Below are 144,179 nucleotides of genomic sequence, written 5' to 3' on the forward strand. Positions count from 1 at the left end.
CTTTTCAGTGGCCAGAATGTATCGTTTTCTGGGTACCCTAGAAACCAAGAAATCTGAAGGAGGGACTAAGGGTTGCCTGGTGAGCGTGATATCAAAACAAATGGCAGTAGGCCATTTGAGGAGTGCTTCCCTCAGTCCAGAGAAAGGTCTGGTGAACTATTCCTACCCCACAAAAGAGAAATTAATAATGTTAATGTAAAGAGATGAAGTGAAGCATGTGCCCCTTTCCACAAGAATCAGAGGAAAGCAATTTGGTGTGAGGAATGCTTGATGACGAAACTTAGGGAAGAGGTCAAGAAGAAGAGATAATAAGGCCATAAAAAAAGAATGCAGTACAACTTATGTTAATAGGAGTAAGAGGAATTTCCAATGGAAACTGATAGGCTTACGTATTTAAAAGAATTTTTTGTGTGTGGTATTGAAATGTTTTTAGATTTTGGATCCTTGGGGAGAAACAGCTGCAGCTTCTCCCCTCAGTGGATACTGAGCTAGATATCCCTTACTTTCTGTAGAGTTTTACTAACTCAACAAGGCAACAAAAGCCACTGCCATTCAAAGCCTGAAGAGGTAGAAGTGGAAGACTGAAGAAGGGACAGAAGGACAGTGACGCAGGCAGAAGAGGCAGATTCTGGGAAAAGGAGGGATGGGGTGCATACTCCCAGCAATAGCATTGGGAGGTGGGTGGGTGGGAGGTTGTGGGAAGTAAAGAAGCAAGAGGAGAAATAGAGAATGAGGATGGCACAAATGGAATGACTTTGAACGATTTGGAGAGCATCTATGTTGGATGGAAAACAGCCCTGGAAGTCTAGATGGACCAGCCCTGGAGGTCTGCCCTGGTTGGTGTTGAGAGGAGCAAAGTAGATGACCAGAGGCAAACACTCGATGTCCCTCTACCTCTACTCTTGCCACCCCCACTTAATTTTGTATGACTTTGTAACTGTCACTGAAAGTCTTTCCTTTAAGAACCATTTAAGCTTTCATCCAAGTCTGGACCATGTTAGCTGTGGGGAAAATTTGATAATAGTGTAATTAAAGAGATAGAAGAACAATTTTTCAGCCTCAACTGCCAGAAGCTCCATTTCAAATTCAAACAGGCTTAAATAAAAAGGAAATTTATTGATTTATGTAACACAAATATCCATTCGCCTCAGAGTGATTTTAGAGGGCCAAAAGCTCTCCCCAGGACCCAGCCTCCTGCCCTCTTTTGGTGGTTCTTCCATCTGCTTTGTCTGATCAGGGGGCCCCTTATAGGTCCAAGTTCACATTCACTCTATTTCAAGTCAAGTGGAAAAAATGTACCACTTCCTGATAGCCGCACAGCAGATTCTGGGATTCTGTCTATGGGGCCATTCCCGGTCACCGTGCTAACCCCTAAACAATCATGGAGGTAGGGAGACTTTGCTCTTGGACCGGGCTTGCTTCACTGGGAACAAATGGGTTGAGTGTGGGAAGGGTGGTTTCCTGAGGGCAAGTCAGTTACTGAAGAATGAGGAGTGGAAGCAGGGCAGGAGGAAGCATCAATACCCATTGTACTCTTCTCCATAGACGTGGAAGCTTAGCAGCCTTGCCTTAGTGTGGATCACCTGGCTCAAGACTCATCTAGCTGCAGAACAGACAGAACTGGAGAGTCAGTAAAGTCCAGCTCCCCAGCTTCTCCCTCCCCACAGATTGCTGGGAACAAACTCTGTGGAGCAGGAAGAAAGTAGATGGCAAAGTTTACATAATAACCTTAGTTATTAGTTGAGCAACTACTTTGTGCCAACATCTTATATTATCTAATTTAATTCTTCAAATAACGTTATGTTTTAGGGATTGTTATAATACTCATTTTAGAGATAAGAAAATTGAAGATGAGAGGCTCAAAATATCTAAGATAATACAGCTGGGAAATACAGATTTGTTTTTCTAGTGCACACTGTGCACTAATCTGTATTTATTTGCTTTTGTGCTGTCACCTTCGCTAGAATGTAAGCTCCATGAGGGCAAGGACCTTGTCTATCTTCTTCACCATTGAGTTCCCAGTGCCCAGAAAAGTGTCTGCAAAATAGCAGGTGCTTTGAAAACAATCCTTACATACTTGGCAAAATAGTGAGTTCTATGCTATCCAAAAACCTCACGGAATAAGCGAAAACCAAATACCTTAGATATTTGTAAATTTTATTGCTCATTTCATCAGTTTCAAAACATTCTTGAGCTTTACATTCTCCTTGACATCTATCCCAATTCTACACACCAACATGTATTTCTGCTACCCCACAGTGCAGGCTCCCAGCTCAAGTCAAGCAGACTGGCTAGCTTGCTATCTGACATGCTCATATGTGTCTCTGCCTGTCCATGACGCACCTGGAAACTTCTGCCCACTTCTGTTATCTACAATTACCTGATTGTACCCCGATAAAGAAGCAGACATTGATAAATCCTTTAATATTGAAATAAAATCCTGATTTCTCTAAAAAATTCCCGAGACTGTCAAAGCTGGGCAATCCTTTGAAAAGCTCAAGTAATTACGCTTTCTCTATGCTGGTAACAGCAAAACTTTGAAGAATTCCTACCCAGTCTTCTTGGCGTTTTGGTGGGGCGGGTAATTGTTATCAGATATTTAAAAAGCAGAAATGAAGGCGAGGAATTAGATATTTGTGTGGCTCCAAAGAGCAGAACTAGAACAGAGATGAAAGCTATTGGGAGGCAGATTTGAGATCAATATACAATGTAACTTTCAAATAATTAGAACTTCGCAGATGGAACAGGCTTCGAGAAGGGTGAATTTACCACCATGGGAGGAATTTGAGCATGTTATGGGGAGAGATTCAAGGAAGTGGAGAGAGGTTGAACTGCTTTACCACATATTCATAACCTCTAGGTTTATAGCTCCTCACTGGGACAGGCCATTCGGGGTTGTGGAGACTTCGGAAAGGGCTGAAATGTGTTACACTATGCGTAAATGTGACATCAACTTTATTCAATGTTAAAGTTGAGAAGCTAGGGTTAAGAATAAGTTTGCTTTTGAGAGAGCATAAACAAGCAAGAATGAGAAAGGGAGCATGGGAGGGGGCATGGGGAGGGTGTGGAGAGAAAGAGGGAGAAAGAGAGAGGGGGAGAGAGAGAGAGATGTGGTCTGTATGCAAGAAACAGAAGAACACTCACTTTGGCATTTTGTTCTTCATTCATAAAGGATGTACTCTCTTTGTATCCACTTTGACACCATTATCACATCTATTGTGGGAAGATACAATTTCCCCTAAATATGGGAAATAAGCCTGATTTCTAGGCTTTTTCTTTTGCGATCAATAACACCTGGGAGAGTGACATGATTTGTGACAGGAGCAGTATGGAGCCCGTGTCAGCTGTGTAGGCCAGACTCTAGCTTGTGCTGTATCTTGTAATATTTAATACTTAGCTCTGGTGCACTTTATAATCATTACCCGATCTTCGCAGCATCCCTGACAGGTAAGCGGTGCCATTCCCAATTTAAAGATGAAACAATGGAAGTGATTTAAGACTCCAAGAGTGAGTTTCAGGGCCACAAACAGAAGCTTAAATGCCTCAGCTGTCAGTTTAATGCTTAAGTTCCTTGATTAACTCTTTTCAACCAGTGATTCTTGGACTGGTGCTGGTCCACAGATGTGCTTTCTGCCAGCTTGGGCGTAGCTGGCATTACGTTGGAATTGCTGCTGCTGCTGTCCTGGCAGCTGGAGCGCTCCCAAATAGCCTTGAAGGTCACGAGGGCTGCCATCTCTCTTTGTCCAAATGTCGGTTCCCTGTTCAGAATGTTAATCCTGTGGTCTCTGGTCCATGATTCTTTTCCTTAGAATTCTAGTCTCTAAGCCCGAGTATATTTATGTGCGTGTGTGTGTTTGTGGGGTGGTATGAATGTGTGTGTGTGTATCTATGTGCATATATCTGTATGAGTATGTATGTGTATATTTGTGTAAGTATGTCTGTGTATGTGTGTCAGTGTCTGTGTATGTGTGCATAAGTTTGTGTATGTCTGTATATATTTGTATGAATATGTGTGTGTGTGTGTGTGTGTGTGTGTGTGTATCTTGGTGGGTGTATGTGTGTGTGTATTATCCTGCTATCCTTACTTTACCTCAACTTGTGCCTTATTTCTTACTACTTTCAAAGACAGACTGAATGAACTTTTATCATTGTATCATTCTGCCAACAACCTTCTGAATACTAATAAGAGAAAATTATTTTTCCTGGGAAAAATATTGCTGTGCATCCTGACATTTTTGGCAAGTCGTTTTCTACTCATAATGGGAAGTTTTGATAAAGTGAATTATCTTTTGTGTGGAGTTTCTTTCCTTTGTATTTCTCTGTGCCCACCATTCTCTCAGTTTTCTATTAAATTACTATTTTCTCTGTATTACTTTACAAGTTGTAATTGCTTTGTTATCAGAAAGAGAGAGGTAGGTTCATTTTATCCTTTTATCACCTAGCGTCTTGGTGAATGAATTGTAGCACTCCTCATTACCATACCTTTGTTCTGCTCGGTTTTTAACGATAATTGCCCGTGTCATTTCTTGTAATATAAGCTATAGAAATCTTCTGGTTATAGAAGAGAGCGATTAACAAGTCAGAATATATTTTCAAAATGAATTGATAAGGAAATTTCATGTTTTATTTAAAAGCATTAATTAGATGACAAGGAACTCATGAAATGAAATAAACAAAAGATGGACAAATGACATTGTCACAGCAAGTCCAGGAAAGAAGTACATGAACGTGTGTTTAATTGAGACAGAACACTATCTGGGTGGATCTGGCCAGTCATTCTACCACACCCAAATCTATAACCCTTTTGAATTTTTTTTCTTTTTCCCGTGGGTGCTCCCCATCTTTCTCTTCTTTAAATGCCAGACTGCTTTCTGATTTTGTATTTCTTGATGAGAGAACACATTTATATCTTTATATTCAGAGTTGTTACACTGAGCATAACAGGGGACTGAACTTGTGCAAGCCAAAGGCTCCACACTGCTCTCTTCTGTCAGCTGGCGGTATTGCCTGTCCAACCAATCACGTGAAGTCAGGTGAAACCTGTGAGTACTTGGTGAAGCATCCAACTGTTACATACCTGTGGATGGAGTTACTCTGTGGAATGGAGAAGGAGATCAAGGAGCAGTAGAGCAAGGAATTTCTTGCTCAAGATAATCATAGGGTGAATTCCGAAGGAAGTCGTATGCTTTGGAAGCAGAGTCCTACTTCTTCCTCGTTGATTTAAATCTTCTGTCAACCTCAGCTTTGTCACTATTGCCAGATTCTGAGCTACTCCAATTCCAGGACCTTACTTTGGAGAAAAGGGAAGGATCCTTGTCCTATGCTCCTTTTGCTATTTTGATAAAGGTGAGGACAGTTCAGCTCAACCAAAATAAAGTTGTAGTTTTCCAAAAAAATTTTTTTTCTCTCAAAACAAAGAGAAAGCATGCTAGAATTTACAAGAGCATAGAGTTGAGTACGTGTGTAATTTTCTGGTCCATATTCCACTCTGTCTAGTGGCAGGTGAGATTTGGTAATCCTACTACTAACCTGAAGTGGATCTGTGTTTTAACTGCTTCCACGTTCTAAATCCTGTCCAGGGTCTCTTGCCAGGACCAGTGGAAGTTGTTTTCTACTCATAATGGGAAGTTTTGATAAAATGAGTTATCTTTTGTAAAGTTGTATTCCTTTGTATTTCTCTGTGCCCACCAGTCTCTCAGTTTTCTATTAAACTATTATTTTCTCTGTATTACTTTACAAGTTGCAATTGCTTTGTTAGTAATTGCTTTCTACGAGAAACTGCTTCCTGGTTTTCCCTAAGGTGTGGGTGAAATAGATCAGCTCCTTCTGATTCAGGAAGATGTTTTTATGTGGGAACATAATGATCCTTCTCCTGAATCCCAGTTGGTGCTTCTCACCTGTAGGGAAAGTCCTCTTGAATTCAAAACTGTGCTTATACTGTTCTGAGCGTTAGTGCTGTTGTGGTCAATACCATTCATTCTTCCATCTCTACCACCTAGCATGGAGTCTAATGCATCTTAGGGCCTCAATAAATATTTTTTGCATAAATGAATGGAAGATATACTTTCTATTCTCAAGATATTTGGAGTTAGACGCAAGAGCTTCCAGTTTAGTGCTGTGGGCCCCTGGAATTCCTGTCCTCATACTTGACCTTTTCCCTTAAACTTGCCTCACTAGATGGTTCAGCCTTGTTTAACTTTTTGATGATGCTCAGCAGTTCTTGCTAACATCTGGAGAGAGTTCATGGCAGGGGACATATGGACCAAGTCAACACGGACTTTCCCATAGGCCGACTGTAATAAATTGCTTCCTTGCCGTAACAAGAGGCAGACTTGCTCTCCAGCCTGTGTCTGCTTACGTGTTTCTCTTTCTGTTTGAGGAATCCCTCTAGCTTCGCTCGTCTACACAGCAGGGGTGGCTGTTTTGTCCCAAGCCCACTGGTTGAATGAAACATTGAGTTTTGCTCTCCCAGCTCTGCTTTCTCGCCCACATCCTCTCCACTGTTCAGGTACCTTGTGGGAAGCATGAGCCCAAATCACATTCCTAGAGTTTTACATCTTCAAAGCTACTTTTTTTTTCTCTCCACCAATGAATATGCTCTTACAGTTAATGTTTGAAATTAGAATTTAGATTTTCTGATTCCTAAACTAGTGCCATTTTTGTGTTATAATACTTTTAAAGATTTAATGTCTTTTGGAAATATGGGGTTGACTTAATGATACTTACTATGGTACTAATTGTTAATCATCGTGACACTTAATTGTATTCTAAATCAATTTTCTCTCTTTTCCTCGATGGCTTAGCAACCTTGTAAGAATTGTCTTATATATATATTTTTGCCATTCCGTCATTGACCACTTCTTCCAGACTTTTGCAGTCTGGCTTTTATATCTGTCACCTTTTCTCAGACTGTAATTGTCCTAGAAATTGATAAGCTCAGTGGTTTTATTGAGTGCCCTCTTCCTGTATTTTTCTGTGGTGCTGGAGGCTGACGCTCAATTTTCCCTTCTCTTAGCATCAAAGACATGGCACTCTCCAGATGCTACTGTTCTATCGCATGTAATTCCCTTTTGAAAATCTTTTTAACTATGAAAAATTTCAAACATATACAGAAGTAGAAAAAATAGTATAATGAATCCCTCTTTACCTCTCAGCCAGTTTCAATAATGGTCAACTCTTTGCTCTTCTGATTTTCTCTATCTCCTCGTACTTTATTTTGCAGGGGATTAAAGCAAATCTCAGACTGCATATAATTTGAACTATAAATAATTCAGTATGTATCTCTCAAGACTTAAGAAAATAACCCTGATGGCATTAGCACACCTGAGCATTAATGATAATTCCTTAGAATCATTCAGGAATCAGTCTGCATTCAATTCCCCTGTTCATGCCTTCTATTTTGGAATATGAATCATTTGTCAGAATTTTCCTCACGCTGGATCTGGCTGATTGAATCTTGGGGTGTCTTCAATATGTCTTTCTCTCCTCCAAATTTTTTGTAAAGTGGTAGTTAGATCTAAAGCAGCACTGTCCAATAGAAATATAATGCAAGCCACTTATGTAATTGAAAATATTCTAGATAGCGCTAAATTGCCCTCCACAGCAGCTGCACTATTTTGCACTCCCACCAACAGTGTATGAAAGCGCTCATTTTCTTAGAGCCTTGCAAACAGTACTCTGAACCGTCAAGCATAAGGGTATTTGTCAATCTGATTTGTGAGAAATAGTATCTCATCATGGTTTTAACCTACATTTCTCTTATCAAGAACCAGGTTAAGCATCTTTTCAGATGATTAAAGCCTATTTCTTTTTCCTAGTCCTATCTTTTGCCCATTTTCTATTGGATTGTTGATCTTTTTACTCTCATTCTTTACAAGTTCTTGGTATATGAGGTGTGTTAGATCTTTGAGTTTGATATAAATATAAATTGCAAATATTTTTTTCACATGTCCTTCCTTCTTAACCTTTTCCTCTGGCTTTTCCGTCTTCTCCATTCCCATCTGTAGCACTGTTCCGTGGTTCTGCCACCGTACCTCTTAACATTGCTCTTTCCATTTCTTTTTCATGAGCTTATCCATGTCAAGAACTCAACACAGTTATATCCAAACTGTGAGCTCTTCAAGGGAGGGATTTCTGTTATATTAATCTTTGTATTTCCAGGACCTGACGCAGTGGCTCACTCATGTGAAATGTTTGATACAGTGACTATTTGAACCTCTGTGTTGTGATATTTAAAACTTATAAGTTTTAACCTCTAGTTGTGTATCTTTGTTCATGTTGTTCTTACCTTCTGGAATTGCCTTCTTTTTTTCTACATCTGAACTGATTCAAATTTTACCTTTCTTTCCAGGCTCCTCTGTGCGTCTTCGTCTGTGAAATCTTTCCTGATGTCCTCAATGGGATCTTTCCTTTCTTCGAAATCTTTTATGCTTTGTAACTCTCTTTTGGTTCTTACCATGCGACCCCTTCCCCTTACTTGTACCCTTCACAGAGCCTCGTACACAGGCTGCAAAGAAAAGAAGAGTTAAGTTAAACTAAATATAAATGATGTGTTCTTTATCCATTTTTGTATTTGTCTTATCTTTCCTATCTAAGTTACCATCATAAGTTTCTTGAAGACACATCAGCTCAGACTCAAACACTGGAAGTATTTCAAGCACTCGATATCTTATTAAATAAAATTAACTTGGTTTAAAAGTAGACTAAGAATTTTAGTGTTAGTTACAGGACTGAGGGTGTTATTAGATAAGAATCCATACGGTGCAGCTGGAAGAGGAACATTTCTGGCCTAAACTCAGCCATAATTAGCAGATAAGGAACTTAACCTAGAGACGTCAGTCACCTGGTTAAATTACTTCAACAGTCTGAAGATGTTTTCTTTTTTCTTTCTTTGGGGAGTGGGTGCAGAATTCATTTGCAAAATATCGAGTTACTCATAATTCTTAGAATATAAAACATTATTTTCCTTGGGCTGTTCAAGGTTCCTTTCTTGTTTCAATTATTCATTTTTCATCTCAGAACCCCACCCCTGTTCCTTCTACCCTGTCAATACTCACTTGAATGTGTTTGATACATGTCTTCAGATATGCATCTTTATAAAATATATAGTGTTGTTTTGTGTGACGTTGGGTTTGGCCACGTCGATGTTTTAATCAATAAAATGAGGGAGAAGTGACAATGCACCAGATTCAAGTCTATGCCTTAAAAAGGACTTGAATGTTTTCATTTGCTTTCTTATGCTTTTGCTGTCACCAAGAGAATATCCTGGTGGTCTTGGGAGGAGGTGACTACTGTTTTCAGATACTTGATTATGAAACTCTTATTTCTGAAGATATTTTGCTTGCTGTGGTGATGTTGGACTTCAGTAAACAAAATAGGACCTGGAAGCAACATCACGTGGGATTGTGTGGGAATACCATCGTTAAAATCGTTTAGGGAAGCTACTAAAAGTACAGATCTTTTGGTTCATCCAGAGATTCTGAATCAGAAATTCACTGGTGGGGCCGAGGAGCATGTATTTTAAAAGGTGTAGCAACTGATGCAGATATGAGTAGTTCTGGGGTCACATTTTGAGAAACACTGGTTTGTTCTCTTCTCTATAATATCATGTGGTAAATATAAAGGTATATGAAATTTATCTATCATCTGTTCATGGCCAATCTCTTTATCTCGTTCATATATCTCAGACATATTAACTTTTAAATGTTCAATTAATATGTTTAGAAAGCAGGAACATACTGCCTCATGGAGATTTAAAAATGAACTTTAAACTGACACTTTTTAAGAGATGGCCTGCTTAAAGATGCCATTCACCAGTGATCTCACCACTCTCTCTACACATTGAGTTTCTCTGCTTTTAGATTTTTCTCTCTCATGGAGAAATCTTTTCTCTGACCTGAAGTTATGAACTTTTAAGTCACTAAACAAAGTCCACATTTCCTGATTCACCCATCAAATGGACATTGCTGTTCTATGTGTAGGTAAAATAGAAAACTGACTAGGTGAGATATTCCACAGATGCTTAAGGCCCCTTTGACCTGAACTATTTTTCTCATCTACTCAGTCATAGGACCCAGAATTCCCATCAGCCCACAGCATTGAAGGTTCCTGATAAAATGAACTTGTTATTTGAGAAGGGCTAACACAGTCTCCTTTAATGGTCACAGATACTGTTGGTAGAAATAGTTTCTCAGATTTTCAGCTAGTCACCTATTTAGGACTTAGATAATGGGCAATTTTAATAACAAGATAGGGGACAAGAAATATCAGAAATATGGATCATTTTACAGGACAGGCCTAGCAGAATATGTACCTGGACAAACTGGGCAAAGGCAGGTCTGACAGGAAAGGGCACTGGATAGTCCTTTAGACTTATTTCCACTTGCAATTTTTTCTTAGGGAAAGAGGACTTTGTTTATAATGGTTTCCTATTTCTTTCCTATTTCTTATAATGAATGTTTATGTTCAGCTAAATGCTGCTCATACAGTTTTTAATGCTGAAAGCTTTTGGGCTAAGAAGTAGTCTTTAGGTGCCAATTATTATTTTAATGCTAAAGTTAAATAAGGAACCAAGAATTTTGCAGAGAAGCATGCCTCATTTGCATCTTGATTAAAAAATATCTGTGAAGGGGCTGGCCCCATGGCCGAGTGGTTAAGTTCACGTGCTCCGCTTCTGTGGCCCAGGGTGTCGCTGGTTCGGATCCTGGGCATGGACCTAGCACTGCTCATCAAGTAGTGCTGAAGCGGCACCCCACACAGAGGAACCAGAAGAACCTACAACTAGGATATACAACTACATACTGGGGGGCTTGGGAGAGAAGAAGAAGAAGAAGAAAAAAAGATTGGCAACAGATGTTAGCTCAGGAGCCAATCTCTAAAAAAAGAAAAAAAAAATGTGTGAAGATTGGGGCAGGAATTGAACAAATAAGCTTTGTATATGGATCATATATTTTTTTTCTGGTTAGAATTGGGAAATATTCTTTCCATAGGAGCGATTTGAAGTGGCTGGAGGTAGAATCGATCATTTATAAAGATCTCCTTAGTGAATTTCAAATAGCTTTCCTGGTTGTGTTTGTGTGCATGCTCGTGTGTACCCAGGTGTGTATTTAGTGGGTAGGTGCATGAGTTTGTTTCTCTCCTTAAAGCTGCAAAAACCAACCAAACAAAACAGAACACCCTTCCCCCAAACCTGTCTTTTAATGTTGTAAAACATTCATTTTGGTTAGAATTAAATTCTTTGTACCTGTGCCAGGGGTTATTATTGTCAACCTCCTTCCATCTTGGATATACTGTGATTTGTAAGGTTTGGATTTTTTCCTTTTGCACTTGGGCATTATAACCATGTAGTATCTGACACAAACTGCCCGTCAGTCCTAAAAATTTCTTTGTGTGGTTGGAAGATATCCTTTATTATTCTTTTCTTGGTCATGTATCAAATGCTTTACCTTGTCACTTGTGATTTTTCATCCTTTTTTGGTCATGTTGTCAATGCTATCTAAAATTTTATTTAGGACCATATTTTGCTCACAGCTATCACAAATATAATTAAGATTTTGATATGGAAGCTGATTTTATTTTTGAATCTTGCTTTTTATCCACACTGCCAATTCACTAAAAAAAAAAATCTTAGTACCGTGTTCACTCAGGTCCCAGGAGCGCCAAGTTGCTTAATAAATATGATTTGATAGTGGTTAAAGTGACATTTTTCAGCCATCCATGTCCTTGCCAAGTGTTAATCTTTGTGTTTATACAATTTTGCTTATTTGAAGCAATAAACATCCTTTATGAGCCATCTCCTAAAGCTAGGGGTCAGTGTCAACTGCTGTGGGAAGAGTGCCACAAGTTTGCTCCTTGACATTATGTTCAAAATGTAACAAAAGAATATATACTTGAAGCTATTGGGGATCTCATTTTGGTGGAGAAATAGGAGATCAAATATGTTAGCTATATAAAAGGGGCCCTTACCAGGGATAGTTAACCTTATCATGGTTTTTATTTTATTGTTGTCTGTATGGTGGGAAGGAAAGAGGAATGGAATGGGTATACTTTAGTCTTATTTGACCAGACCTTATTCAAAAGCCATTTAAATATCAGGATTACATATAGCAGTAATGGATGGGATGGTATTTGATATTATAATATTAGCACGAGTGATTTAAGTTATGGACTATGGGCTATCTTTTTAATAACTGGAAAACGTCTTAATGTCCTGATCCTTTAGTGCAGGGGTGGCAAACTACAGCCTGTGGGCCAAATACTACCCACAGCCTGTTCTGTAAATAAGTTTTATTGGAATACGGCCTCACCTATTCATTCCCATATTGTCTGTGGTAACTTTCATGCTACAGTGGCAGAGTTGAGTATGATCTGCAAAGTCTAAAATATTTACTACCTGGCCCTTTACAGAAAAAGTTTGTCAACCCACATTTTGGTTGAATCAAATGTCCTACGTGTAGGCTTGTTGGGATATTTGTCTATTTTGGTAATTATATTTGGGAAAGCTGATAAAAAGATGTTTGCCGCTTGTTCCACATTTTGTGTCTTTGAATACACAATTTATTTCTAGAATGAATTAATTTTCATCCAAGGATTTATTATTTGAATCTGTGAAGGAGTCATTACTTTGTCTGTGTTGTGTGCCAGTATCTGATTGTCCTCAACAGACTGCAGGGGGACAATCACATGTGCCAATTCTGTGGGGGTTGTTTGTGTGTGAGAGAGAGAGGAAAAAGGTGTTTCTTTTGATTGAGTTCCTATGCATTTCTTTTGAGTTATTTACATTGGCTGTTTTACTCTTCAGTCCATTTCTTGCTAGATTAAAACCTATTGTCCACGCCTGGCTGTAGTCTTGACTTCAGTCAGCATTTGGAAAATGGAAGCAGTTGGCATTTGCTTAATATTTAACTTTTGATGAGTTCATTCTTATTTATTTGTTTTTGTCCAAGTAATATAGGCCCAAAGTAAGAAATCAGAACACAGAAGAGCTTAGGATGAGAAGCGAAACTCTCCTGCCCTAACTCTCACACTCACAGGCTTATTTCCACCAGCATCTCTTCTCACGTTAAAAAAAACATCTAGCAGTTATCTGAATCGAACTTGTCAACCACTATGTCTTGATTTAATGACCTTGCACCATTTCCACCTACTCCCTACTATGAAAGATGTGGATTTGACTCACTCATCCTCCATGCTCATCTCCTTCTCCTAAACTTGGTTCTTTTCATAACTTTAGAAAGTATATCAATAATTCTATTTCTTGTTCCCCTTATTTTAGTCGATTGACTTGATTTTGCTCTAAGATGAAATCATTAGTGCCTTTATCATTCCCTCTGCCTCTCCTTTACATTTTTCTCTTCCCACCTTTGTTCAATTTAATTTCTGCTTTTATATTGGCAAGGTTGATAACATTTACATTCTGTCCTGCAATTACTACCATATTTTCTGTGCTCTCTGCCTGTACTTGTTGCCTTTGAGGCTAAAAATAATCAATCTTTATATTACTGTAAGTATGTAATTATTTTTTATTGCTGAGACATGTCGTGTGCTAGGATTCCATTTCTTTTCTTCTGGATTCTAATACATGCCCGCAGGCCACTCATCAGGGTTAAATGGAATCCTTTCTTTTGTACCTCTGTTTTCCTTTTATAGGATTTCTGTTAATCATATGCTGGCCAACCTTGGTTGATTTTATATGTCTCATCTTCTGCACTATTTTCAATTTCTTTGTCCTTACTGCTCTATATTCTGAAAGATGTTTCAACTTTATTTTCTACCCATTTTGTTGCATTTTGAAATTTTGGCAGTTGGCCCTCCTGCTCTTTTTACTTGCACTTTCCAGAGAATTCCATGATTAACTTCCTGCTTTAGCTCTCCCTTCTGATCATGGTTTGAGTGGTGCCTCCCTCTGCTTTCGTGTATGCATAGTACCATCCTATTCCCTACTCTGTCGTCCAGAAATCTGCAAAAATATCTGGTCCATTGGTGTCCCATATGTTCTTAGTGCTTTTATGAATTTACTTCCTTGTGTCTTTTTTAACTGCTGTTTTAATGAGTTTCAAAGGAGAAGAGGCAAGGGCTACGCAGAGTCTCCCATCTTGAACTTTATTACTTTACATTCATATCTCACTGTGATTTTTCTTCCTTTAAGAAGCCCAGACTATTTCACAGTTTATAACAAATAATCAACACATTTGTCTAGTAAATTTAAATTTTCTTTTATTCTTTCAAGCAAACCAACAAATTTTCCTCAAATATTTGATTACAACTCAGGTTCTTATAAATGCAATAAACGCATATTTTTTCACTGTCTATAATTTCTCTTTCTTCAATTTTATTTTGAACTTTTGTACATTCTTATATATTCTTTAAACTCAAAGTTTTAAAGTTTAAGATCCTACATAATTTTTAACTTGGCATTTATATTTAAATTTATTTCCCACCGTAAATCAACCTTACACTCCACATGCATTCACTTGGTTATATAGTTTCTTATGAAGACAATGGATTCCAGCTCACTTTTTCTTTTTCCTCTTTCCCTCACTTGTCATTTGCTTTTCTAATGAATTTGCCTTCTTTCTCATTTTTGTACTTACATATCATTTAGCAATTCTTTTCCTCACAGAAGCTTTGCGCACAAAATCATACACATTTTTATCTCTTACTTCTTTAAGATATTTTATGTGTGGGTAGAGATTGCCTACTATTTTTTCTCATTAGATGCTTTCCCCAATTCTTTTTTTTTTTTTAATGAAACTGCTGTAGGCTGAATTATTTCCTCCCAGAATTCATATGTTGAAGCCCTGACCCCCAATGTGACTGTTTGTGGAGACAGGGCCCTTAGAGAAGCAATTATGGTTAAATGAGGTCATAAGGGTAGGGCCCTGATATGATAGGATTAGTGTCTGTATAAGAAGACACACCAGAGAGCTCGCTCTCTCTCTCCACCGGGTAAGGAAACAGTGAGAAAGTGGCCATTTGCCAGCCAGGAAGTGAGCCTTCACCAGTGACCAAATTGACCAGCACCTTGATCTTGGACGGCCCAGCCTCCAGAACTGTGAGAAATAAATTTCTATTGTTTAAGGCACCCAGTCTACAGTATTTTGTTATGGCAGCCCATGCTGGCAAATACAGATACCTACAAAGATTTTGAATTCTTTCCCACTTCTTTTCTGTACCCTTCTATAGCGTAGATGCTGACTTCACTTGTGTAATTGATTTATTGAATGGGCTGAATGGATTCAATCAGGAATGGCTCTTTTTTTTTTTTTATCTTATCACACTGTGCTTTTTGGATTTCTCTTTCTGGACTCTATCTTGGAAGAGTCTATAGCTTTCTGATCTTTTTCAGCAATAAAAATAGTCTAATTTTAAAGTGTTTTTTAAAAGCCAGCTTAGTTCAATCTCAACCTCAACTTCCCATTCGATTAAAAGATTCTGACCTCTGCTGCTACTCAGGCTGAAGGTATAGCTACAGGACCCAGAAGGGAATGGGATTTGGTCTCTTTCTTTGCATTCTTTGTTCTCCAATCCTCCCCTATTTGCTGTGCTCTTGGCACCCCCAAGGTCAGTGGTGTGGGAGGGTGGATTTAGAGAAAGGGGACAAAGACTGATGTGATTGATGCTGCTATAATCTGGCCATTGATTCCCACTGCTATAACAAATATTCTAACAGTGCCTCCCTCTCCCCTCTTCCACCCTCAAATGGGTTAATGCACATTTTGGCCCTTATTCATCTATGCCAGACTCCACAGTATATCCATAGATTCTTCCTGCTGTGGGGCACTTTCCTGGCAGTCAGCTTTCTTAGGTGAGGCCCTTTAAGGCATTTCATGCCTTGATACTCTCTAAGGTGAGAGTTGGCCACAGAAACTTCAAACATATTTCCAATGAAGCTTGAGCAAATGCTGTCCCTCCCTTCTTGCCCTGTAATTATTGTTTCTGTCATTGTCATTTGCCTTAGATGGCCTATCTTTATGCTTTACAGGGACGAGGCTGCCACTAGTCTTTGCTTACTGAATTTCCACCAAATCCAGGGATTTGTGTTAATTTCTCCCAAGAACTTTCTGACACTCCCCTTCAGTTGCAGCGTAAGGCTGACCTCTGATGTACTCATCAAGGAGCCATCTGCTAGTGAGAAGCCATGTCCCTTCCTACAGAAACTCCCAGTATCTCTGATTGCTTCTCTTGAGGGCCTTCCTTACTTGGCTTGAAAGCAGAGCACCTATAGGAGGCAGAGGGGAGACGATGGCACCGCCTGATCTACTCGTGTAAATTCCCTTTAAATAAACTCCTTCATGAATCTCTACCTTTCTCTTATGTGGGCTGGAGGTGGGAGATGGTCACTGAAAGACTAGTTTTGCCATCTTTAATAAGTCTTACAAGAATGCTCTAACATCTTGCCTTAGAAAGAGGAGTTTCTCATCATCTATTGTCCTCAGTTTTGGTGGTGCAACTGAAATGCCCCAATTGCAGGAAAAGTCCCATTTACCTTCCTGTTACACTGATTTGGTGCTCAACAGTTGTTCTCACCAATGCTAGTTCTTCTTTCACATCAGATAGAATTATTGAATTGGATGGAAGAGCAAAAGAGAGCATCCTTTTTATAGAAATTCTAACTCAAAGTGAGTTAATCCATCTGTGTTGAGAGAAAATGAGTGTTTTCCTGGAGTCCTTGGTGTTCTTCTCTGAACAATGCTCTTGTAGTTGAACAATCTGTTTATGTGTTTCTTCTCTGCCAGACAGAACCCATGTTTTACTCACACCAATGTCTCCAGCACACAGCAAAGTACGTAAATTATAACTGGAACTCTACAAATGTTGATTGAAGGGTTGACTATGAGCTGATTGGTTCATTGTGGAAGGAAGATAGATATGAAATGGCCTTTTGAATCACAATTCCTAAAGATCTGAAGTGAAGATGAAGTTGTGCACAGAACAAAGTTGTATTGAATTCAAGTACTGTGAAGAGGAAGGCCACGTCTATACGGACAGAGAGGGATTGAAAAGGATAATCAGTCTCTTCCTACCTCAGTTAGCTTCCTCAAATATTCTAAATTTAGAGTAATTCTAAGGTCTCTTGAAGGACTGTGCTAATCCTGAAAGAAGCAGTTTATAAATTGGCAAGGAGTGAGGGTCAGAAAAATGCTTTTACTTACCTACTGAGATACTTTGGAGAATCACTTAACATCCTATTAAAGGCCCAAATCCATGTATATTCCATGCTTAAAAGACCTGAAATCATGTTCTTTGGATGGGAAAACTTTTCTGTTTAGGGCTATGCGCATTCTGCTGATGCAAAAACGACAAGGTTGGCAGCCTCTTTTGATGAATGTGTGGCAGAATGTTATTTTCCATGGTAACAGATTTTTATAGTGCCAGTATGGGATTGACTTTGCAGTAGGTTCAAGCAGAAGTACATGCTGACTCTCAGGAAATAAGCTGTTATCTAAATTCAACTATTTGGAGCAGATACAAACCTGACAGAGAAAATTGCATTCTATATATGACATTGGTGTATTCAGTTTGCTCCAGCTTAAAAAGTCTCTTTGTGGTGGCTGGCCCAGTGGTATAGTGGTTAAGTTCGTATGCTCTGCTTTGGTGGCCTGGGATTCAGAGGTTCAGATCCTGGGCACAGACCTGGCACTGCTCATCAAGCCATGCTGTGGCAGCATCCCACATAAAATAGAGGAAGATTAGCTCAGGGACAGATGTTAGCTCAAAGCCAATCTTCCTCAAGCAAAACAAAACAAAAAACGAGGAAGATTGGCAACAGATGTTAGCTTTTTGTTAGCTCAGGGCCAATCTTCCTCACAAAAAAAAAAAAAAAGAAAAAGAAAAGTCTTGTGGAAAAACCAAATTCAAACAATCTGGTGAGAGAATGAGAGACAGAATAAGTGACAGAGGGAGAGAGACTGAGAGGGCCTCTGCCAGTAGTATTTATGGGGGTGGAAATAGATGGAAGTGCCTCTACTTAAGAATGTTGAAGAAAACTGACACTATCTGGCAATTCCACTCGTACCCCTCCCCTGAATCAAAAGGACAGCAGCATAGCAATCTGCTGTTTACGTAAATAAAAAAGTGTCAGTTGAAGAAAGACGTATACTCAGCATGCTCTTAAAACATCTGTTCTAGTAAAACACTTGAAAATAATCATGCACTAACAGGAGGAAAACAGCTGTGCGTGAACCAATAGGTCCGCCATACGCATGCTTGGAATATATGCACCATAAAATCCTCAGAATGGGCCCGAGGGGTATTTGGCTCAGTGGACAGACTCTTGATTATGTGTAATTTTACTGTGAGCTGTTGTTGTTTAGCTGTATGGCATATACCGTGCCTGGTGTCCAAGGGAAAGCTTCTACTTGCGGATGTGTTACTTAAAGCCTTTTACACCAACTCTTTCAAAGCAATATGTAAGCAAAAATTACCCTCGGGGGAAGTTTTTTTTTAAAGATTTTATTTTTTCCTTTTTTTCCCCAAAGCCCCCTGGTACATAGTTGTACATTTTTAGTTGTGGGTCCTTCTAGTTGTGGCATGTGGGATGCCGCCTCGGCATGGCTTGATGAGTGGTGCCATGTCTGCACCCAGGGTTTGAACTGGCGAAACCCTAGGCTGCCGAAGTGGAGCGCTCAAACTTAACCAGTTGGCCATGGGGCCAGCCCACTCAGGAGAATTTTTTGAAGTGACAAGAGGTGATTTGTCTGCAACTAAGTAGAATCATGGAGGTGAGGTTGCAACCAAATGTTTCCTCCTCTTTGCACTAAATGGTATTGCAAGGTTTCATCCTGTTCTCATCCCTTTCTTTTGTCAACTCTCTCCCATATGATGGGATTTTCTTATTTGTAGAGGTGGAGTGGTTTCCTGGGCTCCGAAGGCACAGCCCACATGGATCTCAGTACTACCCCTCTTTTCTCATCCTGTGCCAGGAAAGTTGTTGGAGTAAAGCAAATGGAACTTTTCTTTCCTTAGGCAGTAGAAAATGGGATATAAAGAAAGAGTAAACTCCATCTGTTCTTTCCTCACTGTGTCTTCCAAAATTTTGTTTCTGAGAAAGCTTATTATTAAAATTAATTTGTTTCTAAATTAGTAACCTATTGCTTATATACTATGATTGCAGTTAACACTTCAAAAAATCATCTGAAGTTAAGAAATATGTGGGTCAGCTCTCATCCTCCAGATGGTGATTACTGGGAGGGTATGGGAAATGCCTTTTAGCTTTTCCCTCTTCATGTCCAATGGTGAAAAGCATTGATTTCTAGGGTTCTCTTATAAGGTGCAAAGTGCTGTAGTACAGTATTCCATCTAGATGCTATTTTTCTTGTGTTGAAAGAGCATTCCAAAATTTATCAGCCTTTACTGGATTCAATCAGGCAGCCACTCAGAGCTGCTCAAGGCAGAGTTGTGCTTTTCACCACTGACATGTGAAAAAGCAATCAGACACTGAATTATATGGCTGGCTTTCTTTGTCTTCATCTGTTTAAAGTACTCACCGAGCCCCAAAGAAATAACAGTGCTGTGTGTACAAGCCCTTGGAAAACCTCATTCATCATGAAGTTGGTAGGGAAACCTGAACAAATAGCTGAAGGGCCGACTTCACAAAAGACAAGAACAGACAATGTTTTGATGTTTTCAGGGATCCTGCTGTGAACATGATTTTGCTGCCCTCTGCCCCCACTCCTACCTTCCAGACTTTAAACGTTTGGACCCTTAGACTTCAGTCAAAAGCAGACAGAAAGTGAACTACTCATAGAGGGTTAGTGTTGCAGCTCTTAAAATAATAGCATTTCCAGACCTTGATTGCCTACTTTGAGGGTCTGAAATATATCATTAAAAACAGTTTATGTGTCTGTATGTATCAAGGACAATGCCACCAGCAAGGCCAGCTAAGATCATCTAAGTCGAGGTTGAAGGGACGGACCCGCTGGACAATCTAGGGGATGGAACAAATGCTGGCTTAAAGCTGACCTCTCCTGTAGGGATTAACTGCTCTGTAGGTTATTGTTAGTGGTTTAAACTTTCAGTTTGGCTTCCTCTGGGGCTCAGCATGATTCTAGCTTATACTCAAGTCTCTTCATTTGGTGTTCAGGCTTAGGGCATGTAAAGAAATGTTAATATTTGCTGAAGCCAAATATAATTAATGCTGTAATGTGGTTTCAGAAAGATAATGCATCGTAAAACCAAGGATCTGTCATTTTTAGATTGTTTATAGTTTGGATAACCCACACAATGGATCCTCTGTAGTGGAGGTAATTTGAAGTCATTTTAAAGTGTGATAGAAATAAACTGTCAGTTCAGCCCCGTTTTGGGAGAGAAGGGAAGTCATTAAAATTGGATTTCTTAAGGAGATACGACTAAATACCTTCTGCTTAGGGAAAAGATAGAGTTTCAAGAGAGTCTGGGGATAAAGGATGTGGCAATCCAATAGGCTCCGTGTTCTGGCTTTGAAAGCCACTTGATACTGGATGTGAACTGGGAATTGTGTGCGTGCATGTGCATGTGTGCGTGCATGTGCATGTGTGCATGCACACACCTGTGCACACTATCCTGGGGGGAGCATTTCATGAATTCCACATTTTTGCACACTGGTGAATTTGATTTCGACTTGGATCTTAACCAATAAGGTAGGCTACTTGTCAAAGAATGATTAATATGAAAGATTTTTCGTTTCTATATCATGCCAGAAAATGAAGAATCAAAAATTTAAAGTATGGGTTAGTTAAAGGACCAAATGCTCAGATTAGTGAAACCATTCTAGAGAAGATTGGGAATATATTAGTGCCAGGCATTCTGCAGAACATATTGGAGAGAAGCAAATTTCTCGAGAAATCCATTAGAATATCAGCATCCTATGAAGAATTTCAGTAATTATTGGGTTTAGAGAAGGACAGGTTTTTTTTACAAAAAAATTATGATTCTGATCTATGAGGGCAACATGAAGTCAAGGTAGCATGGAGGACAGATACATTCACATACAGATGACCATCAGTAACACTTGGACGATTCAAGAAGAAAAGGATTTCAATCTGATTCAAAATAGAGGCTAAACTATAAGCTTCTTGCAAAGCCTGCAGGAATCAGAAGTCGATGCTTGAATGTGATGAGGAAAACTTTGTTTGGTCTATATTATTGCGGTTAATTGTTTAATATGTAGATAGTTCTCATGCTATACTGTGAGTTCAATTCTCTTCAGCGAATCGTTTTGTTTTCTTCCCGGAGTCCATGGTTGAAGAAATATTCTAACAGTTATACAAACATATTTGTGAACTGGGTTCCATTAAAATTCTGGGGTACGGAGCAGCAGAAGCAGCTAAGCAGCGCCACTCAAAAGGATGTGGCTTTGATTAAGAGCATTTTCCTCAGGGAATCTTATAGCGTAAACTCACTTGCCGTATCGTCACTCACTAGGCCTTTCTAACTCTTAGTCTTAGTTAACTCCACCTTTTCCCAAATTCCTCATCTTGGTCACTCTATCTCAGTGCTAATAAATTACCAGATAACCAAATATAATCCTAGAATGATCTTTCTTAAAACAAAACAAGACGAAACAAAATAAAACGAAAACCAAAAGGAATCTGTAGCAAAAATAACACCCCAAACAATCAAGGTACTGTCAGCAGGTGTGGTGGAAAGGGCATTGAACTGAAAATCTTTCTAGTCCCCACTGTGCGCTATCAGATGGTTGACCCTTAGTGATCTGCTTAATCCTTCTGGGTATTGGTTTCCTCCCCTGTAAAAGAATGCGGTTGAATAAGATGATTGCTTCCCTCTACCTAGTTGTAAAATTATAAGAATTTGACAGAAATCTGTTATACTAGAGTAGGGAATTTCATATATATATATAAAATTTCATATACATGTTTCATATTTATATTTCATATATATTATGTATTGTAATTGGGTTTTATAATTGGTATTATAAAACCAAGACTGTGCCATTTTTGATTATTTACAGTTTGGATAAAGCATTTATATTTATATATATGAAATTATATACTCCATCAATCTGGCTGATTTATGCAGAAAAGGAATTTAATAAAATAATATTGGGTAGGCCACAGAATCAATAGGAGAGCTTGAAGACCAGTTTGGGGCCCTGTAGCAAGAAAAAAATTGCCCAAGATGGTGTCGTAGAACAGGCCTGGTGACGAAACTGCTGAAGAAAACTGAGGGTGCAAATTTCTGAATTAGATCTGCCGTTTGTCTCACGTTCACTGTTGCCTGAGGAGCCAATCTTGTTCCCTCAACCCATCCAGCAGTAGGCATCCTCCCCAGTCCTGCATCTTTGCACACTGCCTTCCAATTTAAAGGCTGGGGCAGGAGCATCCAGTGGCTGGGGACCAGTGCATGTGCCCAAACCCTACCTACTGAAGGAGCCCCAGCAGTGAGTTTTTGGAACTTTCAGCATCTGTCTGGAATTCAGTCCTGTCTCTCACTGGGACTTAGGATGTGGGGAATTCCCCAAATGTAAACAAGGCTTCTGAACAATGACAACTGTCCGCTATGTCATTTTTATCCAATTTAGTAGACAAATACTCTGTTCTGTGATGGAGAATTTCTCTATTGAAGTGCTTGAATTCAGCCTGTGCCAGTGAAAGCTCTCACAGAAATCTGTGTGTCTCATCCTTGTCGATAATGCCTTCCCCATTCCCAGGTGATTAAAGCCGTTCTTCCTTGCTTACTTCCACTTTCTACCAAAACAATCTCTCCTTTTTCCTTCCCTTCCTCCATTTTTTCTTCTCTCGTCTTCATTATTCTTTGGAAGAAACAAGTCAGAAAGTTATTTCTCTTTGGTTAACTATCAAATGACTTGTAACAGGTAGGCCTTTATTAAAAAAAGTTCCTTCTAAATCATTTGCATAAGAGTGTACTCAGGGGGCCAGCCCAGTTGCATAGTGGTTAAGTTCGCACGCTCCACTTCAGTGGCCCTGGAGTTTGCAGGTTTGGATCCTGGGTGTGGACCTGGCACTGCTTGTTGAGCCATGCTGTGGCAGCATCCCACATAAAATAGTGGAAGATTGGCACAGATATTAGCTCAACGACAATCTTCCTCAAGCAAAAAGAGGAGGATTGGCAAAGGATGTTAGCTCAGGGCCGATCTTCCTCACTAAAAAAAAAGGAATGTAGTCAGACATCTGCAGTGATTTAGGAAACATTTATTGCTTCTTTTATTACAAAGACATCTTGGACAAGATTGGAGGCGGTAATGGAATGCTTAGACAAGGGAATATTGAAAAAAATTGCCCAGTTGTACAGTGGGTAGGGTTTGAACATTTGATTGACGTGGGGACTAAGAGGTATCTTTGGACAGCCCCTTGAGGATGAAGATTCAATTCTGTTCCTTCAGACTCTGAGAATATTGCTGTTTTGTCCAGTAATTGATTGAGAAGACGATCCTCCAGTGTGATGTTGAGTTTTTTAATGGGTGGAATCCATGAGAAGCTATTGTTACACTTTGTGTGAAAAATTACAGTGCTTACATAAAAAGTGCTGCTCTCTCACTCAAATTGGAAAATGCCATGAAGACACAATGAAACAAAACATCAGCCACCCCACTATAAGCCTGAAGAGCAGTAATAAGTGAAAATGACCGCTAATAGCATATTGTCAGTGATATAATGTTGCTGCCCTTTGGATGTCAGAACTGGACCTTTTCTGAATTTATTATAAGACTCACAGGGGGAAATGCATGTTCATTACTAGTGCTTAGAGCGTCTGGTAAGGTAACCTCTAATTCTGCTTAAATGGAAATCGACAAAGCAGATATATGTTATCCTGGTTCTTGAGAATTAGTCCCCTAGGATGGCTCTTCTGATTCAGCATTCCTGAATTATGCGCCATCCTCAGAACAAGGCTGGAACATCAAATGACACTCAATGGTTCAGTCTGTGTAAATAAATCTAAGCCATAGGAATCGGACACAAATTACTTCATTCAATGAATTGAGTGATTGCAAACAACTGCCATGGCTTGAACGTTGCTTTAAATATTGACTTTATAGATCTAAATCCCCTGCCTATACAGGAGGTGAAAGTTAGTGGTAATCAGACGTCCGCATACATTTTGAATAGATAATGCCATCTGGTTGGACTATAGATCTCGAGAGAACATGACGGCTAAAGCAGGAAAGAGTTCCTTCCTTCAAATCAATAGTTATTATACAGGCGTAAGGTCTTGCGTTTTAGCATCCATGGGAAGAGGGGTTATTTTGTAGGGAATATTTTGTATGTACAACAGCTAGACTCTGTTGTCAAAATTGTCTTTCTCCACCAGCCAAGACATCAGGGAAATTTCATAAAATAAACTATTTTACTTCTTTGTATCATATTTCCTTCATCTACAGTAATTTCTGTATGATGCTGAAGGCATAACCTTGAGGTAGACTCAGTGTTGTTGAAACTTATTCAAATAGCTGATAGCAGCCCAGCTGTGTTTAGGAGCTAAATTTTTAAAATAATTTAGATGGAGGTGAGTCCAGGTACTTTGTGAAATTATCTGTCATTGTATAAACTCTGGAGGAATATCTCAGTTGTTACTGACAAAAGTTACCAGGTGGATTGGGAGGAGAGGAAGTGGAATGAAAGAAGGAATGAAAATTGTTTTATGCAAATAACATGGTAACGAAGAAGGGACGAGTAAAGAAAAGGCAAGTGGCAGTGGCTAAGTGGAGTTACTGAGGGTTGAGACGCAATGTCACAAGCAATCTCATGTGCAAGAAACACAGGAATTTCTGACTTTTAGGATTTTTGTGGTAAAGAAAGTAGGAGTGTGGTGCAGACAGGTTGGCTGGTCTTCCTGGTGGCTTTTTGTGCATCGGAGGGTTCAGATGCTGTTTCAATCTACTTCTGCTGCCATTATCGCTACTCTCCCCAGCTCTTATTTGTGGAGCATTTAGTCTTGTCAGGTACCATGCTAAAGCATTGGTGTATACCATCTCATTTACCAGTTCCAAAGATTTCTTCAAAATGTAATGGAATGTGCAGTCACATAGCCTGGGGACCAGGAGAGCTACCACCTACTATAATATTGTGATCAGCCATCAACCAGGGGCAACTCATACAACTTTCTAAGTGTAAGATGGAAATAAGACTTAGTTCATGGGTTTGTTGTTAGGAATAAATGAAATAACTCCAGTACAGTGACTTGCCCCATGTCAGGCAGATGGCACACTATCATGTCAAATTTCTTTTCTCCCGTTTTAGTTAAACTAGTTTCTTTGTCTATGATAATTAAATTTTAAAAATTCCTTTCAGTGGGAATATTCAATATAAATTTTTCCCTTATCCTGAATTATATATTTTTTTGCAGTTCCTCAACAGAAGTTGTGTTTGATTTATGACTATATCTTTGTTATGTATTATTTACAGTGTTTAGTGTAATACCTTGCACATAGTGAATACTCAGAACTTTTATTGAATTAATGGTGGGAATACCAAGACACAACCAACCTCACTGGAAATAAGTCTTTTCAGATTGGAAAACTTTCAATGAAGCAAAATATTATAGGTAACAAAAACATTATGAATGGAACATTTTGAAGCCATAGTTTCTCAGGGCGACAAAGGGGTCCAGGCAATATAGCTAAAGGCAGCATTGCCAGATGTGTTCTCAAGTCTGATAAGAAGTTTCTTTTCTGGAGCACAAATGATCAATTTGGTTTTTCCTCAGACCATCAAGATCTCAGTGGGAATCGATGGGCAATACTTACTCTGAAAGAATTTGACTTATCCAGAGCAAATAAACACTCAACTTGTGTTTCACCTTTCCAAGGTGATCTGAAACACAGAAGGACTGAAATGAGCAAGCTCCTTTTTCCCTCCCTAAAGTAACACTTAGAAATAATGTTTTCAAATAATTCACAGCAGAATCTTTCTCATCACTTTTTATATCTGGGTTCGGTAGGCATGTAAATTTTCTGAAGAATAAAATGAAATCTGTTAGGAGATGTAAAAGGGACAGATTTTTGTATCTTCTTGTCTTTAATCCTTTTTGCACTTTTGGGAGGAGGTCTTAAATCACTATTTCATTCCAGTGGGCACTGCTGGTAATTGAAAGCTAAGCTAGAGGCGGATAATTTGGAATACCACTGACCACTTCATCAAATTTGTCAGTTATTATAAAAATTGGCTGCCATCATAGTTCTAGATCATATGTGTACTATAAGAAAGGAAGAAAATTATAGAAAAAAACAAGAAAACCTAGTACACTGTAAACAGACTCCTACAGTTTAGATCCGGTTTCTGTATTCACTATACATGGTCTTGTGCGAATTACTTCAACTGTTTCCTCATCAATAAAATAAGGAAAATAATAGGAACTATCTTGTTGGATTTTGTGAGGATTAAATGAATTGGTATATGTAAAGCACCTGGAAGAGGGTCAGGATAGCTGACGGTGTTAATGGCTGATATTTCTGTCTGCTGGTGGTAAGTTTGGCTTTTAAATTTCCAATCTTGTAATTTTTTCTTCTTCAGAATAATATCAGGACATAGGTCCGAAAATTGTGGAATTTATGAGTATATCTGCATGTGCGTGTGTGTACGATTTTTTTCTTTTAGGTGAGTGAGCAGGTTTTATTTCCGAAAGTTGAAGTCATTAACTTTGAAACATCCTTCAGTAATCCAATTTGAAGAAGAGCCAAACAATAAAGAGCCATATTCTTCATCGAATGGGAAAATGTGCAGTGGGTATGTGTAATAAATGAACACATTATGGAGTGAAGGTATAAAATTAAATGTGTGTAGGTGGATAAGACAGTTCACCCAAAAGAATAATGATTTGGGAGTTCTAGAACTTTATAGAAGAGGTTTTGTATGTCATTGAACACAGTGTGGTAGCATTTTTCCTGCTGAGGTCTTCTTAGATCTACATATACTCCTGCTCAAAATCGGAATGTTCCAAGTGCAGTTTTCAAAGCCACAGTGGAACACTGGACAGAATAAAGGAATAAAATAAAATTCTTAAATTTGATTTCTAGCGACAGAATGGTGAGGAACGTAACAAGTGGCTCTTCATCAACGGTTTGACAATCTAGAAAAAGACAATATGTCCCTAATTAGATTGGTAGAATTTAGATGCAATCAGGGCATAAAAATACTCTTCAAAGAGGTATGGTTTTTTTAAAGCTTGTCTCCCTGAGGCAAATCAAGCTTATTTTTCTATGTAAAAATTGGCAGTGTGTTAGAATGATTCAATTCAATATTTGGTAATTTATTTTTTTCTTACTTATGAAATAACAGGTGCTTCTTTCATGAAGACCTGGCTTTGAGTCATAACTCTACCACTTACTGATAGTAGGGCTGTGGGCAAGTAGCTTGACCTTTCTGAACCCCATTTTTGGTATCTGTTAAATGGTAACAAAATACCAACTGCATGGAGGAGGGCTGTGTTAAAAGGGACCAATGCCTCGGAAGTATTTAACAAATATTAGCCATTGTTGTTGTAGGTCTGACCACACCTCCCCAACAGTCTTTCAGTATTTCTCTTATTTCTACCTATTTTACACTTCAAAGTATACAAAAATTAAGCTCATTGAAAAATAGGCAGCTAAGGATTTCAGCAAACAGTCTTAATTTCTGATTATCCATATCACTGTAAGGAACTGTAAGAGTATGAAAAAGAGAAAAATCCATTTCTTTTTGAAATTTTCATACCTCCATCCCTCTATATATTCTTACGTGTTTTTGACAATAATAATCACCTGAAAGGTAAACAAATAGCAGGGAGGGGAGAGCACTCCTTGGTACTTAGAAGATGGATATTTAGCAACAGATGGTTGTTTCTCTTTATATATATTCATATTTTACATCAGTTTCTTGATAACTGTGTGCAGTTTTTTTTAAAAAGGAATATTTTAATCTTCTACAGATGTTTCATGAAAACCATTATTAGAGTAAAGAGAAAATGCATTTGGAAGCAATTGTACAAAGGTTTAATTTTTATTTCTAAGGAAAAATGTGTGCATGCAGTAAAAGTAATAAAGGAAAGCTAAATTTCCCTTGAGGTATACTAGGCTGAATAAAATCTGCTACATTATCCTTCAATCAGCCACTTAAAAATTTTAATTGTGTAGACTCTTAATCACAAGGAAAGTAACCTTTGCGTGAGCTTTCCTTTGTGCAGGGGAATGGGGGAGGGCTACCGTGCTCTTTCAGCTCCTTCGGAAGAATTTTCTCTTATTTCAACATTTCTGTGCCGCTCCTGTGCTCCTCCAGGCTCCCAGCATCGATTTTCAGGCTCATTATGCTGTATTGCATAGGAAAAATAGCAAGCAGTAACGAACAGGCCTTGAACAAGCAGGTACTTGGTTACTGTAAAATGCCTCCAAGCTAACCCTACTCCAGATCCCTGTAGTGTATATAGACGAGGCCCAAAACTCTTGCTGTTCAACAGCCTCTGACTCAGCAAACCTAACACTGTGCACCTTTCTCACTGTGGCTCATTCTTCCTGCTCTTTCTTTAAGTGTCAGATGACACAGCATATGCCATTTTGGAAATGCACTTCAAATTGGTACGAGATGTAGATCTTCGGATTTTCTTTTTACACATTCAGTGGCAATCAAGGAAGCTATATAGTGTGATCACGTTAGAAGATGGTGATTTTATGACTTTAAATTTTCACTTCCCATGTATCTCATGAAGGAACTTACACTTAATTGAGATTCATAAGGTTTTTTGGGTTTGGGATGAATTGGGAAAAAGAAGATGATGAGAATCAACGAAGGCACACTTCTACTATCCAAAGGAAGCAAAGGGCAAAGCAAATTAACCAGCAAAGCCTCTTGGAACAATTTGGTTTAGCATTAGTACTGTTACTCTAAGCCATTAGTCTCTTCCTATAGCTTTGCGGGGTGAAGTTTGATACTGAGGTACCGGGCCTTTCGTGTTTCTGCCAACATCTCTTGGAGAGTCATTATGTGCCAGCCACATTAGAGCAGGCTCTACCATATGATCCAGCAATCCCACTTCTGGGTATATCTCCAAAGGAAACAAAACCATTAACTCAAAGAGATATCAGTATTCCCATGTTCATTGCAGTATTATTCATAATAGCCAAGGTGTGGAAACAACCTAAGTATCTATCAATGTATTAATGGATCAAGAAAATGTGATATATTTATATATATAATGGAATACTACTCAGCCTTTAAAAAGGAGGAAATCCTGACATTTGTGACACATGGATGAACCTGGAGGGCATTATGCTAAGTGAAATTATCCACAAAGAGAAAGACAAATACTACATGGTCTCACTTATGTGTGGAATCTATAAGACAAAAAGAGTCAAACTCACAGAAACAGACAGCAGAAAAGTGGTGGCCAGGGGCTATGGGCTGGTGGGTGGGGGAAATAAGGAGAGGTTGGTAAGAAAGTACAAAATTCTAGTTATAAGATGAATAAAGTCTGAAGATCTAATGTATAACATGGTAACTATAGTTGATGCCACTGTACTGTATAATTGAAATTTGTTGAGAGTAGAACTTAAACGTTTTCACCGAAAAAACCCAAAAAGGTAAATATGTGAGTTGATGGATGTGTTAATGAACTTGACAGGGGGAATCCTTTCACAATGTTTATCAGTATCAAATCATCACACTGAACACTTTAAATATCTTACAATTTAGTTTGTCAATTATACCTCAATAAAGCTGGAAGAAAATAAAATTAATTAAGAACAAGAATAAAAGAACTTGTCAAAGGATCATTTTTACACTGAGGCCTTATGCAGTGTTATAATCCCACTCAACACAACAGCTCAGACAGCTGCTGCCTTTCTCTTGGTGGTGGCTTCTGAGATAAAAATCTATTTGCTGTTCTGCCCCAAATGCAGGGTTTAGTCCTATTAAATTTGCAACTTCTTTATTTGTGGGAGCTGATGGAATTGTGGACTTATTCACTCAACACTCATTTGGTAGTTGCTTCCTACATGTCAGGCTCACGTAAACTGGTGGGGATAGAATAATGGACACGATGCATTCCCAGCTTCCGAGTCCCATAGGTCCCAGGGGGATATGCACAATTTCTGTGGGGATTGGCTTGTCCATGTATTCATGATCAGGTTAAGATAAGCATTGCAGCGATGATGAAATAGTCTACTCTTCTAAATGTTGACATGGAGTAACACGAAGTGCTGGTTACTAGGCACAGCAAACCACTTTCCGTGATTTCTTAAAGAAGTGAGTTTTTTTCCTTTATGATCACTTTGAACTCTATACTGGTGGCGTATATTGAGTAAAACCAAAGGTGGTCAATCCACTATTTTCTATCCTGCTACTTTCCTTTTTCCCCTCCCACTTTACTTTCCTGCTTCCTCCAAAACAAAATAGGTACACACTGCGGATATCTGTGTCTCCTCCTTGCTCTTTTCCTGTTTTCGTAAAATGGGGAAAATAATTGTACCTATATCACAAGACTGCTGTGAGGACTGAGGGGGATACTGTGTAATCAGGTGCTTAGTAAAGTGCCTGGTTTCATAATTGTCAGTTTTTTTAACATTATTATCATCATTGTTGTTTTCTTGTAACATTTGCTTAGAGTTTTTCTCCATTTGCCTTTGGCTTCCACTTTCCCTGCACCAAGTAGAGCCTCTTGAATCACATAACGCACTGAGGCTGAAATGTATGACTCAGAGACGTCATGAGAGCTTGTGAACACTCACAGTGAAAATGGATATTGTCTTAAAAATGGGCAAGAAATTATCGGCAAAATAATCCCCAAAGCCTGAATCCAGCAATTAATTTCATTGGCTATGAAAAATGTTAGAATTATTTGGTCCTTGGTTTCAACAAAAGTGAAGCACTTGTTGATAAATTGAAAGAGAACATCAACTGCCTTGCCAAGAAAGGCCCAGCTGTGTGTCGACAGGAGCCTTGGCAAGGAGTGCCGTGATGGCTTGGGATGGCGTGTCTTTCATTTATAGTTTCTCCACAGCTGGTGGCCAGTCCTGTTGTAAACTTTACTGACAGGCAGTAATCTAATCTGGTATCCAATTTATTCTGTTTTTCTCTTCTCACCAAAACTCCAGCTTCCTTTTGGTTCAGGATTTTGGCATTTGTAATCAGTATGTCACATTCCATCTTGTTGACCTTTTTGGCTTTGGAATAATTAAGACTGTGAATGTTCACAGTGAGTTTGACTATGTATATTTGCCTATCCAATCATCATCTCAGTTAATAAGCATTTAGTGGCTCCTCCTCCCTGTGGTCCGTAGATGATATTAGCCTTTTGCATACATGCCAGGGTAACTGACACTTCAGTATATATGATAGCATTTGCAAGTTCAAAGGCCTTATTTGAAAGGGACATTATATGCCAAACTTCCTAATGTTTTCTTGGCATCAAGTCCTTGTCTAATTCCTGAGAAAGAGAAAATATTCTGAACAAATGCCCAGAGGGCTTTTTTCATAAAAATATTCTCCTTTTGACATACTATTTGTTTAGTCTTTGTCTTCCCTCCCTAGAGGGTAAACTCCATGAAGGCAGTGATTCTGGCCTTTTCATTTACTGCTGTATTCCCAGTGCTTGGAACGCTTCCTTCAAAGACCTCAATAAATATTTGTTGAATGAATAAACCAAATCACTCAGTAAATTTTTTGAGCATTGATTAAGAACTTGTGCTTGGATCTAGAAATATTGATTAACTCTAAAGACTAGTTCATTGTCCTGAGGGAGCACATATTCTAGTTGGAGAGTGAGACACAGTAAATGAAAAATAATTACAGATTGGGATTATAGATTATGATTAACTGATATGAAAGGATATATGATTAAATAATGAAAGATTGACTGGATGGGATGGGCAAAGCCAATCTGGGGAGATCTAAATGATGAGAACGAACTAGCCACGTGACGGGGTGGAGGAAGATCATTCCAGATAGTACAAAACTGCAGAGAGGGAAAGGGCTTGCTATATCTGAAGAACAGAGAGGAGAATGATGTGGCTGAAAGTGAGCCGAGAGCGAATGAGATGAAATTGGAGAGGTGTAGATGAATTAGTTCATGAGACCCTGTAGACCATGGGAAGATAAAGTGCAATGGTAATCCACTGGAGGATTTTGAGCGGGAGAGTGCATCTGATTTATGGTTTCAAAAGATCACTCTAAAATCTCCATGCAAATTGTATTGGAAAAGACTGAATAGAAGCTGAGGAACCACTTAGAATTTTCAGGAATCCGGTAACTTGGCCAAAGTGGTGACATTGGAAATGGAGAGAAGTGGATTGATTTTAAATACACCAGAAGGAAGCGTGGTGATAAATTCAATGCATAGGAGGGGGTCAGTAGAGATTGAATGAAGAATGATTTCTAGATTTCTGCAGGTACACTTGGGTAAATGGTAGGGCCATTCAGTGGCTAAGTGGTGGTACCATTCACCGAGATGGGGTTGCCTTCAGGTTATCCAGAGAAACAGAGAGAGAGATTTATTAGAAGAAATTGGTTCATCTTGGTCTATTGGTTCATAGACGCTGAGAAATGCTGAGTTCTGCAGTCAGCAAGTTGGAGACACAGGAGAGCCACCGATGGTGTAAATTCCATCCGAGTCTGAAGGCCTAAGAACCAGGAGAGCTGAAGGTGTAAGTTCCAGTCTGAAGCAGGAAAAGACTGCTGTTCCAACTCGAGCATCCAGCAGGAGTTCCTTCTTACTCAGCCTTTTTATTCTATGGAGATCTTCAATTGATTGGATGAGCCCCACTCACATGAGAGAGGGCAATCTGCTTTATTCAGTCTGCCAATTCAAATATTCATCTCATGTAAAAATAACCTCAGAGACACGCCCAAATGAATGTTTGACCACAAAGCTGGGCACCCTGTGGCCCAGTCACGTTGACACATAAAATTAACCATCATAGAGGGACAGATTGTGTGTGGAGATCACTAGCTTTGTTTTATACATATTCAGGTTGAGGTGTCTATAACCCTTAGGTATGGAGAATTTAAATAACAAGTTTGAAAAATGAGTCAAGAAATCAGAGGGGAGGTCTGAGCTGGAGACATAAATGTGAGAGTGTGGCGGAAGTGGCTAGTTTGCCTACCTAATACAAATCATTCCTTCTGCCTTTATGAATATGATTCTTTTTTTTAATTGAGGTCATAAAAGTTTATAACATTGTGAAATTTCAGTTGTACATTCTTATTTGTCAATCACCATATAAATGTGTCCCTTCACCCCTTTTGCCCACCCCTCAACCCCCTTCCCTTCTGGTAATGACTAAACTGTTCTCTTTGTCCGTGTTTTAGTTTATCTTCCACATATGTGTGAAATCATACGGTGTTTGTCTTTCTCTGTCTGGCTTATTTCGCTTAACATAATACCATCAAGGTCCATCCAGCTTGTTGCGAATGGGATGATTTTGTCTTTTGTTATGGCTGGGTAGTATATTCCATTGTATATATGTACCACATCTTCTTTATGCAGTCCTCAGTTGATGGGCACTGGATTGCTTCCACTTCTTGGCTATAGTGAATAATCCTGCAATGAACATAGGGGTGCATATATCTCTTTGAATTGTTGATTTCAAGTTTTTTGGATAAATACCCAGTAGTGGGATAGCTGGGTCATATAGTGTTTGTTTTTAGCTTTTTGAGAAATCTCCATGCTGTTTTCCGTAATGGCTGCACCAGTTTGCATTCCTACCAGCAGTATATGAAGGTTCCCTTTTCTCCACATCCTCTGCAACATTTGTTATTCTTTGTCTTGGTGATTGTAGCCATTCTGATGGGTGTAAGGTGATAGTGTAGTTTTGATTTGCATTTCCCTGATGATTAGTGATATTGAACATCTTTTCATGTGCCTATTGGCCATCTGTATATCTTCTTTAGAAAAATTTCTGTGCATATCCTCTGCCCATTTTTTGATTGGGTTGTTTGTTTTTTTGTTGTTGAGTTGTGTGAGTTCTTTATATATTTTGGAGATTAACCCCTTCCCGGAAATATGATTTGCAAATATTTTTTCCCAGTTGGTGGGTTGTCTTTTCATTTTGTTTTCTTCCTGGTTTCCTCTGCCTTGCAGAAGCTCTTTAGTCTGATGAAGTCCCACTTGTTTACTTTTTCCTTTGTTTCCCTTGTCCGAGTAGACATGGTATTTGAAAAGATCCTTTTAAGACCAATGTCAAAGAGTGTATTGCTTATATTTTCTTCTAGGAGTTTTATGGCTTCAGGTTTTACCTTCAAGTCTTTGATCCATTTTGAGTTAATTTTTGTGTATGGCAAAAGATAATGGTCTACTTTCATTCCTTTACATGTGGCTGTCCAGTTTTCCCAACACTGTTTATTGAAGAGACTTTCTTTCTCCGTTGTATGTTCTTATCTCCTTTGTTGAAGATTAGTTGTCCATAGATATGTGGGGTCTTTTTCTAGCATTTCAGTTCTGTTCCATTGATCTGTGTGTCTGTTTTTCTACCAGTACCATGCTGTTTTGATTACTGTGGCTTTGTAGTATGTTTTGAAGTCAGGGATTGTGATAACTCCGACTTTGTTCTTTTTCCTCAGGATTGCTTTAGTTATTCAGAGTCCTTTGTTGCCCCATATGACTTTTAGGATTCTTTGTTCTATTTCCATGAAGAATGTCATTGGGATTCTGATTGGGATTGCATTGAACCTGTAGATTGCTTTAGGTAGTATGGACATTTTAAGTATATTTATTCTTCCAATCCATGTGCATGGAATATCTTTCCATTTCCTTGTGTCTTCTTCAATTTCTAGATGTAGCTTCTCATTGTATTAAGGCTAAAATACTGTTATTATCTACCTTCAACATATTTAGTATAAAGTAGTGGAGAAAGGACAGGATAAGAACAACGAAAATTCTATTTGGAAAAAGGAAGTAGCACACATGGTTCAATGGTATATAGCATAAACCATAGCCTGCTGGCTGGAAATAGTGAGAGCTTTCTGACCTGGTAGTGCAGTGACTTCTTGTGTTACATATAGCAGCATCTACTTCTGCTCTCTGGAATAAACTTCCTTGTCAGTCCTCCTCTATCACCCCATGTCCTGCCTCCTGGGAAGATCACTCTTCTCCATTGTCTTTCATATGAGATAGACATTGGGTATGATGCCATTTCCAGGGCTACACAGCTTAGCAGATCACTCCTGGTAAGTGTGTGTCCAAGAGATTTAAGATTTAAGTTGTAGCTCTTTGTGGTCAAGTGGAATCCATATGTATTTGTCATTTTCAGTGCTATACCATAGCAGGAGATTTTAGTGTGGTCATGGTTTATGAGTTTGGGACTTTGGTCTCTTAGCAAGAAGTCTCTGTTTCCTTGAATCTTAGTTTAAGATTATCTACATTTGGCCTGTTCCTGGGAGAGATTTGAAGCAATAGCTTTGGGTTGGTGGACATGAATAGCTTACATCCATTTTCAGGCAGAGTATACTTAATAGGAGTTTTTTGAGTTTCATGTTTTTCTTGTTCCTCAATCTTATATCCTTCCAAATCACCTACCTCCCAATCTGTATCAACATTAATATGGTCATGCCTCACTTAATCATGGGGATATGCTCTGAGAAATGCATTGTTAGGCGATTTTGTCATTGTACAAACATCATAGAGTGTACTTACGCAAACCTAGATGGTATAGCCTACTACACACTAGGCTGTATGGTACTAACCTTAAGGGGCCACCTTCAACTATGCGGTCCGTTATTGAATGAAATGTTATGCAACTCATAACTGTATTTGTTAAGATAGATAATTCAACTTTTCTAACCTACAAAATTCCATGTATTTTGGATTATAGAAATGGTGCTTCCTATTGAAGCTATTTTTTCTTCCCTCTGTGTTTATAGTGGGCCCCATTCAGCCTGTTTGTCTCTTTCTTATAAGACTTCACTGATGGTCTCAAGAAGTGTTAAAAACACTCTAAACATGTTTCTCGCTGAGTCTTAATTGCTATACCCTTGGTAGGCACATTGACCGAGTTTCAGCATAAAAGAGGCCATAGTTTAACTGACACCTTCAATATGGCATAATAAGATTGCCAGAAAGAAATAGTAGAGGAAATATTAGGGTCATCTCTGTTCTGTATCCTTCACCTTCCTTTAAACCAGTATGTTTTCCACAGTACCTCATTTCCTTGTATCAAAATCTGTATTAGTTAAAATGTACTCAGCTGAAAATAACAGAAATTTTGCAGTAGGGGTGCAAGCCACAATTTAATCAGGGCTGAGTATGAACCTCAGGCCACAGTGATTCAGGGTTGTATGTGGCAGCCAAAATAGTCCAGTCAGAGATAATCCTGGGAGATTATGATCCTGGAGCTGTCAGGGACCATTATGTAAACCTGGAGAAAGAAGCCAACTGAGTGGAAGACAGAGCCAAGAGCTGGAGAGGAACCAAATTGTGATGACATCATTGGACCTCTGAATCCAACCGTGTATGGAGCCAGCTTTATTTCTGGCCTTCTCAATTAAGTGAATCAATAAATTGTTTTTTCTTCTTACATTTGTTTGAATTGGAGTTTCTGTCCAATTCAGCACTTTAGGCTTCTGGGTTGATCTTAATAATTGGACTATGAGAACTCATTCAAACTCATCTTAATTAAATCATTTTAGAAATGAAAGGGAGATTTAAGATTATTTAATCCAATTGCTTCGTTTTTATGATGTGAACTCACACAGTCTGGCCGTCTATAGCTGCAAATGGGTTGCAACTCTCATTTCTGTCTGGCTATATTTTTGGGGCCTCCAACCTGATGCTTGCCAAGCTAAGTTCTCAGGACACAAAATGAGACAAACAACAAGGGAATAGCTATCCCTGGGAGAGAATGGATCAATAACCAATGGGTCTGGATTTGGAAAAGAAGAACAATGTGAAATTTTACCTTCCTCTCTTGACTGGGCACTGGAGACAGTGATCTGGGAGGGCTGACTCTGGTAAGAATCCTCACCCTTCACTGGCTTCTGCCAGTTTTCCCAGGATCCCATCTGCAGGATCCTGAGCAAGTGGGGTTTAAAGTAGAGTGAAGCTTCAGTATCTACCACAATGTGCCAAGCTTTTTCATTAATTTTAATTTTAGCTTCTCCTTGGCTGTTTAAGGAAATAACTGGTAGCAGTTTACCAGAGTAAACTGGGAGTCCTGTCAACCCTGTGAAGGGCCCAGATGGGGGTCCTCCTTCAAGGGTAGATATGGGGGTGGCTTCAAGGCCACTAAGTTGGTGGACTTTTATTTATGGTCTTGTGGTCTCTTCAGAGTGGAAAGACAATTCAGATATAGGATTGGTAGACTCTGAGTATGCAGGTAAAGGAGGATAGTGGGGATCAGTAGGAGTCATGTTAGTCTTACAGTCTTTTGTTTTAGGAACCCCTTGTATCTTTAATTTTTCATTAACCATTTGCAATGAATCTTTCAAAGAAGCCATTTTGGAATCTCAAAGCTTTTGGAAGCTTGTGCATACCAATTAAAATAGGTATCTCATTCTGTTTGTTTGATTTCGGAACTCTTACTTTCAAGAGCTCTTCTTAAATGAACGATCTTGTCTAGTTGGAACGTTCCTCATAGTGGCCACTGTAATTCTAAGTTGTCTTAGTAAGATTTTGCCATTTCTGTAGATTTCTACAGTTCCTAGGACCTATAGTTCTTGGACATAAAATAAGATATGCCAGAAGGTAGTGTGCTCAATTCTTTGAAACTTGAGGATCTCATTTCTTTAGGTAAGCCTTGAGTCTCTCAGAGCCAAATTAATACCTAGGAGGGTGGTGCCACTGAGTTTGGGATTTTGTGGTGTCTTACAGTGTACCTTGTTGCATGGAAATTTTCTCGAGGTTAGCAGGTGACCTAGTGTCAATTTAACATGTTCTGTGACCAACTTATCCTAACACGGGAGTCTTATAGTTAGGTTGTAAGCACTTTAACAACTTTTAAGTGCACCACCCGTGCCCACCAATTTTGTGGCTCTGGCTTTCCAGATTCACATAAGCAGCAGATCTGTGATCCCTCTCATGAGATTTCTTTGTAGTGGTGGATACTCTAATGGCTTTTAGTAGTCTGATTTGGAGCCCACTTGTATTTTGATGTGCTTTTGGCCAAAAAAACCCAAGTTTCTTATCTTTATTTATTTCCCCAAGCCCCCCAGTGGTTTATGCTGTGGACTTACCTTGAGGCTTTATGAGTCTCCTAATGGCTGCTATCTTACTTTCTTAGATTGAGGTGAACCCATTACTTTCCCTTGTTGAAGTAATCCTCCCTAATTCAACCAGACTTAACTGTTTCCAGCTGCCTGTGCACAGTTCCTGAGACCTGTCAGGACTTCCTGAAGTGTTCACCCTGTAGATGAGGTCAGTCACAAACCCAAATGCTGTGGCCCACTGTCTCACCGTGAAAATCTGGAGTGTCTCACACCCCAATTTTCCCCTTGGAAAGATTAGGACAAGCAAACTCGAAGAGCTCAGAATGCAAAATAAGCAGAGCTGATTTGAGAGAAGCTTACCAGAAATCTGGGAGAGCAGCAGAAGAGGCAGCCAATCAAAAGGGCTCTGTGGGTACCTTCACCCGCATCTAGGAGCCATCCCAGGAATCTTCAGCAGCTGTCTTCAGGCCCTATCTGGGCTGTCAAAACTGTCAAATGAGGAAACTAAAACACTTTAGTAATGAGTTTGATGTCCTTTATTCAAAGGAAAACAGTCTATGGATTGGGGGAGGACAGTGCCTCAGAAGCAGTGGTGTGCTCTTCCTGAGGGATTTTGGGTAAGAGCAAATTTTATAGAAAGTTAGAAGGAGTAATGCAAGACCAGGGCATGCCTGGCTAGGAGGTCGAGGATTTCCCTATCAGGCCTCCAGGTCCTGTTTTCTAGGGTAAGGCAAGCTAGCTAAAGCTGAGTTGGAGGATTGTGATTGGTGTATGTTAGGTCTCCCTGACGGATGTTTCCTGTAAATGCAGGCTGATTTAGGTGTAGCTATGTGGCTGCCTGGGCCACTGGGTTGACCTCCATTTTGTGAGTCTGGAAATGTGAATTATGCTTTATCACTCCCTACCTTGTCTGTTTGCTCTTAGATTTGTTTGTTTGTTTTATTGGGTTTATGATAGTTTACAACATTGTGAAATTTCAGTTGTACATTATTATTTGTCAGTCATCTTATAGGTGCACTCCTTTACCCTTTGTGTCAACCCCAATCCCTCTTCCCCCTAGTAACCACTAAATAGTTCTCTTTGTCCATGGGTTTGCTTTTCTTCCACATATGAGTGAAATCATACAGTGTTTGTCTTTCTCTATCTGGCTTATTTTGCTTAAAATAATACCCTCAAGCTTCATCCATGTTGTTGTGGATGTGAATGGGGCAATTTTGTCATTTTTTTATGGATGAATAGTATTCCATTGTATATATATATACCATATCTTCTTTATCCAGTCATCAGTCAATGGGCACTTAGGTTGCTTCCACATTTTGGCTGTTGTGAATAATGCTGCAATGAACATACGGGTGCACAAATCTCTTTGAACTGTTGATTTCAAGTTCTTTGGATAGATACTGAGTAGTGGGATGGCTGGGTCATACGCTATTTCTATTTTTGTTTTTTTGAGAAATCTCCATACTGTTTTCCATAGTGGCTGAACCAGTTTGCATTCCCACCAGCAGTGTCTGAGGGTTCCCTTTTCTCCACAACCTCTCCAACACTTGCTATTTTTTGTCTTGGTTATTATAGCCATTCTAATGGGTGTAAGGTGATATCTTAGTGTAGTTTTGATTTGCATTTCCCTGATGATCAGTGATCTTGAGCATGTTTTCATGTGCCTATTGACCATCTGTACATCTTCTTTGGAAAAATGTCCGTTCATATCCTCTGCTCATTTTTGGATCAGGCTGTTTATTTTTTTGTTGTTGAGTTGTGTGAGTTCTTTATATATTATAGAGATTAACTTTTTGTCATAAATATATGATTTGCAAATATTTTTTCCCAGTTGGTGGGTTGTCTTTTGTTTCAATCCTGTTTTCCCTTGCCTTGTAGAAGCTCTTTAGTCTGATAAAGTCCCACTTGTTTATTCTTTCTTTTGTTTCCCTTGTCCAACAAGACATGGTGTCCGAAAAGATCCTTTTAAGATGGATGTCCAAGAGAATAAAGCTTATATTTTCTTCTAGAAGTTTTATGGTTTCAGGTCTTAGCTTCAAGTCTTTGATCCATTTTGAGTTTATTTTTGTGAATGGTGTAAGAGAATGGTCTACTTTCTTTGTTTTACATGTGGCTGTCCAGTTTTCCCAACACCGTTTGTTGAAGAGACTTTCCTTTCTCCATTGTAGGTTCTTACCTCCTTTGTCAAAGATTAGCTGTCTGTAGATGTGTGGTTTTATTCCTGGGCTTTCAATTCTGTTCCATTGATTTGTGTGCCTGTTTTTGTACTGGTACCATGCTGTTTTGATTACCATAGCTTTGTAGTATATTTTGAAGTCAGGGATTGTGATGTCTCTAGCTTTGCTCTTTTTTCTCAGGATTGCTTTAGTAATTTGGTGTCTTTTGTTGCCCCATATGAATTTTAGGATTCTTTGTTCTATTTCCATGAAGAATGTCATTGGGATTCTGATTGGGATTGCATTGAATCTGTAGATTGCTTTAGGTAGTATGGACATTTTAACTATATTTATTCTTCCAATCCATGTGCATAGAATGTCTTTCCGTTTCTTTACGTCATCATCAATTTCTTTCAGAAAGACTTGTAGTTTTTATTGTAGAGGTCTTTGCCTTCCTTGTTTAAATTTATTCCAAGATATTTTATTCTTTTTGTTGTGATTGTGAATGGAATTGTGTTCTTGAGTTCTCTTTCTGTTAGTTCATTATTAGAGTATAGAAATGCAACTTATTTATGTAAGTTGATTTTGTACCCTGCAACTTTGCTGTAATTGTTGATTATTTCTAGTAGCTTTCCAATGGGTTTTTTAGGGTTTTCTATATATAAAATCATGTCATCTGCAAACAGCGAGAGTTTCACTTCTTCATTGCCTATCTGGATTCCTTTTATTTCTTTTTCTTGCCTAACTGCTCTGGCCAAAACCTCCAGTACTATGTTGAATAAGTGTGGTGAGAGTGGGCAACCTTGTCTTGTTCCTGTTCTCGGAGGGATGGCTTTCAGTTTTTCCCCATCAAGTATGATGTTGACTGTGGATTTGTCGTATATGCCCTTTATTATGTTGAGGTACTTTCTTCTGTATCCATTTTATTGAGTGTTTTTATCATTAATGGATGTTGGATCTTGTCAGATGCTTTCTCTGCATCTATTGAGATGATTGTGTGGTTTTTTTCCCCCTCATTTTGTTAATGTGCTGTATCACATTGATTGGCTTTCGGATGTTGAACCATCCCTGTGTCCCTGGTATAATTCCCACTTGATCATGGTGTATGACCTTTTTAATGTATTGCTGTATTCAGTTTGCCAATATTTTGTTAATGATTTCTGCATCTATCTTCATCAGTGATATTGGCCTGTAATTTACCTTTTTTGTCTGGCTTTGGTATCAGGGTGATGTTGGCCTCATAGAATGTGTTAGGAAGTTTTCCATCATCCTCAATTTTCTGGAATAGTTTGAGAAGGATAGGTATTAAATCTTCTTTGAATGTTTGGTAGAATTCTCCAGAGAAGCCATCTGGTCCTGGACTTTTAATTTTGGGGAGATTTTTGATTACTGTTTCAATCTCTTTACTTGTGATTGGTCTATTCAGATTCTCTATTTCTTCTTGATTCAATTTTGGGAGGTTGTAAGAGTCTAAGAATTGATCCATTTCTTCTATGTTATCCAATTTGTTGGCATATAGTTTTCATAGTATTCTCTTATAATCTTTTGCATTTCTGTGGTATCCATTGTATTTTCCTCCTTTCATTTCTAATGTTATTGATTTGAGTCTTCTCTCTTTTTTTCTCAGTTGTTTGTTGTTTTGTTTACTTTCATGAAGGAGGTTCCTTCAAATGTGTAGTGATCTTTTGTTTTCCATGAATTCTTAATCTTCATAGACTAAAAGCCCCATGGGTTAGTTGGATGTGTCTCACTGTAGGTGATGTGGTGGCCAGCTGTTTTTGTTGAGGACACTAAAAAGTATTTTTCTGTAGATCTTTTCTCCAGTAGGATTGACTTCAGTAGGATTTCTTTAGATAAGAATCCTTCAATATCCAATCTTCTCGTTAGGCTTTTTATTTTCTTCTGTAGAACAATCACGTTTAAAAAAAAGAGATATTAAAGTTTTGGTCAGGTGTCACACAAACCTCAAAGTCAGAGAGGCCTCAAGTGACTGAAGAGTTATATGTAAATTATTTTTTAAATGTAATATTCTTTTGAAAATGTCTTATAAAATAAAAAAATCCTGTAACAAAGATGCTGAATTGGGCCTTTAGAGATTTAAAAAGATAAATACTCCTTCTGATATGATAAAACTCTCATACAATGAGCATAATAGTAAGTTCATCAAGTGGGCAATAGTGAAATCAGGAAAATGCTTCTCTTGTCATATATTAATAGCAAACCCGAAAGAATCTTACTATTTTTTCCTAGCTTTTATCTAAATATAAGAGAAGAAAAATAGTATGAAACCAAAATAAAAATGTTGACTAAAGCTTAAAGGTGATTATGTTAGTCTGTGTGTAATTGTCTTTGAATAACTCCTATGAGGTGGGAGGTTGATGTTCCCTGGTGCGGGCTTGTTTCCTTTACCTTAGCTAACACAGCCCTAAATTGATTTATTACGTGACATCACTTGTTTGTTTTTTGTATACCTGCCTGGGTCTGGCACAGTACAGCATGAAATAATACTACAATTTTTACCTCTCTTTCTTTTTGTACACTCTCATATTGGATGGAAAATCAAAATGTTGAATCCATCACCTAGGTTATTCAAGTAAAGTCCAGACAGGTAAATAGAGAATTATACCGATTGTATATTTTTGTTGATGTTTTAATGCCCCTTTAGTACTGAACTCAGCTATTATTTCATTTGTGCATCATGCAAGGTAAGGAGGCACTAAATGCTCCATCTGTTTCATCATTAGGATAGCTGTTTGTTTCTTTGCGAACTGATATTTTGAATTGGGGAAAATAAAAGCTTGTGCAAGAAGACAATTGCCTTTACTTAGCATACAAATGTTTATATTACTTGGGATTACTTGTGGATTTCTTTGAATTTCAATGACTTGAAAAAGGTTGGAACTGTAATTCAACTGCTTGCAGATTCAATGGAACAGTAAGTAAACAATTTAGAGATATGTAAAAGAATTCTTCCTAATTAATTAGTGGACTTCATTATTACATATGTTATTGAGAATTCCAAACTGATTATTACATGTTCCAGAAATTTAAGCTTGAGTATTTGGATTGACAACTTTCTGTGAAAGTTGGGGTCTGGAATATGTAAGTGAATTTAAATCCACTGTTGCATGGTAGCAGGGGTTGGAAAGCACTATGCAAAATTTTCATAAAGTAAAATGGAAGTCAAGAAGATCCAGTAGGCTGCTTATTTCACCTACTATGGGCCCACACATAAAGTAATTGCACAACTTGAAAAGATTTTCTACTTTTTTCACACCTCCAGTTTAAAAATCCCTGATGACCTTAATGTGATTCTTCAGTCTGAACTTGTAATACTTAATTTTTAAAAAAATCTAAATATTAATTTAAAACTTTGCATTAGGCTACTAAGTTCAACTCTAGGCACGAAGTGAATGCTTGGTGAAAGAATGAGTATTACAGCATCAATCAAACAAGAAGCAGGACCATTTAACCCTTGGTGTGACAAAATGAGGTAGTTCTCTCAGGAACTATGCTATGGTTCTTGCTTCTTCCTCATCTTCTGGCTATGCGCAATGATAACAAAGAGGCACCTGGTTGGGCAGAAGGCAGTAGCTCTGCCAGCCAGTGAAAAAATAAGGAAAAGGAGAACAATACGCCGTCATTCTCTCTCTATGGTGATCGCTCTCTATCTCTCTCTCTTATACAGATACCAATAAATTCTCCTTTTTTCTCACCAAATCACACCACCCAAAGTGAAGGAGTTAGGTCCATTTTCCCCCATTGTCGTTCAGGTTGCTCTGAAGTTCATTTTAATCTATTTGATAATGTTGATCATAATAAGAGAGGAAGTGGAGATTGCTATTTACCCTAGCCTCTACACACGCTCTAGTTCAATAGTTTTTAATATGTTGTTGATGGAGCCCCTATATCACAAATAGTGGGAATTTTGGTAAAAATGCAGATTTTTTACATCACATCTCTAAATTACTGAATCAAGACTTCTGGAGGTGGCTCCTAGATATCTGCATTTTAAATAAGCTTCCAAGGTGATTGTGAAGTACCCTGGAGTCTGAGAATCACTGCTCTATGTATGACATTGTTTTCAGATACTTATTAACTTCTGTCATGTGTGGAACATAATTTATGGCCCTCATCCCCTATAAATTTATGATCTAGTAGAGACACACTAATGAATAGGGAAAAAAATAGTAATCTGTTAGAAGTATGAGGAGGGGTATGATAAATGAATGAAAAGCAATAGTATATATTGAAGTATAAGGGGAAGCCATTTGGTTTAAAACTAATTCAGCCTGACCTTGTTTTTCCAAAAGGGCCTGACATGGCCTGTTGAGCATACATTGTATATCTGCTTTAGATATTTACCATGTCCCAAAGACAAGAGCGATACCGCTAAAGACAGGATGTAACTTCCCCCAATATTGGCATTTCTTTAAGGGTAAGCATCTCTTCCCGGGAACTAAAGATTAATTACAGACCTGCTGTGCCCACCTTGTGACCACTGACCTGCTGTGTTTACTGATCTGCTGTGCTAGCAAAGCATCTCGTGACAATTGTAAAAGGGACATTCCTGTCATACGTGATGTACGCTCCTTGATCTAAGATGGTGTATAACCACTCTGTACACCCACTTCTTTGGTGCCCTTCCTTCCTGGGGGAAGGAAAGCCCTGGGCTAATCCTCAGATCTGACTCGTAATAAACTCATCCCAATTTTGACTTATAGATTGATTATGGATTATTTGTGTCAACACGTATAATGTAATGGAGAAACTGAGCCTTGTATACATTCACTCACTCATTCATTTATTTATTCTGCAAATTATGTACCAGAAATTGTTGGCTGCCTTGTGAATATTTGGTGGCTACTTGGTCCTTCTCCTCCTTCATATATAGACTCTCCCTACTTTATCTATTTCTAGTATGTTTCACATAGTATTTGCTTCTGTATTTAGTTTCATTTATCTTCCTTATTTGTTTGTCTTATTTTACATACCAGAATTGAATATTTCTAAATAATACAACAAACACACATGGCAATATAAGAAGCATTCCTAAATAACGTTAGCATAGAAAAAGGATGAGTAATCAATAATCTCAATGCGTATGGGATTAGATGCCTTTCTGGGGATCTATGACTTTTATTAGAGTCTCTGGAAAACTTTAGAACTAATAGTCTGCATGCCATAAACGTAGCACCTACTATAGCCAGGCAAGTAGAATAAATGTTTGAAATGGTACTCCCGGTAAGAGGCTTTAGATGTGGGTCTGGTGGATAGAGATTGCACGCCTCACCTGAAGGGAGCAGCTCCCTCCGCCTCGAGAACTTTGTTGCCCTGTAAGAATTCAGGCTCTGGCGGCCAGCTATTCTCATATTTCAAGTGAAGCCAAATATATAATTTTTATGTGTATGTGAAACTCCCTGTATGTTTTCACTGGATGTAGGACTCTGGTTGATAATTCTTTTATTTCAGCCCTTGAAAAATGTTGGGCCACTCATTCCTAGCTTCTGTTGTCTCTGATTAGAAATACTTTGGGATTCAATTGTTGCTCTCTTATAGGTAATATGTTGTTTCTCTCTGGCTGCTGTCAAAATTTTTTTATTTTTTTAGTTTTCAGAACCTTGATTGATATCAGGACATGTATGTCTTTGGGTTTATCCAATTGAGGATTGTTCATCTTTTTTGGATAGATTTTTGTCCTTTGTCAAATTTGGTAATATTTCAGCAACTATTTTTTCAGCCCCAGCCTCTTTCTCCTTTTCTTTTGGGACTTCAGCGACACAAATGATAGATCTTTTGTTATTGCCCCACATGTTCCTGAGGCTCTGTACTTTATTTTTCATCTATATTCTCTTTGTTGTTCAGATTGGATAATTTCTCTTGATTCATCTTTTCTGATATTTTTCCATCTGTTATAATCATTCTGCTACGGAGCACATCTAGGGAGTTTTTCAATTTTAATTACTGTATTTTTAGTTCTAAAATTTTTGTTCGATACTGTTTTATATCTTCCATTTCTTTGCTGGGACTTTCTATTTTTCCATTTGTTTCAAAAGTGTTTGTAATTTCTTCTTGGAACATTTGGAACTTTTTTTTTTTGAGGATGATTAGCTCTGAGCTAACATCTGCTGCCAATCCTCCTCTTTTTTGCAGAGGAAGACTGGCCCTGTGCTAACATCCATGCCCATCTTCCTCTACTTTATACATGGGATGCCTGCCACAGCATGGCTTGCCAAACAGTGCCATGTCCGCACCTGGGATCCAAACCAGTGAACCCCAGGCTGCCAAAGCGGAACGTGCAATCTTAACCGCTGAGCCACCAGGCTGGCCCCATTGGAACATTTTTGTGATAACTGCTTTAAAATTCTTGTCAGTTAAGGGGTCTGCCCCATGGCTGAGTGGTTAAGTTTGCAGGCTCTGCTTTGGCAGCCTGGGGTTTTGTTGGTTCAGATCCTGGGTGTAGACATGGCACCGCTGCTCAGGCCATGCTGAGGTAGTGTCCCACATGCCACAACTGGAAGGACCCACAACTGAAATATACAACTATGTACTGGGGGACTGTGGGGAGAAAAAGCAGAAAGAAAAAAAAAGATTGGCAACTGTTGTTAGCTCTGGTGCCAGTCTTTAACAGCAACAAAAAATTCTTGTCAGATAATTTCAACATTTGGATCATCTCAATGTTGGCATCTGTTGATTGTCTTTTCTCATTTGAATCGAGAGTTTCTTGGTTCTTGGTGTGACAGGTATTTTTGTATTGCATTCTGGACTTTTTAAGTATTGTCTTATGAGACTCTGGTTACTATTTAAATCTATTTTACCAGGCATTGGACCTGTTTACACTCAAAAAGCATAACCTGGTTGCAGGCTGTTCTAGTGCCAAGGTCAGGATGTATAGGAAACAAAACCAAATCAAACCAGGGAAGTCACTAGCACCCTGTTCCTTGAATCTGGAGGTCCCTGACTGGTCTGCTTTTTTCTCTACCTCTCATAGTCTTCCGAGAGTGGCTCTATATGTTTTATCTAGGATGTTTAGTTGTTACTAATGAGACAAGCAGGGTGGAACGTGCTTACTCCATCTTTCTAGAAGCCTTAGTTCCTTTCCTGAGGCAAAGTATATGAAACTTTTGTAAAAGAGTGAGTAGGATGTGAGGTCCTAACCTAACCACGTTCAGACTCTTGATGAATTTTTGATTCATCACCATAAATAGAAGTGAGCTATAACTTCAAACACTTAGCAAAATAAACTGAATGTTAATATGATGTTACACGTGCTGTTAATTTACGGATAGAGTTTAAATCATCTCACTCTACTGCGTTTGCTTCTCAAGTTTTTAATGCAATATTTTGGACACCCAGAAAGATATAGAAAGCGGAAATTTGTGGGGTTTTTTTGAGGAATTACCTCTTTCTGCTCTGAGGACTGCCTATAGTGCTTTACCCTTCCCATACAAAGGGTGGGCATGGAACCCAATCTTGGCCAATTGCATGCTCTCTCCCCTGGGAATCATGAATGGAGGAATGATGATGACTGAATAGATTTGAATTCATCCCCTCTGGCAGCCACAGAGCCCTGTAGATATCTTTTGTTTTAGTTTAGATTTCCTCAAAAGAGTAGAGCCTAGCACAAGGGCTTGTGGGCAGGAAGTGTGTTTTGGGGAGTGATTCCAAGTAACAAGGTGGAGGATGGGGATCGTAAAACAGGGAAGGACAGAGAGTCCCGTCAGAGCTGCATCTTCAAGCTGATCACTCCTCTAAACACTTGGGATTTAATCTTGCTGGGGGCCAAATGCAGAACTGTGTACAAAGCAGCTCAAAATTATCTGGGTGGGGGATGGAAGAGGGTCATATTTTTGCAGCAGCTTGTGTCCCATTGGGTGCCACATGTGTTGCTACCTCTTTCACATCTCTATATTTTGTGCATGTGCCAGAAAGGCTGAGTGCAATCCCGCAAGCATCCTATATGGCAGAAAAGGCCCTGTACAGAAGGGGCTGTCGCATTATACCTGTGTATTTGCTTTCTGTTGCTATGGCTGGAATAAAAGGTTGGCCCAAGAGGATGTCAGTTGGGGCCAAGCAGTCCCCAATACACCCTTCTATCAGTTCCCCTTTTCAAAGCTCTGCAGATGCCTTGGTGTCCGTTTGTACCTTAATCCAGTGGGCAATTCCCAAATCAATTTGTATAAATTCTCCTTTTTCGCATGTGTTAGCCAGAATGAGTTGCTGTAGATTGCAACCAAAGAACCCTAACTGACACTTCCATTAATCCGTTCCCTTTCACTGGAAGACAGTTTCATCTGTGGTAAGAGTCTATCACCTTAGTTGAATCTTGGCATGTCTATCAAAATGCTTAAGCTGTTCTTCAAGGATCACCTGGGTGTTGCTGAAATAGAATCTTCTGGTTCCAGATGCTGAAGTTTCCCAGTTAGCTTCTGATCCTTCACAGTTAGGCCAAACTTATTTATGTAGTATTTAATGACATGCAATGCTTCAGTTTTGAATAGATGTAAACAGGCAGCAAATTGAAAATACAAGTTAAAGGGATACAGGTGGATTTTGTCACATAAATAGTATTTGGTTTTCTGAAATTACAATTATGACACTCCTGACTGATCTCTGATCCCACTGTATTATAATGTGACAGATGTACATTGCTGTGATTTCTCTAGTGATGCTTGCTGTTGCTTCCTTGTCATCTTTAATAACAAAGCAACTGGACAGATTAAATTGAAATGATTTATTCTTTGTGAATGCCATAGTCAAGGCATGCTGTTATAGTACGAGGTTAAAGCTTTTCCACTAGGAGGTTATTATGCACAATATGGTGGTACAGCTAGCAACCTCCTTACATCCCACTGTATCAATGACAAGGTATATATATTTCTAGCTAGGAATTGATGTAGAGGCTTTTTGTGATTACTAGCCTCAAAATTTTAAAATGCTAATTATACTGAAGTGCAACATATTAAAAAAATGCCCATATTATCAGTGTACTTAAAATTTCACAAAGTCAACCTACCAACACAACTAGCACTCAGACCAAGACACAAGATGTTATCAGTACTGCAGAAGCTGTCTCCTACTTCTGTAAAGACATAATTCCAGACCTTGGATAAACACTATCTTGACTTTTACCACTACAGATTAGTTTTCCCTGATTAATTAATTAATTTTTTGTGTATTCTATTTAAAATTTTTATTGACGTATACTTTACATTTAGTGAGAGAAATACTTTTTAAATTTATTGTCTGCTTATTGATTTAATTTTTTTATTGCAGTAACATTGGTTTATAACATTACATAAATTTCAGGTGTACATCATTACTTCAGTTTCTGTGTAGATTAAATCATCTTCACCACCCAAAGACTAATTACAATCCATCAGCATACACGTGTCCCTAATCACCCTTTTTGCCCTCTTCCCTCCCCCGTTCCCCTCTGGTAACCACCAATCCAGTCTCTGTCTCCACGTGATTGTTCGTTGTTGTTTTTATCTTCTACTTATGAGTGAGATCATATGGTATTTACTTTCTCCCTCTGACTTATTTCACTTAGAATAATACCCTCAAGGCCCATCCATGTTGTCACAAATGGCTGGATTTCATCATTTCTTATGGCCGAGTGGTATTCCATTGTGTATATATATACCACATCTTCTTTATCCATTCGTCCTTTGATGGGCACCTAGTTTGCTTCCAAGTCTTGGCTATTTTGAATAATGCTGCAATGAACATAGGGGTGCATGTGTCTTTTTCTTCTTCTTTAAGATTGATACTTGAGCTAACATCTGTTGCCAATCTGCTTTTCTTGTTTTCTTCTTCTTCTCCCCAAAGGTCCCTAGTACATAGTTGTGTATTCTAGTTGTGAGTGCCTCTGGTTGTGCTACCTAGGACACTGCATTAGCATGGCTTGATGAGCGGTGCCATGTCCACGCCCAGGATCTGAACCCCTTGGCTGCCGAAGCAGAGGACTCAAACTTAACCGCTCAGTCGCGGGGCCGGCCTCTAGGGGAGCGTATATCTTTATACATTTGTGTTTTCATGTTCTTTGGATAAATACCCAGCAGTGGAATTGCTGGATTGTATGGTATTTCTATTCTTAATTTTTGAGGAACCTCCATACTGTTTTCCTTAGTGGCTGCACCAGTTTGCACTCCCACCAGCAGTGTATGAGGGTTCCCTTCTCTCCACATCCTCTCCAACACTTGTTTCCTGTCATCTTAATTATAGGCATTCGGTTGGGTGTTAGGTGATCACCTATCTCATTGTAGTTTTGATTTGCATTTCCCTGAGAGTTAATGATGTTGAACATCCTTTCATGTGCCTGTTGGCCATCTGTATATCTTCTTTGGAAAAATGTCTGTTCAGATTTTTTGCCCATTTTTAATTGTGTTAGTTTTTTTGTTGTTGAGATGTATGAGTTCTTTATATATTTTGGATATTAATCCCTTATCAGATATATGGTTTGCAAATATCTTCTCCTAATTGTTACGTTGTCTTTTCATTTTTTGGTGGTTTCCTTTGCTGTGCAGAAGGTTTTTAGTTTCATTTAGTCTCATTTGTTTATTTTTTCTTTTGTTTCCCTTGCCCCGTCAGACACGGTACTTGAAAATATGCTGCTAAGACTCATGTCAAAGAGCATACTGCCTATGTTTTCTTCTAGAAGTTTCATGATTTCAGGTCTTATATTCAAGTCTTTAATCCATTTTGAGTTAGTTTTTGAGTATGGTGTAAGATAATGGTCTACTTTCATTCTTTTTATGCGGCTGTCCAGTTTCCCCAACACCATTTATTGAAGAGACTCTCCTTTCTCCATCGTGTGCTCTTGGCTCCCTTGTCAAAAATTAGCTGTCCATAGATGTGTGGGTTTATTTCTGGACTCTAGATTCTGTTCCATTGATCTGTGTGTCTGTTTTTGTGCCAGTACCATGCTGTTTTGGTTACTATAGCTTTGTAGTATATTTTGAAATCCAGGTGTGTGATACATCCATGTTTGTTCTTTTGTTGTTCCACATAAATTTTAGGATTCTTTGTTCTATTTCTGTGAAAAATGTTGTTGGACTTTGATAGAGATTGCATTGAATCTGTGGATTGCTTTAGGAAGTATGGATATATTACCTATATTAATTCTTCCAATCCAAGAGCATGGAATATCTTTCCATTTCTTTGTGTCTTCTCTAATTCTTTCAACAATGTTTTATAGTTTTCAGTGTACAGCTATTTCACCACTTTGGTCAAGTCTATTCCCAGGTATTTTATTCTTTTTGTTGCAATTTTAAATGGATTGTATCCCTAATTTCTCTTTCTGCTACTTTGTAGTTAGTGTATAGAAAAGCAACTGATTTCTGTATGTTGATTTTGTATCCTGCAAGTGTATTGTATTCATTTACTAATTCTAACAGTTTTTTGGTGGATTCTTGAGGGTTTGCTATATATAAAATCATGTCATCTGCAAATAGTGACAGTTTCACTTCTTCTTTTCCAATTTGGATCTCTTTTATTTCTTTTTCTTGCCTAATTTCTCTCGCTAAGTCTTCCAATACTATGTTAAATAAATAAATGGTGAAAGTGGGCATCCTTGTTGATTCCTGTTCTTAAAGAGATAGCTTTCCATTTTTCTCCATTGAAAATGACATTAACTGTGGGTTTGTCACATATGGCCTTTATTATGTTGAGGTACTTTCCTTCTATAACCATTTAATTCAGAGTTTTTATCATAAATGGATGCTGTTTCTTGTCAAATGCTTTCTCTGCATCTACTGAGATGATCATGTGATTTTTATTCTTTATTTTGTTAATGTCGTATACCATGTTGATTGATTTGCAGATGTTGAAACATCCTTGCATCCCTGGAATGAATCCCACTTGATCATGGTGTATGATCTTTTTAACGTATTGATGTATTTGGTTTTCTAGTATTTTGTTGAGAATTTTTGCATTGATGTTCATCAGTGATATTGGCCTGTAATTTCCTTTTCTGTGTTGTCCTTGTCTGGTTTTGGTATCAGGATAATGTTGGCTTTGTAGAATGAGTTAGGAAGCTTCCCCTCCTCTTCAATTTTTTGGAAGAGTTTGAGAAGTAGAGGTATTAAGTCTTGTTTGAATGTTTGGTAGACTTCACCAGGGAAGCCATCTGGTCCTGGACATTTATTTTTTGGGAGGTTTTTGATTGCTGTTTCAATCTGTTTACTGGTGGTTGGTCTATTAAAATTTGTTATTTCTTATTGATTCTGTTTTGGAAGGTTGTATGATTCCAAGAATTTATCCATTCCTTCTAGATTATCCAATTTGTTGGTGTATAGATTTTCATAGTGTTGTCTTATAATCTTTTGCATTTCTAAGTTGTCCATTGTAATTTCTCCTCTTTTATTTCTGAATTTATTTATTTGAGCCTTCTCTCTTTTTTTCTTCATGAGTCTAGCCAAAGGGTTGTCAATTTTGTTTATATTTTCAAAGAACCAGCTCTTGGTTTCAGTGATTTTTTTCTTTTAGTCTTTATTTCATTTATTTCTGCTCTGATTTTTATTATTTCCTTCCTTCTACTGATTTTGAGCTTTGTCCTTCTTTTTCCAGTTCCTATAAGTGTACTGTTAGAATGTTTATTTGAGATTTTTCTTGTTTCTTGAAGAAGGCCTGTATTGCTATAAACTTCCCTCTTAGGACCACTTTTGCTGTGTCTCGTAAATTTTGGTATGTTGTATTTTCATTTTCATTTGTCTCAGGTATTTATTGATTTCTCCTTTGGTTTCTTCATTGACCCAATCATTGTTCAGTAGCATTTTGTTTAATCTCCTCATATTTGTGACTTTTCCAATTTTCTTCCTGTAGTTGATTTCTAGTTTTATACCTTTGTGGTCAGAAAAGATGCTCGGTATTATTTTAATCTTCTTAAATTGATTGAGACTCGTTTTGTGGCCTAATACGTGTTCAATCCTGGAGAATGTTCCATGTGCATTTGAAAAGAATGTGTATTCTATAAGACTTCCTTATTGATCTTCTGTTTGGATATCTATCCATTGGCGGAAGTGGAGTGTCAAAGTTCCCTACTATTATTGTGTTATTGTCTACTTCTCCTTTTATGTCTGTTAATAATTGCTTTATATATTTAGGTGCTCCTATGTTGGGTACATTGATATTTACAAATGTTATATCATCTTGTTGGATTGTTCCCTTTATCATTATGTAGTGCCTTTTTTGTCTCTTGTTACAGTTTTTGTTTTAAAGTTTATTTTGTCTCATGTAAGTATTGCTACCCAAGTTTTCTTTTTTTTTGCCATTTGCGTGGAGTATCTTTTACCATTCATTCCTTTTCAGTTTGTGTCTTTAGGTCTGAAGGGTGTCTCTTGTATGCAGTATATATATGGGTCTTGTTTTTTATCCAATCAGCCACCCTATGCCTCTTGATTGGAGCATTTAGTCCATTGACATTTAAAGTAGCTATTGATAAGTATGTACTTATTGCAATTTTGTTAGTTTTTTTCTAGATGTTTTAGTAGTTCTTCTCTATTCCTTTCCTCTTCTCTTACTCTCTTCCCTTGTGGTTTCATGGCTTGCTTTTTTTTTATTGAGTTAATGATAGTTTACAATCTTGTGAAATTTCAGTTGTACATTAATGTTTGTCATTCGTGTTGTAGGTGCACCACTTCACTCTTTGTGCCCACCCCACACCCCACCTTTCCCCTGGTATCCACTAAACTGTTCTTAGTCCATAATTTTAAATTCCTCATATGAGTGGAGTCATACACAGATCATCTTTCTCTCGCTGGCTTATTTCACTTAACATAATTCCCTCAAGGTCCATCCATGTTATTGCAAATGGAATGATTTTGTTCTGTTTTGCAGCTGAGTAGTATTCCATTGTATATATGTACCACATCTTCTTTATTCATTTGTCTGTTGATGGGCACTTAGATTGCTTCCATGTCTTGGCTATTGTAAATAATGCTGCAATGAACATTGGGGTGCATAGGACTTTTGGGATTGCTGACCTCAAGCTCTTTGGATAAATACCCAGTAGTGGGATGGCTGGATCATATGGTAGTTCTATTTTTAATTTTTTGAGGAATCTCCATACTGTTTTCCATAGTGGCTGCACCAGTTTGCATTCCCACCAGCAGTGTATGAGGGTTTCTTTTTCTCCACAACCTCTCCAACATTTGTTACTATTAGTTTTAGATATTTTTGTCATTCTAACGGGTGTAGGTGATATCTTAGTGTAGTTTTGATTTGCATTTCCCTGATGATCAGTGATGATGAGCATCTTTTCATGTGCCTATTGGCCATCCGTATATCTCCTTTGGAGAAATGTCTGTTCATGTCTCCTGCCCATTTTTTGATTGGGTTGTTTTATTTTTTGTTATTGAGTTGTGAGAGTTCTTTATATATTATGGATCTTAAGCCTTTGTTTGATATATGACTTGCAAATATTTTTTCCCAGTTAGTGGGTTGTTTTTTTGTTTCAATCCTGTTTTCATTTACCTTGAAGAAGCTCTTTAGTCTGATGAAGTCCCATTTGTTTATTCTTTCTATTGTTTCCCTTCTCTGAGAAGGCATGGTGTCTGAAAAGATCCTCTTAATACTGATGTCAAAGAGTGTACTGCCTATGTTTTCTTCCAGAAGCCTTATGGTTTCAGGTCTCACCTTTAGGTCTTTGATCCATTTTGAGTTTATTTTGGTGAATGGTGAAAAAGAATGGTCAATTTTCATTCTTTTACATGTGGCTTTCCAGTTTTCCCAGCACCATTTGTTGAAAAGACTTTCTTTTCTCCATTGTATGCCCTCAGCTCCTTTGTCAAAGATAAGCTGTCCATAGATGTGTGGTTTTATTTCTGGGCTTTCAATTCTGTTCCATTGATCTGTGCACCTGTTTTTGTACCACTACCATGCTGTTTTGATTACTGTAGCTTTGTAGTATGTTTTGAAGTCAGGGATTGTGATGCCTCCCGTTTTGTTCTTTTTTCTCAGGATTGCTTTAGAAATTTGGGGTCTTTTGTTGCCCCATATGAATTTTAGGATTCTTTGTTCTAATTCTGTAAAGAATGTCATTGGGATTCTGATTGGGATGGCGTTGAATCGCTAGATTGCTTCAGGTAGAATGGACATTTTAACTATGTTTATTCTTCCAATCCATGTACATGGAATGTCTGTCCATCTCCTTATGCCGTCATCCAATTCTCTCAGAAAGGCCTTGTAATTTTCATTATATAGGTCCTTCACTTCCTTAGTTAAATTTACCCTGAGGTATTTTATTCTTTTTGTTGCGATTGTGAATGGTATTGTGTTCTTGAGTTCTTTTTCTGTTAGTTCGTTATTAGAATATAGAAATGCTACTGATTTATGCAAATTTATTTTGTACCCTGCAACTTTGCTGCAGTTGTTGATTACTTCTAAGAGTTTTCCAATGGATTCTTTGGGGTTTTCTATATATAGGATCATGTCGTCTACAAACAGCGAGAGTTTCACTTCTTCCCTCCCTATTTGGATTCCTTTTATTCCTTTTTCTTGCCTGATTGCTCTGGCCAGGACCTCCAGTACTATGTTAAATAAGAGTGGTGATAGAGGGCATCCTTGTCTTGTTCTTGTTTTCGGGGGATGGCATTCAGTTTTTGCCCATTGAGTATGATGTTGGCTATGGGTTTGTCATATATGGCCTTTATTATGTTGAGGTAGTTTCCTTCTATGCCCATTTTGTTCAGAGTTTTTATCATAAATGGCTGTTGGATCTTGTCAAATGCCTTCTCTGCATCTATTGAGTGATCATGTGGTTTTTATTCCTCAGTTTGTTGATGTGGTGTATCACGTTGATTGATTTGCGGATGTTGAACCATCCCTGTGTCCCTGGTATGAATCCCACCTGATCATGATGTATGATCCTTTTTATGAATTGCTGAATTCTGGTTGCCAAAATTTTGTTTAGAATTTTTGCATCTATGTTCATCAGTGATATTGGCCTGTAGTTATCTTTTTTCTTGGTGTCCTTGTCAGGTTTTGGTATCAGCATGATGTTGGCCTCATAGAATGTGTTAGGAAGTGTTCCATCTTCCCTAATTTTTTGGAACAGCTTGAAAAGGATAGGTATTAAATCCTCTCTGAAAGTTTGGTAGAATTCCCCAGGAAAGCCATCTGATCCTGGGGTTTTATTCTTTGGGATGTTTTTGATTGCTGTTTCAATCTCTTTCCTTGTGATTGGTCTGTTCAAATTGTCTGCCTCTTCTTGAGTGAGCTTTGGGAGATTGTAGGAGTCCAAGAATTTATCCATTTCCTCTAGGTTATCCATTCTGTTGGCATATAGTTTTTCGTAGTATTCTCTTATAATCTGCTGTATTTCTGCAGAGTCTGTTGTTATTTCTCCTCTTTCATTTCTGATTTTGTTTATTTGAGCTTTCTCCCTTTTTTTCTTTGTAAGTCTGGCTAGTGGTTTGTCAATTTTATTTTTCTTCTCACAAAACCAGCTCTTTGTTTCATTGATCCTTTCTACTGCCTTTTTTGTTTCAATAGTATTTATTTCTGCTCTGATTTTTATTATTTCTCTCCTTCTGCTGACTTTGGGCTTTATTTGTTCTTTTTTCTCTAGTTCAGTTAGGTGTACTTTAAGATTGGTTATTTGGGATTTTTCTTGTTTTTTAAGATGTGCCTATATTGTGGTGAATTTTCCTCTTAATACAGCTTTTACTGTATCCCACATGATTTGGTATGGCATCTATCATTTTCATTTGTTTCCAGGTATTTTTTGATTTCTTCTTTAATTTCTTCAATGATCCATTCCTTGTTTAGTAGTGTGTTGTTTAGTCTCCACATCTTTGTGCCTTTCTCAGCTTTTTTCTTGTAATTAATTTCTAGCCTTATAGCACTATGATCAGAGAAGATGCTTGTTATTATTTCAATTTTTTTAAATTTGTAGAGGTTTGCCTTGTTTCCCAACATATGGTCTATCCTAGAGAATGTTCCATGTGCACTTGAGAAGAATGTGTATTCAGCTCTTTTAGGGTGGAGTGATCTATATATGTCTATTAAGTCCAATTGTTTTAGTTTTTCATTTAGCTCCACTATTTCCTTGTTGATTTTCTGTCTGGATGATCTGTCCATTGATGTGAGTGGGGTGTTGAGGTCCCCTACTATTATTGTGTTGTTTTTAACATCTTCCTTTAGGTCTGTTAATAGTTGCTTTATGAATCTTGGTGCTCCTGTCTTGGGTGCATAGATATTTATAAGCATTATTTCTTCTTGATGAAGTGTCCCTTTGATCATTATATATTGTCCCTCTGTGTCTCTCTTTACCTGTCTTATTTTGAAATCCACTTGGTCTGATATAAGAATTGCAACACCTTCCTTTTTTTCCTTGCTATTAGCTTGAAGTATTGTCTTCCACCCCTTCACCCTGAGTCTGTGTTTGTCCTTGGGGCTGAGGTGTGTTTCCTGGAGGGAACAAATTGTTTGGTCTTGTTCTTTAATCCATTTTGCCACTCTGTGTCTTTTTATTGGAGAGTTCAATCCGTTTACATTGAGAGTGATTATTGATGCATGTGGACTTAATGCTGTCAATCTGTCGCTCATTATCTTGTTTTCCTGTGTTTCTTTTCCTGTGTGCTTTAGACTACCCATTTAATACTGCAATTTCTTATGCTAGGTTTCTTAGATTTTTTCCTTATTTATGATTTGTGACTCTGTTCTGTATTTTATTTTAGTGTCTCCCTTGAAGTTTGTATTTAGAATCTCGTGTATAATATAGTCTATTCTCTGGTGGTCTCTTACTTACTTGACCAATACTGATTTAGACCCTTTGCTCTTCCCCTCCTAAATAATTATTTTCATTTCTTATTCCAACTCATGTTATGAATTTGTAGTTAGAGTGATAAGATTGTCCTTGCTTTGGTAGTTTCCTTACCTTTACCCTAATGCTATAGTTGAATATTTGCTATCCTGTTCTGGTTCTATCCATAAGTCTCCCTAGTCTGTGGATGGTGACCCTTTTCTCCCTTTTTTCTTTTTTCAGGTATGAGAGCCTTCTTGAGGATTTCTTGTAGTGGAGGGCTTTTAGTTACAAATTCTCTTAACTTTTGTTTGTCTGGAAAAGATTTAATTTCTCCCTCATATCTGAAGGAAATTCTTGCTGGATAGAGTATTCTTGACTGAAGATTTTTATCTTTTAAAGCTTTGAATATGTCACTCCATTCTCTCCTAGCTTGTAAGGTTTCTGTAGAGAAATCTGCTGACAGTCTGATAGGGGCTCCTTTATAGGTTATTCTCTTCTTTTTTCTTACTTCCCTGAGTATTCTTTCCTTATCTTTCCTTCTTGCCAATTTTACTACTATGTACCTTGCAGTAGGTCTTTTTACATTGACAAACCTAGGAGATCTGAAAGCTTCCTCTACACACATTTCTCCATCCATCCCTAGATTTGGGAACGTCTCTTCAATAATTTCGTTAAGCACACTTTCTGCTCCATTTTCCTTTTCCACGTTCTCGGGAACTCCTATAATCCTTATGTTCTTACTCCTCATTGAATCCACTATCTCCCGGAGATTTTCCTCGTTTTTTTTAATTCTTAGTTCTCTTTCTTCCTCTGTCTGGAGCCATTCAGCCTGTCTTTCTTCAATTATGTTAATTTGCTCTTCTATGGTGTCTACACAGGCATTCAGGAAATCCGTATTCTGTTTTATCTGGTCCATTGTGTTTTTCATCTCTAGTAATTCTGTTTGATTCTTCTTTATGATTTCAATCTCTTTTGTGAAGAACTCGGCTTGTTTCTCTATCTTTCTCTCTACTTCATTGAGTTTTTTGATTATAGCTGCTCTGAACTCATTATCACTTAGTTTACCTAATTCCAAATCCTCAGGACTTAATTCTATGTTTTTATTGTTTTCCTTCTGGTCTGGGGCTTTTATAAATTGCTGGATAGTACAGGAGTGGTTTTTTCGCATGGTGGTAGAATTCGGTTGCAGTTACCTGTCGCCACTAGTTGGGGGTTGAGAGCTGCATGTTATGAGCTCTCCACCTTCGGGCAAGATGGCTGCACCCAGTGGCTTTGCCGGGAGGTAGGGGCTGCTATTCTCGCGTGCTGATCTGGATTCAGATCAGTTCTGTTCTCTGGTCTCCAGAGGCCCTGGGTTTATGGGGTCCCCGCAGATGGGAGCTTTCCCACCGTCAGCAGGTTTCCACTGAACCAGCAGCAGGAGTCCTGGATGATCCCCCGGTCACGCTGCCCCTCCCCTGCTCTTTCCCAACCCGCGCAGCAGCAATCGCAGACTCTAGGGGAGGGAGCAATGTTCTCTCCTACCGTTCCAGCGCCTCCGAGGCCGTCAGCAAGGTTTATGATCTCCGCCTTCTTGGTATTGTAGGTCTCTAACGTGTTGGCATTAGGTTTATTCTCTGAAATTCAGTTTTTCCAATCTTTTGTTGTACTTTGGAAGGGAGAGAATCCCGGGTCAGCTCACCCCACCATTTTGCTCCCAAGAAAATCCATGGCTTTCTTTAGTAGTATGTTTGGGTTCTTTCTCTTAATTTTTAGTGTATTTATTATAGATTTCTAGTTTGTGATTACCATGGGGTTCATATATAATAACTTATGTATATAGTGATTTATATTAAGTTGATGGTCTCTTTAGTTTGACCTCTTTCTAAAAGCTCTACTCTTTCACTCCCCTCCTCCCACATTTTATGTTTTTGATATCATATTTAACCTCTTTTTTGTGTGTTTGTATCTATTATCCTCTTATCATTGAAATAGGTAATTTTAGTACTTTTGTCTTTTGACTTTCATATTATCTTCACAGATGGTTGCTCTTTTACCTTTACTGTATTTTTGCCTTTACCAGTGATTCTATTGCCTTTTTTTTTTGAAAAGTTTTCTTATTCCCATTTGTGGTCTTCTCTTTCCCACTTAAATAAGTCCCTTTAACATTTCTTGTAAAACTGATTTCTTGGTGATAAACTCTTTTAATTTTTGCTTGTCTGGGAAACTCTTTATCTCTACTTCCATTCTGAATGATTAGCTTTCTGGGTAGAGTGTTCTTGGCTGTAGGTTTTTTCCTTTCAGCACTTTAAATATATTGTGCCACTCCCTTCTAGCCTGTAAGATTTCTGCTGAGTAGTCAGCTGATAGCCTTATGGGGTTTCCTTTGTATGTCAGTTGTTGCCTTTCTCTTGCAGCTTTTAGGATTCTCTCTTTATCTTTAATTTTGGATGTTTTAATTACAATGTGTCTTGGTGTGGGCCTCTTTAGGTTTATCATGTTTGGTGCTCTCTGTTCTTCCTGTACCTGGATGTCTGTTTCCTTCCCTAGGTTAGGAAAGTTTTCAGCTATTATTTCTTCAAATAGATTTCTGCCCCTTTGCCTTTCTCTTCTCCTTCTGGGACACCTATAATATGAATGTTAGTGTGCTTGATGTTGTCCCAGAGGTCCCTTAGACTGTTCTTGTTCTTTTTAATTCTTTTTTCTTTTATCTGTTTGGCTTGGGTGATTTCCTCTAGTCTTTTATCCAGCTTGCTGATCTGTTCTTCTGTATCATCTACTCTGCTATTGAGTCCCTCTAATGAATTTTTCATTTCCCATATTGTATTCTTCATTTCTGATCAGTTCTTTTTTATATTTTCCAGTTCTTTGTTGACATTCTCTTAGAGTTCACCCATTCTTCTCCCAAGATCAGTGGGCATCCTTATGACTTTTTGTTTGAACTTTTTGTCAGGTGAATTGTTTATTTCTGTTTCATTTAGTTCTTTTTCTGGGGTTTTGTCCTGTTCCCTTACTTGGAATGTATTCCTTTGCCTCCTCATTTTGCTTCTTTCTTCGTGCTCATATCTATGCGTTATGTGGGTCAGCTATATCTTCTGATCTTGGTGAGGTGGCTTTATGCAAGGGATGCCTTATGAGGTCCAGTAGTATGTTTCCCTCTCATCACCAGTTCCAAATGTTCCAAGAGTGTTCTCTGAGTGGGCTACGTGTGTCCTTCTATTGTGGCAGGGTTGCTCTTGCTACAGGCGCCCAGGGAGTCTAGGCTGCTCACCCTGGCCAGCTGGTTGTAATTCTCAGCCTTGTGTGGCTGCTATGGACTCTTCAGTCACTTTATCTGGCATGGGGAACCACATCACCATTGGCTACAAGGTCTAATAGCATATTCCAGTTGCAGGTTTTCTGTTACATGAGTAGGCCAGGCTTCAGGGGCTTACAATTGCTGTAGGCTTCCAGCCTGCAAGTCTGCTGTAAGCTTTCTCAGGATTGCAGCTGAGTTGGGCTGGCCCCAGGTACAGGAGCACCCAGTCTTTTCAGGCTTTGGAAGGTGGGGCTGATCCCCTATGTGGCTGTTTGAGAAGCACAAGTCTTTTGCAGCCGAAAAGTTCCACTGCTCACTGGGCCACATACACCATCAACACAGTCCTGCCCTGTGTGTGTGTCCCCATCCCTGAAGTGGACCTAGTCAACCCAGTTCAGAAGCCCCACACACCCCACCAATGCCCAACACATGTTCCCAGAGTAGTCGTAAGTTTGTTGTGTCTGTGGGAGGAGGTGAGTTCAGAGTCCACCTATGCTGCCTTCTTGACACCTCTCCTAGTGAAATAAATCTCAAATGGTACAGTTTAATGAATTTTGAGAAATGTGCACACCCACATAACCAGCAACTCTATCAAAATATAGAACATTCTGAGCACTCCAGATTTCCTTGTGTCCTGTTCCAACCAATTCCTCTTCTCCTGAATGCAACTGCTTTTATGGTATCTTTTGCTTTGATGAGTTTTGCTTGTTCTTTAAATACATAAATGGAATCATATAGCACATCCTCTTATGTATGTACTTCTCTTCACTCAACATAAAGTTTTTGAGATTTATCTATGTATGTTGTATGTGGAATATGGTTTATCTATTGATGAGTAGTATTCCACAATATAAATCTACTACAGTTTGTTTATCCAATCTTTTGTTGTGGAGCATCAGAGTAGTTTCCACTTTTTGCCTCTACTGAATATGCTTCACAAACATTCTTGGGTAAGTCTTTTTGTAGAATTAGTTTTATATTTCTTTTGGATGGAACTTTTGGATCATAGGTAGGTGTATGTTTAACTCTATAAGCAATTTCCAAACCATTTTCTGAAGTGGTGTATCATTATACACTCTCACTGGCAATGTATGAAAGTTTTCATTACTTCACATTCTTGTCAATATTTGGTGTTAGTAGTTAAAATTTTGCCATTCTTGTCAGTGTGTTGTGCTATCTCATTGTGGTTTTGATTTGTAATTCCCTAATGATTTCTCACTCTTGATGCACTCCAATTTATGAATATTTTCTTTTAAAATTAGTGCTTTCTCTGTCCTAAGAAATCTTTGCCTAACCTAGGGTCACAAAGATATTCTCTTTTTCTTTTTTTAACAAGATTTATAGTTTTGTCTTTTATAGTTAGACCTTTAATCTGTATTGCATTAATTTTTGTGTATGATATAAGGAGATGTATATAAGAATTTCCAATTGTCCCAACTCCTTATGTTCATAAGACTGTCTTTGTTCTCATTGATCTATTTGTCCACTAAGTCAATACCACTATTTCTTGATAACTCTGCTTCAGAATAAATCTTCAAATCAGAAAAGATGAGTCGTCCATATTTTTTTCCTTTGGTAGGATTGTTTTGGCTATTCTAGCTCTTTTTCATTTCAACGTGTATTTTAGAATCAGCATGTTAAATTTTAAAGAGTCTGTTGAGATTTTGATTGAGATTGCATTGGAGAGAACAGGCAACTTAACCTTAAGTCTTTAATTGCATAAACATAGTATATCTTTAGGTATATATTTAGGCATTTTCAAATATTTCTTAGCAATATTTTGTAGCTTGCAATGTAGAAGTCTTGTACATCTTTTGTTAAATTTACTCCTAAGTACTTAATGATTTTTGAGGCTGTTGCAAATGATACAATAATTAAAAAGAATTTATTTTCAATTTGTTAAATGCTACTACATAAACATACAATACAATATATATTGACCTTGAGCCCTATGACCTTGATATATACAATATATGCTTCTTCTACATTTTCATAGGTTCCATAGGGTTTCCAGTGTTCTCAATAATGTCACATGTGAGTAAAGCATAGTTTTACCTCTTATTTTTCAATCTTTGTGATTTTCATTTACATTTCTTGCTTTAATTGTTGGCTAAGACCTCCAGTACAATGCTGCATAGATTTGTAAAAAGTCAACATTCTGAACTTATTCACAATATTAGGAGGGAAAGAATTCACTATTTCACCATTAAGTATGATGGTAGCTATAGACGTTTTAAAGAAATAGGTGCCATTTATCAGATTATGGCAGTTCTCTTCTATTCCTAGTTTGATAAAAAGTTTTTGTTATGCCATGAATGTATGCTGAATTTTGCCAAAATCTTCTCTGTGTATACTGAGGTGCTCGTGTAATTTCCCTTTTATTCAGTTAATATGGTGAATGACATTGATTTATACAAATGGTAAATCAATTATGTATCTCTGGGATAATTCCCACTTGGTTATGTTATGTTATTCTTTTTATTTATTTCCAGATATGATTTGCTAATACTTTGTTGAGGATTTTTGCATCTATGTTTATGAGAGATGTTGGTCTGTAGTTATTTTTCTTGTAATATTTTTGTCAGGTTTGGTGTCAGGTTTATGTCAGGCTCACAAAAAAGTTGGAAAGTGTTATGTCCTCCTATATTTTTTAAAGTATGCAGAAGAATGAATTATTTTTTTCTCAAATGTTTGACAGGAGTCACTAGTGAAATCATCTGGATTACTTTTTTCTTAAATGTTTGACAGAATTCACAAATGAAAACATCTGGACATGGGAAGGTTTTAAGTTAAAGCTAAATTTTTAACAGATCTATGGCTATTTGAAATTTCTCATTCTACTTGTGTCAGTTTGGTAATTTGTATATTTTGAGGATTTGTTCATTTTTTCTTAGTTGTCAATTTTATTGATATAAAGGTACTTTTTAATGTTTGTAGAATATGTAGTGATGTCTCCTCTTTTATCCCTGATATTGGTCATTTGAATTTTTGTCCTTTTTTCTTGGTTAATTTTGCTATGTATTGTTTTCACTTTTAAAAATTTTCAAAGAATTAATATTTGGCTTTATTAAGTTTTTCTATGTTGTCTTTACTGTGTCTTTGATTTCCATTTGTTATCTTTGTTATTTCCTTATACTTATTTTAAGTTTACTTTACTTTTGTTTTTCTAATAACATCAAAAGTTGATTTTTAAAAAAGATTAATAAAATTTCCTCCTCTCTCCTCCCAAAAGATTGTTTTCTTTCTTTAAAGCTGGGATTTTTTTTTCTTTCTGTTTCTTTTTTTGGCAGGCAGTCATTATTGAATCCTCTTGTACCTGTTGTGTTTGGTTTTAGGCATATTTCAGTTTTCTCCTTAGTCCTTGTTCATGGCCTTTAAACTAGGGCATAGTCCTGAGTTGTAAGGTGTGGGCTTTTTGATCTCAACTGAATGCAAATGTGTACTGTGACATTCTTGCTCCCTGGCTTAGCTAGAACTCCAACCTCCTTCTGCTCCCCAGTGGTGGTTCTCTTCTAGGCATCGTGGATCTCACTTTTTACATGCACAACCCAACCCTCAGCCAAGGACCTGCAGTGAGCTCTCACACCAACTTCTGGGCCCTTGAATTGGTGCTTCTTTCTCCTTGTCACCACCTTGTTTAACAAAGTCAGCTGTCTCTGCAGACCCAAATTCTGATCTTTTCTCCTCAACTCGGGTTGCCTGCCCACCACTCTGCTTGGGGTCTACCTTCCTGTGCACAGTCTAGAAATTGCTCCTAGGCAGAAAGTTAGACAAATGTGGAGCCAAATTTGTGTGTTTCCCTTCTCTCAGCTGACTGCTTATTGTCCAATTTCTGAAATTATTTGCCTTGTATATTTTGCCTAGGTTTAGACTTGTTTTCTCAGAGGGGCGAATTGATACCAGTTACTTCATCATAGTTAGAAGCAAAAGTCTCACTGTCATGGAAATTTAATTTATAAAGTTCATTTGCTCTAGAGGGATTTTATATCAGTGTTGGTGTTGTGGAGATACAAGATGTTTACATACAACTTGTTTTATTGAGCAGGAGAATACACAAACTGTCTTCTTTAGGAATGAAAAAGCTGGTGACTACTGCTAGCAGATAAATTTACTTTATCTTTTATACTGAGGGATAGAGTTGTTGTTTAAAGTAAATGACTACGCAGTACTATCTATCTTTATATGTAAACTGAAACTTGAAACCAAGAGCGCCAAAAGCCAAAGCAAAAACAACAGTGTAATTCTATGTGTGAGAAACTAAGATTAAGTTTGTTGTTTTTTTAAAAGGATGTAGCAATGACTATTCAAATTTCCAAAATGTCATTTTATACGATTCCCAATTTAGAAACATCATTTGCAATTTTGATCATCTGATTTTAGATAAAAGCAATAGAAAATATGTGATTTAAAGAAGAAACATCCTTGACTCTTGTTTCCGGGCTGAATCTAACTTCAAAAAATCGCTGGGAAATAAACAGCAAATGAAATCTTGTTTCTCATTTTTAGCTCATAGATTTAATTCTAGTAAACTACGTGAATTTCTTGACGACATGCACCTTACAAAAGAAGACTTCAATATACTTTGAGTTTATTTTTTCCTTGTAGTTTTCTAAAATTAAAGTATTTCTGAACAATGACTAAGAAAATAAGTTTCACAATAATTTTAGTACCTTTCCCTGTAAACTTTGGTTTACCTATGATATCTTGTTAAGTAAAGGGCTGCTTGGTTAAATCGCCATATAAATATATAACTGTTTTCTACAGTTTTAGTGAATACTAAAATGGGTTAAATTTGGATGCTTGACTCATGTTTCTCTCTTAATGGAGGAAGGGAATGGTAGAGATGAAGCTGGGCATCGTATTCCAGTGGTTCTCAATGGGGGTGGGGGGTGGGGTAGGGGATGATGGGTTAAAGTTAGGTGGGGGGGGTGCTTGAGAGTGGGGAGTAGGGGGGATTTTGCCCCCCATGGGATATTTAACAATGTCTGGAGACATTTTTGGTTGTCACAACTGCAAGGGTGGTGCTTCTGGCATTTAGTTGGCAGAGACACAGGACAGCCATGTCAATAGTGCCAAGGCTAAGAAAGCCTGCTGTATTCTTATGGACTTGGGTTCAGTTACCTGCTCTGCTCCCTTGGTACCTGTGCTGACCTTTACAAAATTATTAAAATGAGACTTAGGTTTACTTTCAGTGCTATGTGAGGAATACCTATTAGGAATGAGAAGTTAGCACAGTGCTAGGAACATAGTCAACCTTTAATAACTGGTAGCTATTATTATTCTTACTCTTGCTTTCTAGTATATTAATTTTACATTTACATAAGAGGTTCCTTAATGTTCAGTTTGAAATTATTGTACCTTTGAGAAGAGAGATAAAAATATGTGAAAAAGCTACTAGCTTGTGGATGGGGAGTTTTCCACAGTGTTTTCCCTTGGGTATAAAAAGAGACCCAAAGGTTACACTGACAGTGTGTAGGCTATATATTGAATATATTTTGCTTTACTATGGACCACAAATCACAGGCAACTTTGTGGTGCACAGTGAGACCTGACCAGATACATATTTTTGTTTCTAGTATTACCAGTCCTGCCTCCAAAAGTAAGATAAAACAGTTGAGCCAATAATTGGAGCCGATTTCTCTGGTGAGAAATAGAACATTTAAAATCATACATTTTGTAATATGTTGTTTATTTTAGAATACATAATATATTATATTACATATTTTAAAAGTGTCTGATTGGGGACACAAATGCTGCTCTGCACATTGTGCTCATTCGGAGAAAGTGAGATGAAACTCCATCTCTACCGTTTTCCCAATTATGAAGGACAGCTGAAAAGCTTGGAGATTATACCATCATTGTAATAGACATTCAATAAATATTATCAAGTAGACTTACTTTTTTATTGCAGGGCTCTCTTGTATCATAAATGGGACATAGAGTCTTAAAGTAGAGCTTTGATGTCTACTAGTTAACTGAGCTACTCAAACGGGAGCCATTTATTTTTTGATCGGTATTTACTGAGTGGTTACTGTGTGCCAGGTGCTGTGCTAGAAGTTGGGAGTATCATTGTAAGCAAAATAGTCTAGTAGAGGAGGCAGGCTTTAATCAAAGAATCATATAAAAATATAATTTCAAATTATAAGTACTATGAAGGAAAGTTAAGGAGTTTACCAGAAGTAAGATAGCTCTGCCCTGAACAATTTTAGTAATTTCTAAAGACAATTAGGTACTCTTTACTTTATCCATTCATTCATTCTTTCATTCATTTACTTGAGAAAACTTTATGAAATCTACCCTAGTTACATTTCAGTTACATACTGTGCTAGCTGCTGGGGAAAACATTGTAAACGAGACACTCATGGTGTCTTCATGGCATTTATGATTTAGCTATTTGAGGGACCAAATGTTTTAAAGAAGTGAAATGAAACATTGCTGTGTCCCTGGGAAAGTCACAAATAAGGGAGAAAAAAGAAAAGAAGACAAATTACCTACAGATCAAATGAAATCACACAGGTATTATTAGTGATGCCAATTACACACTGACCTTTGTGACAACACATAAACAAAGCTGCCATTTATCATCAGCATTTGCAGTGAGAAAGTAGAGACTCCGTTGACATCATTAAATAATGACCTTGATTACTGAAAAAGAAGAAGATACAGAGAACATCAGCAGAATCTCCTGATTGCATTATGGTTTTCTAGTAGGCGGGAGAAAACTTATCCTTCGTCATCGTTTCTAAAATTAATTCTATTTGTTTAATTGTTCTCAAAACATATAATTTCTTACTTTGTCTCTACTAAATAGAAATTATAGATAGATTTTAAAATAAAAGGTCTCAAATTTCATAATATATTTTATAAATGATTATTTAAAATTCCGGCTATTAAGGCTTAATTACTGTGTCTTCTATATGGCATGAGTCCATTGCATATCTTGTAAACGTTTCCAATAATCACATGAAATTTTAATGAATACATAATAATGGTCTTATTAATTTTAAATTAAATGCACTTGTTCGCTTTTGAAAATAAATTTGAAATGCCACTATAAATAACTTAGGAAAGTGAATTCATTTTTACAAGAGAGCGACTATTTCTTTGGATGTTTATATCTGTACATACTCTTGATCTTCTCAAAGAATAAAAATGAGCTGATAGAATTTGAGTGTTTTGCTGTGTGCCATGCACATATCGTGATTGTTAGATGTACTTTATAGGGATTATTTAATTCAACTTTTATGCAATAGTAAGGCAGGCCTGATATTATGTTCAATTTAGAGATGTGAAAAAAAGGTTTAGGGAAATTGAGTGACAAATTCAAAATCGTATCTTCTGAGAGTTGACAACAGGATTTAAATCTGAAACTCTGAAGTCCCAGGTACTTAACCACGATTTCAGTAGAGAAACATCATTGACTTCATTTCTGACTTCTAATTTAATTCCAGTTAATTAGGTGGTTCGTCAAAGCTGGAAACATTCTTGATGAACATGTTGTTGAAAAAACCTGAGTGTTGTCAGTAACAATAGGCAAAATGATAGCCATGAAGGCTGAATACTTTCATCTTAAAGGGAGGAAACCGTGGTGTGCTGGAGTGGGCTCATATTGGCCCACAGGGGTGGAACGTTAAATATTAACCAGCGCACCACAGAGTGTAACTATAATCAACAGTCAAAAATCCAAAATGCATATTAGGGAAGTAGGTCCCTGAAGTCTTGGTCTTAATACTTTTTGATTATTCTCAGACTGATGGAAATTTAACCCTTGAGAGATGTTTAAAACCTCTTTCCACTCTTATATTCAGTCTAATGGAAATCCATAGACAAATGCCCTACCACAAACAACCCCTTTTATTTCTACAGAATTATTTCACTTTATTCATATATTTCATTTTCATTTATACTTTATGCTAGATGTCTAGAAGGGTATCACCTCAGACAGTTAATACTGGCACAAACCAATATACTGCATGTTTTATTTTACCTCACTTATTCCTTCTTTGTTGCTCTTCCTTACTTTATGTAGATCTGAGTTTCTGACCCATATTATTTTCCTTCTCCCTAAAGAATTTCTTTTAACTTTTCTTGCAAGACAGGTCTACTGGAAACAAATTCTCTCAATGTTTGTTTGTCTAAGAAAGTATTTCTCCTTCACTTTTGAAGGATAATTTTGCAAGGTTCAGAATTCTAGTTTGGAGCTTTTTTCTCTGAATACGTTAAATATTTCACTCCACTCTTCTTGCTTGCATAGTTTCTGAAGAGAAGTCAGACATATTGTCTTTGTTCCTTCACAGGTAAGGTGTTTTTTCCTCTGGCTTCTTTCAGGATTTTTTCTTTGTCTTTGATTTTCTGTAGTTTTGCATAAGTTTTAAGAAAGTTGCAGGAGAAAAGCATATATATGTTTTACTTAAATCAATTCTAAAACAAATTTTATCCAATGCTCGGCAGCAAGACATATAACTTTTTTGGGATGTTATTATTATTTCTTCTTCGCCTCCTCTTCCTCCTTCTTTTTCACTTCTTCTCATCCTCCTACTTTTTCCTCTTTTTCTTCTTCCTTTCATACTCCTCCTCTGCCTCCTTTTTTCTTCCTATACCAATCTAACATGGCGAACCCTTTAAGAGGCTAGAGCATAACTTCAGTGTTTTGTGTGGCTGACTGCCTTGAGTTTTACTGACTCACAATGCCTATAAGTGCAATAAATAATTTTCAAATGAATAAATGGCACTATTTATATAAATTTATTTAGAAGAGGGGTAGTTGAATAGGAAAATCGTATATGTAGTTTCTATAGGAAAACGACCCTTTTGTTCCCCATGTGCTCAAGTTGCTTTGATTAAAAAAATGCAACTCTGGAAGGCAGGCTTTATTACAGGGAACTACATTTTCTTGGGTGATCTGTTCATTGCTTGATTAAAGCTATATCTAGGAGCTGTCATTTGAAAAGATTCTTTTCTGACATTTGCATGATGAAAAACCTCAAAAAGGTTGGTTGTGTTAATTTGCTGTTATGTGAAACATTAGTTCAAGCTGACCATTCAAAACATATTGTCAGAATGAGACCCATTTTATAAACACACTGCTTTTCAATTAATAAATATAACTCTGAACCTGAGTCCAGGAAAGCTGAATATCCTGACGGTTCATCTCTTAAATGAAATGTGAAGTCTTGCGGGGGGTGGGGGACTGTCTAGAATCACAGAATCTGTGAGGGCTTGGTGCTTAATTCTTAGAGAAAATTACTTTTTCTTCTGTAAACTCATCATTTTGTCTACAGCATCTTAAAACTTCATTCTTATTCTTCTACGGCTTTGGGGGTCAAAAGAGAATCTTCCAGAACTGAGTTCCTTTGTTAGGAATGCTGTTACTTAAATTTTGTAATAATGATTAGTAGTCAATGCCATTTAAAATAATTTCCATTGAGGAGGTTTGTCTGCCCTCTTGAGAGCCTGTTCCACTGTTTGGAATTATTCTTGTAGTGAAATGTTCCTTATGTCCACCAAAAAACCAAAAAATGAAAATCACTTCTCTTTCCTTAAATAATGTTCTGTTATTTCCTATCTTTTTTTTTCTATGAAGATGGGAAACAGCTGGTCACTGACTCGCTCATAATGGGACCTTTCATAATTACGAACAGTCAAGTTGCATATTAGCTCCTCTCTTCTAAGATTTATATAAGCCTAACTTTAGAAGAATAATTGTCCTGCTTGGTTTACAGAATGGTATGTTTTCCTTCTCTGTGGTGATGATGTTACCTCACATCGAGAGTGAATTTTCAAAATGCTTTGATATATCGTACTGTTTCATCTTATAGAAAACTTGGAAGTCACTGGAGAAGCTCCTTATAGTTCTGTTTTATGTGCCTGGAAATGAAGTCCTTATCTTCAAAATGACGCAGGTGGTAGAATTCAAACTAGAACTGAAGTCTGTTCCTTCTACCTGAGTGTTATTTTCATTAATCCCTCAGATTTCTTTCTATTGTATATGTTTTGAGACATAAAGTGTTCTTTTATGTCCAATATGTAGAGTCCAAAAATTCAACCAATTTCAACATTCATTTGTTAAGTACTGAGTAAGCAGTGTATGTGGACCAGAGGCTGAGTTACAATTATAAATAAGCCCTGGAGATGCTTGTGGGAGTAACAGAGCACACCTAGAACCACAGAGTATAAGGCTGACTAATGGGTGCCTTGGGAGAGGTATTGTTTGTGATGGTGTTTTAGCTCTGACATTGACCACTTTATTGAGTAGTAAGTTTGTTTAATTGACTTGGCTAGCTAGGTATGTATCTCTTTTCCTCTTCACCTCTCTGCCCATGTGTCTTTAGATTGTATCACAGAGAACAAACTTTCCAGGTGGGAAAGGGCTGTTTATTAGCCAAAGGTATAATGTAAATATAAATCAATATTATGTGGGAAAACCACAGGGCGGAAGTGTTATTTGAATAAGTCCTTGAAGGATGAGTACCATCTTGACAGTGAAGGATGAAGGTAGGTGTAAGAAAGACATTCCGTGGACAAGGAACAGCACAGCCTTGATGGTAAGATACAAAGGGTTTTACAGAAGGTAAAATTATTAGAGAATGCTAGGAGATGATTACGGCAATGAGATTCAAAAGAGTGGGATTATTGTCTTAAACAGTGAACTCAGACTGTGTCAATTTTGAATGAATTTCAGAATAATATGTTGCCAAGAATTCAACTTGAGGAATTATCAATTAATCACAGAGAGCTTGTGGGGAGCATGAGGAAGTGTGGAAATTTTAAGAAAAAATAGAAAAGAAAACTTGGAAGCATAAGAGATGAGAAAGACATGGAAGACAAGAATGTGCTCAGAAGAATAAGTAGGAGACATCTAGATAGTTTATGTTTACATAATTGCCTGTGTGTCTGCCACTTGGGGAATTGGGTAAACTCCATGACAATGCTTTACCTTATTCACTCCTTCAAGAACCTAGACTATGCTATAGATCTTAAGATGTTTCCTAATATGCAGTGAATTTCAGGGCCTGAACAGCACATTGATTGTTCAGAGAGTAGAGAACATCAGTTCCATGGTAGAATGAGACTATTCTTCCTCTTTTTAGTGTTTTCAGCTGAGTCCACAGAGAAAAACTGTTTCATCCCTGCTAATAGTGTATCGCAGTATGGTTGACATTGATTAGGCGATGATGTATTAAAATTAGCTTAGAAAACTGTCCTGCTTTTAGATTAATACTTGTGAAAATGAGTGGGCATTAAGCTCTATTTGGTATCTGAACAGCACATGCTCTTAAAACTATCTTCTTCAAGAAACTATTTCAATTAAGAGAAAAAAATCTGTTTAAATCTGGGTCTGCTAATAATCACTGTATTAAAAACACAGCTACACAATCTTGCCTTTCATTTCTCTGAGGCTCAGGCTTTACTTGTGGTTAGTCATGCACAAAACAGAATGAAAACTTCCACTGTCAATTTATGTTGATTCCCATCTGCTGTGAATGGTAACCCATGATCTCTTCTCCATCGGGTATTTCTGTTGTGTTCTTGTTGCTATTTTACAAAGAATCTGCAATCACTTATTCTGTGTGTCTCACTCAGTTCTTGAAGAGAGACAACACTTGAAAACATAATGGCCAGATGATCTCAGGATGCAAGAATCCTTCAGATGTTTGCTGAGAACTATTGAAAGATGCTTCAGCTTGACAAAAGCAGAAAATGTCAATTTTCAGCTCTTTTATAAATAGAAGGATGATCTGTAAAGGGAAAACTGTTGTCACAGCAAATGTACACTTGAATGATTTAAACCTAATTAGTGGTTATATGATTCACTTTGAATATATTTACTGTAACAACTGGTAAACTGCTTTTCAAATTCAGCTGTTGAATAGATGCTATTTTTTTAAACAAAACAGCTCTGAAAATTTATTTTCCTTTTTTTCTTACTAAAACCAACATTCTTTACACCTTCATCCTTGATATATGTGCTATATATAAACAATGATTAGCACTCTCCATCTTTTTTCTATTCCTACTCGAACCCTCCCTGCAAAATTTCCAACATATTTACTTGAAGAAAACATATTAGCATCACCCACTTGTTCTCATCAGCAGAAGGTTGTGAATTTTATCCAGTAAAAGTATATAGTAACTAGAGAGTTATTTAATTATGAAAAATAAAGTCACATTCCTCAAAAACCTCTATTGAACAAGATGTTCAAAGTAATTGATGTATGGTAATTCTTTGCTATGCCTTCTCGTTTTGTTAAAAACCTGACTAGGTATGACCAAGAAAAGAGAAATTCAAGCATAGTGGTGATTTAATGACTCGAACTACAAGCAATTTGCAGCATGGTTAATTAAAAGAAATCCTTGTATAAAGCAGGCACAATTTATCTCTTGGATATACCACAAATTTATTTTGGGGGAATCATTCGGAAACTAAAACTTAGATAATGAATGCTTCAAACCAGCAGTAATGGGAAGAAAATTCTTCCTCTCTACTTCATATGCTTTCAAAAAATCTGATTATAAAAATAGCAAGTTTGTGGTAGATATTTTGGAAAATGTAGAAGCATATAAGGAAAAAAAATGTAATTCTACTGCTTATAACATTTGGAAGTATTTTGTTTCCCAAATGTTCCTCAGTCTCTACATTTGGAATTACAAAAATGGAGTCCTCTTATATACACACACTTTTGTAGCTTCTTTGAGAATATTTCTTTTCCAAGTGCCTTCCTGGGTTTCTACATGCCTCCCTGGCCTCTTTGAAAACCTGATTCCTAGTTTCAGAGATAGACATGGATCCACAAAGAATGCAGCTGTGTCATAGATATGCCAATATGTGTTTTCCTGGAAATGCGAGACACTTCTTGAAAATAGTAACTTTGGCCTACTGATTTCTGAAGGTTTAGCTATTAGAAATGAACAAGTAGGGGCTGGCCCCGTGGCCGAGTGGTTAAGTTCACGTGCTCTACTGCAGGCGGCCCAGGGTTTCGTTGGCTTGAATCCTGGGCGCCGACATGGCACTGCTCATCAAACCACGCTGAGGCAGTGTCCCACATGCCGCATCTAGAAGGACCCACAACGAAGAATATACAACTATGTACTGGGGGGCTTTGGGGAGAAAAAGGAAAAAATAAAATCTTAAAAAAAAAGAAATGAACAAGTATTAAAATAAACTTTAATGCATATTTTAGAAGGGATAGTTGAGGGAAGGAAACTTCAAGAAAGTTCATTAGATAGTGAGGATAGAGTCCTTGAGAGGTGGCTCAAAGCCACAGTCATCAAGATAGGGAGGAGGACAAAGTTAGCTGGGTTGGAAAGATTTCACCTCTCTCTCTATATAGAGAAGAACAGAATTCTTACTTAAGCAAATGATCATGCTTAGGAACCACCAGTTGGCTGGCTCTCTCATTGGGTTTAAGTACAGTGTGAATAACGGTAAACTCTTGATTTTGGCATCGACAGAAAAACAAAACAAAATTAAAAACCCCCATTCTTTGGCTGCAAACAATTCTGACCTGATGAGGTCAGTCACATCACTTTGTTTTCTTTTTGAATTGTAGCTAAAGAAATGAAAAAAGGATCATGCTGACAGCAAAGAGAAAATTATTTTACATAGTGGGTGGATAATGTGCTGTGAGGTCAGATTCTTAAATATTGTGGTTGGAATCTTTTTTTAAAGAATGTTTGTATAAGGCTGAATGATTTTATTACCACCAATAACCCTTGTGGCTCTGAAAGCTAAAATAATATGGGTAATCAAAATTTATGCTTTAGGACAGAAGATGATTACCTGCAGATGAGAGGAAGGAAATTCCTCTTTCCCCAATCCTCTCGTCTAACGACACTGTGGGTGAATAACTGCATGGAGCTTTTGGCTAATGTTCTGTGGTAGAGGTGGGGAGTCCCTTCTTTGAGAGATCACATTTTGGCGGCTGGAGGCAATGAACTAGGCAAGTGACAGAGTAAGCTGAAACTCTTTACTCAGAGAAAAAGGACCACGTGGAGATACTGCAAAGGAGGAGAAGGCTGATCGCAAGATGTTTGCCCTCCTCTCTGAGGAGTCCTTTCCTCAAACGGAGTTTTATTTTTTAATAAATTTATTTTAAACTAAAACAGCCCTTTATGACGGAGATTGTATTTGTTCCACTGTACAAGGGTCCTACGTTTTAGGGTCCTCCTTTCCCATGTTCGTCAAGATGACTGGTTTGGGGTGTTTTAAATGAGGAGTTGGGAAAAATAGGATTAAAAATTTGCTGAGTTTAATCTGGACTCGTGGAAGACAGGACTTAGTTATTATCTAAATGTAAATGGACTCTATTTGTGGATTTCTGTCCAAATAGTTAAAGGAAAGCTACTCAAAGCAGAACTAACAGATTAAAGTATATTAATTTCCTCCTTAGCTTTTGCTGGAAGAAACACACATTACTTGCTTTTTTTCTAAAACTGATTAAATATAAGAATAATGTATGTAAAGTGCTGAGCACACTACCCAGGTATTCAATAAATAGTAGTTTTTAACTCATTTTTTCTTATTTGTCCTCCCTTTCTGTGTGGATCCGACCCTTCTGGGTATTAGGAAGGGGTAAGGAGAGTATTATAGACTGAATGTTTGTGTCTCTCCAAAATTCATATGCTGAAGCCTTGATTGCCAGTGTGATGACATTTGGAGATGAGGCCTTTGGAAGGTGGTTAGAGTTCGATTAGGTCATGAGATTGTGGCCCTCATGATGGAATCAATGCCCTTATAAAAAGAGGAAGAGGCCCAAGATCTCTCTCTCTTATCTCTCTCTCTCTCTCTTTCCCACATATGAGGATACAGCAAGAAGGTGGCAAACAGTCTGCAAGCCAAGAAGAAGACTCTCAATATTTGATGACCTATATATACTCATTTCAAATAACTGGGGCTGGGGACTCAGGATGTCTGGATTTGAATCCCAGCCCTGACACTTACTGACTATGTGTGATCTTGGAGAAATTATTTAACCTCTTGGAGTGTTTTTTCTCATCCATAAAGTGGGTTTAAGTAGGACCTGATAGAGTTATTGTGAAAATTGAATGAGATAATTCACATAAAGTAAGTTATTAACAATAATAATATTACCAGAGGTTGATGTTATTACTCAAGGGATTTTGTGTGACATGGAAAAGACATTGTTCCTGCTCTCATGGATTTTATGAGCAGATAAAGCTACTTCTTAGCTTGAGGAGTGATGCTAACAGCAATAGGAGTGTCATACTGGGGGCTGCATTGTCTGTACTTAATGGTCAAGTACATGTGTGTCTCTAAGTTCTTTATCACTGTCTCCAGATGTCCTTCTGTACCTTATTTACATTCAGCATACTTTTTCTGATAGGAAATCTTTCTTGTATATTGCTTATTTTTCCATTTGACAATCCTAAGTTTGCTCTGTAGTAGCATGCTAAATAATTTGGATATGAAATTTTATTCTTGGGATTATCATACCCTACTCATTTCGTTAAACAAAAATGAGATTCAAATACCAAGATAAACAATTATTTTAGGGTTGGGATCAATAAAGTTCTTTTCAATCCTTATTATTTTCAAAGGTAACAAATGAATGATGAACAACAGAAAAAGAGAAAAAGGGTATTACATTGGCTTTTTTCTTACTTAGAATTTTAGATCTTCATTACAAAATACATTAGTTATATTATCGACAAGATGATGTAATATTTTCTTCTCATGATGTCAAAATAAATCACAGTGCTGAATTTATAATTCAAACATTTTAATGTAGCTCTTCAGGTATATGTTTTCTTAAAGTGGGAATGTTTATTCAGCTTGTTCTGTCTGAAGGTATTTTAATTCCTTACAAATATATACAGACCCCCAAGAACAGACTCTGAACCGAGCAGCATCAACTCAAATTTCAGATCCACTAAGAAGTTATGTTAGCAATTACAAGATGTGATCCTTTTGGCTTCATAGGCCTTTGTCACACAAACACAAGACACATAATTTGAAATGATCTCTCTCATTTTTTTTTTTTCTTTTCTCTTCTTTCTCTTTTTGGGGGTGGGTAGGGAAGAACAGAAAACTCTAGGTTTCTATTGAGACTAACAAAGGAAAGAGACTGGATTATCCTACATAGTATTACATCTACAGTTTCTGCATTGGTTAGCTTATATTTTCTCCTAAAAATCCATGTAAAATAAGCTTTAAAATTATATTTATCTCTCAGCATTAAAAAGAAGGAGTGATTATAGTTATAGTAAAACAAAATGTTTTAAAGATTTTGAGAAAATTCCTAAATGGAAAGAAATGTATCCATGAAGAGAAAGACACTGTGTTATTACCCAAGTGGTTTTACGTGAATGGAAAAGACATTGTTCCTGTTCGCAAGGAATTTATGACCGAAAGGGAAATTAAGATGTGACTATCACTGAAACTCTAAACTGCATTTTCCTATAGCATTTCCCTTTTGCATTTTTCTGGTGAGGAGCACTAAATGTGAGTAACAATTATTTTAAAATTTGTCCTTTGAGGGAGAATTAACATTAAGGAAAATATTAGAATATTGCTTCAGAGATGAGCAGTAAAGAACAGGATAATGAAGAGTTCTGACTATGTCGATTTTTTGGCAAGGGGTAAAGAGCAGGTTACTGAAAACGTACGAGAGGGCAAGTTCACTGTATGAATCATAGAGAGTTCATGTTTGTTTCAACATCAAGTCCCTATGCCCGCTTTCCCTGAGTCAGAAACATTATCTTCATCCCAGGATCGAGTTTCGATTACCCAGTATCAATATTCCTCCCACAGTGACCATTTCCTCCATCTCCATGGATATTATTTAACTGCTCATTAGCTTCTATCAGGGACAACAAACTAAATATTTAAGGGCTAATAAATTTTATGTGTGTTTATTAGTAAGGTTGTCTAGATATTGCCTCTTTCATAGATAATCTAAAATTGCAACAAATAGATGAGGAGTAAAATAGAATTTGTCATACTAATCTTTTTAAATCTTATTTTGAAAGGATACCTGAATTTAGAAAAATTGAATTGACTATATGAAAGTAAAAGTTTCGAAAGCATAGTTAGAAGTTAAAAGAATTTAATGACATAATAGAAGAAAAGAGTGGAAATTGGAAATAACATTTTCTGTCTTGCAACCACCATTCTCCAACCTTTCACCTTTGTATAAAACTCTTTGGGAAGTATTTTAGAATCCCTCTTTGCCTATGTCACTATATTTTGTTATCAGTGTAAATACAAATAAGATCCTTTCAATTCTTTCTTCCCCAGTGTGTGTAGCTTCATGTTTAACCAAGATCTCTGAAACATTGATGTGAAAATGAGTTTAAATAAGGCTGGATTGGTATAAAGAGACAGTGTTTTGGAAATCTTAGAACCACTGAATGCTAGGATTTATTGTTCTTCTATCTTCTATTTAACATTGGTTTCCAGAAAAAAGTGGCACAAGGATGTTCTTTTTTCTCCCGGTATATTGAGATGTAATTGACATATAACATTGTGTAAGTTTAAGGTGTTCAACATGTTGATGCGATAGGCTTATATATTGCAATATGATTACCACCCTGGTATTAGCTAACATCTTCATCACATCTTATAATTACCTTTTCTTTTTCGTGGTGAGAACATTTAAGATTTGCTCTCTTTGCAATTTTCAAGTGTATAATACAGTACTGTTAACTATAATCAAAATACTGTGCATTAGATCCCCAGAATTTATTCAACTTCTAACTGGAAGTTTGTACATTTTGACCACGTCTCTCCATTTCCCCCATCTCCTACCTCTTGGCAACCACCATTCTACTCTCTGCTTCTATGAGTTCAGCTGTTTTAGACTCTCTATATAAGTGCTATCATACGGTATTTGTCTTTCTCTAACTGACTTATTTCACTTAGCATAATGCCCTCAACGTCCGTCCATGTGGCAACAAATGGCAGGATTTTCTTCTGTCTTATGGCTGAATAATATTCCACTGTGTGTGTATATATATACGTATATATACACCAGATCTCCTTTATTCATTCATGTGTTGATGGACACGTAAGTTGTTTCCATATCTTGGCTATTGTGAATAATGCTGTAATGAACATGTCAGTCCAGACATCTTTTTGAGGTCTTGTTTTCATTTCCTTTGGATACATACGCAGAAGTAGGATTACTGGGTCATATGGAATTTCTATTTTTAATCTTTTGAAGAACCTCCATAGTGTTTTCCATAGTATCTGTACCAATTTACATTCCTACTAACAGTGCCTGAGGGTTGGCACAGGGATGTTCTTGTCAGAGGAACTCTTCTCCAGTTTTAGATAAACCATGTTCCAGGAATTTGTCTCATTTTCTGCCTTTGACAGGACAATTGCAATGAAAATCTTAGGTCCCCTTTGCCTCTACTTTATGGGAATCTCAAAGCTAGGTCATCTCCTAAGCAGCCAGTTCTTTTCTTTTGCCCCTTTAGATTTATCCCTCTAACTCACCATTGTCAAAGGTCCTATTCAAGTGTGTGTATGTCTGTGAAGCAGTGGTACTGGGGAAAGGGTGGGTGACATTCCAGCAAGGAGACAGTAAGAGTGTCAATAAGAGAATATACAACAAAAAAATGCAGAGTTTCAGAGTCCAAAGGCTGACTGGACTGTGCCCCAATGTGTTTCCACTGCACTTCATCATGCAGTTTTTTTCCATGGTCTGAAAAATTGTTTAGGTTTTTAGTGGAATGTCCAATACAATATGAATGTGAGGCATGGACTGAAAATATGTCTCGACTGTTTACTGTTGCTGGTCTATTGTAGTCTTGATGCTACAACATGAAGGATTATCATTTTCTATTTACCTGTATTTTAATTTCCATTTTATATAATGATGCCAGGATAATAATTACTATGAACTTCACAGGGGGTATTTTAATAATTAAAGTGATAACATCCTAAGGAGCAATATAGATACAAAGCAAAGTGAGTAAAGTAAGATGTATTTAATGAATGATTTAATGCAGTAGTTTCTATTGTCCTTGCAAAACAAATTAAGATGCAATGTACTTCAATTATTATTCTTAAGTGTTTTCTCTTGAAAGTCACTAAAGTATTGTGTTCAACAAAAAATATAAAAGTTAGGCAGCATACTCTGCTCCCTGGGCTAGGATGCTCCCTTTCACTTTAGAACTCACAAAAAATATATTTCAATATAGAATTCAAATGATAGCTTGATTTTAAAAATAATGTTACTGAACAGGGAAGTTGTAATATCATTTTGTGGGCAAGATGTTTTCCTGAGACTATTCCCCGTTGAAAATAAATTCCAATTGTGAAGTAGGTATTTTTTTTTCTGTTATGAATGGGTGCCATTTTATGTGTGCACAAGCATACAGGCACATGTGTGTGCCATGTGCACGTGCATGTGTGTATATATATGCAGCGTGTATGTGTGTTCTGTCCTCATATTCCCCACAGCTCCAGTATGCTGAATCACTCTGTCCATGAAACTTAGATAATTTTGATTCAAACTCCCATCTAAAATATGGCGGAAGACCCAGAATCTCTAGGTCTTTGGAATGGAGAGGTTTCTATTTCTCTCATCTCTGCCTGTGAGTTTTGCTTCTACTGATGCATGAGCTAACCTGTATGATTTGCCTCTGTGTAGGCAGGTCATTTTCTGTACTCTGTATCCCTGCTAGGCACCTCTTCAATCCTCTTCCTCCATAATGTGTCACCAAGTCAAGCCTATGGTGCAACCAGACTTTTTTGAAGATTCCCAGGATATATTAATTAGGGTATATGTTTGGTTATGTGTAAGAGAGACCCATATTTACAGTGGGTCTGTATTATAAATATATAATTTTTAATATATATTTTTATATAAATATATAAATATTATAGAAGTTTATTTCTCTTGATTTGCAACAAACTGTAGGCAATGCCCTGAGTCTGGCATATTGGCTTTGCTTCAGAAGGTTATCCAATGACCTACCCTCCTTCATCTTGTGGTTCACTCATCCATAGTGTGTCCGCCTTATTGATGTGGTTCAAGATAACTTGCTATTACATCCTCATCCTGGGCATCAGTTTAGAGGGGTAGTTGGGGGATGAGATACCTTTCTTCCCTTTAAAGGTATATACCCAAAGTTACACATATTACTTTCCCTCAGACTTCATTAGCTAGTACTTAGGCACATAGCCATAGCTAGCTGCAAGTAAAACTAGAAAATATTTCCTCTGAGTGGTTGTGTACTCAGTTAAAAACTGAGTTCTATTCCATTCAACAGCAGCAGAATATACATTCTTCTCAAGTGCACACAGAACATTCTCCAGGATAGATCATGTAATAAGTCACCAAAAAAGTCTTAGTAGATTTAAGACAATTGAAATTATACCAATTATCTTTTCTGACCACAATAGTATGAAACTAAAAATCAGTCAGAGGAGGAAAACTGGAAAATTCACAAATATGTGTAAATTAAACAGCACACTCCTGAATAACCAATGAGTCAAAGAGGAAGTCAAAAAGGCAATAAAAAGTATCTCAAAACAAACGAAAGTGGAGACACAACATACCAAAACCTATGAGTTAGAGCAAAAGCAGTCCAAAGAGGAAAGTTTATAGTGATAAATGCCTACACTGAAGAAAAGAAACACCTCAAATAGACAATTTAACATTACACCTCAAGAAACTAGAAAAGAAAAAACTAAGGTCGAAATTAGCAGAAAAAAGAATATAACAAAGATCAGAGCAGAAATAAATTAAACAGAGAATAGAAACATAATAGAACATAATAGAAAAGATCAACAAAACTAAGTGTTGCTTTTTGAGCAAACAGACTTACCAAGAAAAAAAGAGAGAGGATTAAATAAAGAAAGTCATAAATTAAAGAGAAGACATTATAACTGATACCACTGAAATGCAAAGGATTATAAGAGACTACTAGGAACAATAATACATCAACAAATTGGACAACCTAGAAGAAATGGATAAATTCCTAAATATATATAACCTACCAAGATGGAATCAAGAAGAAATAGAAAATCTGAACAGACTAATGAGTAAGAAGATTGAATAAATAATCAAAAACCTCCCAAAAAAGAAAAGCCCGTGACCAGATGGCTTCACAGGTGAATTCTATCAAACATTTAATAAAAAATACTGATCCTTCTCAAATTCTTTCAAAAAATTGAAGAGGATATGAAATGAGAATGAAATGAAAATGAAAACTCATTTTATGATACCAGCATTACCCTAGTATAAAAGCCAGATAAGGATATTACAAGAAAAGAAAACTACAGGCCAATATCCCTGATCAATAAAGATGCACAAATTCTCAACCAAATACCAGCAAACTGAATTCAACAGCATATTAAAGGGACCATGAACCACGATCAAGTGGGATTTATCCCTGGGATGCAAGGATGGTTCAATGTATGCAAATCAATCAATGTGATAAAACATATTAACACAATGAAGCAGAAAAATCATATGATCATCTCAATAGACACAGAAAATTATCTGACAAAATTCCACATCTTTTCATGGTAAAAATTTTCAGCAAAATGGGTATGGAAGGAACACACCTCAACATAATAAAGGTCATATTTGACAAGCCCACAGCTAACATCATACTCAATGGTGAAAGTTTGAAAGCTTTTGCTCTAAGATCAGGAACAAGACAATGATGCCCACTTTCACTACTCCTATTCAACATAGTATTGGAAGTAATAGCCAGAGCAATTAGGCAAGAAAAAAAAGTCATCCAAATCTGAAAGGAAGAAAAAAAATTGTCTCTATTTGCAGATGATATGATATTATACACAGAAAATTCCTAAATACTCCACCAAAAAACTGTTAGAACTAATAAATAGATTCAGTGAATTTTCAGGATACAAAGTCAACATACAAAAATCACAGTGCAACAAAAATTATGTCAACACTCAAAAATCACAACAAAAATTTGCATTTCTATATGGTAACAATGAACTATCTGAAAAAGAAACAAAGAAAAGAATCCTATTCACAATATCATCAATATAATAAAATACTTAGGAATAAACTTAACCAAGGATGTGAAATCTCTATACACCTAAACCTATAAGACACCAATGAAAGGATTTGAAGACACAAATAAATGGAAAGATATTTCATGTCATGCATCAGAAAAATTAGTATTGTTAAAATGTCCATACTACCCAAAGCCATCTATAGTTTTAATGCAATCTCTACCAAAATTCCAATGGTATTTTTAACAGAACTAGAAAAAACAATCCTAAAATTCATATGGAATCACAAAAGACCCTGAATAGCCAAAGCAATCTTGATAAAGAACATAGCTGGAAGCATCACACTTCCTGATTTCAAACTATATTACAAAGCCACAGTAATTAAAATAGTATGGTACTGCTATTAAACAGACACATAGATCAATGGAACAGAACTGAGAGCCTAGAAATAATTTCTCATATATACAGTCAACTAATACTTGACAAGGGAGTCAATGAGAAAATGATAGTCTTTTCAATAAATGGTGTTGGGAAAACTGGATATTCACATGGAAAAGAATGAAATTTGACCTCTGTCTTACACCACCTATCTTAGCCAGTTAGCCCTTGTGGTCTAGTGGTTAAAATTTGGTGCTCTCACCTGCCATGGCCCAGGTTCGTTTTCTGGTCAAGGAACCATACCACCCATCTGTCAGTTGTCATACTGCAGTGGCTGAATGTGGCTGGGATGCTGAAAGCTGTGCTACCAGTATTTCAGATACCAGCAGGGTCACCCATGGTGGACAGATTTCAGTGGAGCTTCCAGACTAGACAGGACATAGGAAGAAGGACCTGGCCACCCATTTCTGAAAAAATTGTAGATAAAAACCCTATGAATAGCAACAGAACATTGTCCAATATAGTGCTGGAAGGTGAGAAGATGGCCAGCATTCTGCTCTGCTGTATATAGAGTCACTAGGAGACAGAATCGACTTGATGGCGGTACAACAACAAATCTTACAAACCTTACAAAAATTAACTTGAAGTGGATTAAGGGCTAAAACATAGGACCAAAAACTGTAAAACCCTTAAAACAAACAGGGGAAAAGCTCCTTTTTGTCTTGACAATGATTTTTGGGATATGACACCAAAAGTATAAGCAACAAAAGCAAAAATCAACAAATGGGTCTACTTCCAAGCAAAAAGCTTCTGCAAAGCAAAAGAAACAATAAAAAAAATGAAAAGGCAACTTATGAAATGGGAGAAAATATTTGCAAGCCACGTATCTGATAAAGGTTAATATCCAAAATATATACAGAACTCATACAACTCAATAGCAAAAAAAAAAAAAAAAAAAAAAAAAAAAATTAAAAAGTGGGCAAAGACCTGAATAGATCATTTTTCCAAAGAAGACATACAAATGGCCAAAAATTATGTGAAAAAGTGTTCACTGTGAATAAACATCAGGGAAATACAAATCAAAACTACAATGTGATATCACCTCACATCTATTAGAATGGCTATTATCAAAAAGACAAGAGATTACAAGTGTTGGGGAGGATGTGGAGAAAAAGGAACACTTGTTCACTGTTAGTGGGAATGTAAACTGGTGCAATCACAATGGAGAACAGTATGGAAGTTCCTCAAAAAATTAAAAATATAACTACCGTATGACCCAGCAATCCTACTTCTGGGCATATATCCAAAGGAAATGAAATCAAGATCTCGGAGAGATATCTGCATGCCCATGTTCATTGCAGCATTATTCAGAATAGCTAAGATATGGAAACAATGTAAGTGTCCATTGATGGATGAATGCATTAAGAATTTCTGGCATAAATGTAATGTGGGGGATAAGAATTTGCCACCTCAAAATTTCTGTCTTTGGCCTGATTAGTTTTAAGAACAAAAGACTCAGAAAGAAACTTTGAACTGCTCCGTAACTGTCTAAAAGAATTTAAGAGAGAAGTCCTGTTCTAGGAAGAGCTAATACCCTAAGATAAGTATCGTATGATTTAAATTAGGTTTGATAGACAGGGGGGAACCTAGCAGGGGCCATTTGATGAAAGTCCTCTCCATGTCTCATTGTCTTTGCAAGGCATGGCAAACATTTGTTTATCAAACATTTGCTTTTCCATCTCCATGTGAATTGCCTTCCTCCTCTTTGAAGTCCCAAACCACTATCCCTAACATCCTCCTTTGTCTTTAGCTGAAGATGGTATTTAAGGTGGTGGCTTTGGCCATTTTGATGAGTTGCTCAGTTTTCCTGGGTTTCTCCCATGTATACACGTTATTAAATTCATTTGATTTTCTCCTGTTATTCTGTTTTGTGTCAATTTAATTCTTAAGTCAGCCAGAAGAACCTAGAGGGTAGAGGAAGGTAGAGGAATAGTTCTTCCTTCCCTACAATACAATAGAATATTATTCAACCATAAGAAAGAAGGAAATCCTGCCATCTTTTCACAATGTGGATGGACCTTGAGGACAGCGTGCTAAGTGAAATAAGCCAGATAGAGAAAGACAAATACTGTATGATATCACTTATATGTAGAATCTAAAAAAGCTGAACTCATAGAAGTATTGAGTAGAATGGTGGTTGCCAGGTGCTAGGGGCGGGTGGGAGAAATGGGGAGGTGTTTGTTGGTGTACAAACATCCAGTTATAAGAGGTGTAAGTTCTGGGGATACTATGTACAGCATATTGACTCTAGGTAACCACACTCTATTGTATACTTGAAAGTTGCTAAGGAGTAGATCTTAAATGTTCTGACCATAACAACAACAAAATTGTATTTATGTGAGGTGAAGGACATATTAACTAACCTAAGTATGGTAAACATTTCTAAATATATACGTATGTCAAATCATTGCATTGTACACGTAAAACTAAGACAATGTTATGTATCAATCGTATCTCAATAAAGCTGGAAAAGAAAAAGGGGAAAAAAATCCCACCAAAACCCTAAGAGTTCTTTTTAATGTTGGAGGAGGAAGTGCTATGGGGAATAGTGAGCAGTGTCCTCTACCAACAGGGTTATATCACAGCATTATATCACACGATAATGTAGCACAGCAGAGAAAGCAACATGAAAATGAATGTTAGTAATGCCTGGTCTTGAAAGTCTTTAGAGGATTCCATCCAGGAGGGAATTTTCTCTAGTTTTCTCTTCTATTCCATCTTTAATGTCCAACCTTGTTTCAGGAACCTATAACATTCCCCTTCTCCTCTTCTCCTTATCTCTATATTCCTATCTGCCAACCTCCAAAGTTTCCTTTTTCATGTATTAGAGGAGGATTTATCTATCCCCTTGCCCCACGCCAGAACAATGGCTTCAAACTCAACTGTTACAGAGACCAAACCGATAATCTGAATAACTGAAATGGGTCAGGTGTGAGGCAGAGGGAGTAGCGGGACTGTGGCGGGTTAGAGGCTGCGTGCCCCATCTATGGGGAAAAGAGCCTACTCAAGTCTAGGAATAGGGACATTCCAAACATAGGCTAGGTGGCCCCATCTCCTAACTTTTACAGGGGAGCTGAAAGCTTGGATTCTTAGGCTTTTTAAATTTTTAAGTGTTAGCAAGTGATTTGTATTTTTTCAAAACAATGTGACAGCAAACAATGTACTTTTGATGGCTGGCCCTGGGCGGCTATTTTGCAAACTTGACTTTCTAACACTCAGACATTGCCCTTGGGGACTCAGCTTCAAAGCTGTCCAATGTGGGCATTCTCTTAACGGAGGCTTTTCCCTTTCTTGGTGACTTCTGCCATACAGTCCCTGCACTTGATAGTTTCCTAGGAGCTTTTGCACATTTTGCTTATTAACCTTTAACAATAACTCCTGAGATTTGGCAGAGCTAACATTATCTTTACTTTAAAGATGAGGAAACTGAGGCTCAAAAGGTTTAAATACCTTGCCTAAATATTATAACAAAAATGAGGTGGAGTTGAATCAAGGCTTTATTTCTTCTGATAGCTTGCTCAGGGCACTTCCCATTCACTTCAGTCTTTTGAGAACTGTGAATAGTTTAAATATATAATATATTGTGAAATCTCGGCATTCATACCCTCAAGAAGCACTTGAAAATCATTAAAAACTCATTTCAGTTTCCTGAGAAGTAAACATTATTGTGCTATTTTATAAAAAGAAGAAAGGGATTCAGGCTCAATCATCATGGGAATGTTGTCAGTTCCAAATTGTATTTCTTGTCTTTGTATTTCCCAGTTTGATACTCCACTGACTAGAATTTTTATGTTCATTGTTATTCTCTGCTGTGCTTCTAAATGTAGCATCTTCCTTGACATGAGAAATCATTTTAAGCATAGAGTGAGTGCCTAGTGCATAGTAACAATTGTCAATGAAGCATGGAAGAGAAATTGACTCGTCTTTGCATGTGACAATTATGAGTGGAATGCATGATCTATAACAAATAATGTGACTATTCACAAGAAATTAAAAATGTAATTAATGCATGCATATGGCAAAAAACAAACAAATAAAACCAAGGGATGCAGAAGAGATGTGTTAGTCCACGTTTCCCTTATCAGTAGATTGTGAGAGAAGGGCCTGTGGGAAGGTAGTTTATTTGGGAGGTGATTGTGCAGAGAAGGGAGAGACTGGGGAGAATGAGAAAGGAAAGAAGAAAAGTTATTATAAAGGGGTGTTATTGTTTGGTCCCCACGTGGGCAACTGCAGCTTGATGAGACAAAGATCTTATGAGGAATATATAGAGTCCCCCTCAGAATGATCTGTCCAGGATTACCTGGAGAAGCATTTGGCCATTGACTTCCCTACTCCCCAGGTAGCACATGGACACATGGGAGACCCTTCCACTGTATGGTGCTCAACAGCACCAAAGAAGTCCTTGAATATAAAGGGAAAGCCTCTGGAGATGGCAAACACTTAAGGTAAGGAGCCATTGGTGTGAAATCAGTTGAAGCCTGCACAAAATGATCAGTATAGGCATGGCTGGAAACAAAGGTGAGCCCCAGAAGCTGTTAGGCTGTGCACAACAGGTGATGGATGCAATGGCTTGGAAACAAGAACAACAGCGCCCCATTAGGCCATTTTGGTCTTTAGTCTTATGGTGGGCGGTACATCATGTAACTCTAAATAATATGTCAATATTTCACTATTTCTTAATTTAGCAACTTGATGCACTTCTTCCAATCCTTCCCCTAAATTGCTATTACTTTCTGTTATTTTATTGGTAACTTTGTAGGTTTAAATAATATACTCAAAAGCATAATTTCTTATTTTTTTAAATTTCAAGTTTATTTTGACTTCTTAGTAAGTAGGGATTTTTTCCCCTACCATTGCCTCCATCTATTTCATTCCATATTTGCTGCCAGCAGTTGATAGCTATACCTTTTATTTTGTTATGGTGTCAAGGATAACAGGCTTTATAGTCTGTTTTGTGTCCTTAATTATCTGCACTTTCTCTATGGTTTGAATTTAAAAGTTGATAATAAATGGCATTTAACTATTTAGCCTATATAAATATTATTCTATGCAAAGCTGAGTAATATGCTAGGATTATATCTTTCCCAAATAACCCATGACACTTGTACAACTTGAAAAAGAATGTTTCAAGCATTAATGTCCAAATGAGTTATCTTCCTTACATGCCATCAGATTCTGAAAATCATGCCATAGACTTCAATGTATGTGTGTGTGTGTGTGTGTGTGTGTGTATGCATGTGTATTTCCCTGGAGTTCTTAATTGTCTTTCATTTCTTCTTGTTGAAAGAAAGATGATGCATTATATTCACCATGTCTCTTCCATCTTCTTAATCATTCTACCTGTGGAATGGCATTTATCCCATAAGTTGTCTTTTTGAAGACCCTTTTCGGTGCTGACTGGTTTTTTGGATATAATTTGGACCAATTGCTTTTTGTACTTATTCCACTTTGATGATCCTGAGATCGCATTCACGGCACTTCTACATTAGTTCTAGCATTTTTTGGGTCTCACATTTTCCCCTTCCTTGATGTTGATTGATTTTGCTTGTTTCAACATGTTCTCAGGTAACACAGAAACAGTCTTGGCAAGAACTCTTATTAGTATTTATATGTCTGAAAATGCCTTTATTTGCACTCATATTTGATTGATAGTATAGCTGGTCTAGAAATCTAGTTCAAAATAATTTTCCTCTGTTCTTTGAAAGTACTGCCCCACTGTCTTCTTGCACGAAGTTTACTGAGCGAGAAGTCTAATGCCACCGTAATTCTTGTTCTTTTTATAAGCAATCTCTCCCCTCAAGCTCTACCCTAGAAAGTTTTAGCATCATCTATTTCTCTACCCTTGAATTTCTGACATTTAAAACAAAAGATCTTCTATAATTTTCTGCCTAAGAGCTGCTTTTTTATAACAGGATACTTGTTATGAAACTAGTTTTTGATCTTTATTTGAAAACTTCCTTTTATACCAGTCAGAATCCAGCATGGCCAGCATCCTATGTGCTCCTGATTTAATTACCATCTTATAAATGATACAGCACTGAAGAAATTTCTGGACTTGGTGCCGTGAATTCATCATAGTCCTTAAGATATTTGGTGCTTACTCTTGGAATGGCGTTGTCAATTGAAGACTGGATAACTTTTATCCTTGAACTAGTTCTTTTTTGGGTATTTTTACTTAACTGTGAATATTTCAGTGCAAAACTGGAGAGGACCAGTCAAAGGCAAGCACAGCATTATGGTATCAACTTGCAGAATGAACCTCCAACTTATCCCACCTGCAAGAGCCAGAACCAACCTGGTATCCAATGTTACGGGTATAGCCAGGCCTCAAATGTATCATAATTTTATTTATTCTTCTCAAACCTGAAATAAATTTTAGTTTTTAATCTAAAAACAAAAGCTGTAAGTCTGTCTTCAATGAATCTGCTTGGCACTCAGACGGCCCCTTTAATCTAAAGATTTAGGACTTTCAGTGGTTCTGGGACATTTTCTTTTTTTTTCGTAAAAATATGATGAAAAGTCAGCAATCACAACAATCTTAGCTTCCCCAGCTGGTTTATTCAGTCCATTTAGAGAAGATTTTTCTGATATTTTTGCTTGGACTGCAAATTACCACCATGGGTTGCTGTTGCTCTGCATATGAGGAGGGAAGGAAAATGGCATGGGTTTTACTTCTATAGCCTACCTGTTTTCATCCTGCTTCTGAGCCTGGGGTTTCGAGAGAGAAGCAAGAAGACTGAATCCTACTCTTAATGCCGCCTCTACTTAAGCATCTTCCTAACTTCCTTTGCTCTCTTTGCAATAGTCATCATGCTTTTCCCCAATTTGTACCTTCTAGAAATTTCTTGAACTCTCCAGCATGTTGATGGTCCTCTTTCCAAACTAATTCTTTCCACTTGCTTGGTTGAATTCCCTCTTATATTCCTTGAAGATTATTTTTATGGCATCTCCTGAGGAAACTTAAGTAATATCTATTTTTATTTTTGTTTAACTTTCTTAATGCAAACCTAAACCCTTTCTTCCCTGTACTTAGTTTTATCTTGGAAAACACTGATTTCATATGAATTTTCTCTACAGTCTTGATAATAGAGATATTGGTATTCATGCTTGAGAGAGAAATAGACATGATAGTTATGAAAATAACCAGTACCTTTTCTAATTGTTTCTTTTTTCATGCAAATAATAACAAAATACTTTTCACATCTCCTTCAAAAGATTTGATATCCTTTTAGTGCGTGGGAAAATTTCTGATTTATGAGCTCGGTGTAAAAGAAGAGAAAAATGTAAAATTAAATGGTAATGTTTTACAAAAGTTATTGTTATGTGGTGAGCCTGTTTTTCTGTCAGCTGGAAGTCTTGTGTAGATAATAAATCCCCATCAGTGATTTAGCATGTATAAAACACATCAATCCTTTTTATTATATTTTGTGAGCCTTGACATTTATGATAATTTCCCCATATCTACTTAAAACGCTTTCTCTTATGATTGCATTATTAAAGTGGATTTTTTGCCCTTGTTGGCTTATCTCATTAGCATGTGTTTATCATATATTTTCAGGATAATTACCATTTTGGAATAATGCACGCAACATTAAATGGATTCCCTAGTTTTAAAAGGTGTCAAGATAAAGCAGCAGCTTTCACCCCTCCCATCTCTAATCCACATCCCCTTGAAAGACTACAAAAGACATTTGATTTCTTGTCACTTGGATCAATTGGATAATGGCAAGAATAACATGGCCCCCTACTGTGTGTCCACAGTAGGTCCTGGAAGGAAAGGGAAATGATGGGAACACATTTCTACGGTATCCTCACTTTCAATGCTTCTGTTTGTTGTCCATCAATCAGTGTTTGGACTTCTGGAGTTAAGGAAGGACAGTATCCTAATTGATATTTGGATGCAAGGGGAAAATCTTGTGTTTGCCCATCCTCTCTTAGTCAGAGTGACCGTTTGATGTGAAATTACAATTCAGGGAAGGGAACATTTTTGAGTTTCTAATTATTAAGTAAAATTACAAGATATACTCTTATTTAATCAATCTCTAAATAATGAAAATGACTTCTTTCTCTATTTGTAAACTTGTATATATGAAGGAGGAGCTAATGCTCTCTGATATCATTAAAGAACACGAATTACCAGAAGATGATGTAGCTTTTGAATTGTCAAAAAACTGCTAAACAACACTCTGTATGATTTTACCATTGTTATGTGTATTGCATAGCACTAAATTATTTGAGGTCTGTTATCATTTTGTAGTATTCTTGGCATTTATCAGTTTATCAGAATGTAATGAATCAGAACTAAATTTTTTATGCTTTTTCTTTGTTTCTTCTTTACAGTGTTTTTTTTTTTTTGTTCCATTGGAAATCTTGGATTAGTTTATTAAGTAACATAAATAATAGAGAATAATTTCAGCATGTAACATAGATGTAAACTATAATCCTGTTAGAGATGCAGTATTTGAAGAATAGAATTTAAAAATAATGATCTATTTATTACATGAGGATGAGAATATCTCCGATTTAAAATATTAGCCTTGTTGATTTAATAATATTAAATAATTATATTCATCATCATATTTTTAAATCTTGCAGAAGTCCACAGCATATGTAGAACTGACTAATTTAGTGGTGTTAAAAGCAAGAGAAGAAAAGTAAGATTGGCAGACAAAGTACTGATTCAATACATTTCTGTTGAAGGCCTCCTCTCTTCTAGGCACCCTGTTAGGTACTGGAAATATAATGGCAAATATTGTATCCTGCTCCCAAAAATGTACAGTCCAGTGGAGCAGGCAGATGAAATAAAAGTAGGAAAATTAATGATAACCACAAAATTGTAAATGAAATGAAGAAACCAAACAACGGTTAATATTTACTAAAGTAGTGATGGTGCAAAATGATTTTAAATAGAGTGATCTGGGAAAGGCTGTCTAAAGAAATTAGATTTAAGCTGAGATATGAAGATTGAGAAGGAGTTCGCCATGCCAGAGGCGTATATTCAGAAGCTGGGAGGTGGGCTGAGTTTGAAATTTTAGTGGACTTGTCAGAAGCTGTTTTGCCTCATACCTATGAGCAAAGGTGGAGAAGAGAAGGAGAGAAGAACACAGCAGAAGTCAGGGAATTCATGAGGCAGTCTTTCAAGAAGCTGAATCTCCAAGTGGACAATGGCCAGACCATATATAAAAATAGCACTTTGACCCCACAACCTGCAGCGAACTGCCCAGGAAACCAACCCCTTATCTATAATAAACAACCCAGAAAGCCAGCCTGCTAAAAATCAGGAAGCCAGATTGCTATCTCTAGTGACAATCCAGGAATATAAATAATAACTCTACAACAATTGGCCCTGAATGGCCAGGACTTGATTAGTAACTGGTAGCTTTCCTAATTTTTGCCCCCACTTCCATTTTGGACCAACGAGAGAAAGCCAATATGCACCCCTAAGAAACTGCGTAGGACGCCTCTCTTCTAGTTGGACTGCCCGTAGTTTCCCCTGCCCACAGCCGTCACTAAGGCATAGAAGCCTTCCCTTTTTCCATTATAAAACTTTGCCACTCCTCTCTCTGTTGGAGCCTCTGCAAGAATGCAAGTGATGGTGGCTGACTCCCTTGCTACGGCAAGCTCAGAATAAACAGCTTTATTTTTCTTGTTTGGATGATCTTCGTGTATTTTCACACTTTAGAGGTGAGAGTAGGGAGTTTGAAGTTTGTCCTAAGTGCAACAGGACGCTCTGGAAGAACTTCAAGCAAGTAGTGACGTGATCTGCAGGACAACTTGAGGTCATTTGTGCAGATATGTTCAGAGCAGATTGTAGTGGGGCAGTAGAAGAAATGGAGAGATCCACTGGGAGTTATTACAGTGCTTTGGGAGAGAGGGGATGTGGTGAAGACTGACAGCTGCAGTAGAAATGGAGAAAACTGGATGGATATGAAATACACAAATTTGAGGAAAAATCATCTGTTTATAGGAATAGAATGTCAATGATGTGCTGAATCACCTCTCTGGAGGTTTAGCTACGTTCAAGAGTATCTATATCAGCTAGGGACAATTAGAAAGTACAGAGGAGCTAGCATTTATGAATCATGTAGCATCTGAGATAATCCTATATCAACACATGAGTGGAATTTTAGGAACTTCAGATTTCCAGGTCTAATCAGGTTTTTACTCTCTGTTCATGTTCATTATTCTGGTTCCATGCTTCACTCTGCCTCTATTTCTGACCTTTTCTCAGTCCTATTGTGCTCCTAAACCCGAATAGTCCAGATAATCTAGAGTTGTCCATGGAGGGGGTCTTAAATTAGTACTTTAGTAAAGAAATATGTCTACCAGGCCCTCTTCTGTGGAAACAATAATATAAGCCTGTGCTTTAAAGTGGCCTTGATAAATACCAATAAGAAAGCATGAATGAAGACACAAACTCTCAACCCTATTTTTTCTTCCAAGAGTTAGAAAAAAATCTACCTTGAAATCTGAAAACCAAAAGAACTCTTACCTGCATTTCTGCTGCATCTTTCATCTCTGAGGAGCTAAATACAGAATGTTTATTTGCCCAAATTGATGTGTCAAGGAAGATTCAGAATGAGAATAAAAGTGTGTAAAGAGGCAAAAGCAATTGCTAGGGGAAATATGAGATTATTTTTGATTGGTTAAAGAATTCATTCAACAAATATTGTGCTAATCCTATGTGTCAAGCACTGATCTTGGCGTTGGGGATATATGGTAAATAAGATAGGCTAAATTCCTAATCTCATGGTGCTGATATACTAATAAATATATAAACAGCATGAAAACATGTAAGAAAATAGATATGAGATAGTTTAAGATAACACAGAGTTACTGTTTTGGAGCAAGATATTGGGGGGATGGGGCCGGCCCTATGGCTGAGTGATTAAGTTTGCACGCTGTGCTTTGGGGGCCCAGGGTTTTGCCAGTTTGGATCTTGGGCATGGACATGGCACCATTCATCAAGCCATGCTGAGGTGGCATCCCACATAGCCAACTAGAAGGACTCACAACTAAAATATACAAGTATGTACTGGGCGGCTTTGCAGAGAAAGAAGAAAAAAAAGGAAGATTGGCAACAGATGTTAGCTCAGGTGCTAATCTTAAAAAAAAAGATACTGGAGGAGAAATTCGGTAGAGTGGGCAGGAAAGACCTAGCTGAGAAGGTGAATACAGTGTATCCACAACATAGAATAAATTCAGCTATTGAAAGGATGCTTGCAGAGCATCAAAAGAGGCTCCACATCATTACTCATCAGTAAAATGCAGATCAAAACTGTAATGAGATACCACTTCACTTCCAAAAGAATGGATAGAATAAAAAATATTGAAAATACCCAATGTTGGTGAGCACCTGAAATAACTGGAAGTTTCCTGCTTTGCTCATGGGGATGTAAAATGATATAACCACTTTGAAGAACTGGTAGATTCTTATAAGCAACCCAGAAATGAAAACATATATTCACAAAATGACCTGTGGAAGAATGTTCATAGCCTCCTTAAAAATTGGAAACAACCACATGTCCATCAACAGGAGAAAGGATAAATTACCTGTAGTATATTCATACAATGGAATATTACTCATTAATAAAAAGGAACAAACTAATAATATTCAACAATATGAATGCATCTTTAAAACATTAGGTTGATCTAAAGAAGGCGGACACAAAAGAATACATGCTGTATGATTCCATTTATATGAAATCCAAGTCCAGGCAAAAGTATTCTACAGTAATAAACATCAGAAAGTTGACACCTGTAAGGTGGTGGTGGTTGCAGTGTTAACTGACTGGAAAGGGCATTAGGGAAATTTCTGGGAGTGGTGACGGTTATGTTTTATATTTTGATTTAAGTTTTTGGTATATGGGTGTATAAAAATGGCAAAAGTCATTAAGCTGTGCATTTTTATTGTATATGAAGTAGTCTATTATAATTATAGGACAATATAAACTAAAATAAAGTAGATTTGGAAAGAAAAATTATTCACATCGGGCGAAATGCTTGCTATATACTGTCAATGAATAAGGGAGCTACAAATTTGTGTGTGCAGTATGATCTAATCCTAATCCATGTGAAATGGAAAGAAAAGGACTAGAGGAAATATGCTACAGTGTTAACAATCACGATTAACATTGCTGGTAGGATTGTGGATTATTGTTATTATGCATGATTATGATAGGTGGTTGATCAGTTAATTTAAACTCCGTTAAAGCAGAGAATAAGAAGAAAAATACATACATACCCTAAATATCTAAATATTTTGTTTAAACTTTCAACCAACAAATGTTCATTTATTTTCTGGATTTTTCTTGGAGGATACAGGCTTTTTTTTCCTTTTCTGTTAGTAAAGTTCTGCTAATTGGCGTTATACACTTTTTTCTTATAAAAACTATCCCCACTTTGATTTCTTTAGTAAGGATTTAAAGAGGTTTGGAAACAATCTGAGCGTTATTATGATTAAAACATTTATTATATACACACTTAATTCAACAGCAAATTTTAATTACTTATGTTTATCAAGTCTTTCCAAAGAATTCAAATTATTTTTATAGACTCAATAGCTCTCTTTCTTTTCATACTCGTATTTTCCTGGTTTATGTGACATTTAATTACACTTCATAAACACATTAATAGGTACAACTGGCATAAACGAGTTTGTGAATAAGTAGCCTTATTCTGGTAAGCAAACAAATCAACCTGTGAAAGGAGACATTGCAAATATGCTAGAGTCGGGCTGGCCAGCCACAAGAAATTCAACATCCCCTGGGCGTTAGTCAGTATGTTTTACAGAGAAAATGGAGCGTGCTGATGAATCGAGCAGTGTTAAGTGGATTATCAGTTAAGAGAGCTTCTACTCAACTTTTTCAGTTTCTCACATTGATCGTATAATTTTCCAATCAGAAAAAGCAAGCATTTACATTATTTAAAATTAATGTTATTAGTAACAAGAAAGTTAATGATACAAGTAAAACCGTTTTAAAAATGATTATTTGAACGAACTCTGTAGATTTTGTAACTCTGAGATTACTGCATGTTCCTAGGATTCATTTGACCTATTTTTATGTCTGAATTTTGGGAAAGGGATACGTGTAGAGAGGAATTTTTGGCAAATTTTCTAGAACCTGAGTTCAGGCTCCTGAAGGAGAGCATGTTGGGTTCTACCTGAAGGACGACATTGGGATGCCCGCCTTAGGAAATATGAAAACATATCCTCAGCCCGGGGACAGCCTGTGAACTTGTCCCTGCCTCAGGCCATAGCAGAAGGACACACAGGAAGTAAGGAGCAATCCACGGTAGTAAGTCCACAGGCTTTGGGACCAGACAGCTTGGGCTTGGCCTCCCAGCAGTTCCACTTTTCTTCTTCTTAGACTTTGGGAATTAAACCTTTATAGGCCTAAATCCTGACCTGTAAATATCAGGTACAGTTGTTTAACTTAGAGGTGTTATTGTAAAGATTAAATGAGATAATTTATCTAAAGAGTTTAGAAAAGTGTCCAATGCCCTGGAAATGTTTTAAAAAAAAACATTGTTATCCGCAAATCCTACTTCCGGCCTAAATATCTCTTAAGAGTGTTGTTAGAGGCAAATGGGTAGCCCTAGATGTTTTATTTGCGCCTCTTATATAAGATTACCCTTCATGTGTCCCTGAGAAATGCAGGTGAATTTTCTCATGGCTGTAACTTTTGAAAACACTCATCAGCCTGGTGTGTTACTGAGGCTTCTGCCCCCAATTCTCCCTAAAACCCTCTCTTGCCCACGTAGCGTTTAATGACTTCCTGTTACTAAATCCTGTGGACACTTTTAGTGCTTATCTTACTTACTTCTTAATGACATTTGAGACTTTTGATTATCCTTATCTTCTGGACGCTTTCTGTTCTTTTGGCTTCCATAACAACTTTTATGTCTGCTTTACTTCCTGCCCTCTTGTGGCTACATTTTAATTTCCTTTTATTGACAATGCTTTCTTGGTCCATCTCTTTAATGATATTTGCCAAGCTTCTTTTCTGATCCTCACATATTCTTGTTTTTCAACTGTTCCTGAATGATCTTACCTGTTCCCATCTCTTCAGCCACCGTGTGATTTCTGATAACACCCAAAGCTTGGTGTTAACCAGAGATTGGCTTTCGAATGTAAGCCTGCCGAGTTTCACCCACAGCTGTCTCATTGGTGAGTCAAAAAGACATGTACTCATTTCTCATCTCCATCTCCGCCCATCCATTTTATGAAAATAGCACCTCTTCTTGTATTCCCTATTTTATTGACTGACAGATCAACAAATGACCATCTAAGACAAAAATCAGAGTGTTTTTAATTTTGTTCTCAACATTGATAAAAAGGCCAAGTTTATTTACTTCTTTTATACTTACTAACACTACCTACCTTGGTTCACTATTTCAGGTGTCCACTTTGCCTCAGTGTGACACAGGAATATATTCTGATTAGCCTAAAACAATCATTTCCTTCTCTCAAACACTACGCCCTTTCATTCTAACTTGTCGTTTGAGTAAAAGCATTCAAGGTCTCTAAGCCTTCCTGCTGATTATGTTTCTCAGGTTAAATACATTGGCATTTTTGTTTCTTTTCCACAGTAGAATTAACAAGATGCAGTTCTTTGGGAACTTAGTATTGCTATTAGTGATGTTTACACTGTGATTTTTCTCTTTGTGAGCTTACTGGGATTTTTAGTACTAAACTTGGCCACTAAACTCTATCCATCTACATTTCAAATTGACAGTTGTTTGTTGGATAGCTAAATCTTACAGTTGTTTGTATAGCCAAACCCGGCAATGTTCTTATGGATCCTGTATCAACAAAAAGAATTTCTAATGGTGCTGGAATGTTTGTGAATTCTTGTAGAGCTACGGTATAGAGTTTGGCTGCAGAATATGAATTCATATACACGAGTTCAGATACATGTTACTTTGGTAGTTCAGAGCCTACTTGGTCCAAATCATATCTTATTTGGTTAAAAGAAAAAACTGGTTTGCAAAACAGGCACAGCCAAGTGAAAGACTATGAATGTATGTGAGGGTTTCTGCCTTAGAATAAAGAGCTCGGCAACCAGCTCTGTGATATCCGAATACAATTCAAGCTAACTAAATGTTCTGTAGGTCTGAATGCTGAGACCAAAGGCTAACTCAGTCAGGAAAGGAAACTATTGAAATTACAGACGAAAATGAAAAGAATATTTGTTTTCTGTTTTAATTGTTTTTGACATATGAAGCAAATTCTATCTGTATTTCAGATTGTTAACCGTTGAGAATTTAAAGACAGCCTTAGAAAAATAAGAGAAATTTTTCACTTTTTTTCCTGAAAAATTAAAATGCAACTTTCTTTTCAAGTTACTCGTTTGCTTTTCATATGAAACAAAATGGTATTGTTTTGAAGATTGTGTTTAACCAATGTTAAAAACAACCCTATAAAGAATACCACATCTGGTTTTCCATTTTAAAGAGGATGTCAGCGTTAGCTGTTAAAACAAGCTTAATTATTTTCAAGTGTCAGGCTGGCACTTAGCATTGTTATTTTTTTTTTGGTCATCATGCAGATAATCTGTCTTGAGTCCACAAATATTAGTACACTAATTATGTTGCAAATTTCACCCACATTACATACTCAATTTTTTATAAGGATGATATTCATCATTACTATGCATTTATATGGTGAATTTGTCATTGAAACTAAACTTAGGCCAATTCAATTGAAGTCTAGTGCCTGAAATCACCAAAGGGATAACAACTGTCAACTTACATGTGCAAAATATTTAATCATGTAATAACAAAAATAACACAAATTGAAACAACAATACCGTTTTCCTCCCATCAAATTACTAAAATGAAAATATAAAATCCAACATTTGTTAGGGTTTAAATAAATGGAGACTGTTATATATTCCAGGTGGAAGTATAGATTAGTACAATATTTTTGAAGACAGGCCATAAATTCCAAAAGCCTTGAGAGTATTAAATCCTTTAACCCAGAAACCTCACTTCTAGAATTTAGCCTAAAGAAAAACCAGAAATATGAACAAATAATTTTGCATTAGAACATAAAGTAATATTATTTATAATTTTAAAAAATTAGAAATGATCTAAAGTTTGAATAATAGAGAATTGATCAAGTTAGTTATGAAACATCCATAGAAGCAAATAATATTATATATGGTATAATATGGTTTAGTAGATCAAAGCATGAGCATTTTGCTTGCTTTCTAATTTTTTCTAGAGCTGTGATTGGTTTTAAGTTGGCTAAATCATCATTGGATATACGATGTGTTATTGTATTTGATCATTGATTAGTTTTGGGTTAAAAATCAATGTATCTTTGCAGAGATTCCTCTCCCTGCCTTGTTAACAATGGTGTCTCCTCCCTCAAACAGAAGTCAGCATCTCCTAGATGTGCTCCTATGAACACTATTGTAGTGAGGGTTGCAAAGTATGCCTCAGACCACGAGTTACATATGCAGAGATAATATAAATTTCTATTTTGTGTATCGATGATCAGTCTTCCCCATCAGCCTCCACCTGCTGATGAACAGGAAAATAAATATAACTTAATGTAGAATTTGTTTTAAACCTTAAGTCTAGTAGTTTAACCAATCTCTTTGGTAATGTCAATCTCGTTGGAAAATGCTCGGTGTCTCAGATTATTGTCTTTTGTCCTCCCTCAGCTCTTCTGTGAGACGGCCCATTGGGAGAGGGAAAATTTATGCCAATATTATGGAAGGACAGGAGCTGAACTCTGGGTTTCTTAGCATCCCTTGCATATTAAGGCTCATAAACCAGCAAAACCAAGAGTCATGGAGGCAGAAGAGAAATTTTTGTGAGTCATTAAATGCAATAGAGATATGTGACTTGTATCATTCGAGTCATTATATTAATCTGCTATGTCTGCCATTGCAAAGTACCACAGACCGGGTGGCTTAAACAACAGAAATTTGTTTTCTCACAATGCTGGAGGATAGAAGTTCAAGATCAAGGTATCAGCAGGGTTGTTCTTTTCTGAGGCCTCTCTCATTGGCTTGTAGATGGCTGTCTTCCCGTGTCTTCCTATGGTCTTCCCTCTGTGTGTGTCTGTGTCCTAATCTCTTCTTATAAGGACACTAGTCATATTGGATTAGGGCCTATCTATATGACCTCATTTTACCTTAATTGCTTCATTAAACGCCCTATCTATAAATACAGTCACATTCTGAAGTACTGGAAGTTAAGACTTCAACATATGAATTTCAGGGGGACAAAATTTCAGCCCATACCAGTTATGGTTCTTTGTGTACTGGATATGAGATTTAGAATATATGTTGGTTGGTGGTTCAGAGCATATTTAGCACCATGTAAGAGTACACCCCACATTTAAAAGATATTGTCTATCAGTTGTTGCTTTTCACAATTCAGAACAAGAAGCATTCTGAACAAGGAAAATTGCTACCTGTGCATAATAGAAAAGGTCCAATGTAATCGAATGGTCACCCAAGTCACCTGACAGCTTCCTGTGGCTTCCAGGGTTGTTCTCTGTTACTGGCATATGAGACATATATTAGCCAGGTCAAGTTTTGTGAGGGAAAGTCCAAGTGCTAAACCTATGCATGACCTCTGACTTGCCAACATCGCTACTTTGTTTTGAACACATTTAGCAAGCACAGGAATAGCTGTATAAAGAGGCCAACTTAGATCTACTGCTTATTGGGAGCATCCTCTTTAGTGAGGTCCCTGTGGTGAGTGACCAATGCATGAGAATCAACATTTTCACACTCTAGATTTTTTCACATATTTCTCCCCCAAATCTCCTTTAATCCATTTTGTATGTTGTTTTTTATAAGTCCCTGGCCATTAATAAGTAAACTATTAGCCACTATATATTAGCCACTCTATATCCATGTATTGCTATAGACTTCTCTTGCTTCAGGACACATTTCCTTTTAGTCAAAGTAGACCAAAACCTCTATTGCTGAAAGATCAGTCCATTCATTTCTCACTATGTTAAACATGCACTTACAATACGGCCCAAGAATTCCACCCCTAAGTATTTACCCAAGACATGGAAGCACATGTCAATAAAATGATTTGTAATGAGTGTTCTTAGTAGCTTTATTCATAACAGCCCAAAACTGGAAAAAACCCAATGTCCATTAATAGGTGAATAGATAAATTATGATGTATACATATCATGAAATACTTCTGTGTAACAGAAATGAACTGCTGATTCATGCAACAATATGGATGAACCTCACAGATGTTATGTTGAGCAAAATAAAGCAGACAGAAAAGAGTATATACTGTATAATTTCATTTATATGAAGGGCTAGAACAGGCAAAACTAAAGTAGTAGAAATCACATTAGTGGTTCTCTGTGGTAGGGAGTGAGTGTGGGAAGATGGACTGCAAAGAAGTACAAAGGACTTTTTGGGGGATAGAAATGTTATATATCTTGATTGGGATGTTGGTTACATGGACATATGTTTGTCAACACTCATCAGCTTGTACACTTAAAATCTGTGGAATTTATTGCCAGTGAATTTTACCGTAATAAGGTTGGTTTAAAAATAAATTCTGCCCACTAGGATTGCTCCCTTTATCACCATCATTCAAGGCTATCCATGAGTGGGGCTATAATTACTACAACAGTGTATTTCCAGCTGATGCCAGCATTTAATAAAGTGCCATCTGCAAACAAGGCTTGAATGATTTTCTTCCCAGTCCTAGAGCGTTTCCCTCAAGGCCCTATGTGTGGATTTAAGGAAAATAGCTGTGTGGCAGACACAATGGGAAACGGATCCATCTGCTCAAGTAAAATATTTATGCCTTCATGACCTTCTCAAACCCCGTCTTGCATATTATTACTTCTATTTGGTAATGAGAAACTGTTGGGCATTCAGAATTTTGTGGGTTGATGCATCAAATACTACCAAGTTCTTGATGAGTAGTCCTGATCATACGCTACCACTTGCTCATGTCCTCTGGGCATGTGTTCAATCTCTAGGAGGATTATTCGCAGCCAAACACGTTTTTAAAAGGTTTGCTGAATGGAGCATAACTTTGTATCAAAACCCAGGTGTCACTAATATGATTCTTCTGTCCAGTTTTTCGACAGGCTCCATACAGTATTCCAATCTGCCTCCGAGACTTTAAGCACAATTGCAGCTTCATGGTCATAAGGAACAACTAGCAAAACTATTTACACTAGATAGCTTTCTCTTGCTCTAGGATATTCTTCATGTTAACGGCCCTTTGGGTTCCTCAGAAAATAGTACCAAACATCTCACTATTACATTTAGTGATTCACAAAAATTTTGCCTCTGTCCCCATAACTCTTCCTTTGCTGGTTTAGAGGTCTTAGCACCCAAAGGGTATGAAGGAACCCAGAGGTCAGCAATCTCAAGGTCCTCAATCCTTGCACTCCACAGCCTCCTCTCTGGGAAATGTCCAAACACTGGCTTAATATCTCCTACCCCAGAATCAGGGGAGAAGTAACAGTTCATATCTGAAACTTGGTCTTTCAAGTTTCAGAAAAGAAAAATGAGAGAAAAATATTGCTAACCCAATGTAAGAATTCAAAATGTTTTCCATAGATTTTCTGTGTGTTCTAAATGCTTTGCAGTGAATAAGTATTATTTTTTATATCCACAAAAAGGTATTATAAAAGGCTTCCCAGGTATTTCATATTTAGGAACACATCCTTTAGTTGTTATTGAGAGATACAGAGAATAATACAAAATGAACCTTGATAATTATGATCTTGAGACATAAAGTACCAGTTGAATTACACACATTACATTCTGTGTAGTATGCCAGCAAATAGTGAAATACATTTTCAAATGTTTTGTTCAAGAAAAGTTCTTTTACATATTTTTGAGGTTTAAGGTATAATTTTCTTTATTTGTAACTGTGCTTATGTGAAACAGTTCATTCTCCAATGAGAACGGATAAATGGAATATGATTGTATGTGTTAGATTCTTACTGTGCTGTACTACAACTGGGTGTGTAAGGGAGCGGCTGCAAAGGAGGTAACTGTAGTCAAAAAAGTCATGGTCCCTTTTCACATTGGGTAAAGAAGATGTATATAAGTGAGAAGATAACTAACAATTCTAGGATGTCTATAGGAATAAGCAAAATGAGTAATACAAATAGTAAATGATGTAAGATTAGTTACGATCTAGATTTGACTGCTGTGATAGAAGTTTAAAACAACAGTGGCTTAAGCAAGATAGAATTATGTTATGTTAGTTCCTATGGTAACTCCACTCTGCAAAGTCATCAGATGTCTGGACCTCTCTTTTTGTGCTCTGTCATTCCGATGGTTTTTTATGGCTTTAGATGATGAAAGAAGTCTTTATGAACAAGTGAAACTTGAGCTAAATTGTGATGAATGAATGGAGTCAGGTTTGAATCAGGGAAATAGCGTGAAGATGTGCAGGGGGTAGAGGAGATGCTGATGAGTTTATGCAATGTGCTGGGAACAATGAGTAGACCAACGTATCTGAAGAAAAGTTGTAGCAGAGGATTGAAAGATAAAAATGGAAAAGCAAATTGAGTTTGTACTATAGAGGGCTCTGAAAGCAGACTAAAAAATCTATATGTATTTTTCTAATTCTTGGCAACACTATAATGTTCTAAACAGAGCAAGGATAAAATGGAAAAGCTTCTTCAGTAAGATTCTTTGGACTCTGGTATATTGTTTGGCCTGGTGAACATAGGATGGGGTGTTCTCTCTTACAAGAGTGCCACAGTAGATCAGGCATGGATGGAGAAGGGTCTGAGTTTCAGAAACAGGCTGCAAAAGAAGGGAGATGTATTCCAAAGAAAGAACTGGCAAGCCTTATTCACTCCTATTTTGGGGGCAAAGTGAGTATTGAAGTCATTGATGCCTCTAGGGTTTTGAGCCTAATTGGCTGTGGGAGAGAGGACTGGAGGGAAGCCAATTTTAAGGAGACTATTATGAGCTCATCTGTAATTTGAAGTGAGAGAGCATTATCTTAGGAGGACTATCTAGAAGGAAATTAGGGACGCAGGGATGGAGATGTGTAGGATGTGTGAAAACAATAACTCCACCATTAGTCAGATGAAATGAGAAGAGTTATTCTGAACAAAAGGCTTGACTAGAAGGAGCATGGGCAACTCTCTTACACTCTCTTCATAATCTCCTGAGTCTAGGGACAGGAACTTAAAAGGTGATGATGTTTGTGCACAGCAGGAAGAAGAAAATTACATCTAGACATAAGAGGCAGGATCCTGAAGGCAATTAGCATGGAGACAGAAGGTGGCAAGCTGGTGCTGTCCATCATTCCTTTTCAAACCTGCTCACTCAACCACACTTGAATGATGATGGTATCTTAACTCAGGGGCAGTGCTGCTGGGCTGCTGATCAGAGAAGTGCAGGGCAACAAGAGCTGTCTTCCCAGCCTCCTTCCCTCTGGCTTTGGCAAGTGCGTGGCGAAGAGACTGAAGGAAGCATACAGTAGTTATTTGAACATCATCCATTCACACTACCTCCTCCCCTGATGGATACTTTTGACACATATGTTAAAAACTAGGGACTGCCTGTGCTACAGAAAAGCACTATAGAAGCAATTCTTGATCATCCCAGTCCAAAATCGACAAGAGAAACATTTATGCTAAAAGCTACAGTTGCTTATCCCTGTTTCTTAAGCCTAAAAGCACCTAAAAAACAAATATATAATTGTGGCAAACTTATTTGGTAGTAGAATCCAACCTGAATTTTTGTGAGGCTATTTATAATCTTCTTTTCATTTGTAAACCAAATTTGTGTGAACGTGTATATATTTTATGGAAGAAATTATACTGTTTGATAATGAATAGCCACCCTATCCCCCACCAGTGGTGTTACATGTATTTGATGTCTGTAACTTACTGTGTTTTGAAAATCCCCAGACCATTTGGGATGCTGAAACACTTCTGTCTTCGAGGATGTTGGAGGAGGAGTTGTGGACTTGTACTTGATGAGTTTCACCTGCATCACCACAATTCATTAATGTTATTGGGTAGAAATAGACATATGATCTGTCATTTTTGAAAAGCCAATTAATTTTTTTCTTTCCATCTGTTGAGCTCTAGCTTTGGGTTTGGTCTCACTGAAAGAGGAGGGAATCCAGCAAACCCATTCCTGAAGTCTGGTCTTTTAGCCCCTTGTGAAGCCTGATAGAATCTTCAGAAATACTCATATTGCATAGCATACCAACCAGAGAACAAACTATGGGGTCAGCAAAAGGGAATTTGAGATCACAGAGGAGCAGTGTTCAGAATCCACGAGATGTCCATTCCACTATCTTTATTTCTTCCACTTATATAAGTACTCCGTGCTTAGAGCATCCCCTCCTCCCCAAAGCTAGTGCCCTCCACACAGTGTGTTACATAGGACCTTTCTATGTCTTCCTTTTCACCTGCTCTCAGCAGGTGATTTAAGAATTTGCTTTTAAAAATTTTTCCTTCTTCTCCCCAAAGCCCCCAGTACACAGCTGTATATTCTAGTTGTAGGTCCTTCTAGTTGTGGCCTGTGGGACGCCGTCTCAGCACGGCTTGATGTGCGGTGCTAGGTCCATGCTCAGGATCTGAACTGGCGAAACCCTGGGCTGCCTAAGCGGAGCGTGTGAACTTAACCACTCGGCCACAGGGCCAGCCCCATGAAGGATAGATTTTTTTATCAACCAGTTTATGTTAAGTTGAAAATGACTGGTAAGGCTTATTTGTTATTTATTTTGAAATTGATATATTATCAGGAAATAAATGTCAAAGTGATTAATTACTAATTGTGGCATTTCAGGAATCAATCAGCTGACTGGAGGAATTTTGGAAGGGGTGAGGTGAGCACTTCCTTTAGGTCCCTAAAACCACACCATTATTAGGACCCTTCTGTTCATAAGACCAGATCAGAGGAAAATAAGTACTGCTGTGAATAATAAAAAATACATATGGATGGAAACGTAGTGGAAGAAGTAAGTTATATATAATTCAGGGTTCTGATTATAAAGCAATAGTGAGAATAATTTTAATGATTCTACAGCTGCAGTTTATCTATCTATCTAGCTATCTGTCTGTCTATCTCTCTGTCTATCATCTATCTATTTGTTTTGTTTTGTTTTCTCTGAAAAGCATCTCTAAAGAGCGTGTATGGTGTCTGGGTACTTGCCAATACCATAAGCAGCAAGTGAGTACAAAGGAGAGGCGTATCTTCCGCGTTCTCATTTTCTGTAACTCTATGAGAACGACTCTATGAGACACCAGGTCTGTCAGAGGCTAGCAATGCACACCACTCTCCTTTCGGCAGCATGGGAAGAGAACCCTGCATATCCCGACATTACACTGGAATAGCCAAAATGCAGCTGCTCCTGCCTTCTGCAGCTGGGGAAGTTTGGAGTAATGAGTTGAAATACCTGAGAAAAATACACCCAGATTTGAACAAAGGTTTGAACTTCACACGTGAGTGAGCAAACATTTACCCTCGATCAATAAGAGTTCAGCAAACCTGTGAGCAGCGCCATGCCATGCTTCCTAGACCACTCTCTGGCAAGGACATTGTAGACCATAGTCCATTAAACTAATTTAGTGGACGTGTGAGGAGCGTGCCTTCACCTGGCTGTAGTAAGGAGTGTGGTGTGCTGGGTGTCCTGTTGCTGTCAGGCTAGGCACTGTGCCTTGCATCATCTGTCACAATCCTGCTGGATGTTACAGCACATTTCATAAGCACCATAACACTTACATTTCAGACCTGCATGATGACTTTTTATTGTCCCTATTACCTGAAGCCTAAATTTACGCCTTTGCAGCTTTATGAAATACACTGTTTGCTTCATCTCTGTCATGTGCCTCCCTTAACATTCAAGGCGATATATTATCACCAATCACTGTGAGTCATAAGTTATCTGACATCCTGACAGAAAGGCTTTTTTATCCACTTGTTTTCTTGAGCCAGCAGAGTGTGTAGAAAGGTTTGGATGAGGACCAGAAGGAAGAAAAGGATTCTCTCAAGGATTGGCTTAAACAGTGCCTTAGCATAATGGTTTCTGTTGGTCAAAAATGTGTTCCTTTTTATTTTCTAGTTTCTTAATTAGTTGCATTGTGCAATGATGAGTAAATAAAACTTTTATGGTTATTTGATTTGACCATGAAATGGAAAAATGGAAAAAAGTGTCAGACTTAAAATGATATTGTGGTTGAAATATTCATATGGATCTTATTCAAAGGGACTTCCTATTGTTTTCTACTTTCTCTTTTTTGTACAAATGGACTAATTATTTGGAATGGAAACACATTTTAAATGAAAGAAAATTATCAATGTTTAATTTAGTTTCGGGTACTTTAACCTCTAACGTTTTGGAGGCCACATCATTAAAGTCTAACGCAAAGATAATTCTACAGCTTTTTCATGACAAACATTAGCGCCTTCTAAATTTGAGAGCTACCATTTCTATAAATCCTTAAAAAGTGTTGATGAATGACTGGCTTTGTGATTGACCAGTTTCTAAGTTCCCTTTATAGGCAGTAATTATTTAGTATTCTCACATGGAGAACATACAAAAGGGAATATGCCACTGTGATTTAGTAGTTTCTTGAGGATTTGCCCTTAATACCTAAGTATCTCATATAATCCAAATATTAGGTGCTGAGAAGCACCAGAAATTGAGGAAAAAGCATCAGTTGCCTGTGACTTGGTTTTTCTTCACAGCATCTTATTGTTTTGTAAGAAAATACATTCTAATGATTGATTTCTTTAGCTACTTCCTGCTTCTGGGCATAAGATTTTGGATTTATCCTGTTCTATGTTGAACTTACAGGATACCAAATAACCAATTTAATTAATTAAAAAAAACCTGACAGATTGATCTAACTTAATTGGCCTACAAACCAACTAATTTAATTGGCAAACCAGGGCTCTTTCAAGAGTGCAGGGTAACTGGACAGTGCAGCAAGGGCTGGGCATTTTTCCAGGACTCAAGGAGTCACAAACCTTATAAGGTACTCAAGAGAAGATATGCATCAAAACATGAGAAGACACTGGAGACGGTTCCTACTTGGCAAGCACTGTGACAGTTGAATTTGGGCCAAGAAACTGTCCCTTAAAGATTCCTGAGAGAAACAAACGTGCCCTTAAATCAAAGTGAGGAAGTCAGGGCTTATTGCAAGGATGAAGTCTGGATGGAAACTGGTGTGTAATTTATACTTTCTTAAATTTATATTGGGCCTTTTTTTGAAAGAAAGGGAAGACAGGATTTTTTTTTTTTTTTTTTTTTTAGTTTGTATAGTTTTGACAGGGGGATCTGAACAGAATTCAATGGGTTTTATCCAGAAGAATGGAGTATAGGAGTCATATCTTTGGAGAAAGCGCTGAATTTCAGACCGATAGAATGACATTTAGTTTACCAAGAAACGCTCCTTTCCTTCTGACGGGATCATATCTTATAATTAAAGTGATGGGAATGAAGCTAGAACACTGAATAGTAAAATCTTTTATCACAGGCACTGTAGTTCCTACAGCTTAGAGCAGACATTCTTTGCCTCTTGCTCTCTTAACAGTTGGCTTTTGTTTTATTCCACTGGACTATTTATTTTGAGTAATTTTAGTTTTTCTTTTACACCATGAAGTCTGAATTCTTGCTTAACAATCATTTAGAATCAGCCTTTCCTCTAACTTCTATACATTTTTCTCTCACTTTTCTCTGTATTAAATCTTCCTAGATGGTTATTGCTATTAGCATATTTAATCACCCACTTCTCTTGAACATACTGTCTTGCTCTGATGTTGAAGAACCTAGAAATCTTGGGTTCTAGAGCTGGCTCTGCAACTCTGACTTTATAACTTCCGGAAAATTGCCTGACCTTTTCAGAGTTGTTCCACCATCAGAAAAATGGGGATAAAAAAACCTCAATTATCCATTGCTCGGAACAGTTGTGAGATTGGAAAATGAGAGAATATATGTAAAAATGACATAGATGAGGATAAGTCAGTTGTGTTTTCAATTTCTTGCAGTTGAGGAGTTGTGGGCTCAGGGAATTTAAGACATTTGCCTAAAGTCACAGAATAGTCAGTGAATGACTGGTCCCATATCTTTTTTTTTTTAATCTCCAATCCAGTATTTTTAGTTAATTTTTTATTTAATTAATTCATCTATTTTGGAGTTACAGTAATTTTTTGGTGAACATCTTATCAAAGCATAAAATATATATAAAGGACTTATACTTTTTATATATTATACATTTTATCATTTATATATTTATACATTTTATCAAAGTATAACATACATATAGAAAAATGCACAAATTATAATTATACAGCTAGGTGAAATTACAAAGTGAAGTAGATCTCCGAAACAGAATGTCACGAGTATCACAGAAGCCCCCTCCTGCCTCCTTCCAGGCATAATCCCCTCTATCCCCAACCCAAGGATAACTGCTGTCCTGACTTCTAGTACCATAGATTAGTTTCACCTGTTTTGACATCATGCGCTGCAGAGAGAGAAGTAGAACTGTGGGGTAGACTTGCCAGCCTCTGCCAACCCCTCGCTGAGCTCTGAAACTAACATGGCTGGTCAGAGCTGTCCCACGTTGAGCCCAAATTGCCAGACCTTTATATCCTTGCCTCAATCAATCATTGGATGTGGGTGAAGCATTTCTCTGCAGCTGAGATGCTTCCTGAAGAGTTTGACGGCTGAAGGCTGTCTGCTTACTACATTCCCACTAGTTAGACAGTATATCCTCCACTAGGGGTATCTGAGTGGTGTATCTCTGTGTCTATCCCGTTATAAAAATGGAACTACACAGTATTTACTCTCTGTTGTTTGATCTCTTTCACTCAACATTGCGTGAGATTTATCCATGTTGTTTTGTGAGGCTGAGTTCATCCATTCTTATTGTTGTATAGTATTCCATTGTGTGAATATACTACCAATTGTATATCCATTATATTGCTGAGGGATATTAGGCTATTTTCTTAGGTTGTGGCTATTATAAACAGTGCTTTTATGAATGTTCTACACGTCTTTGGTGGTGAATATTTGCATGCATTTCTTTTGGTAACTCAATATTGGGGTTGGGGATGAGGCATATAGACCCAGGGATAGAACTGAGGAGTAATACTGTATTTGTATATTCCACTTTAGTGAATATTGCCAATTTTCCAAATTGGTTGAGAGTTTCAGTTGCTCCACCTTCTTTGTTACCAAAACTTGACATTGGCTTCCATTTTAATCCTTCTGGTATGGAATAGAGATACTGCATTGAAGTTTTTCTGTTTTTATTATTTTTTAGTGAGAAAGATTGGCCCTGAACTAACATGTGTTGCCAGTCTTCCTCTTTTTTTTTTTTTGTCCCCAAAGCCCCAGTACATATTTGTATATCCTGGTTGTAGGTCATTCTAGTTCTCCTATGTGGGATACTTCCACAGCATGGCTTGATGAACAGTGTGTAGGTCCACACCCAGGATCCAAGCCGGCAAAACCCTGGGCCTCTGAAGCAGAGTGCACGAACTTAACCACTTGGCCGCGGGGCTGGACCCTGCATTGAAGTTTTAATTTGCATTTCTCAAATGACTAATGAGCTGAACCTTTTTTCTTATGTTTATTAGCTATTGGGATATCCTCCTTTGTGTAGTGTCTTTTCAAGTAGGCTTAAACACTGAAAGGAAAATTCATATGAAAGAAATTCTGAAAATAATGTAAATTCTGTCAGTGTTAGGTGCTATTCAATACATACAGTAGTCCCCTTTATCAGGAGGGTATGTTTCAAGACCCCCAGTGGATGGCTGACACTGCAGATAGTACTGAACCCTATATATACTATGTTTTTTCCTATATGTAAATATTTAGGGTGTGACAGCAAAATGAGCACAGATTTCTTTTTCCTTCATAATTTCGTGTATAGAAGATTTGTTTTTACTGTAGATCTCAGCAACCTCAGCATGTGATTTTTTCTTTCCTTATTAAGTCAAGAACTTTCACCTTTTCACTTAAAGGAAGCACTTTACAGCTTCTCTTTGGTATATGAGAATTGCCAGCATTACTACTTTTGCACTTTGGGGCCATTGTTAAGGAAAATAAGGGTTACTTGTTCACAAGCACTACCATACTGTGACAGTCGATCTGATAGCTGAGATGACAACTAAGTGACTAAGGGGTGGATAGCAGATACAGCATGGATATCATGGACAAACTGGATATCTAACCTACTGGGCTAGATAGTGTGGGACAGTGCAAGATTTCATCATACTACTCAGAACGGTGCAATGTAAAACTTATGAATTGTTTATTTCTAGAATTTTCCATGTAACATTTTTGGGTGACTGAAGCACAGAAAGTGAAACCATTGGTAAGGAGGGACTACTGTATGTCAAATAGGTCAATTTTGTTGATCGTGATTAGTGTTAATTCATATATCCTTATGAGTTGTTATTTGTTTGCCTATCCTGTCAGCTATTACAAGAAGTGTATTAATGTCCTCATTCAAATGTGAATATATCGACTTCTTTTTTGTTCTGTCCGTTTTTGCTTTACATATTTTGAGGCTATTTTATTGGGAACATACAGCTTTAGAATAGTTACATCTTACTGTTGTGCTCTCCACTTTATCATGATGAAATATTTGTCTCTCTAGCTATTCTTCTTGCCTAAAGTCTACTTTATCTGGTATCTGTGTAGCTGATCCAGGTTTCTTTTGGTTAGCATATACATGGTATATTTTTCCATTTTAAGTCTACCATTTTGTTTTTCTCATATGTAAGGCATATTTCTTATACGCAGCTGTAGTTTGTTTTTCATTTTTATTCACTCTGATAAACTTAGCCTTTACTTGGAGTATCAAGTCTTTAATTTCTCACTTTAGCTCTATTGAGACCACCACCATTTCTCTGTTTTCGTTGTTTTTGATTCTCAGATTCTGTTCTATGCTCAGAATTGGTAAAGACCTCCAAGGAAAATGCACCTACAGACAGTCTGTTCATTATTTCTCCCAGAGTCTTCAGCTGGTATGTACATAAGCATTATCACCTTGGTAGGCTTTTGCCTTCTGTACACCAGGAGACTGCATAAAATTCTCCTTTGTTTATCAAAAATTTTCAATACCACTATAAAGCATCCAACCTTACTCTACTTCAACATGTGGCAAATGGCATGGGGGAAAACTAGCTGTGTGTTAAGGTTCTTAAAAGTCTCCAGTTTTTTCACCCCATTTCTGTAGTACCACCGAAAGCTCTGCTGGTTTCACTGTTCCCAAGCAGCAACCCTCTACCTGGGCCAAGCCCAGATTCTCAGCCTCTAGCACATGCTGAATGTCAGCAACTTCCTCAGGGAACAGACCTTACAGATCAGCAGCTCAACATCTGGAGTTTCCCCCTTGTACAAAATGTTAGCCCTCTAATTCTCATTGCTTCTGCAGCTATCTGAGGAGTCCTTTAACAGACATGTAGATACAGATATATAAATATATGCAACTTTATTAGTTGTTTTTGTGGAGTGCTTTTCTATTGGAAGCTACTCCATCTTCTCTCAGGCTTTTCACTTAGACCAAAATAATTTCACACAAAATAATATTTCTGTGCCAAACAATTTCATGGTTACTGTAGAAAAATTAGAAAATGCAAGGAAAAGAAGAAAAGTGAGAACTCTTTAAACACACTGTTTTAATTATCTAAGGCTATGGAACAAACTACCTCAAATCTCAAAGGTTTGAAAACCATTCTGTTTTTACCCACAATTTTGTGGGTCTGATAATGTTTGGTTGGATAGTTTGTCTATGATTTATGAGGTGTCACTACCAAGAGGATTCATTTTCAAGATGGCATCCCCACTTACCTACCTGGTTCTTGGATGAAATTAGGAAATTGATTTGTGCAATATAATTAATTAGACTATAGACCTTACCGGAGTTTCACCACTTTTCACATGCATTCATTTTTTGTATGTCTTTATGTATAAGTCCATGATATTTTAACATATTTGTGGATTCATAGAACTAGCATTAGAATCAAGATACAGAACTACTCCTTCATCGCTAAGGAATTCCCTTGCACTGCCTCTTTATAGTCGTACACACTCTGTTCTCACCATATAGTGTCTCATTCTCTAGGGCCTCTTCAGGCAGCCTTGGCTTCTCACCGTATGGTGGTCTAAGGGTAGCTAACCTTCTTATCTAGTGACTCAGGTCTCCATGAGACTGAAAAAGAGGCTGCCAGTCCCCTTAAAGGCTGGCCTCAGAACCAATACAGCATTGCTTCCATTATACATCATTGGTCAAAGCAGCCATAGGCCAAGCCAGACTCAACAAGAGGGAAAATAGGGGGCTGGCCCCGTGGCCTAGTGGGTGGGTTCATGTGCTTCACTTCAGCAGCCTGGGATTCATCAGTTTAGATCTTGGCGCAGACCTACATACCACTCATCAAGCCATGCTGTGGTGGCATCCCACATAGAAGAACCAGAATGACTTAACAACTAAGATATACAACTATGCACTGGGGCTTTGAGAAGAAAAAATAAAAAGAGGGAAAATATACTCTACCTCTGTCAGTTTGTAACCATCTTTAATCTGCCGTGCACCATTCAGAGGATCATTCACAGTATCTTGGCAAAATAGTATAATAATAACAGCTAACTTGCATGGAGTACACCCTATACTGTGTTTTATTTCATTCAGTTATTATTATAATGCTAAGACAAGATCTTTGAATATATGAAATATTTTCTTTAAACTTTTCTACATCTATTTATTTAATTATACAAGTAAACATAAACACATGCTTATTAGAGAAAAAGCTAAAATGATATAGAAATAAATGGAATAAAAATAAAATTTCTTCTTAAACTCCTCCCTCAATTTCTCTCTTTTCTGAGATAACTGTGGCTAGCAGTCTAGTGTATATTCTTCTAGAACTTTCGTATGAATTCTCATGCCTATATATTTGCTACCGTATCATTCCTGACCCTGATATATTTGGTACTAGATAGAATGCACTCATGTAGAAAATGTGATTCAAAGCTATGGTCCAAACAAATGAAAATAAAGCCTCCCCTTCCTCAATTATTCAACTGTCTTATCTTTCCTCTTGTCAGTAAAACATTGTTAGCCATTTTCCAGTACTTTGATGACTTTCAGATGCATCAAGTAAAGACACAGCTTTTGTTCCCTAGAGACTATTTTGTTTCATGACAAGTCATTGGTCTATAATGCATGTCAGAGATATAGGGTATTTCAACGTGTTTCAAATAAGGTTAATGTCAACAAGCTTGGCTGGCTTCACACATGAGTGCAATTTATCATCACTTAATTATTGAATGGGTCTTAGTGTAAATATCTCCTTTAGAAAAGACTGATTCCCAGCTTTATGAGACTTTAATATACAACCTATTTATTTTTAATGAGATTTACATACAAAACGAGTTTTACTTTAAAATTCTTATGTATATTAGTATGTAAAAATTTCAGACTAACAAAGTATGTAGAGGAGAGCAAAATTATTCACAGCATTTTTTAGTTTTAGGCTTAAAAGTCAGCACATGTTCAACAAGCCTTTGTCATTATGGCCCGTGGGCAATTACCTTCACCAGACTCCTAAATAAGAATTATATGCCTTCAGGTAAAGCATAGTTATAGTCAGTTTTAGTTGTGATTCATTAAACCTAGGCTTGTATTGTTTTATAAAATATGCTATTAATCATAAAGCCCAACAGCAACCATTCATGCTATGACGCTTCTCAAAATTCAAATATTTGTGTCTCTCATTTGGTCACGTTTAGTCATATGTTCACATGAACTAGAATAGACTTTGTTTCTGGGAGGCTGAAATTTCTATCTGAACACTTGATCCCATCTCCTTTGCCCATTGTTGGCATCTCTTCTGTCATTTATTTTCTACTTTTCATGAATATGCAAACTCTCTCCCTCCCTACAGGACTCATTTTTAGGTATTCGGTCTTTCTCCAACCTAAAACAAGTTTAATCTCTTGCCTTCATCTCCATTTTATCTGTTGGTGTGGCTTTTTCTTTCTCCTACCTGTTAATTTCTTGGAAGAGTTCACTTGCTGCTACTATTTCCTTTCGTTCCTCTACTCCTAGTTCCGAATTCATTTTCAGCATCAGGCTACTGTACCAACCCCTTCAGCAGTTGATGCTATTGATCCCCACTTTTTGTGTGTGTGTGTGAAAATCTATTTCCTTTGACTTTCGTACCATGACTCACATTCTCCTCTGACGTGACTTCTTCCTCTGTGACATTTTTTGCTGGCTCCGTGTATTGGCTACCTAGGAGTTTATTCTCAGAACTCCTTGTTATAAATGCCACTCTTCTGGGCTAGACTCATCCACTCTTAGTGCTCCTACTTTTATCTGTCTAACACATTAAAAACAAAACACCTTTTATTTTGAAATAATTATAGACTCACAAGAAGTTGCAAAAATAGAGAGGATCTCTTTATGTATGTATGATCTCATTTAATCTTTCAGAAAGCTTGTGAGTTATATGCTATTGTACCCTTTTTTACAGATGAGGAAATCTAGGCCTGGACAAAAAAAGTGCTTGCCTGATGTCCCACAGCTAGGAAGGGCCAGAGGTAGGTCTTGGATAGGTCACTCTGTCTTCAGAGCCAGGGCAGTTTAAACAACATGCCAAGGTCCCTTGGTTTGGGGCAAAGTTGGGATTATGTGGAGGAAGAGGCAAGTAACAGCTGATACTGCACACCTCTAGGTACAGTGCCAACTGGGTACATCAGCCCATACCACATCACTAGCTCCCTAAAGCTGAGTCCAGGGATGTTCTCCCACTTATAAGTTTACAGTAAAAAAAAAAAAAAAAAAAAGAAGAGGCGTTATATAGCCATCACCCAGCTTTCCCAATCTATTGTAATACATGCAATTGGAAGAGAGTGTCTCAATCTTGACTCTGTTGACATTTTGGGGTGAAAGTTCTTTGTTGTGGAGGCTTGGGATTGTAGGATATTTAGAAAAATTCCTAGACTCTACCCACTAGATGCTAGTAGAAGCCTATCACCCCCAGTTGTGACTATCAATAGAACTCGTCTCCCCAAGTTGTGCAACCAAAAGTGTCTCCTGATGTTGGCAAATGTCCCTGGGGGGCAAAATTCCTGCCCTGCACCTCTCCATCTCCTCCCATTTGAGAACTACTGAATTAGACAGTCAATAAGCATTTATTGATTCCCTATATATGTGGAGCTCTGAGTGTATGTGAAGTCTTGCTTTTTTTGTTTTTTTCTGTGCACATTACTTTTTTTAATGCCTAAAGAAACAATATGAGGTGGTTTCTCTCTGAGTGGAATTTTGTCCTTTGATAGAAATAGTCACTCTCCTAGTTATTTCATCCTCAAATGAATACCTATTTGATCTTTTAAATGCAAAATAAAATTTTCTAAGGAAAAATTCACCATCATATTGTTAAAAATACTTATTTTACTTGACATTGTATGTCAAGCTAGTATGCCAAGCTTTGGGAAGAATAGATCCAGTTGTCGTGTCTTTGGAGATTTGAAAATATGGCTCTTGTAATGTGAAGCATAAAACATTTTTCTAAACATCATGAAAATAATTTATTTTCTTGTCTTCATGAAAGTATAATACATACATTCTTGTTTTACTTTGGAAATATGTACTTTCCAAGACTGATAAGGTTGTCCCTTGGACCCTACATTAATTAAGTCTTAGAATGTACATATTTCAGATACCCAAGTTTAGTTACTAATTTGGAAGGGTGTATTTTTTTTTTTGTTAAATTTAAGAGAAATGTAATTGTTACTTCTTTGTTTATGGTTTATTGCTATACCTCTGGAAAGGATACGGTATAATAGTATCTTCTATTTCTAAAGCAATATGTGGTTTTCTAAATTACTTCCTATATATCATTTGAGATGATTTTAGGAAGTACATGGAACATGGGAGTTGCTAAATAAGTATTAATTACCCAGGCTACCTTATTGAAATTATGTAGGAAAACACCCTAAATTTCTCTACTCTAGTGAAAGCAAACTCTCAATTACAATCTTATTTATCTTCATATTACCATCAGTAGCTGTTATTTTCAGTTCATGACATGTTCATCACAAATTTTAGCAACATTTTGACAGTTCTCTCTCAATTTTGTTGAAAACACTGATGGTCAACTGTCAACCTCCCCTCCCCACCAAAAAAACCTGAAGAGAGACGGCACTGTCCTACATATTGAGTTTAAATTGATAAATGGCAAGTTAATAAGAGGAAACAGGAAACCATTCACTCATCTGCACTGTAGGATTTGTATTCTTCAAAATAGCTCAATTCTGATTTCATTTGGTTTGATATAAGTCCAAGAATACAGGATCAAACCATCTGCTTTAGTTTTGATAGTCTTTGTTGTATTTGCCTTTTAGCCTCTTTAAAAAAAAACAAAACTGAAGCCATAGTTTATAAATAATATGAAATAGATCCAATCCTGATTTTTCAGGAATGCATATTATCACCAACTGTTAGGAGCCCAATGAAATGAGAGTGTCTTATTTCCCTTTGGTTCAAATGGAATAAAATTTGCACAGACTGATTTCTATGGTTTATCAACACTGCCATAATTCCATACAACCAAATGAAGACCCTGAAATTTATGTAAGTGCAGCAACAACAAGAAGCAGCACACTGGGCAGAGATAGTGCTGGATGTCCTTGAATTGGGGATAATGGGTGTACTGGGGACATTATTTTCCACTAACTACTTTTATTTTTATTAGAAGACTTCATGGAAGATGTTATTTTTGTTATAAATTATGAACGAATTTTTTTAAAAAAAATTAATTTTAGATCTGTTAGAATGATTAACCTGAGAAACTAAATAAAAATAAGGTGCTGGTTCAAATTCAGACTTCAGAATCTTTTTTCTTTTTTATGTAATAAACAAACAACAAAATCCAACCTGGTACATATAAGCCATACATTATAGCATCTAGAGGTTTCTAAAGCTTGAATTTGAATTGATAGTAATCTAGAGAAAATATTTTGTCCCCAAATGAAACTTGCCCCTAAGGCTAAAATATACGTGCTTTTCAAAGTAAATGCCAATCAGTTCCAGTCTCTGGAGATGAATTTCACGTGAAAATTGTTGTTTGAAACAGAACAACTGATTTTACATTTCAAATTAAAAATACAATGCACCACTAAAGGTGCTGATTTGTTTTATCTATTGTAAAGCAGAAATCTTATTAATAAAGAAGACTTCTTTGATAACGTGCTCCATTAAACTGCATTTTCCAATGTGTGGTTAATTCTCATGACTGTTAGATAAACGGTATCATGGTATTTTTTTTTAAATATCCAGACCATCCCAAAATGCCTTCTGAAGTAATTGGTAGTGCAGCATCTGGGTAAGCAAATAGACCTGTCTGTCTGTTCTTAGCAATACCCAGAGGCAGCCTCATCCATTAGAGTTAGTCTTATTGAAGGGAGATGTATTGGCTAAGACATCAGCTTGTTTCTAACTCTTTTGAAAAGACGTTACAGAATGTTTATCATCCACCTTGGCCATCTCTAGAGAGCAGACCCTTGGTTTTCGAAATACCATCTGCAAAAACTGGACTTGTTAAATTTTCATGAGATTAGATGTCCTTTTTCATCAGAACCACCATCCTTTTTTCAGCTTTGTTAATGAAGGAGAGTCTCCTTGCATTGAATATGCTCATTACATACAAATTAGAGTTAAAACAGTGGCTTCCCAACCTCAGGAATGTAAGTGCTAATGAACGGAAAAGGGGTCTCCAATGAAAAATAACTCAGGCGAGCTACACCTCCGTCCCACTGTTTGCAGCACTTGGGGAAAGGTTCTAATATTAATGCCTCTTGTCAGAAAAGCCTTACAACCTCTATTAAATCATCTTCTCTATCGAAGGTGCTGTAGTTATAAATAGGCTCACAATGAATTCTGAATTCTCTACATGTAAATCATGCCACATAGCATTATCTGATCTCCTTGAATTGGGTATGCGTGGCCTTGGGGGCAGGAAAGGATAGGTCGATGCAGCCAGCTGTCTCCTTTAGTAATAACGGCTGCACGTTAAAGACTAACAGGCAGACAATAAATAACATTTTCAAATCTGCATCTAGACTTTGAGTGGGAGAGAAATGAATAATGATTTCCTTGTGTTAGATTGGACTTAAGCAAAAGGTCAAATCTTTCAGCGAAAGGAACAACAGCTGTACAATCTAGTTAATCATAGACAAAAGTGTGTGTGTGTAAACCTGTAAGCAGCATAATTAACGGGTCTGCTTGCTTTTAGTGTGTACCTTTGTGCCATTTTATTCTTGCAAACCCCGTTTTCTTTCCTGTCTATCGCTCATTCTGACTTTTTAAAGAAAGGTGAGAGGTTAACAAATTAAACCCAGTTTAGAACAAGAAGCTGGGAGTAATTGATATTATATTTGAGCACTGTATTTAAATAAATCAAGTGCGTCTTTTCAATGCAGACAAGGTCTTTGTGTATGGATTACACTGAGTTAGAATTATATGTTTTATAAGTATAGTAAAATAGCTGAGTCTATTTGCATATCTTCTATGAGAACATAAATATTTCTGATATTGATTGAGTTTAGTAGAAAAGTGATATGTGAGAAGCAGTAATGTTCTTAAATTAAAACAAAACAGAAACAAAAACAAAACCAGGGATAAATTGGTTCTGGGAAAGACCTGCTGTGAGATTTTAATTTTCTTCCTTCGTATAGCTCTGGAAAGATCACCTACATCGAAAGATTGAAGTTATATTAATGTTTCTTTTATGAGAGGAAAGACTTGATGGACTGTAGTTTACTTGGAAATAATTTTTATTTTATTATTTTATTTGTGTGATATTGTGTATGTGTGTGTGTGTCCAAATTGTGCTTTAATTAGCTATGGCACAAGATCTCAGCTACTAAAATGTATTCTGTTTAGCTGCAAATAAATAACTTCAGACTCTTAACTGTGTACTTGCTCAACCTCTCTCTGTTTCTGTTGAACAATACAAGAAAAGCTCTGCCTGCGCCCTCCCCTTTTGGGAGGGAGTTTTTTAGTAGTGATACAAATATTGTTGTTTTTACTGGCAAGTAATTCACCAGTGGCTCATTTCCATCGGCTTTTATTTCACAGCAATTGTAAAATAAACCACTCGTAGCACATGCTGTTAATGTCTGGTCCCTGGGGTGTAACTGATGTTCGTGGTATGGGTCATGTGCTAGCTAAAGTGTGCATTAAAAAGGGAGAAATTAATAGTACCACCACTGATGCAAGCTAAATAGTATTCAATGGGCGATGCCATCCCTTTAATAGTATCATAGCATATTATTTTGTTGGTTTCTTTTAGAGTCTGATTTTATTTGCAAAAATAAGCAAAAAAATAAAACCAGAACATACTAATATAATGAATTCCTCAGAGGCAGAACTGGTCATATACTGAAGTTTCATTTGTATGTTATATGCCTTTCATTTCATTTTTGACCTTCATTCTGTATTTGATGAGACAGTAAAACCAGTGGCATAATCACTAAATTCTGTGCTTCTGCAGAACTTAATATAAATACTGCTGCTCTTGTGTGCTTGGCTATTTGTGTATTCTGGCTATGTATTTTAAAAAGTAAAAATGATAAGCCTTTTTATCTTAATTGTATATTCCTCTTAGGGATATAAATCACGTAATTGGTTTCAAAGATGGAATTTATATAACTCGTTATGTACTAATTTTAATTGAACATTATTTTATTGTATTTTATTTGGCAATTATTAAGTCCATCATAATGCAATTCTTTTAAAAATATTCTTAACACTTTCTAGATATTGTCACTTTTACGCTGACGACATTCCCTCAAGATTGATAGATGGCACACTATTCGTCTTCCAGATAAAGATGTTATCATGCTGAAGAGGTTATTTGAGCACACAAAAGCATGCTTTAACTGCTTGTCAGTATTAAGGTTTGGCCTAGCTGCTTTCCTATTCATACAGAACTGCTGTTATTCAAGCATAATACCACCACCAAAAACTGCAATCTCTGGCTGCACTAGCATACGTTAAACATGCCACTCCATCTCTTTTACTAATTTTTGCCCCTGCCTCTGTTCAAAGATGTGTAAAGTTCATCTCATAAGGCCCTGGTCTGTAGCAGATTTTATTAAATACCATCCATTCTTGTTATTTGTAGTAGTTAAGTTCTATCCAGTCACTGTGAACACTGAATTAGCAAATACTGAATTGTTGCTTCGAGTGGAAATGAAGGGTTAGGTTCCTGCAAGCCTTCGGTCATGACGTTTTCACCAACTAATCAATATATAACCTTATTTTATGTGTTTCTGTTTAAAGACACATTATTTAATATATATTTTTGATTCATTAACATTGAACTCATGGCCAACAGCACTGTAAGTCACGCCTGAACACAGCTTATCTAACACACGTACTTTTCTCTGGAAGGCATATCATAGCCTTTATGTGCTTAGGAACACTACACAGCATTTCAGCGCTATATTGAGAGCTATTTTAAATGGTGGACTCACTAGCAAACAGCACAAAAAAGAGAAAAACGTGGCACTAAATAGATGGCAAAAAGGACATTTGTTTACAATATGAGAACTTAAAGAAGAAGGCAGAACATTGCCTTATTCAGCCTCGGCTGGGAATGTGTCCTTTGTGCCACTCAAATTTTTCACTGCTCTGCGCAAATATACCCTGATTATTGATTTTGAGGTTACAAAGGTATTTTAGCAAGTAGGTGATTGGCAAACATGGAATCCATGAATAAGGAAGATCAACTGTATAGAAACAACAGTATGGATCAACAGTGATATGGAAAATGGCATAATCAAAGCAATGGAGACCACTTAAAATTGGATTTATCCATCCTTCTTTTTACGTATAACATTGTATTAGTTTCAGGTACACAACATAATGATTTGATATACGTATATATTGAGAAATAATCACCACTATAAGTTTAGTTAACATCTATCAGCACACATAGTTACAAATTTTTGTGTGTGTGATGAGAACTTTTAAGACCTACTGTCTTAGTAGCATTCAATGCACAATACAGTATTGTTAACTATGTTGCCATGCTGTACCTTGCATCCCCAGGACTTGTTTATCTTATAACAGGAAGTTTGTACCTTTTGACCACCTTTACCTATAGCCATTTCTATTTTTTAAAAGTCTACTAGCTATTTCATCTCTTGCTGAATGATCACTCTTCCCCTTTCTAAATTTTCTGCTCCATCTTTCCTTCCTAGACTTTTCCTCTCTCCCCCGAACCAACTCTATATTCTCTTTGCCCTTTTTACATCTTTTATCGGACAATTGAAATTCTTCAACAGTTCTTTCTAGGTCCTTCTGGCTATGACCTCTACTGGATTCCTGGCCTATAGTTTAGATCCTGATATGCAGAGCAACAGTTACTATTGCCATTGTTCAGTGCTAAAGCACTGTTGTAGAAGGTTACTGAAGTTTTTGCTAGTGTCTTCTATTGCCTTTCAGTTGTCTACACTTGTACTTCTTTGAAACATGAGGCTCTAGCTCTCAGTCCAGGCAGCTAGAACATTCCACCCACATTATCCTTTGTATTTCAGAAATGTTGACAAAAATAAATTATTCAAACTTCAACTTTGAATTTCAAAACAGACTTTTCATGCTAGTGCTAGAAACAAGAGCTTTGAGAGAGAAGTTTATTTATTTTGTTGACACATAAGAGACTAGCTTTTGGGGGGTTTCAATATTTTGAGGTCCATAGCAGCATTATCAGAGTCAGTTTGCAAACTGGACCCAACCCAGGCTGTATTATATTTGTTTACTGTACTCCTATCTAGCAAGGAAAGTGAACGAATTACATGTAAAAATATGGATGAAACTCGGGATCGTACTATGGAAGGGAAGAAGCCAGACACGGTAGCATACAGACTAATGATTTCCTTTATACATTTTTTAAAAGGCAAAACTATGATGTTGGAAGTCTGGACAGTAACCATGGGGCAGAGGAGGGTGGTGACTGTGAGGGATCAAGGAACTTCTAGGGTGCTGCTTGTATTCTATTTTTCCATCTGGGTGGAGGTTAAATGGATGTGTTCACCATGAGAAAGTGCATTAAGCTCCTTACATTTATAATGCGAGCTGTTTTCTAATTATATATTCAATAAAATGGTTCTAAATTTACCATGAATGGTGTGAATCTATTTGTATAAAATTTACTGTATACCTCATGAATAGATTAAAAAGTAGATTTAGATCTGTATCTACTGATTAGGAAGGATATCCAAATTACATTGTTAAGTGAAGGAAGCAAGTTGCAAGACATGTATGTACTATTCTATTTTACTAAAACAGACAAATGAATAAATTACCTACATACGCGTATATGTTTATGTGTATATGAGCAAGGGAAAGGGTGAATAATATACACCAGATATTAGTGCTGGTGACCCTAGTGGGAGGGGCATTAGAGGTTTGGAGCCTGTGCAGGGGGTGACGGTTAGCACTGCCTTTTTACATCATATATTATGTTATTTCACTTGTTACAATGAGCATGTATCAATTTTATAATTTGATTATATGTCAAGAAATGGAAATGTTTTATAAAGAAAAAAATTAGTTGAGGTCTGACCTAAACAGAATGCATATAAGAATATGTAGATCCACCGGAGTAAAGTATTCCCACCTGCCAAAAAGAAATGAAAATCCCAAGAGCTTTGAAGAGGAAATAAGAGTCGGAGAGGAAGCAAGAAAGTAAGATTCTAGGGGATGAAGAAGCATGACAACAGATAAAGTGTAGGTCAATATTATTGGTGACATCACAAAATCTCCAAACGTCAGCAGTTCTCACCAGCCTTGTATGAAACCGAAGACACGTTGATATAAATACCTCTTGTTCTTGTGAAACTTTCATGTCCCTTGAAAATACCTTCCTATTTTTGGAGACTTCTCAGTTGCCTCATAGGAACTCACAAACCCATTGGCTAGCCAGTCACCACTCAATTCTCGCAAACACTCTCATGGAAAAACCTCCTTCAGCCCTTCTCTGCTTTCTTTCTTCACCAACTGCAACACAGGCAAAGGTCTGCAGTGCCTTCCTTCTCTGCATGTCCTCCCCATGGTCTTCATGTCAGGACTGGTGCCCCAAGAATAGAACCAAATAAGTATCAAAGAATTTTTAAAAAGTCTTCATATATGGCAGCACATGTAAATAAATGCCCCTGAGGGGTTCACTGCCACAGCTTATATATCAGCAGAACTCTGCCTACCTGCCTGGGCTCAGACAGAGATATGAATGGGGTGCTAACTGTGGGAACCCAAAAACTATTGGATGAAGCTCCTTGCTCCTCATCTTTACAACTTAGCCTGTGCCCAATTAGAGCAATCTGTAGATTTTTTTTGACCTTTGTATCTTTCTAGTAATCATGCTTGCAGACCATAGTGGGAGGCTGCCTTACAGTTTCCCTACCTATAACATCACCACATCATGAAGTCTGTGCATCTTCCTGGCCTTCCTTCATAGGTCCTTTAAAAGCTGTGTTCTCAGCCCAATCTCTAGGCAAGGCTGCTTTCTAATTTTCCTCCTTTGCAGGCTCCCACACTTTTATTTGCTGTTTGTCTAATTTACTCGTTTCTGAGGTAAAGTTGTTCGAACGCCCCATTAGTTCTTATATTCCTGCTTTTCCCTCTTTGAGCTAGCGTCATCAAAACACAGAGCCAAATAAAAGGTTCTTTTTTGACCCGCCTCAGTCATTGCATCCACTTATTATCAGCCCATTGAGAGTTAAAGGATAGTAGAGGTCCTGAAGGCCCCCATTGCCCGTATACCCATTACACTGTAAGTGAACATTAGAAGTGGACACGCGTAGTGTTTTGCAGTTGTCCATGAGCCCAGACATGCCCCCTCGGGATTGTGAGCTCTCCGAAGGCAGAGTTTACGTCCCGTCAGGTCTGAATCTCCAGTACCCAGAGCAGCGTTTGAAAGAGTGGGCACACTGGGTACAGGATTAACTCCTTAAGTACTACTATGTCTTAAACAGTGTGCTGCCCTTTGAGGAAGTAGAGGTGAACAAAATAGAGTAAGTAACCTCAAGATGCTCACTGTCTAGAAACGAAAAAAGACAAGTAAACAGTTATAATCGAGCAGGAAAAGTGCTCTAATGGACACATAGAAAATTGCAAAGGTGAAGGAATGATGAGGCAGAGCACCTTTAGATGTTTATAATCCTGAATACCCAGTATTTAACATTAATCTTGGCCTCTTTTCTGCAGGCTAACCCCCCTGCAAAGCTCTCAGTCCCTCTTAGAAAGAGGGATGTATTTCATCACCAATCTGTAGAACAGATTGGTACAGACCTTCTAAGCTGTTAAATAAATTGGCATCTGCATGTGCCTCTATGCAGTCTCTGTTTGGGCGTGTAGACCTTGAATGCTTCACTGGGTTCTTGCTACAACTTGATTCATTTCATTCTGCATATGTTTTCCAGAGAAAGACAAATGAAATTGGGATCAGTGTGCCCTTAAGAACACTCCTGCTTCCACATCTGATCTCGTTTAGGCCCGTTCTTCCTGCCGTTTGTTTTTACTAAAATTATCTGCAAGAACATCTCTTTAAAATCTTGCCATCCCAACTCTTTAGGTGAAAACAAAGGGCAGAAAACAGACCTTGAACTTTACAGAACGTCCTATTAATGGATTACAAAGCTTTGTTACTCTTCAAAGAATCTAGATATCCTGCAACATGTGAAAGCAGTAATCACTAAGGACACATGTATAAGAAAGTGATATCACTTGAAGGGGTGGTGAGTTTTCATAATGCTTTTTACTCTCTAAGATAGGAAGAGACATCTCTTCCATTAACTATGTCAGGTCCTAAAATGTAAGGAAAAAAACACAATAAATCGCAAGCTTAAGAATCAATTATTAAGGCAGATTAATGCCGCATCCCACAATGTTGTCAAAAACCCCAGATGTGTCATGTTTGAGTTGCATTTTCATTATGCGCACATTCTTGGCTTTGAGCAGAATTATATGAGTTGGATTAATTTTTTATATCGCCCTCCAGCAGCACTATGCAGAACCATATGGGAGACATTTGGTTCTCATCAACTCCCTTTTACCCTTCCTTCCACTCCATTGCTTTAAACAGAACTTTCATTCTCTTTAACTATCTACAGGTTTGATTCTGTTCAGAGAAAAGCCACTAAAATATTATGACCTCTAAGTGACGGGCTGGGAGACGGGGTCTCTCTGCCAAGCCAACCCACAGCTATGCACTGATCGCACGTGTCGGTGGCCTGGTGGAGGCTGCGTGCGAGGCTGGTTACGGACTGTTCTCTTTCATCTCACTGGGAGGATACTTAGAACATGGCTTGCTTCTCTCTTGTGGTCTATAAGGAAGTGGAAGGATTCAGTTTTCATCCCTGTTATTATGGTGATTTTTGCTAAGCTTAAAATTCACTTTTCAAAGAGGGTGGATGTTTTATAAGGGGAATGGTTGTTAGGAGATTTTCTGAGATTTAACTTTAATGATAACTCTTTATGGTCATGTCAAGGTTTCCCTGTAAAGATTTCAGACACATTACTGTGATTATTTGTTAACCACGCTGTGGGGGAGGGAAGTGGCAAATATTAATGACTTTCTCTAATGAAGGAGTCCAAGCCTGGGAAGGGTAGAAGAATGCCAGTCAGCGTTTGAACTTAGATTTTCTTACCACTCAAAATCTTTCTCCTTTCTTTGCCTAGCCCATCTGGCTTGCTTCATTTCCCCTGACAGAGAAAGCACTGAAAGACACAATACAAAATTATTCCTCTCTGTGCATTGTAAATATGTGCATTGTGATGGAAACCTGAGACTAGAGCATCACTTATAATCGTGAGGTCAATATCTGTTGACACAAGAACTTGAAATAACCTGGCATCGGAGGCATTTTACACTAGATAGAAGCAGAGTCTGTGTCAAGTGAATGGAATTTTAATTCCAAACATTTACTTGTTTGAAAAATGGTATTTTGAGTAAATGTATACTTAAAAGATAGCTGCCACTTAAAGTGCCTTATGTAATGTAGGTGAATTCCATCAAAAGACAGCTTCCTTCGTGGTGAGGTAAAAGTACTGTATGAGGTTAACTGTCACTCAGTATTTTTATTTCACATCCCTGCTCAGCATACTAAGTGGCAGATACTTTCATGCAATACGTTTAATCTCTTGATGGAATTTGAGGACAGGCTGCAAAGTTCCTTTCAATTTTTTCGATAAGTCCATATCTATCTCAGGTTTAACATTTATTCATGATGGCACCTCATCCCTTGCCTTCCTATTTAAATGCCAGAGGTTAAAATTTCTTATGGAAATTCTACTTAACAGAAAGCTTTATTTTGCACCATTACAATCTGGCTCAACCTCAATTCAACCATTTATTATAATATTTAAAGTCTCAGACATACCTCCAAGATGTTTTTTCCTCTTTTTTCTTCTTTAACAAATGGAACAATTTTCATCAGCAGTGTGCCTCTGTTCTCTCTCCCTCTCAGTCATAGCAGCGCTGGGCAACTCTCCTCTGATTACCTAGGTTCTCATTCATTGTTTCTCTTCAGCCCTGACCTGACCTAACACTTTTTCAAACTTATTGCCAACAGTTCACCACTTGGCCCAGAAAGCTTGGGCTGAAGCTTACATATATTTCATGATCTACAATGTAGTAATTTATTAGTAGTAATTCTACTTCTTGTCCCTATCCATTAAACAGCATGATGTCTAGTCACACAATGCAGTTAAATGAAAATTTGAACATTAATGTAATTACATTTTATAGAAAAATAATGTAATTGACATGTTTCAAATTATGATTCTGGACAAGTATATATTTTTTGTAATATAATTGCTAACTGACCAGAGTAATCTTAGAGACTGGAAATATGAAAATGTCAATTAAAAATGAAAATATTAAAGGGCCAGGCTATTATTTTTTCTTTTTTCTCATATCTAGGTATTCAGGATAAATAATTTGGCTAAATATAAATAATATTAAGTTGTGTGAACTTAAGAATTGTCTTGAAAATTGCCGCATCGCTAAGATATGTCTGACACAAATAATTAAGTGTTGTTAGGGATGGTGACTTCTTTTGTTAAAACATTCTCTTTCCATTTCAACTTTTCTAAGAAAAAAATGCTGCTCTCACAAATTTTTTAAAAAATAATCATTGCTATCCCATCAGTAACACAACTGGTGCCTAAGAACATCAAATGGTAAATCCAAGCATATTAATTACATCATTAAAGTAGCATTTGGTGCACTGCTGAGATACATTACAATAACAATAACCTTTCTGTTAACAGGATTCACTACGGGCGTGTAATGCAGAAGTTGCGTACAATGAAGATATTCCATTCCACCACCTCCTGGCATAAATCAATATAGTCAGAGCAACAAAGAGGGAGTATTTCCATAAAAATGACATTAAACTATTTGTGCCTGTGTGCGTGTGTGTCTGTGTGGAATGCCACAATTTGAAAGCCAGATAAACTGCTCAAGAGAAAGCAGAGTTGCTTGGTTACATCTGCTGAAAACAATCTGTGCTGTGTATGAGAGCTCATGTCAGCCCAGTAATTACCACAACTGAGATAAAGCCTGTGCTAAATGTCACCTGCCGCTGACAGGCCCAGGAAGCCAAGCACGGCTAAACGAGTCAGTTACTCTGAGAGGGCTTAGCGCTACTTGCAGGCTAAACACATTTGTCTTGCATATAAAAGGAAAAAATATACATGTTAAAAGAAAACAAATTCAGAAACACATTCGTGATGAAAACCTCACCAAAAATCCTCACTGCCCACTGAGAAGTACATGAGGGAAGGCTGATAGATGTAGTCAGCTTGAAGGAGACAGATGAAAGCATTAATGAGTGTCTCTGTGAGTCGGGCAGAGCCTTCTACCCTCTACCACAAATTGGTCATTAGTCGTGCAATGCAATTTCACACAGTCTAGAATGGTTCCCAAAGACAGCTGAGGTTCATATAGACAACAAGTAACCAATAACACGCCAGAACTGTTTGCCTGTGTCTGCATATAAAGCCCATGGACACAATGTGTATTTTAAAAAAATCTTAAACAGCAGGGGGTTTACTGGTGTGTTAATAAACATTTCTGACTAAAACAGGATTAATAGTGTTGGTGTGAAGAAAATGCCCTCATTCCCTCTTTCTTTTATCACCCCTTTAAAAAATCATTCTCTCTAGTTATTCTTTAGCTGCTTTGTAATGTGCTGTGATTACTAAAAGATTCTCCTCAACTGATCACTGAATGCTTTCCTGACACTTACATGGAAACCTCTAGTACTCAGCAGAGGACGTGGAGTGCAGTAAGCACCAAGACCCAGAGGGAAGTCGCACAGCTAGAACAGCTTATTCAGCACCCTGGTGGGGCGACAATATCAGGGGGATGATACGGACCTTGGCAGAGGTTGTCCTTACTGTCTCTCATTACCTTGGTGAATTTACCAAGTTTCGGGGTCTGACCCTCAGCCTTTGGCCTCAGAAACCTTATTTTTAGAATACCACAAGTGGATTCAACTTTTAGGATGCACTCGCATGAACTAAGCTCACAATTAGTTGCAAAAACGAATATTTACAAAAATGTATTAGTACTGCAGAGCCTGAGTATTTGAAAATGGACTACATGAGCAGCCAAATCATTGTTAGAAGATGTTTCCTGATGAGTTATAGAACCAGAATCAGAGGAGTTAGATGAATTGAATGTTTAATTGTGTCCTTCTCACCATTGGGTGGTCTTGCCAGTAGGATGGGAATATTAGAAATCTGCTGGCTGTACCTGCATCTGTTTTTCCATTAAGGATACGCTTGCCCCTGGGACCACAGACTTGCAGCCTATTAATAATCTACCATTTATGAAACTCTTATTATGTACTAGGCACCTGTCCTAAATGATTTCTGTGCTTTGTCTTATTTATTCATCAAAAAAGTCTGCAGGGGAAATAATGTAATTATCCAAATTTTACAAATAAGCTTACCCAAGGTCACACAATTCAAGCAGGATTTGTTTTTGTCTTTTACTAACCACTTGTTAATTGGCCCACACAGGAACCACTAACTTTAGACAAACTGAGAAATGATTATCACAATGTAATAAATGGAAATAAATCACAGATTAAACACTAGTAATTATTTTCTATAATTTAGAGCAAAAGTGGGCAAACTATGGCCCAAAGCTAATAGAACCTGTCACCTGCTTTTGCATGAACAATGAGCTAAGAATGGCTTTTACGTTTTTAAATGATAACAAAAAATAAAAAGAATACTACTTATAATATGTGAAAATTATTGGAAATTTAAATTTCAGTGTCCATAAATAAAGTTCTATTGAAACACAGCCACACACATTTATTTAGGAATTGTATACGTTGTTTTTGTGCTCAGTGGCACAATTGAGTACATGTGACAGAAACTCTGATCCACAAAACTGAAGTCAACTACCTGGGCTTTTATAGAAAATACTTTCCAACCCCTGATTTCGAGGGATGATATGTTCCAAACCTTCTATCAGAGTTTGTCTATTGGGCTTGATGATGGTGAGCTTAAACTTTGTCACATTCCACTTTTAGGATAGTTTGTTTATTATTTTTTACTTCTACTAAATCAAAAAAGCCTAATTTGTTGCAGGCCATCGAAATGGTAGCAAATGTTTGGTAGTTACAGTAGACAATTATAAATATTTGGATCAAACATGGACTCAGGAATCATAGAGTGAGTTCTTACTGAAAGCTACCTCCAGAACCCTCTCAGATGCTCCCACAGAGAGCACAGACAAGAATTCGAAGGTTGAATATTTCTTCGTGGAGATACAGTGCGTAGGCACCTACTCTCAGCTTTGGTTGCATTCAACTCTGCGATGTATTTCATTACATTTTGCATTATTATTTGGATATGGTTTTAAAACATGGCCCAAAATTCATCATAAATTTATTTCTCCAATGAACGGAAAAATAATCAAATTGGAAAAGTCATGTTCTTGGAGAGGAAGCCATTTGCAGCCCTATTTGGTCTTGATAAAAAAAATTCAGTCTTATCATGGATATTAAAAATTATTCATTTTTTAGTCCTGAAATGTAGGTTCAGCCCATGCAAGAAATTTAATAGATTGATGAGACCTGCTACTTGAGTAAGCTGCTTAACATAATAGAAATGGTCTTTACTCAGATGATCAATTACATGAAAAAAATGTTACCATATCCTTTATTTCAAAAATTCATTTCCCTCCACTGTCAGGGAAAAGTTCACTCAACTTCATTGGGGAAAACAGTCTTGTATACGTGGCCCACTTCTTTACATGTCTAAAAATATATGTACTTGGTGACCGCGGTGTCATTGTATTAATGAATTTTACTATTTCCTTCAACAAATAAGTCAATAAACACTTCCCGTAACGTGAATGTTGGTGTCTCATGTCAGACAGAAGTTTTAATTTTGTTGTCAAATGTATCAGTCTTTTCACATTTGTTTTTGCTATGCTTCCTGTGTAAGAAGAACTTTCTAAGACGTGTAAAAATACATTTTATTTTCCTATATGATTTTTAAATGTTTAATCTAAGTAGACGTTTTTGGAAATGATATGAGATAGGGATCTAACAATTTTTTCCAAATTGTTAGCAGATTGAATCAATAAAATTTATCTAGTGCTTATTTTCTCACCAATTTGAAGCAATACTCTTATTACATTTCAATATGTGCATAAGAATTTTGGGATCTGTATTCTGTTCCATTCATTTGCTTGCTATTAACTTTTGGTATTTTGGGTTAATATGACACCATTTTAATTTTTTTTTTTTGAGGAAGATTAGCCCTGAGCTAACATCTGTGCTAATTTTCCTCTACTTTGTATGTGGGATGCCTCCGTGGCCTGGCTGATGAGTAGAGTAGTTCTGTGCCCAGGAACCGAACCCGTGAACCTGGGCCACCAAAGTGGAGCACATGAAACTTTAACCACTCGGCCACAGAGCTGGCCCAACACCATTTTAATTTTTATAGCTTTATAATTATTTTAGGATTTGGTAGTCTGAGTCCCTTGCCAGTATTCTATTTTTCAAAATTGTCCTGGCTATTCTTGCACATTTCCTCATATAATTATAGAATCAGCTTACTAATGTCAGTGGAAAGAACTAAAATTTTATTGTGATTCATTTGGGTTTAATGATAAAATGTTATAAATTTAAGTATTTTTATACTGGTGATTTTCCTTTTTAAGAACATGATATAGGGGCCTGCCGGGTGGCGCAGCGGTTAAGTGCGCACGTTCACCACTTCTGAGCGGCCTGGGGTTCGCCAGCTCGGATCCCGGGTGCGGACATGGCACCGCTTGGCACGCCATGCTGTGGTAGGTGTCCCACATATAAAATAGAGGAAGATGGGCACGATGTTAGCTCAGGGCCAGGCTTCCTCAGCAAAAAGAGGAGGACTGGCAGTAGTTAGCTCAGGGCTAATCTTCCTCAAAAAAAAAAAAAAAAAAAAAGAACATGATATATCTTGCCATTTATTCAGATCTTATATCATAGGATAAAATTTGGTGGTTTTCCTCATAAAAAATCTGTACATTTTATATTTAATCAAACATACTTTAGTTTTTCATTGTATACACAATATGTTCTACTATATTCTATTTCTGTATATTGCTAGTGCTAGTGCTAATTTGGCTTTTCCGGGTGAGACAATTCCGCATACCTCTGTATTTCAGGGACAATCAGTTTCAGCCTTAGAAGGAGACACGGGCATAGGCTTGTCTAATTGGATGCTGCCACCCAGGTCTTTGACTCTTAAAGGAATGATTCAAATCTTTAAGGAAAGTCAAAGAGTTCATAAAGGAAGCACCAAGTTCAAGCAACTATGGCGATGTGTGTCAAATGGTGGCTCTACTAGAGGCATTGCTGTGATTATTCTGTATGTTATCTTGCCTGTGTTCAACCATCTAGCCTTTCTTAGACACTACACTGCCTGCTGTCTAAGCCTGTGTTTTCCAGGCCTCCCACAGATCCAACTTCTCACCCTTATAACAAATTCCTTTTCTATTTAAATTCACCAGAGTTTGTTCTCTGTCTTGCAATCAAGAACACTGGTTGGGTAGATTTTGATACAAAGGAATGGGTTCCAGATGAAAGTCCCTCAGGAAATAAGGCTATGGAGAATCTGGGATTGGTCATCTGTCTGGGTTTGGTAAAAGTCATGAAAATTCCATTAACATGCAGTGATGATACTCTGGAAGCCCACTTCCAGTGGTGGCCAAGAAGTTAGTTAAATTATCATCAGCGGTAACCTTGAGTGAAGTTTGGAGGGACCATGTTGCTGTTGCCATATAGGAACACAAAAGGCAATAGCTAGTTCTAATAATGCTGCACAGCTTAAAGAAAGAATAATCGAACTCATATCCATAAATTCTTGTCACAGGGATGCACTGAAAACAGGAGATTTCCCATGACTCTGTCGACAGGAACTTTATATCTTACAGTTACAGAGCTAAGGTGACTAAACTAAATCAAACAAAATTTGATGCAGCATATTGCTCAAATACATTGTTATTTGAATCACAGCCTTACCAGGTCATTCTGCGAATGTTAGGGTATTGATTAGGCAAGTGGAGTCCTCAACAATTTAGATAGAGATCAATTAGAATAACTGAAGGACTTGCATCCCCCACTGAGCATTTATTGATCACTTAAGCTCATTGTTCCCCTTGTTTGAGGAGGGATGTCCTCCCTGGCTAGAAGAGCTTATATCTCCCTTATCTATGGGAGTTTCCTGGCAAAATGAGTCCAGTTCTCCTTGTGCCTATTTTCCCCCCAACCATCAGACATATAGGTAGAGTAAGATCCCAACAGGACCCAGGGGGCCAACTCTAAGATCAAATCTGGGGAGAAATGAGAAACTAACCAAAGAAAAGATTTGCACAACTTTGGTAATTTACAGGAGCAAAAATCTGAGGAATATATGTAGGAATGAATTCTGAAGTTTCACATCCAAGAAGACAGAAATTTTTTAGATCAGGCTGAATTTCGCAATGTCCATACACATACCAGAGTTCTGTCAACAGCTAGCTTGAGGAGCCATTGCTCTGCTGTCTGATAGAACGCTGGACTCAGTGGTGCCCCATGCTAAAGGAAATTGTCAGAAATGAGTTTTTGTAAAACAAAATATTAAAAACCACAGATCATTTTATTAAGCCGTGGTTAAAATTCTAATTGAAACATTTGACCACTCATTTCAGGGATACTTAATGAAAGATACTTAGTGAAGTTATTGACATGAGTGATTTTAAGAATAGAAAAGACATTACTTGTGGTAAGGGAGAAATTTAGAGATTATTTATCAACCATTCATTATAAAATTTAAGTTAAATCTACACTTAATTGTTTTTCTAGTCATCATGAAGCTTAATTTCTATACTTTACTAAAAAAAGCAAAGTGATTTTTCTATAAAACTTGGAATTTGATTTAATGGTTACTTTTCAAGCACTCCTAATTTATTAATTTATAAATAACTTATATTCGTTATAGAAAACTGTATTTGTTACAATGTATGTGTAAAGAATTATGTTTCTTCACTCCTCTATTAGAATAGATTAAATTTGCTCATTACTTTTAAGAAAATTAACCCAATAAATATGACCTCCCTGACCTGTGATTGAATTAGTATATACTAATAATGCATTCTTTTATTTTTAAAAATAAAATTGATATATGACTAACAGTGTAGCTTTATAACACAGTATAAAATTTTGTTCTACTTTGATATATTGTGGAAGAAAGATTACTGGTGTGGATTTCTCATGTTCCCCCTGCTCACCACTGAGTAGGCCTTGCAACATATCCTCCACCAAAGCCTTGATAAATACACAGATGCTAACAGCACCGGCATCTTTGCAACGAGCTGTATTGGCTCTTTGCTCTACTGTGGAAACGCTGGTGGGAATCCTGCAGTTTAAATGGGCTCCAGGATTTTGATGGAAAGAGAATATCCAGAGGATGCAAAGACCAAAAAGCAGTTTAGTTAACAGCTAAGTTAATAATTGAACTATTAAAAGCAAAGAGGGCCCGTTACCATAATAGACAGCAAAACCAATATGGTAAACTGAACGATCGAAACCATGTGAATTTAGTCGTACTTAATTAATCATGGAAAACTTAGATGAAAACTAACAAACAATAAAATAGCCACCATGCTCTATAATTCAAACTTTCACATTATGCGAGGCAGATTTTTTGGCCTGAATCTGCCACCAATTGGACCCCAAACCCATCTTGTGGGTCTTTCTCTAGTTTCTGAATATAGAATTGGAATCACTTCTGCATCAGATGCTTTTGATGCCTTGTGTCACATTCTCTCAATCCAGCTCCTATTTCTTAAAACATTATTTTTTCCTCTTTTTATTTTCTCTCTTCCTAGGAGACTGGGTGAGATCTAGTGTTACTGGCCAATGGTTGAGATCTAATGGATAACTAAAGGAGTTGGCCTTTTCTAGAGCTTGTACAGTTAAAAAGAGAGAAGGCAGTGTATTTGGACACAAATGCAGGGGGTAGATAGATGTGAGGGAGGGGTCCCATGGAAGTTCATTTCTGATTGCTTCTCTACTCTCAGTGAAATAGGAAGCAAGTCCATCAGCTGAGAGACAGGATGTGGGAGGAGAATTTCAAAGTATGAGTCCAGGGGGAGCAAGCCCTGATGGCCCAGTGGTTGAAGTCTGGTGGTCTCACTGCTTCAGTGGCCTGGGTTTCTTTCCTGGTTGTGGAACAAACCCAGGCCACCTGTCTGTCAGTTACCATGCTGTGGTGGCAGGTCACACCAAAGAACTAGAAGAACTTACAAGTAGGGCTGCGTTGTATGCATTGGGGCTTTGGGGAGGAAAAAAATATATATACATATGAGTCCAGGGGAGACTGCATGGAATCATCTAGGTGAGTGGGAGAGTGATTAGTCTGGGGAAATGGAGTGAAATTGCCAGGTGGCATTATGGGCCCATTGAAAGTAATCACAAATTAAAATAAGTACAGTCAACCTGGTTACAAAAGTGATGTGTGAGTGTGTGCATGTGTGTATCTGTCTGTTTTTAATTCTATTCAACTACTTGGATGCAAGTGTGAAGTAGGCAAAAAATTAAACTTAACTAAGGTTTTGGTTTAGCCAAGAGAATAAGATAAAGGGTGAGGGAAACTAGAGAATGGAGGGTATATGCAATGGAGGGGTTTAATGACTGATTAGGGTAGGCTGCATATGTTGATAAACGAGGACATGTGTGAGCAAGGGATAAGGCCACAGAACAAATGAATTGTAAGTAATGATGAGGAGAAAGGATTGTTGTGGTTGGAGTAATAATGTGTGTGACTTGAAAAGACAGGAGTAGTCAGAGAGTAGGAAGACTGAAATTAAGATTTCAGAGGAGAGGATTTAGTGTTTGGTAATGACAAGATTCAGGGGAGGGTCATGGGAACGCATAATCAAGGTAGGCTGTAGGACAGTACCGTTGGACGAGAGGAAACAGGGGAGTAGGAAGTCAGAGGTTGAAAGAATCATCTGTTTGCCTGTTGCAAACAGCAGTAATTATGATCAAGGTGACTGTATAATTTATTGACCAAATGGGAACAACTTTGAGAGTAAAATGTGGATCTATTCAAAATTACCAAAGGACACCCAGTGGAATTGGGACCACAATTACGTAAGAAGTGGTAATAGAGAGAGTGCCAGTGAGCAGCAGATAAAATCTTCAGGCAATAAGAGGAGTGACCCTGGGGTTATAAGAAGAATGAAGGACACTGGATACTCTGATGGAATGGGTTTTAAGCCAGTGATTTTTGGTTACTGATGTGAACAGTGATAAAGTATTTGATGAGCACAATGGTGGAAAGGATTTGGTGTTGAGGTATGGAAGGAATTTGGTGGGAACCTGCTGGCGTCTGAGACTCCCATTTGATTTTTGATCATGAGAGTGTGGAATCTGAGAAGGTGCGGTGCGAACTCTATCTTCGTGCCCTGCTGAAGGAAGTCAGTGGTCACTCACCATTGTCATCTTTTCCTACATTGGATGCTTCAAACGCTCACTGGAAATATACATCAAACATAAGGGAAAAAAGGCAGGAAGAGGAATAATCAAATGTGTAGACTTCATAGAAAAGAAATGAGAATAATCTTTCTTGGGTCAAGAACTTGCCCTGAGGTTTTAACCTACTATGATTTAAGGTTTTTTATTTCTGCACAGTTCAGATGTATTCCAAAAAAGGTTAAAAGGTATTCATTTACTTGCCTGTGTGGATGTTTGAGCAGGAATTAGAGAAAATATTGGAAAACTGAATGAAAATGTGGCTTGTTAATAGTTTATCTTCAAGATTCAAATGAAGACATGAAAAGAAAAGGAAAATGGGCAAAAATAAATAGACAAAAGACATATCTTACCAAGTGGGTTTTATATAACTTGTTATAATAATCAGCTTTCAGGAACAGAAGATAGCACATAACTGGCTTCCTTTGTCTCTCCCGTCATTAACCATGCCGAAGTAGTGGGGCAGGTAAAATTTCCAGTTGCATTGTGGGAAGTGCCTTGCTGTCTTGAACAACAGCTTGGCTGATGATATTGTTTGGCTCAGAAGGAGACCTCATTCTTTCGAGAAAAAAAAAAAAGAACTTAGCTGATAATGTACTAGGAATGCTGAAGCAAAACTCTTTTCAATATGTAAATAAGGGAAAATCATTCACTCTTTGTCACTCTGTTTCTCTCGTCTTTCATATCACCCCGTGAGGTTCGAGACATACATTTAGCTGCTGAAATAACTTGAGCTACAAATAAGTGTACTTGAAAAAACCTCTATGTCTATGAAAAGCAGCTCAACTAGAATATTAACACCTTTATTTAAATTTAAAATCCATTTCAGGTTTTGAAAAGCCTCAAGTTTGGTTACTTTCGGCTCTGTGACAATGTCTTTATGTTCGAGGCAAATGAAAGGATTGTTCTTTTTGGCCCCTTTGTTTTGAAGAGTAAAGCAGGGAAAGAAATGAAGTTTGGGAGATGTGTAAGACTTTCTTTTTCCTTGCAGTGTATTTAACTTCTCAGTAAATGGTATGATAAACGCACATCAAAGGTCATTTTGGAACATCACTGTCCCCTCCTTTGCCTGGATAACCCCTAATTATCCTTCAAGCCTCAGGTAGTTTCATTTCTTCCAGAAGTCCTCTCGAAGTCAGGGATAGATGCTTCTGTCAGAGCCCTTCTGATTTTCTTCTTTCACAGCATTCGTCATCACATTATATTGAAATTAAGGTCCTAATTCATTTTTAGATACTCAATGTTATCCATTATTTGTGGCCTATAAGGAATGCGCAATAAATGCTGGTTTAATTAAAATGTAGAGAAAGGTCCTTTCACTATTTCTCCTTTCACCGTCTCATAGAAGCAGTTGTATATTGCAATGGCATTTTTGGATCTGAAAATCTTAATGAATCTTCCAGAAGTGTTCTGCTTACAATCAGAAGGTAGTTTAAGTGTTAAGAAAATAATAAAAATTCATGGTATGCTTGTGCTAACATGCAAATGTATCCTAGGCAAAATAGTGGAGGCAGAATGTTTTAAAAACTTTTCCTTTCAGCATCAGAATCCTCTCCAATGATGCTTCCTTCTCTTTACTAAGTGTCCATTATGCCCATCTTGCTCCCTATATTTTTATGAGGGTTGTCTTTCCAAAGTGACCTTTTCTTCTTCCTCCATCAAAGCTTGTTTTTACTGCTGGAATGTTTGGAAATGACATAATAAAAAAAATTCTGTATAAAATGTCTCACTGATAACAAGTATGAGATGTAGCCTGTTTGTCTTTTCATTAAGGCTTTTGACAAAACCCCCCTGGATGAACCAAACAATCCTCTTCTTCTGTGTTTATACTTGAACAAGAAGGTGGAACTTAGGACTCACCAAAATAAAGCAGATGGTTTTCCACTCTGCATTCATCCTCCCCAGCCTCAAATGGGTCTTCAAATTATCTGGTGGGTTTTTTTAGCTTCTCTAGAGCACAGAGCTTGAGGCAAGGATTAATATGCTTTTCTTCATGGAGACGACGGTGAGGACTTGGGCAATGGGAAGTGAGGCACAAACAAATGTGAAACAACACAATGTGATGATTTCTCACGCTGCCTTCCTGCTTCACGTGGGCTGTAAAGTGACATAGTCAGTCACTCAGCAGGCATGCTCTCTTAGTAGGCAGAGAGAATTTCTATGGTTGGGCTCGAAGGATGATCTGTATCTCAGAGTAGTCTGTGGAGGAGAGAAAAGAGGAAGAGTGGAACATCTAGTTCCTTCTTGTCTCCCATTTCCCATGCATTTTTGAGGTTCATTTTCTTGCCCTTTGGTGGATGTTCAGTAAGCCCTATGGTGTGGCACTTTACTGACGATCAGAAGTGGAAAGGTGGGTTAGCGTGGATAGGCTCAGCATGTGCGATGGGGAGTTGCACAAGCACAGCACTCAGAGTCTACCCTGGGAAGTTTGCTAAAGGCAACAGGAGTGGCTATGGCATGGTACAAGAGGGAGGTAGTCCTTTCTAGAAAAAGTAATAATCAAGAGAATTTAAGGAGGGTACAGTGGCATTGTATTGTGTCAACATGGCTAGGTTGAATCTGTTTCCCAGAATTCCTCTTCCTGTAGATTTTCTTTTAGATAAGCCACAAAGGACATTTTCACATGAGATATAAAAGATAGAATTGAAACATCAGCCATTTTATTTTTTACGGTTAGAAAGTTCGAGCAGGAGCCTGTATAGCTCACTTATGTTGTTGCTTACCTGCTGGCTCAACTCATTGCACACAACTGTTCCATCCACCTGTGGATTTTCCTTCGCTTTCACTCCTGAACCAAGTGTTTAGTTTCACGTTGAAAAGTGCCACCTTCTCCTCAAGGGCACTTATTCCATCAAGGTTGGGTTTGGGTTCTCCTCATGGGTCTCAGTTTCTTCTTGCTCTCCCCATTTTGCATCCCTCTTCCTTCTTGACTGCCTACCCTCAAGTTCTAACATCAGTCGTGAAGACAACAGTTTGACAGAGACTGTTTCAGCAGTGCCCACAATTGCATAAGGTCAAATACTACATAGTAGTTATTTTCTTACAAAACCCTGGCTGATGCAGAGGGGAACAAGGTTTTTGTACACTACAGTCTACCTCTTGTACCTCCATGAGCCTCTTATGTCCCCCATTATATCCAGCTCCCTTATATTTTTTTGCATGAGACCAGAGATGCCCTTGCTCCTCCTCTGAAGAGTGCAATCAGCCACAGAGACCTTTTCGAGGCAGTGTTTAGTCTTCATCTCCTGGATGACTAAGCAAAGAGAGTTAGTGAAACAAAGGTATAGTCTTCACAGTTGGCAAAGAGGGATGATGGGTCCATGCTTTGAAAGAACATGCCTCATCAGGTAAGCCTCTGTTTCAGGTGAGTTCATTATTCAGTTTCCAGGAAAGGGGCTGCTTTTTCTAGCAAAAGTGGTTCAGGATTCCTATTATTTGGGCTTTCAAGATTATTGGGTTCACTCACTAAAATACTCCCATCCCAGGTCTCAGGGTCTCACTCTTTCTTTCCCACTGCCTTGACTATAACATAAGACATCTGAAAGCCGTACATTTAGTCTTCATTACAATTCCATTACCCAAATAACCAGATCCTAGCCTTGATTTCCAGTACAGTCTGCTGTAGATACAGAAGTTAACGGTCTCCTGTAAAGCTGCCACTCAGATAATTTGGCTTTTAAAACATGCCCTTTATTGGAGGGCACGTTTGAAAAAAACTTTTAACATGCCCCTTTCTTTTCCTCTTGCATAGTCTCTACAGTTGTCTTAAGAAGCCATCCTAACACATATTTTTATATTAACATATCTTCAGTACTGATTAAGTGCCACAGCCACTGACATCCCAGTGCCTTGCTTTCTACATACACTTCATTCCTATTAATCACAGGAGAAAGCTTAAGTATAACCCCAATTGTCACCAATGGGGTCTCTATTCATTTCGCCCAAATGAGCAATTCGACACCAAGTTTTCATCCTAGGCATCTGTTTTCTGGAACCATTTCCTGTTCCAATTATTTTAGTTCAGGTCTTACAAAAAGCTGAGCCTAAGTAAAGGTAAAGGTACAGATTTTCTGTGCTATTCAAGCCAAGGTGGAAAGGCTGAGTAACAAGAAAAGCCAACAAAGGAGATACATACAGAGCAATAAAATGTGATGTTCCATTGCACTGGTTACTACTTCATGATAAGTTTTGAAGAGACACATCAGGTTACTCAGCAGGCATGTTTACTTGACACATGCTACAAATAGGAACTCCACATTGGGTACTTCCACAAATGGAAGGGAGAAAAAGGCGGATTCATCTGCGTGGCCCCATCCTACCACTTGTTTCCCACTGATCAGGTTTCACTCCACAGGAGATAATTACCTCGAACTTTTTGGCTTATCTACCTGGCTCCTTGGTGGATGCCCTGGAAGCCAGATCCCATCCCTGCAGTATATTATTTCACCATATCCAGACTAGGAGGGGCAACAACATGGATGACAGTGTGTGAGATATACCAGCTATGGAGTTAACCTTGGGTTTCAACATGGACTATAGCAGCTTGGAGATCTCAACAATGGTGATAGCGACTTGGAGGCAAGTGGTTAGTTCTGAAAGAAGAAAGCCAGTGGCAAAACCTGAGGAGGTAAATTTGTGTCTAATATACTGGTAGCACTAATATGCTTCTCTGGTCAACTCACTTTCCTATCCTCTGTAACTATTATTTCAAATTCTATCTAATCTAGTCCATCTACAAACCGCTTTACTCCATCACACTCAACAGAAAACCTTGGCTCCACTTTTACAGAGAATATATATAGGAGTAATGAGAAAGATACTTTCTCATGTGGTAGACATTAAAGATGCAAGTTCACCTCTATCTGTATCCGTTCTATATTTGTTTCCTCTTATTTACAATTGAAGAGCTATATTTTATTTCTAAACCTGGTGCATGCTCACTGTTACAAGTTAAATATTATACATAAAAATGTTCTTAATCTTTATCTTCCTACCTCTCTATTGCCTCTCCTCAAAAGCAACAATATCAACAATTTGATGTGTTCATACGAAACTATACAAATATATACTGTGCAAGAGAAAGTCAGTGCCTACTGAATATTCTCGGCATTTCTCAGCCCCCCTCCCTTGCTGGTAGATTGAGTTCATGTGGAAATCAAGAAATATGCGGAAGTGATGTGTATCACTTTGGGACTAAGGCCCTGCTGTGGCAAATTTAGAGGTTCCAGGTTCCAGGAGGCATAACTTCCAGACGGAAGAGGCCTCCTGACTGGCAGAAGCTTTGTGTGAGAGAGAAATAAACCTTTACTGTGTTAATCTACTGAGCTTTCAGGATTTTTCTGTTGAAATAGCTTGTGATATACAGATAATTAAAAATGGGTATACACTAGACATATTATTCTGAAAATTTCTTTTTTCACTTAACAGTATTACTAGAACTTATCCATCCTTTCTGAAAGCTGAATCATATTCTATAGTACGACTCTACCATAACATATTCCACCATTTCCCTACTGTAGAATTTTCAGATTCCTTACAATTTTTGCTTTGGTACGGTTTTGCCCCTACAAGCCACATTACCATAGTACCTTTACACAGACAGCTTTGCATACCGACACTTTTATTTTTGTAGTGCAATTTTCCCCAAATGAGATGCCTGGGTCAAAGGATTTATATGTGTTTATTTGAGTAGAGATTTCCAGACTACTTTACAAAAATATTTTAAGCATTTCACACATACCTCAGAAATATACCAGTGCCTGTTTTTCTTTAATCTTAACAACACTGGATGATATTGCTTTTCATAACTTTTGCTAATATAATACAATATAATATAATAAAATCTGCTATATCTTTGCGTAACTATTACAAAGTTGAGCTTGTTTGTATATGTTTATTGGTGACTTAAATTTCAACTTCCATAGTGTTTTCTATCATATTTTATTACTGTTTTTGTTTCTTCTTTTTGTTACTTTTTCTTGTTGCTATATAGAAGCTTTGTTTATACTGTGTGCAGAAATTCCATCACATATGTTGGTAATATTTTCTCTTAGCTTATGATTTGCCATTTTAAAATTTAAATTTAGTTTTTTTTTTTTGGAAGATTAGCCCTGAGCTAACTACTGCCAATCCTCCTCTTTTTGCTGAGGAAGACTGGCCCTGAGCTAACATCTGTGCCCATCTTCCTCTACTTTATTCATGGGACGTCTACCACAGCATGGTATGCCAAGCGGTGCCATGTCCACACCTGGGATCCGAACTGGGGAAGCCCGGGCCGCCGAAGCAGAACATGTGCACTGAACTGCTGTGCCACCGGGCTGGCCCCAAATTTAGATTTTTTTAATAGCTTGTATTCAATGATTCAAAATTTCAAAAACACAAAAATGTATTCATTGAGCAATCATTGTCTCATTCCTGTCATTGGATACTGAGATTTTCTTTCCAAATTAGCCCATGTTATTAATTTCTTGTGTACATATGATTTTGCATA

Source organism: Equus caballus, chromosome 14 (genome assembly GCF_041296265.1).
Source record: "Equus caballus isolate H_3958 breed thoroughbred chromosome 14, TB-T2T, whole genome shotgun sequence".
Lineage (NCBI taxonomy): Eukaryota > Metazoa > Chordata > Mammalia > Perissodactyla > Equidae > Equus > Equus caballus.